This window comes from Netta rufina (genome assembly GCF_964035555.1).
Source record: "Netta rufina genome assembly, chromosome: 11".
In the NCBI taxonomy this organism is placed as follows: Eukaryota; Metazoa; Chordata; class Aves; order Anseriformes; family Anatidae; genus Netta; species Netta rufina.
Window position 1 is genome coordinate 6,105,115 of NC_140134.1, and position 121,896 is coordinate 6,227,010.

The 121,896-nt window shown below is 41.0% G+C and overlaps 1 protein-coding gene across 6 annotated transcripts; it reads left to right on the forward strand.

The window, feature by feature from the left end:
* The first annotated feature begins 41,495 nt into the window (after positions 1-41,495).
* Positions 41,496-120,290, forward strand: TJP1 (tight junction protein 1). Of its 6 annotated transcripts, none has more exons than XM_084293368.1 (28): positions 41,496-41,632; positions 73,429-73,485; positions 79,988-80,112; positions 80,307-80,409; positions 84,572-84,851; positions 85,450-85,553; positions 86,319-86,487; positions 86,834-86,978; positions 93,366-93,502; positions 95,937-96,042; positions 96,895-97,045; positions 97,580-97,688; positions 98,046-98,265; positions 98,705-98,889; positions 99,033-99,128; positions 99,554-99,636; positions 100,694-100,904; positions 101,901-102,001; positions 103,125-103,478; positions 103,892-104,143; positions 104,956-105,852; positions 106,180-106,274; positions 106,682-106,906; positions 111,399-111,574; positions 112,256-112,697; positions 114,135-114,352; positions 115,389-115,532; positions 118,744-120,290. In XM_084293368.1, exons 1-28 carry the CDS (start codon positions 41,600-41,602, stop codon positions 118,836-118,838), a joined length of 5,313 nt encoding a protein of 1,770 aa, XP_084149494.1. In that variant the 5' UTR covers positions 41,496-41,599; the 3' UTR covers positions 118,839-120,290. The 6 variants fall into 6 exon arrangements, with proteins under 6 accessions (XP_084149494.1, XP_084149497.1, XP_084149498.1 ...); XM_084293371.1 differs by having other exon boundaries at positions 115,389-115,472; XM_084293369.1 differs by lacking the exon at positions 41,496-41,632 and adding an exon at positions 45,839-45,914.
* Positions 120,291-121,896: the final 1,606 nt, after the last annotated feature.

Consider the following 121,896-nt stretch of genomic DNA (forward strand, 5'->3'; position numbering starts at 1 on the left):
GGAGTTTTAGCTAGTTCATTCATCAAATAAAGGTAGAGGTAAATTCAGAGTGAGTTGTATGGCTGAACAAACACTATACCCCAACATCAAGAAATACCAAAAAGGTACTTGAACAGTTCCAAAGGAAAGTTCTAAATTGCAGTTCTCTTTTGAGAAAAATAAGGGTCTGGCAAAGGAAGGCTATTCATTTAAATGTTTACTACAGAGAGGTGCTACCGTAATGGTTAAAAAGGTATTGGCTTTTATTACCCTATGTAGTGAGATTATTTAGTAAGAGATTATGTAGTAAAATAAAAATCTACAGTATAGAATATCTCAAAAATAAAATTAGAACTCAAATAGTAAATAGTTAAAATTTTTAAACTCGGTGAGAATGTATTCTTTCATTTCAAAGTGTTTGATTTTAGAAATGGAGCTAAATGGTGGAAATACTACATTAATTGTATGATTTACCTCAATGTAAATGAGATTATTTAACCATGGAAACCTCCATAAATGGAGATTATGTGGAATAATAATTCAATATTTATTGGATATAACATTTGGAAGTTAGGAAATAAGATACTTGTGAAGAAAACAGGAAAAACCTTTTAAACTATTTTGAAATGTATTAGCTTAGAAAATATTGTTGTAGATGCAGAACAGGAAAGCTAATTCTTCTGCTTAGAATTCTTGAATATTTATTTTAAGTGTTCAATTTAAAATGCAAAACTCAGACATTTCAGTTATTATTCTATGGAGTTTTAACTTGTCCTTAGTCATCAGCATAAGCACAAATGACAGACGCAGAACAGGCTGCAGAGCTCTAGCAAAGGATAAAAGGCACGGGAGGGGAACGAGTTAAACCCTGTTTAGATAAGTTGGAAATATTCGGGTTGGCAGGTCCCGATGGAATTCATCCTGGACTACTTACAGAAGTAGCTGAAGCAGTCTCTGAAGCATTAGCAATTATCTCTGAAAACCCGTGGAGGATGAGGGGGAGAGATCCCAGTGGACTGGAGATGCACGTAGTATAATAATACATCTCTTTAAACAGGAGAAGAGCTGAGGCATTAAAGACAAAGGAGCATTGCTGGAATCTGCAGGATTCTAGGTTAACTTGTTTAACAATCAGTTTATAAACTTCGTGAGGACAGTAAGGTGGTAAACACCTCGTCTGTACCTTTGTGATGTACAACCGATAGCCAACTTACTTTCTTCAACAGGTAAACAGCCTGTTCCCAGTGCTGTTATCTGTCTGCCTTTAGCTTTGAGCACGACTCCGTTGGCCAAAATACAACATTTTGAATCTATGCTGGTAGAAGTAGAAATAGAAATCCAGTGTAAAAGTGTTCCAAAGCACATAGCCAGTACACTGCCATACAGCCGGTTGCTGTCAGAAAGGCTGAGCAGTGCAGATGGGGTTCTCGGGGTGTTTATCCTGCCTCCTTCGTGTGGTTATAACGAAAGGTTGTATGAGGGAGCAGAGCATGCTTCCAAAAAGCCTGGATGACACCAAACTGAAACTGCTTCTACATGCCTGAAAGGCAGGTTGGAATTTGGAATGATCTTGAATAATTGAAGAAATGGCCTGAGATCAGCAAGTTGTAATTCAGTGAGGTCAGAAGCAGGGCACAGGATCAGAGATATAAAGGGCTTTGTTTCTAGCAAAAATGACAGACACAGGTCAGTGCAAAATCCATCGGTTTGTCTTAAACCCCTTTCTATTTCATTTAAGCTGTCATGAGCTACACTTTGTGCCGAGGTGCACGCGCACAGGCCGTGGTGGAGAGAGTTTTGAAAACACATCTGACAAACACCTGTAGGGGATGCAGTTGTGTTTATCCCGACTCACCGGGTGGGAAGGGGCTAAACCCCCAGGATTTTAAAGAGATAAAGAGGCATGGGCTTGGCCTGGAGGAAGGGCCCTTGGGGCTGCCAGCTGAGCCCTACCCAGCTAGCTGGTCTCTCCAAGTCCCTTACAGCTTGTCGTTCTGTGGCCCTCTGATTAGTGAAATGTCTTATTCTGTTGTCAGACGTACAGGCTAAACCAGCAAGGCCTATGTAAACTTCTGTCTTTATGGTTCACTGACTGAAAGAACTATTATGGTCTGCTGCTTTCCTGTGGGTGATAACGGCAGGGCTGCTCACTACTTGGTAGGGAAAACTAAAAGACTACTATGGCAGTCCATGCCATAAGCTGGTGGGAACAGCTGAATGTGTTTCAAATCACGGGGGCCAACCTCCATAGGCTAGCAGCAGTCCTGTGTGTTTAGTATCCAGGCGGCTGTGTAGATAAGCCATCAAAGGGCAGGCTTAGCCTTGCAGTTTTTTTGATTATATGGGACTAAAATATGTGCGTTGAACTCCCTCATGTGAGTGACGTGAATATCATGTCTTCTCTGTCTAGCTATAATATAGAAATATTCCTTGTTACCAGCGTGGCAAGCAGGCATTTCAAGCAAGGAGTAGGAAGAAGCCTTTTCCTAAGTGATATCAAACCTTTTTTAATCATCCAGTGCTTACAGTAAACATGTTAGGGTGCTTGTATTCAAACTTCAGGCACAGAATATTTTGAGGAGGGGGCGAACATCTTCAGAGATGGCAGGCTAAGGGGCTGGGTGAAGCTCTTAGTGAGGGGCTTGGTCACAGCATGTGGAAATACTGCGCCTCCCTAGGACAGGGAGCCTTCCCAGCCACGTACTATTTAAAGCAAAAGGACTTTTAGTTTAGAGTAGGCAGAGCAATTAGGATTCCCCTAGAGGGAGGTATGTAATTATTTTGGAAAATGAAAAGCATGGTCAAGAAGTTCCTTTGCATGCTGAACTGTTTTCCCTGGCATTGAGAGGATTTTCCAGTGTTTGTTTTATAGCCTTTGATACCAGGTGTTGCTAGTTCCTGGCTCATCTCCCTCTAGGGGGTAAAAAATCCTGCAGAAATGGAGACGACCTCTCATAAGTCAATGTTAATAGCATTGATAATAGTAGCAAATATGCTTTGTAGCTAGGAGAACACAGCAGCAAAAGTCTTTTAATTCCTACATGTTGATGTGTGGGCATGCACCATCCCTTTCACTGACTTGGGGTTTTGCTCAGAGTTAGTCCCAGCAGTGGAAGTGTTAGCGATCTGTTGAGGTGCTCATTTTGTTACTGCTGAGAAATAAGATCGTGATAAGCAAAAACATTTCCTGGAAAGAGATGGCATATCAAAGTGGAAGTTGAATAGAATTTCTTTCTCAAATGATGTACCTGAAGTGCTGGTGTAGAGGATAGTTGCCTGATAGGTGTTTGCTCCTGGGGTGTTACAGAGGTCTCAGTTCAAACACTGCAGGTGAGCTGGAGCCTTGCAAACTGCAATACCGAGCTCCAGGTGGAAAACCTCCCCTGCTCCCCGGCCAGTGTGAGGCTGCTGGTGCACAGCGCTGGAAGCCCCCTCGTGCCCTGTGCCTGCTCCAGGACCTGGCCACCCCTGCCTCACGGGTGGTGGCAGGCCGTGCTTGTCCACCTTTCTGGATATTTTGTCCCATTGTAGATCCACCAGCCCTGGGGAAGGACCGAGCAGAGAGGACCCTGCTGCGACTCGCAGCGCGGGCACTGGGGCGAGGTCCTTGGGACTTGCTGTCCCAAGCAAGTGCTCCAGCGAAGGCAGTGCTGTGACCTGTGTCCTGGCTGGCCCCAGAAGCTAGGAGAGAAGCCCGTGTTATGCATTGTCTGCGGCTGCAGAGCCCAGCTGCCGGGTCAGCTGAGGAAGCAAGTGTTTCCTGGGCTGAGTGCCTCGGTGCCGGTGCTCGCGTGATGCGGTGACAGCCAGTGAGGGCAGTGGTGCTGGGCGGCCAGCATGGGCACGCATGGCCTCGAGGAAGGAAAGCCGTTATATTCATCATTTCCCACTGCGTTTGCAGAGCCAAAAAGTGGTTTGTAGTAATAAGGCACAAGCTTCCACAGAGCCCCAGAAGATACCTGCGTGTAGTTAACTGAGTCTGCAGAGCAACTTCTCTTGGGTGCACTGAGACGTCTCGGATGGAAGCAATCTGAGTAGCAGGATATCCATGTGGTAATGACTCACCTAAAGAAATCTGCCTAATTCTGCTGGATGCAGAATTTTATTTTCATTTCATGTGAGCAGATGCCTCTGATTACCCTGTCTGGGAGTAATTGCTCACTGGGAAGGGGGGCTCGGGGCACTTACCAGGGTCCCAGCCACTCAGAGAAAGGAGCTAGTGGACAACTTGGGAAAGAAAATGAGTGGCTAGAAGTGAGAAAGAAGGCTGTATTCTGGAGAAGAGATTTGGAAGATGACAGAGCCAAACAGCAGGAATGCTGAAGTGGAGAGAAAATCAAGTAGGCACCTTTCTACTGACCACAAGCCCACAGCTGTCAAAAGCAGGCTGCGTACTCCCCCATTGCTTCCCCATGGTGACAGATGTCCTACTTTTGCAACTCAGAAGTGTGGTCTCGCTAACTTATGAATTATACAAGGGAAAAAAACACAAAAATCTCTTCACCCATCACTGAAAAGAAGCTACCTCTAGGCTGCAACATTGTCACTGTTTAATGGTGCAGGACAACTCTATAGAGCACTTATGACTTCAGGAAAATGTTAAGCATGAGATAGCTGTTCATTTTCCAAAAATGACCTGGCTCCTAACACTCTGCATTGCATGTGTGGGAACACAGACCATGTATGCATTGCTTTACGTGGCCATGCATTTTCAAGGCATTTTATGCTTAATTTGATTGAAAACTACCTTAGTGCCCTCTCCTGCGTAGACCTGAGGGAAAAACTGACTTAGTGTCATTACTGTGAGCAATTATAAGAATGCCTGCACCTTCTCCCTGCTGATCTTTTGTACAGATAGCCAAGCACATCCTTAGCAGTTTGAACAGACCAGTGAACTTCTTTTCCAACAGTTCTGACCGAAAAAAATATATTTGCTATATTTTATGAAAATTTAAAATCTTTGGGGCAAATGGGATGCTTTTGCAAAATGCGTACTTTGTAGTGGGTTTTGTTTTGCTTTGTTTTGTTTTTGAATTATTTATGTCTTCATCTGCAAACAATAGCAGCAGCATTCATACTCAGGAAATAAATTGTTCAGTAAAACATGGCCTGAATTAGTTGTCTGCAGAATAAACTTTCCCCACTCAGAAGGAGGTAAAAATACTGTTACAAAAGAAGTTCAGAGAAAATATTTGAACAGAGAAAAGTACATAGGAGTGGCAGACCAACCCTGGAAAATAGCGCAGTACTAGTTTCTAGCAATACACCAAAAACTTGGCAAACATTCAGATCTTGTGGTTTGAACTTGGGTGGAAATGATATTTTAATGTAACTGCTTTTTCCACTTACATAAAAAGTAGCAAATAATGTTTTAAAAGGAAAAGATGGATCAAACCCAGGTCATTGAACAAAGTGAAAAGCTTTAGACTTCCTTTACTTGCTTTCATTCTAGCTGATGCGTATCGATTCACACGTATGGAAATAATTAATTCATCCTTTTTTCTCTGGCCTGCAGAAGCATTTTTATTTTAAGTATTGCGGTACATAAGTAGCAGAAGGTTTGGATGGGCTCCTCTCCCCTCTGGCCCCTACCCTGTCCCCTCCCCTTCCTCTCTCTCTGTGACACAGTCCCCATTTACATACCCACATCCCACACAGTTCCACAAACATGGCTTTTTGGACCAGAGCAGTCTGGAGGCTGTGCTGACTGTGCCATAGGCCAGCGTTTCCAGAACTGCTGAATTGCTACGTTCGCTTTCCATTTGCTGTGTAAGTGCTATGAAATTACTGCTTTGCCCCTTCCTTCGCGTTCTCTTGAAGTTAAATGCTACACAAGGTTTCCTGCAACCCTAGCAAGGATTTCCTTGCACAAGGCCTGGTGGGAAGTTGAAACAGTTTGCAGACACCATTTACAGGATGAGGTGATGGCACAGCTGTAGGACTAAATGGAGGTGCCAGGCACTAACTGGTTCACGGCTCAGCTGCTTGCTACACGTGCAAGGTGGACGGGGAGAATTATCCTTGCAGCGTGTCTAGTGTAAAGTTTATTTCCAGTAGTCAGATGGTCTCACTAAACGTCTCTCTGTGATGTACATCGTGTAATAGACCAAAAGACCTGCACAATACTTCATTTCAGAGGTTTAAGTTTCACCGATTCATCTGAAGATGAATTGTGTTAGAAGTCTTGGTCTCTGGTTCTGTCCAAGCAAACACGTCTGTATAATGCAGTGAATGTATGTAACTGTAAGCATGGTCACCGCCAGCTGTCTTTTGGAGCTTCTGATAAAGATTTGATCAGGACAGCTAGCCTTCAGATCCCTTTCTGTGTAGGTGCTGTACTTGAATGACCTTAGAGGAAAAAAAAAATCCTGTCTTTAAATGTTCTCAAAGTATGAACTTTTCACTCTAATTCCTTCAATGAACTTATAACAAAAATAACCTGCCATTCTGTAAGGTTACTGGTGCAGAGAATTGTTGCTGGATTTCAGCTGACTTACAGAATTCCCTCTCCTCCCCTCCTGCTCAGAGCACATGGTATCTCTCATAGCAGAGCGGGCTCAGGCTGGTTTGAAATGCAAAGCTGTGTGGGTGCACATGTGCACGTGAAAGCAGGAATGCTTACTTGCCAAGGGATGGAGATGCATGACAGAATGAATGTGTATTTTTAGTATATCATCGCTTCTGCTACAGCAAGTCAATCTGTAGTACCTAAAACGTAAATGTCCTTCTCAGGAAACCAAGCAGTGCAAGTGTCTCCCACATCTGAAGCCTCTGTCCTGCAAACCATGCTGACGCCCTCAGAGCTTCCTCCAGAGCACCCCCCACTTCTTCTCCTCTGCATGCAGTGCCACACAGTAACCAACAAGTTGCCCAGAAGCTGTTGTACATATTCCAGTCATCAAAACATAAAAATTCAGCTTCTGCTATATTAGCATTTGCATATTTGCAGAATGCTTTCTCAGGGCTTTGGCCTGTCTGGCATGGAGAAGGATGAGCTGCTGCACTTCTTTCCTGAGCATTTCTTTCTGCAGACTTCTGCTATAGGATTACAAGCTGGCAGAATAATGCCTGACAGGAATTGATAAAGGATTGCAACATGAATCCCTGCAGGGCACATTGGGGCAAGTTTGTTATAGGAACAGTCTTCCTCTGTTTACATGAACAAAAGCTGGGTTTGACAGTTTCACTGATCAGCAGCTTTGGGAGTGTGTGAACTCTCTGTTACTCAGTGTTGCTTTTTCTACATTTTTCTCTATGGGAGCAGCAATCTCACTTTTGAAACTGTTCCTTTTCCGAGTGTGCTCACCCTGATCCTCACTGCTACACGGTACTTTCCAATGCAATTTTATATCACTTAATTTGATCACCAATCTAATTAAATGTAATTTGCCTTGTACATTGAGTTATGAATGAGAGCAAGTGAAGAAGATGAATGTTGTGGAAAATGTGTGTGGTGATCGTAGCTTGGTTTTCTTATACTTTCTGCTGAGATTTATTTCCAGTTATTAGGTAATGATGCATTTAAAATGAAGCTGTGCTGGGGCTGAAAGCAGGCTCCCCAGGCTGGAGCTGAGACAGGCACAATTCCGATGGTGATGGCTGCTGGGGTTCTGTTTCAGCCCCGCTGTCCTCATCAGCCTTGCTTAGGGGAGCTGATACGTTTCATTCACACAGCTTCTCACCATTCAGTGAGGCTGACAAATCCCTGCATCCAATTTCGTGTTGAAAGAGTGCACATTATTTTCCAGAGATCTCAGTCCAGGATTCTGCAGAGGCTCGGCACTGAGGTTATTTTGCTCATGCTATTCATGGGCATCCCATGCAAACAAGGGAAGAGACACTCATGTTTACAGGGTGCTTTCTGCCCACCCGAACAGCCCCACTTCATAGCAGTGCTCCAGAGAGCTCCTGGCCCCAGAGGCCAGAAGCAGAGCACGTCCTCAGCCCCCTCTGCTCTGCTCCCTCTGGCCAGTGGCAGAATTCACATGAAGGTTTCCAGCTCAGAGCAGGCGGAAGCGTTTTCTCTCTGAAAGTCAAATGGTGAGCATACAAATTAATTTATGATCGTTACTGTGCAGTCTTGACAGCCCGCTGACTCACGACACAGGAATACAGCTGTGGAAGGTCTCACTGTGGTTTGACACTGGTTGAAGTGCACTGGCATCACTGGAGTCACGTTGCATTTACGCCAAGATAAACATAGTTTGATGGAGGCCCACAGAGAAGGCAGACTGAGTGGTGAATTCTGCATCGCCACTGACATCATCAGAAAGATTCTGGTTCTTCATCCAATTTTCAGGATTACTCAGATCATCCTGACTTGTCTAAACTCAGAGGAGAAACTCTTTTTGATACATGATATCTTAAGTGACTGTCAAGATAAGAATGTGGAGAGGAGCAGGGGTTTTGATTTTATACTTTGATTTTAAAAACATCTGAAAGACTCCTTAAACATACAAATACTGCTTCATTGCATATTCTCTGTTAGAGATTTTGTACTTCTGCTGTAGCACTGGGCAGGAAGAAATATAATCACAATTTAATGTGCTTTTTCATCCATTTCCCCTTCTTCTCTTTCCCTTGCTTTTCCTTTCTATTCCTTTTCATTCCTTTCTTCCCAGTTCAGGGTGTGACTCTTCACAAAATTATCATCTCTGACAGATAGAAAACAATTCTGTGACAGTGCAAAATTGGAGGGCTAGCTCAGCTATTCCCGATCTGTGCTCTAAAAATAATAATTTTCCTAACCATACACTGGGAAGATTTGCATCAGGATTAATGGGAAGCACAGCAGCATTTTCTGTAGTAGCTTGGTCAAACTTTAAGTCCAAATTAGAAAGGACTTTAATCTATCACTCAGCTTCTTGTTATTTGCTTTTCCTGTTACACCCGCTTCCGTCCCTTGGAATTATGATTAAACAAAGAAGTAGCAGAATCAGTTATGGCCAGAGCTTCTTATGTGCCCCTTCTCTTGCTTGACTTCCTCTCATTTGTTGCTGGCAGTCTCAGCGAAACAATTGTAACAGAAGTGGCTTCAGTTACATGCCTTTGAAAAATGCCTGCTGCTTCTAAAACGTTTCATTGCGAGTGCAAAATCTGTAAGCCCCGCTTCTGCTGTGCAGGGGCTCTGATTTTGAGCAGCCTGACTGTGCTGGGATGGAGAAAAAGCTGCAGTCGTGGAATTGCCACCTCAAATCACCGGCATCAGAGATTGGGTTCACAACCATTCATTTCCCTGTGTTCACAACCTTCATCTCCCTACAAAGGGTGTCCGACATGTCCAAGTGAGTGCTTACGCTCCATACCTACACAACATTTCTTTTCATGGCCAGTATAAGTCATCTGCAACGTACACATGGCCTTTTGTAATAAAGCTGTACATCCACATCTCTGAGGTGTCTTTGTGGAAGAAAAGTTTTATTCTCTTCCTAGTGCCCATTGCTGTAAAGACATACACAGCACATCTGAATAGGTGGTACTGCCATAAACTGCACTGTGATTTCCAGGTAACTCCCCCAGGGCTCTGAAGTGCTTGTTGGATAGCTCTGCAGCCCGTCTGCTCCAGGCTCCGTTCATTCCCTGGTCTGCACACGTGGAGAGGGAGACAAAGAAGCCAGCAGAGGAGCCATCCGTTCGGCCAGCATTGCCCAGTGTCTGGCTCTCTAGGCACAGCCCAACCCACAGTGCTGCTCGGATGCAGAAGCAATTTCTTACAAAGGACAGGAAATTGCAGAGGTCAGGAGAACTGTGTGTTCAGAAGACAGAGCCACACGTTGTAAAGGGGCAGAGGGTACAAACAGCAGGCGTTGTTATAAAACAGGAGCCCTCGTGCAAAGTTTTCACTGACAAACACAAGTTAATGTCTCTTAAAAGTTCCCTTCACTTAACTGGAGGAAAAATGTTGTTGTTCTTTGTTGACAAAACGTTTAAATACAGTGCAGTAGCATAGCCACTGGTTTCACCCAAGGACTAAATGGCAAGAAGACCCCAAACTAGAATGTGGTTCCTGGTGCTTTTAAGACCAGTACACATCCACTACAGCATCAGGGGAGCGAGCACTTCAGCATGGAAGTGGCCGTGCTGCGTACAGAAACAGATGTGTTTGCAGACACACGTTTAGGGAGCTGTTTTGAAAATGTGATTAAGAGGCTAAGAGGAAATCGTGTGCCTTTATGAATGGTCTGCTTTGACAGTTTCATACCTCTGAAGTCTTTCTTCTTTTCTGCTGAGCTAATTAGGATTTCGTATAAACTAGTGTCATCATTTAACTTATAGGATATTCATTCTCTTTAGAGAATTATGCTCTTGAAGCATGTTCTGATCAGATGGTATTAATGCTATTGTGTTGAGTATTAGCAGTAGAATGTGTGTGGGGTTTGGGGTGTGTGAAAAGGAGTCAGACTTTAAATGCCAACCCAGACCAAGAGCTATTCTTCTGCCACACACAACCGGAGATTCATCAACTTTGTTGTTTTTTTCAGATTGTGGCTGAAAACTACTCTTTTGTATGTAACTATAAATAGAGAAGACATGCAAGCACTGGTGTAACTTTAGTATGTTTACAATGGGTATTTAAGTAGCTGTCATTTACTTCAGGACTGTAAATTCATCATTAGATATGCAATGAAAATGGGCAAATGGTTTTGTACATGTAAGTCAAACAAATTAGACAAATCAGGTTTAAAATCAGGTTTTAAGATACCTACTCAATTATATTTTGGAAAGGCTAAGAAAGGCTTTGGTGGTTTGTTTGGTTATTTCATTTTTCATTTTGATATGGAGATTTTGCGTTTTCTTATTGGAACAACACTTGAGTTAAATCATAAACAGGAGTATCACCTCTAACTAATCCTTTCTAAATGAGAGCACGTAAGAAATTGGCTTTGACCTGTCTGATCTGTGAGCATGTGAAATCTGAATTCCAAGTGTTTGCAGCAGAGCTGTTTTGTTTCTTCATTTTGCTGAGCTCATTATTGTGCACCTAGGAAAGGATGTCCTTTATATGCACGCCTACCTACATTAACTCTGCAGTGAGCTGGCTGGCCAGCCAAGGTCAAGGTTAAGGTGAGGAGCACTTGTGACTGTATAAGATCATTCATTCACACTTCCTGAGCAAACAGGAGGGAGAATCCTTTCCTGCTGCCTGTAGAGGAACTGACTGTGTTAGTAACACACGTGGTTAAATTAATTTTCCATTAAGAATAATGGGATTTATACTGTAAGATTTTTACCATAAGATATTGCAATGAAACCCTTAATAATATGGCAGAGTTGGAATAGAGGGTAATATAAGACTAAATATCTGCAAGAGGCAGATACTGTTCTGTATTTTTTGAAAGTCCTTCATAGTGCTTTTAATTTCACAGGAAAAAAGCCCTCAATAACTGGAAAAAACAATTCGTGGCAGGTCAGGATTCTGGTAAAATTGTACAGTGCTCTCACTTACAAAGGCTACTTTGAGTAGCTTGTAATAGCAGAGCTACTCAGATCATAGCATAGATGAAAGAGGTTATTCCACGGGGAGTATCAAATTTAAACTACTCACCGCTGGTTTGGCTTTTAAAATATGACAAGAGAATCAATGATTGCTGCTGTTAAGGTCTGAGGAAGCCTTCGGCTTATTAACAGTCTAGAAATGAAGAATTTTGAAGTCTCTTCATACCAAGGGACTATTAAGATGAAACAGTAGCTTTAAATTAAGTACCATCATTCCCTCAATTTATCCTGAAGGGGAGAAATAATTAGGCTTGTTTAGCTAAGAGAAATGAAAGAAAGATCAAATTACAGGCAACGTCCCTAAAATGACCCTGTGACAAAGATAAGTTTACTGGGGACTTCGTCTTCTTCAGCATTAGAGCTTCCGAGCCTTTCAGACATATTCCTTCTTGCTGTTTAAACTGAGAAATGCCAGCCTGTGTCCTAAGTGTGGGTATTTTCCACTTAACAAAGTCAATGAATGCTTCAATAATCACACATCCTCTTTTTTTTTTCTTTTTTTTTTTTCTTTTTTTTTGTCTAGAGAGGTTGATACAACATTGTAGCAAATATTATGATCTGTAGGTCTTATATACAGGTTGTAGAAAGGCAGCAACTTCTCATGTTGGTAGGGTGATACTCCTCTGATTCTTCACTTCCAGCTACATCCTGATCTTCCTGTCTGCTCCAGGTAAAATTAACACCCTGCTCTGACAGCCAAATCCATGAAACTGTAAAAATGAGGACCTGGGCATTCTTAGGAATTAATTCCATCTAGTAGATAATATGGTTGTTCTTTTAGTGCAGTAGTGCTTTGCACCTTGCCACAGCAAATGCATTGAAGTGAAGAAGTGAAAGGGTTGTTAGACATTGGAACAGGCTGCCCAGGGAAGTGGTGGAGTCACCATCCCTGGAAGTCTTCAAAAGACGTTTAGATGTAGAGCTTAGGGATATGGTTTAGTGGAGGGCTGTTAGCGTTAGGTTGGAGGTTGGACTCGATGACCTTGAGGTCTCTTCCAACCTAGAAATTCTGTGATTCTGTGAAGTGGGAGCGCAGCGTGCAGGCCCTGCTGGCAGCATGGACAAGCTGGAGGCTCTGGGGCTGCTGCGAGCAGCGCGATTTGGACACCAATGACAAGGAAAGCAGAAGAAATTCTAGGGCAGAGGAAGTAATTAATACAAAAAGAAACAAACAACTTGTAAAATTATTTTAATAAAACAGCACAAAACAAACAGAGGGTTTCTGATTTCTCTCGGCTATTTTTGTAGCCATTGTTAAGTTCGTTAAGCGATTCATTTAATTGATCTTTAAGTATGAAATTCACAAAGCCATTTAAAGAAACTGCTATGATAGCTTTTCCAAATTTCCCTGATGAATATTTCCCACTTTCATTAGATTTCTTCTGCTTCTATTTCTAGTTAGGGCATGCAACTCATTCCATATTTAAAGATCATTCGGTAGCATAGCTCCAAGCCAAGCTGTGGCCCTGTTTGAGATGAAACAACTTTGTTGAAAGCTAACACTGGCTAACACTGGGATCAGGCTTTAAAGGAAAATCACTTAAAAGTGAGGTAGTGTAACCCAGGTGAAGGCATTTGAGAAACATCTTTTATTATTATTATTATTTATTTATTTATTTATTTATTTTTTTGGTCTTGTTGCCTTTTGTGCAGTTTGGCCTCTTTTGATTTTGTTGTTTTTCCTTCCCTATTTAGAAGGTAGGCTGTTTGGGGCAAGCTTGATTCTCACTACATTTTTAGACCTTTCAAAAGTAAAAATGCAAATAGCAACATTGGTCTAAAAGCTATATGAGGGGTGGGTATGTTTGAGTAGCTGCAGTGACGGCCCTCCCCTTCGATGGCAAAATAAGTTGGTGATTGTGAAACGTGTTGTGTGTTAGATGCTATATGCAGTAATTTACACGTGTTCATGGGGACTCAGTGGCCTTACTTTCTCATTTATATGAGCAAAAGCACAAGGGAGGAGGATCTGGATATCGATCTGTAGATGGGAAGATGCTGTTTCTTTTACATGTCGCTCTGGTATGTCCAGCTTCTCCAGGTGCCTCTGCAGAGCTGCTGCCTGTCAGCAGCCCCTGAAAACCAGCGCTCCCCGTTTCTGTCCTTACTGAGGGGATTTCGTGCTTCTCTTTCTGTTTAAGCTCCCCAGCTGGCAAAATAAGACAGAATGTAGGATCCTCCAAAGCTAATAGTCTTTTGGATATGTACAAAATATTCCTCTGTGGGGGTCCTGGTGTGGCTTCCTGCTTGTTGTTCCAACAATACACATTAAGTGCACTATGTATATAATTAATTCCTGGCTAACCCAGTTAAGTTAAGCAGACTCCTGTTGCCTTACATTTCTACATCCTGACATTGTTATGTAGTCAGATCTCACCCATCGCCATTACCACACCTCACTGATGAGTTACTCAGTCACGTACACCGAGCAGGTAATTGTAGCATCACAGGAGAACTTAAGGCATTGTAACTTTATGCAACTTCTTTGTAAATTCTTGGACTCTTTCATATTGGACTGTGTGGCTTCTGGGAACCTTGAACAATACCAAACACTGTATATGGGCCTGAGCAACACTCCTCTGAAGCCAGCTCAGGTAACTCCTGCAGTGTTTCTTCAAGCATCTGGGCAAGTACACGGACATGTGAGTAGCTGTTGTAGCGTACTGGTGGGGAATGAGAGAATGCAGCCCAGCTCCCGGGCAGTAAGGAAGGATGCGTGACTGCTGCAGAGAAAGTTCCACTTAGGTAAACTTTATGCAGTGTGACTGCAAGTCTCACACATTTCTTTTTTGTTAAATTAAGGCATTTGGATTAAACAGGCCAAGAAGGAAAGAACATTTTCAGCCTACAAGGAACTGTTGGCTTAGTGTTTTCCACTCTTCCATTTAACGTGCTTTTCAGTTTCTTTAGAGGGTTTTGTCATTCACTTAAGCAGTATGTTTTCACAAACACTGTCACTTAACATCATGATTAATGTTTTTAAAGTGTGTGGAAAATATAAACTCCTGTATAAGTGTAAAATTATTAGTCAGGGCAATTAAATTATGCATTAATTAATATTTATTGCAGAAATGCTCTCTTGCTAGCAATTGAACATGAAATGGCAACTGATGTGGAATCAGAGAAGGATGAACAGCCCTGGTGCTTATCAGAAGGCAGGTTTGCAGGCAGCGCTGCCGTTAGTTTCCGAAGCTTCTGTAATCACACACAAAGCTGGCACTCACCTGCAGCTCCAGAAGATCTCCAAGGCCAGCCTTTGTAACCTCTTGTGAAAGTTTCTGAGGTTTGCAGTGAAAAGTAACCCTGACCTCCTTCAATACTTATATTAAAAAAATATTTAGCCTAGAGATATCAAGTGGAAACTGCAGATGGTACAAAGTAGTTATGGCTTGACATCAGACAGACTCAGCTTAAAGGTAAACATCGGTATAGGAAGATATTGTAGAAGGCTGTTTTGAACTACAGTCTTGGATCCAAGTCCTTCAAACTTTTGTCATGCATAGCACTCAATAACAAGAGTTACAGATTTGCTTTTAGCATAATTAAACACTGCCTTACAGTTAAAAAAAATAAAAAAAATAAAAAATAAAAAGACACTGCCTTGGAATGAGACCCCCTACTATACACAGAAATCCTTGCAAAGAAAAGGTGTTTTGGGAAAGGAGGAGGTGAAATCAGTTGTTATGGATGTGTGTTTGATAGCAGCAGACCAATGCTGCCCTCTGAAAAGAATTCACCTCTGTCCTTTTCCTGCAGAGAATAAAGTTAAAGCATGTCTTAAGAACTGTTCGAAAACAAATCCACTTCAGAAAGCTTTCTGATTTGTTGCAGAAAGTTAATGTGCAGAAGAGTTAGCTGCTTTTAAACAGTCATTCACTTGCATTCACTGTTGCATTTCTTTTCTTTTTTTTTTCTTTTTTTTTTTTTTTTTCCAGATCAAGTAGCTAAAACACAGTCCTAGAAAGCAGTGAGCTTTATTTTTATATTCATAAGCCTTCTTATGTGTTGATTCATGAGACTGCAAAGTCAGTAAGACATAGTTATTTAACCACTATGGAACATTTTTTCTTCACAATTTAAACAGCAAGTGTGAAAAACACAGAAGCCAAGAGAAAAAGACAGTCCAAATTGCAAACTAGATGCTTCTGTGCGCATCAGTACTGGAGTGTGTCTGAAGTGTCACACGTGGTGCTAGAACGTGTACTGCATCCTGTGCTTGCTGCTTTCCAGACCTGCTAAACCACGGTGTGGTGGCACGAAGCCAGGCAGGGCAGTTTTTCACCAGCTCAGTGTTTCTCAGTCAGTGGGGAATCCCCAGGTCACTCACTCCGAAAGATCTCACCTTCCCTGCCAGGGAATGCCAGAGCGGTGGAGCTGGGAGCAGAACAGATACGGAGTTCTTCCCCCTTTGTATGTCCTCAAGGCTTTCAATGTATACATGCATGTTAACTGATTTAATGTTCCTGTACTTTTTACCCAGAATGAATGTTTCAGTTTGTGGCAATAATTGCATAATGATATAAAAATCCATCATTTAAACGCTAAGTTGTCAGCTGCGTGGCTTTCATACAAATTCCGAAGCTGGTTTGTTATGTGGCGTACAAAGATAGTTCTGTTTTAGACACAGTATGTCCTTTTAGCTGGAAAGGATGGTCTGCCAAGAACTCAGACAAGAAGAGGGATACATGTGGTGCCGAGGAGATGAGTAGGAGTCCTGTAAAATGTATAACTTTGTTAAGTTTGGGATCTTTTGACACAATCAGAAATAACTCTTTGCTTTCTTTGTAAGACAAGTGTATGTATGGAGTTCCTTGTTGGAAGCACGAGTTGTGCTGCAAGGTTAGATTTATGCACACCAAAACATCCAGAGATGTCTGTCCTGGTGTTCCTCAAAGGCAGCCAAAAGAACGGTTTTGTATGGGAGGCAGGGTGTGGTACCTCAGCAGGAGGTCAGGAGTCAGCTCCATTCCTGGGTTATACACAGAAACACCTTGAGCTCCTCAAGGCAGCTGTCCGTGCAGGACCACGGGCTCTGCTGGAGACAAGACACACAAGGCCAATTGCTCCTTGGCACACACTCCATTTTTAACAGTGCCTTACGTGGTCCCCGAGCGTTTGAGTCCACAATTTAATGACACCTTATCTCAATGTGATTTGCATACAGGTTAGAAATTAGCATATCATGCAGCCCAAAAGCCTCGTTTTGTTTTGGAAACAGCATGTCCTCTCAGCTAGAGAGGATGGTCTGCCAAAAACAGGGGAAAGCTGGTGAGGTTCATCAGGGAGAACTGGGAAGTGGTGATAGAATACAGCCTCCTGTCAAACTGTTTTAATTTGTTGTGTCAGCATTGAGTTGTGGCAATGATTTTGCAGTAATTGAGAAGCAGAGATGTTGCTTTCTTCTACATCTGTGTGGCAGGCTGGAATCAAAAGGAAGTAAACATTTTCATGAGGCATTTCTATGATTATTTATATATATATGATTTTAAGAGGATTACGGTAGTGAGTAAATTTCTAGAAACATAATAGAAAAAAGTTGCATTCTTGAAACTTTTTGAAAAAGTAAAATCTGATTAGTGAACGATTTCTTAATTGCCTGAATGTAATTTGCTTCCCTGCTGTAGACACCTTGGATTAAGGCCAGGCGGCAAATGGAATTGGTGTTGATAAGTCTCATTACCATCAGCAGCATCATCTCCAGTTGGAGTTATAGCTGTAGCACTAACACAAACAGCAAAGCTGATCGCAACACAACTTTGGATCCTGTCCTACTCCTACTGAATTCTAGGGCAACTCTTCTTTTGGCTTCAGTAACAGCAGGAGCAGGTCCAGCTGAATCGTTTCATATGAACATTTCTCCTTAACTCTATACTATATAGCCAAATTATTAAAAACCCTGATATGTAATCCAAAGATCTTCATAGTTGAACAATGCTGATTTATGCATTGTCTGCTTGGGCTAATGATTTATTAGTGGGGGGATATTCCCTCCTTCAGCTCTATCACAAAAAAATGTGTGTGTTTCTTGCAAGGTTTTGGCCTCAAGTTTCTGTTTTTGCACCAGTCTTTGAAATTTGTAACCAGAAGGCCACACCTAATGTTGAGTTACCGTGTTATTTATTCAAATAATAGAGCTCCTAAGTTCCCCTTTTCATGGACTATTTATTGTTTTTCTAAAGACTACTTAGAAGGGATATTTTTAGACTATGCCAACTATGTGTCGCCATTAGCAAAGTGTCAGGCAAAAATAACATGTTTGGGTCTTTGTCATGTCAAGAGTATGAATGCAAGATGCTTCACTTATCTTTGAAGCCCTTAACAAGATAAAAACATCTGTAAAAGATACCTCCTAGATTTCTACTGTATATATTGAACATATTTCATATCACCATTCGTTATTTGCAGTAAAATTTGCTTGTTAGGATACCACAGCCCACAGCGGGGAGAATGCTGTGCATTAGTGCCTGCCAGGAAGCTGGTGGCCCTGTGCAGGAGTGTGGGAGGTGAGTGAGCCGTGCCACTCCCCGCCGATATGCACGCCTGTTTGTGGTGGCTGCCTGCTGCACCTTCCTGGCTGCTGCTGCGGACAGAGAGGTATTTATGGGTGTGGGTCACAAGTTTATGGCTCTTGCTCCCTGGCCCAGCAAAGGACCTGCGCACAGGGAGGCAGAGAGTATTTCTGGCTTTAGTTAGTACACAGTGCATACGGGGACCTATTTTGGCTAGATAAAAAATAAACTTAAGGTTGACTTTCCAAAGTACGTGCGCTCCCATTTGACACTGGATTTTACTTCTGAAAAGAAAAAAAAAAAAGTTTCTAAATTTAAAGGTAATAATGTCAAACATTGGATAAGGAACATTGTCTTTTCTGTCATCTGACCCTACTCAGTACAAAATAGATTTCACGTTATCTGTTTACCAGTGAAAATATAATTTCTCATTCTACATTTTTTTTTCATTATTTCTTAGCTCTGGTTTCCATCCTTTGCAGCAGAAACAAGTGAAATCTGTGACAAGGCTCCTAAATAGGAAAATTTTTCTGTCCATTGGTTTTGCTTGCACTATTGTACATGTGTGTAGCTTTCTACTTCAACTTGTCTAACTTTTGGAAAAGAACTGAACAAATATTTTTTTTTTTTTAATTTTTGACCCTAGAAGAGTACATAAAACCAAAATGTTTTCCAAAATTTTACAGCTGAAAGAAGTTTCTCCTTCAGCAGCAGAAATACTGATCTGTGATTTTCTGTCAGTACGTGCCTGAATGCCCTACACCTCTTACTGCAATACCTTTCCCAATGAAGGTACCCTCTAAACCATCCACTGTTCACAGCCTTATTGTCCTCAATACTCCTCAGTCTTTCCATCTACTGCCAGCTGGGTCAGGTTAGCAGGTAGGCAAGATGATGAAAGTTTTTTTTTTTTTTTTTTCCTAGAAAAACTAGAAAATGATGAACAGACACTTTCTTAATATGAACAAGGAGACTGATTAAAATAATCAGCATTTCCAATCCCCTTTGGCAGTAGCTATTGTCTAAATATCATCAACAAAGCATATTGTAAACGAGCTTGTAAGAGGAAGCAGCATAGTCATGTTGTCATCATTTCACTGGAGGCTGCTAGTAGTCAGGAGATAAATTTGTCAGATTTTGGTTTTACTTCATCTGGAAAGATCAATTTGGCATGCTAATCAGTTAACATTGTGGATTTCCAGTGTCCTTCCAGACTGCAATTCACTTCTCTTAGTCATTAAAAAATGTGAATGATTTTTTAATTTAAATTACAAAGACTTGTGTCCAGGTTTACCTTACTAAACAAAGAGGTGGCAGTGGCAGTCAAAAATGTCTTCTAAGATGAAATAAGGAAAGGATAGCTGTATTTTGATGACAGAAAAAAAAAAACAATACTGTTTACCGGTTTTAAATTTCCATCAGTTTTCTTCCTACAACTTGCTGCTGCTAAACACAAGATCTTTTTTAATATTACAAACGCATTTTTAAAATAAATGTAAAGGTACACTATATGTGATGTAAATTATTAATAGGCTTAAGAAATTATAAATACAAAATTCCACTTTGAGCAGTTTATCAGAATTAAGAGATGTGCACGGTACTGCTGATATCTGGTATTTATTCTGTTTGAGCTTAAAAAAAACACCGTGTAAGCTTTTTGCTAGAGGCTATTTCTTAAATCTTACTGTTACCATGGATAATGCAAGCTGACAGGATCTATAGTTGAGGGGCAAGTCATATGGAGTCTGCATTCCCAGCTGCATTTTGGCAGGCAGAGGACAGGTTGGAAATATTTAAGAAGAATGATCAACTTTTCCTGCTTTTAGATACGGGTTTGTGCCAGGCGCGTGTGCAAACAGCCAGCATACCCCAGCCAGGCAGTGATCTCTGATGCAGAGCATCAGAGACGGTGGCTGTAATCGCAAACTGTGTTACAAATGACATCAGGTATTGAAGCCAGAGCCTCCCCAGAAGTGCCTCAGTGTGTGAATGGAGAAACATTCTGCGTGACGGGGAGGCCTCATGGCACTCTTTGATTTCAAGACCATATCACGAATTACTTTGAGGCTCCGTGAACGGGTGTGAAGTCCTTTGGAGTGGAATCATATCCACACATGGCTCAGCTACATTGCCAGTCTGACTAAACTATGTTAGAAAAATTTTTGTTACTCCATGTCTGAACATGGTTCTGCAACTGTTTTTGAACTTTGCTCTGGGTGGGAAGCTGGGCTGTAGCCAGGGATTCCTGGTTTTCCTGTTTTAGTCCTGGAATTATCGCTAGTGAGAGGAATCGAAAACTGTGGCCTCCAGTGAAGCTGGGACCCTGTCAGGGAGAGTGTGTTGGAGAGGCTTCTGCATGGTATTGCCAGCTGTCACAGCGGGAAGGTCTTTGCTGCTTTGCGCTGTCAAAGCAGGGATTTGGGCTGCAGGGACAGCGGGGCTGTCGGCAGGGCACCATTAACGCGTCCCCTCACCAGGCCCGAGTCGGTCAGACACAGGGGGCTGGAGCTTTCTGCTCCTCATAGCCAGGCAGCCTTTCCCAAAACAGCGCAGGCCTCCTCCCTGCTTCTCATCTGCTGAGTTCACTTCAGGACTTCGGAGTGCCCTTTGCTCTGCCCGAGTGATCCTGGAGAGGGCTGGAACACAACCGGCAGGCCACATCCTGCAGCTGGCTGGAGGTGGCCTGGAAGAGAAACTCAGAATAGGGGGGCAGGATGAAAGGTGGAAGAGAAATGGGAAAACCGTGAGGAACATGTTGATTTAAGGGGGAAAGTGAAAGGAGGAAAGCCAGAGCTGACGGCAATGCATCTTGCTGGGGCTAATGGAGCCGATCCCCTGAGAGCACGGAGCTGGGAATTATTTGGGTGCTAAATGGGGTGCAAAGTCCCTGTTCAGAAGGGTGAAAGAAGGAGAGCTCTGCCTTCCAAATGATTAGGAAGCAATGCAGCGGGTACCGTACCCGTGACTGAAAAACATTCCACAGAGCGCAACATCAACATACCCAGAAGGCAGAGGTTTCGGTTAGCATGGACTTGCAACAGAAGTGGACTCCTTAGCTAGGTCACCCAGGTGAAAAAGACCCCAGGGTGTAATACTGGCACGGGATCATAGTTTGCAAGGAGTGTTATTTTATCCTAATCTTCACATCTGAGACAAAGATGCATCAGGGACGGCTGTAAAAACACGCACTGCCCTGTGGACTGGGAATCTCTTGGGGTATGCTGTACTGATGCTACTGGTGCCTTCATTCTCCTGTGCCAGGAAGCCTTGTGCTTTGTAAAGTTTCTCATATCTGATTAATTTTAAGAACTGCATCAGATAGGGCATGATGGCTGTGCTTAAATAAAACATCAGCTAAATCTTTGTGCAATCTAATTGGGGAGAGGTTGGGGAGAGATGGCTGATTATTCTTTAATACCTTAATAAAACCTTTTGGCATAACTGTGGCTTCTAGTTTCACTCAATTAAGTGAACAAGTCCTGAGCATGCACAAAGACCTATATTTAACTTGCAGATAGACCTGAGGAGAAATTAAGGGCAATGAAATGAGACTAGCTACTGCCAACAGGGAATTAAAATTGAAATATGATCAAAAGTACAACCTCTCAGACTTTTTTGTTTCTTTCTTGTATTTAATCAGTCATCTTAAATAGAAGTTGTATCTGCTGCTCTTACTTTTCTTTCCCTCCCGCATCATCTTGCAATATTTTGGTGCAGCCCAGGGTGGGGAGGCTGAGTGCCCTGCGCATGCTGGAGGTGAGGGAGAGGCAGCCAGGGGCTGGGAGGAGCAGGCTAGGGCGGGTGACATCCCTTGGGGTGGAGGTGTTGTGCCTCTGCACACCCCCTGCTGCTGGCAAGGGACGCCCAGCGCCAGGGGATGCCCCCACGATGACAGGGGCTCTGCAGGTGCCGGCCCAGCTCCCACAGGGACGTGTCCGTGCTCACCATTGCCTATGAGCTGCAGAACTTCTGCGGTCAGCTTAGCTCACCATTTCAAGAACGCAGAGCCTCCCAGCTCCCATCTACCCACACCCGTAGCAGCTTCTTGGTGCTCCACTTGTCCATTTCTTCAGTTACTCTTCCTGAGTGCTCACTTCTGTTTTCTTCTGCAGCAAAGCAAGTATGGGCACAGTCCTGGGCACAATGCATGGTGTTTTCAGTGTTGAAATCCTTGAAAAAAAAATCCTTTAATGAAATCGAAACAATGAATTTCTGCTACATTACTCCTGTAGCTCAGTGTTGGCAAGGTTTATCATATCTGATCTGCAGTCTCTCCTGTCTGTGAGTTTATCTATCTGCCTAGAAGTAACAGGTGACAAATAGGAAATTTACAGCTGAGAACACCAAGGCAAGTTTTCTTTATTATTAAAATTTAATAACTTTAAATGGGTATAGACTTTTACATTGCCCTGGCCTAGTGAAGCTGGAGAAGGACAAGGTGATTTGCAATAGACCTTATGTTACCATCTTGGGTTTCATGATTTTGTAGGGTAAGGAGCACATAATAGATACTTTTACTGTTCATCAGTAAATGAGATGTTATTTTGTGACCAGAAAGCTGTTTGTTTAGTCTTTCCAAAGGAGATTTTAAGTACTGTGATGGCAGTACAGTAAAGCAAGCAGCAGAGAAAAAGGCATTCAAGATAGTTTCCTTTACCATCTAACCTAATCAGTCAGCTACAATTCCTGTTGTGTAACTACATTGCAAGTGGCAGGTTTACAGGGACACCTGGGAAGTAAGGGAAGGCCCAGAGAAGCACTGATAAGAAGCATTTATGGGTGCTTGCTTGGCTAGTAACTACACAATGGCCTCTGAGGTGGAAGGAGTTCAGCAGCCACAGAGGAATAAAAGTCATCTGGTAGGAGTTTTGTCATCCACAGATATTTGGATAAATTTTGTGTGCTAAAGGGGTGCATAACACAGCAGCCTATAGATCCCTAAGAAATTTCACAGGAGAAAGGGATTAACAAAGGCAACACTGACATGTGATAACATTTGATTACTGGATGTTGATAAATGTTAATAATTGAAGCTTGCATGAAAAATCACAGTTTGGCTTTTATATAAAAGTTAAAGATGCAAATCCATAGATACGGTAGTTTTGCAAGTCACGTAATGCTTTATTATTCATATAACATATAACAAATCCTATAGGATAAATGAGGTTATACTGTGAAATTTTTTGCCTCACGCAAATGTTTTCCCTCTTGGCGAAACTGTGACAGGCATACAAGGAGGCAAAGGGGAAGAGGCTACTGTGCAAATCCTTTTCCTACAGACAGCAGTGCCTTGCCACAATTTGCCTAAGTGCAGGGAAACCCGGATTGTCTCCAGCTCTGGATTTAGCCACCTAGCCAGAAATCGCTGTCTCTTTGTACTTCCCATCAGCAATAATAAATATAATAGGAAGTGCTCCAGAGTTTCTAGGATCAAGTCCTTTGTTTCTTTTATTTTTGAAGTGGGAAGCATAGGGCATCCTGTCCATATAGTGCTGAAGGGGTCTGGAGAACACCCCCCTGAATGTTCAGAGGGACAGTTTGTGGCTCTGGGTTTGCCCCATGACTGTCACCTCGCAGGAGCTTTTCCAGGGTTTCTTCTGCTCCTCCAGTAACACAGGCTTCTGGCAGAGACCATTGCTGTGGGAACCGGCTCCAGTGCTGGGAGCAAGCGAGTCACGGAGCCCTGTGGTGGTGTTGCTTCATCCCTTCGACGCACTGCTCTGCTCCAGCTTGGTGCCACGTACGTGCAGCGAACAAGCTGGCCTTACATGGCGCTGTAATAATTCCCCGGCTGCCACGGTCAAAATTACAGCGTCTGAAGTATTCCTTCCAGATACTCATCAAAACGCGAGCGTGTTCTTGCCACCAGCAGTGAATCTGAGTCACGGCCTCTGTGCGGCCAAGGAAGAGTCCGTCGGCACTGCGACCAGGGAGAGCTGGGTGCAGGCCGCGCGGCACCAGGCCTGTGGGGTCATGGCTTGTGGGGCAGGGGACAGGCAGCCCCCGGTGCTGCTGCTGGCCGGCCTGAGCCTGGCCTTGCTGCCTCGTGGCCATGCACAAGCCCAGCACCATGCCAGTGGGGAGGGAGGAGGAGGGGAACACCAGGTGAACCAAGGCAGCGCCTGCCTCACGAGGGAGCATGTGGATGGGGGGAGTAAAAAGGAGAGGAAATGAGGTGCAGAGTGTGGAAACCCTGCAGGTTTAATGTGCCCTTGCACTGGAAGCAGCGCAGGGCAGGAGCTTGTTTACCCGTAAATCCACTGAGACCAATCTGCATTTAAGTGCCTCGGCCCCCTGGGATGCTTTGGTAGAAGCAGCAGCAGTCCTTCCGGGGCTTCTTTCTGCTCTCCAGACAAAGCATGCTGCTCGTCGTCCCTCAGTCCCTCCACTATGCTGCCATCCTTAATGTCACCTTCCCCACTTCTCCCTGACCTATTTTTGCTGTTACAAGAGTTCAGTTGATTAATAATGGCACATCTGGGGACAAAATGGGAGTAATGTCTCAGTCTTGGACTCTTGCTCATATATTACTGTATGTCATGGATGTTGAATACTCGAATTAGGTGTTCTTCCCTTTTCCACCACCTTCTCTTTCTCTTCAGGTTTTAAGCTTTGTGGATTAGAAAATGCCATCAGACTATGGGGATTGCCAGAAACTAATAATAATTAAAATTCTTTGCTATAAAAAGCGGTGCACGCAGTTTGAGCTGAAAGCATTAGAACACTTTCCAAGAATTCCAGCATATTAAATTCTGCTGTGACATTTGACTTACAGCATGTTAATTTTTTTTTTCTGCTTCAGTGCAGTGTAATGACAGCCAGTTCCAGTTTTGTAAATAAGTTCCCACACAAATTCTTCATGACAGCATGTGTGGGAGTTTGCATAATCAAGAAGGAATGTTTCCTTCTTCTCCGTGCTTCTGTACGAACCTGTCTCCATCATGACGAAGACGTAAGCCGGTGTCTCTGTAAAGCCAAGTGCCTGCCTCCCCGAGCTGCTGCTTCGGCATTCAGTTACCTGTGCGAGCGTTCAGAAGTGCTGTATTCCTCGCTGGCCTCACCGACAGGCAGATTGAAAACATGAAAAGGAAACCCTTTTGTAACATTGAACGGCATAATCCAGTTGCAGCAGTTAGGGCGGGCTGGCTCTGGGTGCTTTGGTGGCAACGCAGCCTCGGGACCGGCGGAGCTGCTTCCCCAGGGGTGCCCCCGCGGGCACGCTGACGTGAGCACGGCGCAGCCGCCTGCATCGCAGGCTCCTCAGCACCAAACCTGCATGCCAGCTCCACACGCCTTGTGTGCCCGGTGCTCTGCAGGCAACATGCACATCGCTGGGCTGGACTTCTCAGCTTATCCCTCATGTGCAGGACCAGAAGTCTTTCCCTCGTGTAACAGGAAAGAGAGTGGAAAACGAAGACAGAAGGGTCATTCTCAGCAATTAGACACCGCCTTGCTCTAGTAACAAAGTAATTGCCTATTATACAAGTGAATTCAGATCAATGCTAGCAGTATTTTCAGTGCCTTGACCACACCACAGAAAGACACACGTTGTTTTCTGTGGGCATGGTCTCCATAATTCTGCCACATTTTAGATGATCATATCTAATGGCAGTTGTGCCAGTCTCATGTGCTAACTAACACATCAGCATTTGTTCTGCATTCCTACTTTTGGGGGATGCATACAGACTCTGTGTATAAAATTAACAGGGAGATATGCTAATGTTTCTTTTGTATTGTCTGTTCAGCTTTGAATACTGCGTAGCACACTGTAAGGTGCTGTGGCATATCACTTACTTATAAATGACTTATGTGCTTCTGATATTACAGTAGGACTCATGTGGAAAGTGCCATGGCCATCTGCAGAGTGGCAATCTGGAAACAGTGTAATACCGTATACAGCATCCACTCATTCCACATGGCAGTGAAATCAGTCTGAAGAACAGCACTGTTTGGCTCAAGCTGAGCACTCTCCAAAGATGAGGGCTATAAAATGATTCAGGCTGACGATACAAATAGATCGTAATAGTGCCTCCTGTGTAAGTCTGAAAGTGGCTGTGCAGTACCAGGAAAGTGTTTTATACCAGCTCTTCAAGATGCAGAAACATTAGAAGTACCAGTGTTATTCTGAGGGAAATGACAGGGTAGCAATGAGCAGAGCAGGGCTTACAATGGCCTGGGCAGCAGCTGGATTTCTCCTAAGTTGCAGCACCCTCATCTTCACACAGTGGATGTGCAAAAGGCAGTGGGAGCCTGGCCCTCACCGTGCAGCCCCGTCCTGCTCCGCCACGCCAGCCGGTCCCTCCCGCGCGCTTCCAGTGGCTTGAGCCCTGTGCAGCTTCAGTTGAAAGCTGTATTTTTCCCTGCAAGAGGCCAGGAGGGAATGCTTGATGCTCAGAGGCGCGTGGTTTGCAGCTTCCCTTGTGGAAGTCCACTGAGGAGCTGCCCAAGCACGGCTGTAGCATTCTGCTGATGTACACGAGGAGCTGCGTGACCCTGGGCACAGGCAGAGGTCAGGCAATACAAACAGGACTCAGAGCCATTTTCACCATTCCCTGGGCTACACCTTCCATCAGAAATGAAGTGCAGTGTCTGCCCAAGGAAATACAGGTAGAAAAAAGTATAATTTTAGTTATTCAGGGTCACCTGGGGAGTTGGGAACTGAGATAGAAGGACAGCTTTGAAATTCTTTGATGCTACTCCTGTGCTCAGTGAACAAATCTCACCGATCCTTCCACAGAGCTGGTGTTAGACTCTCATTATTACTGCAGTGCACGACTGACCAGCTGCTGCCTCCTACCTTTATTTCCAGCTGATAATTCCTTTAAAAGACAAAGAAAAATGAGTTAAATAGCATCCTGCCAGTTCTCCAGTCTCAGATAATGGCCACGGTTACCATACCACTGCAGGCTGGGGAGAGAGATGTTGCCAGCAGAAGGAGGCTTGGCTCAGGAGGGTGTGAGGGAAGCCATGCAGGTGTGGGACAGTCTTGTAAGTCCGAGACTCATAACTCGAGGTGAGGACCTCACTGTGGGTGAGGTATTAGCAGCTATGGAAAAAGTGATAGAATCCATTCCTCTGAACAAGCATGGGGACTCCTGGTCTAGAATAGGATTTATTTTTGTATTGAGGACTTCCCAAAATATCTTTGTTTTGCTCTGGGATTGTTGCCAATAATATGTTTTTCTGACATTTTGTAAGTATACCTGCATCCTTAGATAACAGTATTTTTATTGCTGCTTAAAGCTATTTACAAAAAGAAGCAGAAAGAAAGAGGTATAACTCTAACAATGTAAGTGCAGAAGTTTCCTAGCAAGACAAAAGGAAAATGACAGAGATGGTGAAAGAAGAACTGGATTTGAAATGCAGCACAAATTACTGCCTTGCAACATTCGTTCCAGCATGTGAGTTTGCTACAGTGGAGAAGAGAAATATGATTGAAATGCTAATCTTCAGATCAGGTGAAGAGGAGTTTACAGGTATCGTGTCAAGGTAGGAAGTGATTCAGTAGGTTAAAGGCAGCCAGAGAGTTAGATATTGCCAAAGCAGCACAAATGAGATCCTATCTGGGGATCAGGAGAAACATCAGAGAGAACAGGAATGAAAAAGTAGATCGAGCACATGAGGAGAGATGTCTAAAATTGAAGTTGCAAAATAAAGGCTGTCAATGAAACATTATCAAGACATGTTTACAATTCTATTTGGAGATATATAAGAAAATTGTGAATGTAGCAAAGAAATGTTTACTGTAAAAAAAAAAACAACAAACCAACAAACACAAACAAACAGCATTTATATAACATATCCATCACAAGACCTTGAAGTGGTTTACAAAGGTTCTCTTATATCTTATTTTCACTTTTTAGGTGATGAAACTGAGTAAATTAAGGGACTTCAGCAGTTACACAGAAAGCCAGTAGCACAGCCACACTGCAGATTGAGAGCCACTAGACGCAGCAGTGTAAATGTGGAGATGCCAGGGTATACTCTTTGCCACAAGGTAGCTGGTTGTCTCACAGCGGACATTTCTGTGTGACTAAACCACAACTACGTTGAGCTGCTGTATTATTGTCCCTGCGTTACCTGAGTTCAAAGCACGACAAAATTGTTTCCAAGCACTGGAAACCAATGTCAAATTTTTTATCAAGACAGCTTGCTGTTCCTCTTTGTATTTTGTCTGCATTTCACAGCATATTATAAGTGGCATGTCAGTAAAAAATAGATTCAGTCTTGCCAGTAACAGAAAGCAAAGAAGGAAGCAGCAGCAGTTGGCTCCCAGCAATTTTCTCTTGGGAACAAGTCTGAACTGAGGCAGCTTTAGGGCTCTTCAGTTAAATTAGAGTTTTCCTTCAGTTCTCTGCATGATGGGGTTGTTCTTTTAAGGACACCACCATCTTACAGACATTAAACAGTTCGGAGTAGATACCAGTCCACATGCCACAAAGAGAAAATACCTCTCGGTACCCTATGAAAGAAAGCAGAAGCATTCCATGAAACACTTGAGAAAACTGTCTCTGGCTGATAAGTTTTTATCGTTAAGGCACAGAAATCTTGGGGGATGTGGCCAAGGGCCATGGGTATCGTACAAGGAACAAAAGCTGCTTGTTGTGGCCGTCCTCATTCCCGGGATCATAAGGCAGAGCTGGAATGTTGCTTTGCTTGTCAATCTGAACTGCCCACTCCCTCACAGCTCTGTACGGGCTGAGTCTTAGACATTGCTTACATTTTGGTTTCAGTCGGTGGAGGCTTTTTCCATGAAGCTCGTCTGTGTCACTGGGTTGTTGTAAATTCTCTGCCACTTTACTACTGTAGTGGATTCAGTTTGGTCTGTGAATTCAGTTTGTGTAGACAAAAGTAGACCTGGATTCCAGTCCCCAAAACAACTGTTTCCCCTCACTTTAGCATCAGCTTTTTGTTGATTCTCCTGTATCTCACAGTCATTATCTCTCTGATAGGTGCAGTGGCTTCTTTGCATGGTTTAGCAGTGCTTCCTGCGGGTGGCTTGCCAGAACTGGGGAGTGGTGCTGGCTCTCCTGGCTGAACTGGGTGAGAGGATGAACAGACACTCAAGGAAATTATTCTTTGGCATCAGGATTTATTGCCTTCCAGTAGTTCTCAATCCTACAATCCTTGTGCTAAAATCTCAAACGTATATTCAGAGGAGACCAACAGCAGGATGTTGTGGACTTATTTTGCAAGGCTCCATTGCGGAGTGGCCACAGCAAAAGGAAGCAAAAGTGGTTGAATCACAGCATAACCATGCAGTGTGGACTCAGCGATCATATGTGGGTTGCTTCGCTCACCCACCAAGAGCTCGAAGTGTGGACAGGCTTCAGGAAGAAACCAAAAAGTGCACAAGCGTTTGTGCAAACAGAGAGTCCTTTTTTCTATAACTATCAAAGCAGTTGTCTCCTTGTCTGCCTGGTCATGAGGATGGCAGTACTTTCACTGTTTTGCTCAAAGCTGTAAGCAACCTTCAGTGATGTGGATAGTCTGAAAATATGCCAGACTTATGTAGTGGCCCTTAAGGAAAATTACTCACTGGAGCCATTTATATGAGCTTATATATGCAAGGAAAAAAGAAAAAAGAAAAAAAAGGAAAAAAAAAAAAAAAAAAGATGCTTATCTCTAGCAGTATAGATCTTAACTCCATAAAACCAAAAATAGTTGAAGTGTCTATGCTTGGGTATTGCGTGATGCTTTGAGGAAACGAGGTATTGATCATAGTTTGCTGCAAAATGTAGAGAATTTGGGAGTAAAGAAGGTGTGTCTTAGTTGTTCAGTTGCTAGCTTCTCCCTTTTGGTTCCTGTCTCCAGCAGTTCTTTTACTCAGTTTTGCATGCAAATTCTTTTGTTTTCACGTTAATTAGCTTTTAAAGACAGGAGAAATGCTCAGATAGGTGTGTGCAAGGCTGACCTGTTTTTAGAACTTGTACAGTAGCTCGTGGAGAAGGGAATCAGGAAAAAACCTCTAAAAGCACACTGTTTGCCAAATGGCAGTAATGCCTCCTGTCAGACAGGGGAAGGGGGAAAAAAGGCAGAACAAAGCTCGCTGTGGTTATATAAGAAGCTGGAAAAAGTGACCTCCACCAGAGGTGGAAAGTACTTCAGAAAACTAGCTGGGGAGTTTGGAAATGTGCAGAACCTGAAATTATATTCGGTTGCAAAAAACAAGCTGATACAGAGGTGAAAAGCCTAGGAAATCCTAATTTTTACCGGGAAGAAGCAGCAGTGTTCGGATCAGGGCGTAATTCAGGTCAGAAGGGACAGGAGAGCTCCAGCCTCCTGCCCAGGGCTGGCTCGCCGATGGGGCCAGACCAGGTTGTTCAGCCAGTCTCATCTTCAGAACCTCCCAGGACAGGGATTACACGGCTGTAATGCTGAAGGAGAATCAGAGGTGATAATATGAAGAAATAAAACATCAGTTGGGGCTTTGCAGACAGGCCCAGGCTGTACCGAGCACGCACACAGCGGGTGCCGGGGAGCAGCAGGGGTAAGGAGCACACCCTCTGCACTCCCGTGGAGGGGATCCGCGGTGACAAGGCTTACAGACACTCTGCCAGGAGAGAAAAAACAAAGGGAAAATGGTGGCACCTGGCCCTACAGCTTGCCGGAGCTTTTAAGAATGAGCCCCAGTATTGAGGTTAATTTTGTCTTTTTCAACTGCAGCTCTACAGCAGTGGTGTGTGTTTGTGTAGCACCAGTTAATTTCTAAAGCACTTTAAAAGCTTCTTAAAGGTATTAATTAGGCAATGTAGCCTCCTTTTGATGTTTTACTGATGTTCACAGAAGTGAAGCGATTAACCCCGGGTCGGAGAGCGTGCCTGTGGCAGCCGGCTGGTAATAGCCGGGCGTTGGGGCTGCTTGGGTCTCGGCAGCCCCCCGAGGAACAGGCCACAATGCTAAAGTCATGCACGAGAATTCTCTGTGCAAAACCTGTATTTCCTTCTAAAAAGGCCCCAGAAAATGCTTGGAAAATGAATTTTGAGAAGCAGTATGCCTCATGCAGTGCATTTGGGGCTTTTTTTTCCCATCAGATATGTAACACAATAAAGAAGAAGAGCCGAGTAAATGTTCTCCATATTCAGAAACCCACAAACTAGGAAAGAGAAGAGAAAAATGAGAAGTTGCAGAGCTGAAGGGATGTGAGGCTGGCTAGTGCAGTCCAGAATTTAACATCTGTATCCTGCCACTGCTAAACATGGGTGTAGTCAGTTGTTTGCTCTCTCATTGCGAAGTGGAGCTTAATAAACATCCCTGACAATAGAAACAGGTATGATTTAATCACAGCTGTTACCACAGACAGGACTGTGCCAGTTATGTTTGCATTGCATTTATATTTACAGAAACAAGTTTGTTCAGAAGAAAATTATCTGTCTGCAAATCTACGCTTACATCAAAGTGTGTCTATTAAATACTTCTTCCATATAGCAGGGAATGGAAATGGAAAGATTTTATCACGAACTACATCCAATACTTGTTTAAAATATTGAAATGAATGTTAAAAATAGAAAAATCAGTCAATTATTGGAGCATCTTATGAGTAAATGTTTCCACAATCAGTACTGACTTCACTAGGGAGGAGGGGGCAGAGGACACCTCGCACACCAGCTATCACATTGCTTTTGAAGGTTACTACAATATTTGCCTGGCCCATTCTGTGCTCTGCTATGCAGTCAGAAACAGATTTCTGTGTTTTCAAGAGCTATTCAAGCATAATTAGAGGCTCAAGATGAGTTGAAATCTCAGCTGGTGACCCAGCAATTTGTTTTTGTGCTGCAAGTCATTCAAGATTTATATGTGCATAACTTTGTGCCGGGGTAAGGGGATATCCTCAGTTCAAGTACTCTGTTGTCCCCCTATTTTTAATCAAGATATAATGCAGTCAGTGGCCAGCTGTGTGTCGTCTTCTGCCCCTTAACATGTCCGAATTTTTGTGGCTGCTGTATGTGCTTTGTCCCTCTGAGGCAAAGACTGCCGTATAGCCGTAATAACGTTATATAATGGCGTGTTTATTTCATTCGCAATACATCCCAGCAACAGGGCTGTTGCTAAAAATATGAGAAATACAGAGTGTCGGGCTCTCCTGGAGCCCAGTGAAGGTTTCTGGGGTAGGAGCAGTGCCCGGGGCCGAGGGCTGTGTGGGTGCAGATGGAGCACAGCAGGTCCGAGCGGGTGCCTGGGGAAGGTGCCTCCAGAGGCAGCGCGCTGATTCACTGCGTCCTTTACCCGGCTCTTACGGGAGGGTTTTGACAGAGTCCTCTGGCAGAGGTGGAGGCTTCCTTCCTCCCCAGCCAGCTTCGGGATGTGGCTGAGCAGCAGCAGCGTCCCCGCTGCCCTGCAGCCGCCCCCTCCGCTGCTCAGCAGGCATGCGGCGAGGGGGCACCGCCTGTGGCTGGCTGCACCCACTGAATCCACACCGAAATTGCTCCCAAACAGCCTCACATGCATGACTTTTAAAGGCATCTCTGTTTCCATATATTCAAAGAGCCTTTTAATGGTGGAGTGCCTATGTTGGCTGAATTAATTTCAGTCTCAAATACAAGAATCATCTCTTTAAAAATGGGGAAGAGGCTGATGCTGTGGAATACTGCTTTTCATTCTGTCTAAATGATAATGTGAATCGTGGTAAAGCAGGCAGTTCCCAGGTGCTCCTTACTTTGAGACAGCTCCTTTCCACCACACCAGCCCGTACTGGTAGACCACTGACCTTCTTTGCTGTTGACATGACTGGTTTGGGATGGAGAGCTGGAGGGGGGTGATGCAAACTCCTCAGCCAACTTAGCTTGAGAGGTCACCGCAATTAGGTTTGCAGTGACGTGGGGGCAGGATTTAAGTATCTTTAAGTTACACAATTCAATCCAGGCTGATCACTTAGAAACAAAACACACATTTTTAAATGGATTATGATACATAATGAAATTTTTGTTTGGAAGTTTAATTCAAATAACAACATTCACGTGCTCAGCACCCAACCTGAGTCACGATATTAAATCACGCTCTGATAAGATCTCAGTACCTGTGTAGTAGCCTTGTCGAGTGCTAACACAGTGACATGCTCTGAAGCTGCATTCATCTTATTGCTCTTCTGCCTCCCTAGCAGGTTATGCAAGATGGGGCTTGTGCTGCTGGAGGGAGGCAACACTGGTCACACCCTTGTCTCTGGGCCTTTCGTGACCATGCATGGGTAAAGCTGACCCTGCATATATATGAACAAAGATTTTGCACAGCTCAGATTTTTCTGTTGTTTTTAATATACTGAGGGCAAGAACTGCTGCATTATCCCATGCCTTTGCAAATATAATGAGCATCATATGTGATTAGTAATCCTCGCTGAACATGTTTACGTAGGTAGAGATCATTTCACTGATTTTCCCAAATGATGTAAACATTCAGTGATTACCCCTCCAGATAATTTCTGTGCCAAGACCAAGGAGTGGGTGAACAGCAGATGATGCAGATGCAGCGCAGGCCAGGGCACAGGGAGGGGAGGCTTCACGTGAGCTGCGGCAACTTCTCTGCTCCCTGGCCTTCTCAGGGAACACGGCTGCCTCCTCCGCTCTGCCGTGAAGATCACTGCCAACCTCAGCTGCTGCCTCCAGACTACAGAGCTTTTAAAGAGAAATGACTAATTATCTTCATAATCAATTTGTCAGCACCATTAAGGCCTGTGAGAGTGCTGGCACAGTTACAGAATTGGAAAGAGAAATATGAATACTGGAAGACAAGTGTCCAGTGTTAAATAAGGGTGCTTTCTTCTAGTAAAATGTTTTGAGATGTTTTCTCTGGTTACGTAGGGGCTAGGTTTGCTCTGGTTTTGCATGCTCTTGGCATATATTGTTAAGAAAACAAAGAGATGCCCAACTGTCCAAATAGAGTACAGCTATCCTGATATGAAACCTTAGAAGTATTTGTCCAGTAGTCCATGTCTGAATGGCCCTAGCACAAGAATCCGATGTTCTGAGCATTGCCAGCATGGCACATCGTTGGGAAATAGTCGTAGGGCTTGCTCCAGCCTCCAGGTGTGTAACTGGGCCTTCAGGAGGAAAAAGAGAAGCGTTTGAAGGGCTGCCCCTTCTACTGAGAAGCTTTTGAAAAGCTTGGGAAAAAAGTCCAGATGAAGTATCTGTGTAAGACCTTTGTCAAAACACGTGTTACGTTTCTCATAAGAAGCCATATAAATCACATCAGTGTGAGCACCTTGCTGCCAGTTACACATTTAGTCATCTTAAAGCAAAGAAATACCAGAGTTACGTGACTCACAAAGACTCTGACACTGAGCAAAACTGTCTTCTCTGCAATTTGAGAAGCCTTTCAGAAGGACTTGCTAGCTAAGGAGTGAGATTTATAGGCAGAAGCTGTATCTTTATAACACCAAACAGGCGAGCTTTCAGGCACTCGTGAAAGGCAAAGGCATCGAGGGACCAAAACCAGCCACGGACTGGACTTCACAGGGAAGCTTTCTTTATTGCTTGTCCTTGCTTTACCTGCTCTGAGAACAAGAAGCATTTTGTTCCCATGGCTCTTGCTTTAGCACCTTTCACAAGGATTAAAATCTCACACGTTTAAAAAAAGATATGGCAGTCACAGGTTTTCAGCTCGCGCACTGGATGGAGCTGACAGATGTGTAAAGAAAAGGTTTAGCTAATGAAATGGATATAATGGGCCCTTGTCGGGGAAGGCAGTGCTACCTAATAACCTCAAAATGTTAGACATGAGAAATGCTCACCCAGATGTGGTAAATAGTGTCTGCCCTTGCCCAGCGCAAGCACAGGGAGCTTGAACAGTTAGCTGTGCAGTGTAAATAGTTTTGCTTTGAATCTTTCTGGGCTCTCTGTATACATTCAGCTAGATTAAAGCGTTGCTCTGATTAGAGCCTCTTGGCATCCCCGTGATGGAGGTTGTGGCATCTGGTCTTACACAACAAAGAAGGTTTCTCTGGTAATGCAACGGAACCAGGAAAAATTCTGGCTGCTGATTTCTTAGATTTAAAGTTGGAGGTATAGATACACCCTTAGCTACATACATTTGTCTACTGAAATGCGAATATTTTCTGAGTGAGCGAGCACACGGCCAGCTCTAGCCAGCTGAGATCAGAGCTGAGCCCCTACCTGGAGACAGGTGCCACCTCGGAGATTCTCTGAAGAGCTCCTGGCCTGGCAAACGTAAATCAATTTACAGATCTGTGTGCAGCGTGAATGCCTGGAGAGCTGGAAAAGCCAGCCAAAAAATGTCCCCATTCCCGCCTCTGGGCTACAAGAATAATTTTTTGCCAGTACCATTTTTGTTACTCCCCTCCACAGTTAGCTTGATGCTGCTATCAAGGAGGTGAACATAGGTGCAAGAGCAGAAAGGGGTGGTCAAGTAACATCAGAAAAATGTGCGGCCTCTGTCACAGCAGTGTGTGTTGCCTGAGGATCTCACGTGCTGTGACATACCAAAGCCCAAAAGTCAACCTGTGACGTTTTTCTTTCCTGACAACAGCAGGTCAGGAAATAATGCAATATCCTCCCATACTAAGCACTTTCTACTCTATTATTCTCTCTTGTATATTGCCACCTTGAAACTATTATATAAAATGAAAACATTTTAACTTCTTTTAAAAACTCGTTGTGAGTTTTATTTGTATAATTTAAAAGATTAATATTAACCACAGTCTAACAGTTACAGATGAACCGTTCCACCAGGGCATACTGCAAAACCACATGTCCCTGTGAGCTGGGTCTTGCTATTGATTACAGGCACAGCTAAAAGCAGAGTGTGCAATATCACAGATAAGCAGATTTCTCCCTAGTTGCTGCATGCTGGAAGTGACTGAAGAGGACTTGTAACTCGTAAGATGAGAAGTGTGTGATGCTCAACAAATTTGTCTTAAATAAGACTGTTTCTGGTGGAGGGTGAGTTATTGAAACACGGAGTTAAAATTCGTAAAACTGTGTTCTGCCATAGTCTAATATTTGACGAGTTAATTTATCGGGTTTAATATATTTTTGAATGATAATGGCTTTGAGTGGGAGCCCCGGCAAAACCATCGCAGACACTTGTGACAGCACTGTGCAATGCAGTCATCCAGAAATACACTGTTAGGAGAGCTGCCCAGGGTACGAGTAGGATTACCTGAGTTTCTTTCACTAACACAAACAGCAGTCTTTTTAAAGTGTTCTTTTAACTGGTTTTACCATCGGGAAGTAGAAACAAAAACAAATAGCAAGGTGGAACGGGTACATAGCTCTGTGGGTGTGACCATCTGAAGCTTAATCACCTTACTTACCTCCTCTAAACCTTACCAAAGTCACTCCTGTAAAGCAGGTGCTACTAGGACAGAGCTACCAACTGAGGTAAAGATTACGCTGGAATTACTGGTGTAATCTGGTGTTCCTGCTTTTAAGAACACCGTTAGTGTCTGGACTCGATGGAGTTGTGCATGTGACTTTTAGAATAGATGGAGCCTTGTGCCAGCTGTAACGAGAAAAGTTAGAGGACAGCAAGAGAGAAGGGAGTTGAAAGCCGAGTGGCAATAACAGGTGATTATAGCTTCTAAAGTTCCGCAATTTAAGTTTCTACATTTCTGCAGGTACACAGTAAAGTATTTACACGAAGACCTAAGAAGCAAACGAGATCGAGTTTTTGTGGTATTTGTAAAATTAGCTGGCAGTATAAAAATTTTCAGTGCTAGGTTTTCATGTTGAACGTAGCAGTTTTCAGCCCATGGTTTCCTGTTCTGCATGCATGCCCTCTCATTAACCAAAATGAGTCACGATGCTTTCCTGCGGTACTCACTGCAACCAAGATATTTGCGTTCAAGAAACTGGAGAAGTGAAGTGAACTCAGCTTTCAAAGCTCTCTGGGTTGGAAAGCCACACCTTGCCAAAACCCACATAGTCAGCTTCATCAGTCCCGATAGGTGGGGATTTCTTGCTGGGTTTCCAAGATCAGCCTTATCACCTCGTGTTGTGTGCAAGGGTTCCTGGAAAATTCTGGGACAGAGAGGAGCTTGCCAGCAAGTTCATTAAATCAATCACATTTATTAAGCTATCCCTGGCCTGACTTTCCAAAATGCTTACAGTTTGTAAGTGACAAAGGTCTGTGTTTTGGTGTGTGTTACTTCTTTGCTTTTACTCATCAAAGACACCTGTGCAGTTAATCTTTGGTGCATGTTGCTCTCTGTCTGAGTCACGTTATCATGCTCTCTGAAAGCAAAGTATGAAAAATAAAAATTCTGAATCAATGGAGCATGGATGGCATTGTCCCTGGTGTGTTTATCTGAAGGAAACCACATCAGTAGCAAATTTATGACTGCTTAAGTTTTGCAGCTGTCTTCGATTATTTTTACTGTCCCCTCTCAACTAAATAAAGCTGGAGAAAGCAGAGCAGTACAGAGTAAGTATATCTGACATTTTGACATCCAGTGGCTACTTATAGTGAAGCATTTCATAAAATCGGCCTTGATCAGCTGCCGTGCATTTAAAATACACAGTCCCATTCACAAAGTGTCTGTCAGAGATGGAACGTAGAATAGTTTTACATAACATTTCTGTAATAAATTAGCTCTGCTGTCATGAACCGAGATTAAAACTTACTGATAGCACTTTTTTATGTTCCCAGATTTTGTCACTACACATAATAATATGGATGACAGAGATTCTCGAAGACCTGGCCAAAACCAAGGAGACAGAAAATCTTTTTATAAGGATATCCTAAAATAACAACCAAAGAGTGTTGCCTGAGTTCTCTTCAGCTCTACAGTAATAAATTCTTTTAATATTTTAACGCTGAAAATAATCTTGCTTTGCCCCTACAACCTACTTTTAATTCCATTTGTACACTTGCCATTTGCATAAAAACTTAAATGATGGTCTCACTGATCAGAAAAACCTTGCAATGTGTTAAACCTCATAGACTTTTAAGGTGATAAATAGGAAATGGCAATGAGTTTAGAACATCAGGAGTTTAAGACTGGCTGACTGGCAAGACAGGTTGGGTTTATTCCCGTTCAGGGCTTATTCAACCTTTGGTGTGTACTTGAGGTGAATACTTTCATCCATTAATGAGAGAGCAATTAAAGATGGTTGGGATTTTGTCCTTGTCTAACAGTTCTACTGTGTGAGAGGCAATGAGGTGTTGGAAGACTCTGCTCACTGTAATACTGGGCAGTTATCTGCAGTGTTTTTAGAAGAGGGATATGCAGCGGTACGCAGCCTTTTAACGAGGAAGAAGATGTAGGAAGCAAGCTTTAACTGCATGGAAGTGGGAGGAAGATCAGAGTCGTTACTAGGCATCATGACTGCATTATTTTTCCCTAGGTACTTGATTTGGCAAGACACTAAAAAACTGTAATTTTAAGCACATGAATTTCCCGGTGGTTTCTTGAAACCATTTTCTTATTTCTTGAGTTGGAAAAAAGGTACTTTCTTCTTTTGTAGTTTTTACCATGAATTCTGCTTTCTCTGCCCCTTTTATCTTTGTTCCTGAAATGCTGAAACCAAGTAGCAATTACAAATAGAGAACATCCAGTGTCAACTGCTTGGCATCACTGATATCACATAGGCATATATATAGCAAATTTTCCCAAGACTACCTCAGATGGCAACAAAAATATCTGATATCTTTGAAAGATCTCTGAATTGTTCTCTTTCTGAGCCACACGCACCACAAAAACCACAGGAAGTTGTCTCGGTGGTGGCTGTGGTTCTGCAGTTTCCTTCTTCCCCATCTTCAAGTGATCAAAACATTTCTTAAAAAATTAAATCAACATAAAGTAGAGAATAGACTTCCTGTTCTTGCAGTGTGACAGACACACATGCCATAAAACAGAAATAAGGATTCACACATCTGATTGTCCTTCTGTGGCCTTTGAACCAATTTGGGGCTTGAAGAACACTGATCACATAGTGATTTTATTTTGAGGTTTCCTACCAGGAAAATATTATCGTACTTCTTTTAGATATCTCTCAGTGGCAGTTATTTGAAAGATATGTAAAGTACTGCTCTTCTGCTGTTGAGTTTTCAGACAGTTTTCTCTCTGAAGACACCGATGTCTGTTTAGGTCCTGTTTTCAGGACCTAAAAGGGCAGTCACAGGAATATGATTTAAAGTTCTGATCCTCCGTCTGTCTTCTCTAACAGATGGGACTCGGTATATATCCGTATCTGACAGAATGTACTCTCTCTATATTGGGCATGTATATTCATAAACACTGATATGTGTGTGTATATATATGTATCCCTATGTATTGACACAAATGTATATATGGATAGGTATTTGCTGTTCTTAGTTTTTTTCAGGGGATTCATGAATATATTAGAACCCCAACATTCTTCAAAATACTTAAATTTCTCATTTCAGAGGTGAATTTTGTAATACTTTATTAAGAACTTTTAAAGGAAGGTAAATAGGAGAATCATTTGAGGTTTATTTTATTTCATATATTCAGGCTATTTGACTGACATTTGTCCAACGTGTGATTTGGCGTTTTCAGTACTGTGATGGTAGCTTTGCCTGTGAGTAATTGTTTAACGAAGAGGTGAAAAAGTTCTCCAGAAGAAGAATTTGAAATGGCAGCAGTGTGTTCCTGAACAAGAAAACACTTTGAAATAGTTTGTATCTCTTTGGCCAGCACCAAGGGTGTACATTTTACTAAAGCTAAGAGAGAAAGACGGTGCTTCTAGCTCCTGGGGCTGATACCAGCAGTGGAGGCAGAATCTCACACATCTATTCAAAGGAAGGAGAAGGCAGGAGGGGAGAGAGGGAGGGTAGGAAATGAAGGAAGAAAGAAAAGGAAAACAGAGACTGAGAGAAAGGAAGGAAGGAAGGAAGAAAAGAAATTCCATGAGTCTCTGTGGGCCAGAGGAGTTGTGTCCTCTCCCAGGCTGGCAAGAGGTCATCTGTGATCATCTTGAATCCGCTGCAAGGTGTTTTGAGCCCCTAGCTAGCAGCCCTTCCTTGTCTAACAGTCTGCGTCCTTGTCAAATCCAGTGTGTGGATCTGTGGCCTTTTGTCAACCAGTGTTCCGTAAGATGATACAAAAACTGCACCTCCCTTTTTGGTGGAGCCTTCATTGCTTTGTATTTTTTCCTTCATCTTTTTCTGTCTCCCCAGTCTTTCTCCCAGAACTCGCAGAAGTATTTTCTTTCCTGTGGCCCCTCTCATTTCAGCATCCACCTCCACCTCCCTGTCTTTGCACTCCCTGTGGTCCTCTTTCATTCCCTGGCCTCACACCTCCTTGGTTTCAGGTCTTTGATCTGTGCTTTCCTCTTGCCCAGACGGCAGCGTTGCCCCCGTCCATGCTCAAGATGGAAGGGAGGGATTAGGAGCCTGCTCATTCTCAGGTCACTCTCCCCTCATGTCCTCGATGAGTTTCTTTTCGTGTCTCAACACCTTGAAATCTCCCCCCTCCTTCCTGTTGTGATCTCAGCCTTTTCCTTCCTGCCTCCTCTGACAATTACGCATGTGATGTGGTAATAAAAAATGTCACATTCCTCCTTCAGTGTGTGTAGACAGATTTAAGAAAAATCTGAGGCTTAGTTACTTCTCGCAATGACCAAATAATAATAATAATAATAAAAAAAGAGCAATGGAGTTTTTGTGTCAGGGTCAGCTGAGGAGCTTTGGCAGAAGGCAGTGCTACAGCAGAGGAGAATTCCCGTGGGGACCGGTGTGTCCGGAGCGATGTGTGGCCGCTGGGCTCTGGGGACAAGGCAGGGTGCTGGGGCACTGCAGGAGCATTCGGGTGCCACAGGGCCGGGATGGTGCTGCCCAAACTGGTGTGCACTGGGGCGCTGAGGCCATGCTGGCGTGTGCTCGGGAGGGGGCTGGCATGGCCCTGGCTCCCAGGGAGAGGGAAGGCCACGGTGGCCTTTGCTGCTCTGTGCCGCGTCCTCCTTGCTGCAGCTGAGGAGGTGGCCTTCCTTCCCCCTCGGTTTCGGGCTGCTGCCTTGGGAATAAGCTTCAGCTATTTCCTGGAATAGGAATTTGTTTATTTTCAAAGGAGAACAAACATAAAACTCATACAGAAGCCTTGGGTAGGGCGTTCCTTTGCGAAGCAGTGATTGGGATCACCACATTGTTGCCTCCTTAGGAACTCGGCTGCGCGCGAAGGCAGCGTGGAGGGAGCCCTGCAGCAGCTGGGGGCACCTACAGAGTAAAACTGCAGATCCGAGGCCCTGACACCGGGCTCCACAGCCACCAGTGTCCCGCAGCGGCGGGGGAGCGTGCGGTGCTGCAGCTCGGGGGGGTTTCTCCTCACGCCCTGCCCGGCACCGCGCCTGCTGCTGCTCCTGCTCCTGCTGCCGGGCCGGGCTGAGGGGCCGGGACCGCGGGGACACCCCGGGCACCCTCAGCCGAGCCCCCGCAGCCGGGCGCTTTGCTCAAACTTGAGGCTCCTTCCTCCTCCTCCTCCTCCTCCTCCTGCTGCTGCTCCTCCTGCTGCTGCCCCTTTCCCCGCCCCTTCCCTCGCCGCCCGCCTCTCCCCTCCTCTTCCTCCTCCTCCTCCTCCCTGTTCCCGGCCGTGGGATGTTTATCCGGGCAGCCGTGTGAGGCGGCGGCGAGTTTCTCTCCCCCGCTCTGGGCACTGGCGGGCGCAGCACTCGGCTCCGGGGGGGGAGAGAGAAGGACACAAAATGTCCGCCAGGGCCGCGGCCGCTTCCACCAAGGTGAGGGGCTGCGCCGGGGGGCTCCAGCCCGAGAGGGGCCCGGGCCGGGCCGGGGGCGGCGGGGAGCGGCGGCGGAGCGCTCGGGGCCGTGCGGGCGAGGCCGTGCCCCTGCCCTTTTGTCTGGGGCCGCCACGAGGGGGGGAGCGGGGAGGACCGGGCCGGGCTCTGCCGGTGAGGGGAGGCGAAGGGCGGCTCTCCGCGGCCAGCCGAAGGCGCAGGTGCAGGCTGCGGGTGTGCGCCCTGCCTGCCCTGCCCTGCCCTGCCTGCACCGCCCCCGGGACGCCCAACAGGTCGGGCGCCCTGGCCGTGGGACGGGAGGGCTGCTCGGGGCCCGGCTGGGGTTGATCGTGGAGCTGGTTCCCGGCGAGCACACCGGCTGCAGAGCGCTGCCTGGGCTCTCCCTGCGTGCTGGCGGGCAGGTATCGGCGCTTAGAGAAGCGATTCGCTTCATATAATGCTTCAAACTGGTGATATCGCGTAGCTACGGAGAAAACATACTACTTTTTGCCCCGTTTAAATGCGTTTTTATTAATAACGAACACAAAAATGAAGATGTGCCGCTCCCTGCTAGAATGATCCTTTAGCGTTGGAATCCTACCGCGCGAGGCATTGTGAGGAGTCGCGGCGGCCTGAGGCTTGCAGGTGGTTGTCCTGTGTGCGATGGGGGAGCGGGGGTCCCACCTGTGGGACAAAACATCCTCCGGAAACCTAGCTGCCTGCTGAGCTCCTGGAGAAAGGCACGCGTGCCTGCGCTGTCTTACAAAAGAAAAAAACTAAAGACCAAAGTATTATCTATTTTCATTTTAGTCTTACACTGGTGTAAAATTGGAAGTTGCGTCTTCCCAGAGCAGCTGCCCGAAACTTCTTCCAGGTCTTCGTCATGTTAAATTGGCCCTGTGAGCATGTGTGCATGTATACAATAACAGCCCAAGTAATTATGCTGAAAGATATGTTAATTTAAGAATGCTGCAAAACACAGCCTCCCTCTGGTTTAACTCTACACTGGTGTATTTTCAGACTCGATAAAAATCATGTCTTTGAAGTAGCATTTCTTTCAGAAAAACATCAGGTTTATAAGTTCTCTGTTTTTGACTTAAGCTCATACAATCGGTAATAACTTTCTGTTGAAATTATTTCCCTTCTTTTTCATCTTAATTTGTCAAACAACACTTTCCAAGACTCTCATACATACAGTTCACATTAATTTCCTTGCCATAATGCCAGTGGATGGGCAGTGTACTTTCTTCTTCAGCTGTTAATTCCTGGCTGCTCTTTGTATGGTTTTAATAAGGGCAGGTAAGGGGGCAGGGGTGGATTATAAATATTTCAGAAATACCAGAATATTGCAGGACTTCGGTGTTCAAGTTTCAGGTCTCGTTTCCTTCACACACCTCTTCAGACGTGGTGTCCAGTTTCTCATTTTGGTGGGTGTAGCGCATTAAAACCAAGTGTGTGGGTGTTTATCTCGTAATAGGAGTTTTACTTAACATACTTGTTAGCTTCTGAGGCGTTGGGTCTGTGTCTGTCTTGGCACACTTGACCAGAAGAGAACTCAAACAATTTTTTTCTTAGCTTAGTAATTCCTCATTTGTACGTGCGGGTATCTTGGCTGGTATTACTGTGTTATGCCCTATTATTAACAGTGTTTCTGCTGCCTTCTGCTCCCTCTGTTCTGGTTACTTGACTTTTTCCCAGCTATGCCCTAAAAGAATGTGTTTTTATTAAGGTTTTAAATATTTGCTGGAGCTGTTGGTAGTATACAATAGAAAATGGTGAGCAAAAGGAAATCGTGCTCGCAGTCTAATCTAGCGGTGGCTGTGACTGCAAAATGTAGGGGGCCTAATCTGCTCTGATGCCTTTTTGAACAATACTAATGGATGCCGTGGGGACGGCTGTGTCAGGGCATTAGTAATGAGATGGAAAGCTTTCCACCTTTAAGCTGAGGGTTCGAGCACTGTCTGCGCTGTTGTTTAAAAAGGAGGAAAAATGTTTCTTAGTAGTAAATATGGGGAAAGGGCTTCTTGAGTCGCTGACCTCTTTTAATGCTGAACCTTGGTTTGACTTCCTTTTAGTTTTTAAATATTCTTTCACGGAGAATGTTTCCCATTCTTTCACTTCACTCTATTAATTCTTGGATTTTGTTTGCCCTAGATGTATCTCCAGCTAGCTATTACCTACTGCTTTGGTGAGAAGTTGGTCGCATTAACAGCCCAAGGCTCGCAGACTGCGAGGACTCTGGTTCCTCTGCTGTAGGGAATTGCCTGTGGTTCCTGGAAATGCTGTTCAGTGGTCTACCCCAAATCCTGACTGGAGATTGCAGTGATTCTTTCCTTTGTGGAGAATATATGGGCTGGCTTGTAAAGTGTGACTTAATGAAGTGCTGCTACCTGTGAAGTAGCTAGGTTTTGGAACAGTATTTTGTTTTTTCCCATTTGAGTTTGTATGAACACTTGAATGTTAGATCAGTACTCGGGAGTTGAGTGAGATTCAGTGTAACAATAAAGAAAGAAATTTAGAAAATCCAAACCCATGTGGAGAACTAACACCAAGTAGTAGAAATAAGCTGAGTTGTTTAATCACGGGGACTTATCTTCTACTTTAAGAAAACTCCTGCAAATTAACTGCATTTAGTTGTGATACTGTTTCTTTAAGTTGTATTTGGACCTGAGAAAATATTTCCTGAAAATAGTATGTAAAAAAAAAAAAAAAAAAAAAAAGATTATTCAGGTAATACATTACATTAACTGATGCAGTATATAAAGACTATAGGCAACTTCAGGTATCAGGTGGAGCTGAGGTGCTTTTTTCAGTGTGATGTTTGTCCTGATGAGCTGCAAACTCCATGCTCTGTACGTCGTTATGAAGTATGTTTTGGAGCTGGCTTCTAGTCTAACATGCAGGACGCTGATTAATGTAAACAGAGATTGAAATCTGACTGTGCCTGGGAGCTGGTTTTACTTTTTATAGGGTGGAAAATCAGTAAACCCTTATCAGCGACCAGCTAACTAATCTTTGTTTCAAGGAAAACATCTGGCCAGTGGGTTGTACTTCATAGGTACTTGAGGGCACACACTGTACTGCTACTCACATGCTATGGGAATGGGTTTGGGGCCTACCTCTGGGGGAAAAAATAAAAGGCTCAAAACAAGGCACTTTGCTTTGAATTGGTGCTAGGAGTTGTGAGTGGCCTTTAAGGCTGAGTATGTCCACGTGGATACTAAAACATAACCATCATGATTGAAACTTTTTGATATGAGGACTCGTTGAAATGCGTGATAAGAAGTCCTTAGCTCAGGTATTCAACTGAAAACAGAATTATAATTAATGGTGAGCTATTCTAGCTTTGATCGGTGCTAAATACTTTGTTCTTATTACTTGAAAGATAATATGTAAGTAGCAACTATTTCAGTTAAAAGCACTCATCCAGAAGAGTTTCTTCCAAAGTGGGTGATGTTGAGGCCAAGGGCCCAAATGTTTTGTGCGTTTTGCTACAGGCCATGCCAACAACCTTGCTGGATGGAATAGGATCCTCTCTTTGGTTTTGTTCCCCCATCCCGTAGATCTAAGAGGCAAAGTGATGTCTGGCAGAGGGAGGAAAGCTGGTTACATGAGGGCTGCAAAGCCATACGTGTCTCCATGTGAAATTAGTCTCAGCTTTTGGTTTGTTAACAATTTCTAAATGTTTGAGTTAATGGGTAGGATTTGAATTCATAGCTTGTTTATAAGTTTATAGGATGCTTGAAGTTATGTAATCTGTACAGCAAACTACCCTCTGGTTAAGAAAGACATCAGTCATTTATATCCCTTGAATTTTTCCTGGTCGTAGTATAAATGCAGCAAAAATTCATATAGAACTGTGTTCAATGTTTTCTCAGGCAAATAATGTTACTAATGACTTCTTCAGTGAACGTACCAATTAACAAACAGCCACAGGGAAGCCTCAAAATGAATCCCATGCTTCTGTGCTGTGTATGTATGATGAGTCCAAAAAGTCTTGAAATGAAAACATTATCTTCTTCTGTTTTAGGGGCAGATTTTTCAGATACGCGCTTCACATTCAGAACTAGGAGGGGTGTTTTTGTTACGAGGAGCTGTGTTGTACTCAAGGAAGGGCCTGAGCAAGCAGAGGAGAACACTCATTTGAATGCTGGAAGGTCTGGTGTGGGTCCTGCAGATCCTGCAGAGCAGCAAGCGCTGCCAGGGTCACAAGGGTGCTGACTTGTCCTGGGACACTGAAGTCTGCCTCTCTTGTCCATGGATTTTCCTACTGTGGTGGATCTAGGTAAATCCGAAGCCACAGGCCCTGTGGTCTGCTGGAGCTCTGTGGCTGGATGGGCTGATGCAGGGGTGGGAACTGCCCCCGTGTGCCCAGGACTGGGTGCTTTCCTCACATCTGCTCTCCCTGGTTCAGCAGCATCCTCTGTAAGTCTTCAGAGCTGTTTCTAGCCCTTGCACGTGGAGACTTATTTAGGTTATGTGTATTTAGGAATATTAAACACTTCGTGGGTGCTAAAAATTTAAATCTTGACTTTGCATTAAAAAAAAAAAGAGTATTGATATTCTCAAGGGTATTTAGTAATCTCTAACAGGATTCTTATTTCCTAATCCGTTGTAAACAGATGTTCTAGCCTTTTGTGGTGGAGGAGGATAGCCTAAATTCAACAACGTGATAGCAGTAGGGAGCACTGATAGATGGAGAAGTTCCTGTAATTGAGCAAGCCGTTGAGTTACCATTCTGGCCTGGATAACTCGCTGTGGGGTGTTGTTATGGCTAGTTTCACGCAGCCGAGGGAGCAATACCAGAACTGGGTGCTGTCCCTCCCACCCGCACATGCACCAAGCACCGGCCTGCTAAAAATAGCCAGCAGGCAGAAGTAGGCAGCTTCTTTGATTTGCAGTCCTGAGCCTTTTTCCAGTAAGCACTGCAGGGAAGAACAATCTCCTGTCTTCCTCCCCTCCGCCTTTTACATTAAGGGCTTCCTTAGAAAATATTTTCTTCCACCCCTCCTAAACCAGTCAGTAATTAGTTCTCAGCGCACGATCCCGTGGGATTGCACAGCCTGTTTCTTGCCGGGTTTGAATGGGGTCCAGTAACCGTGCCTTCCCCTCTGCCCCACTGGGTCAGCAGTCGCTTAACAAATAGCTCTATTTCTTTACTCGCACTGAGTAGAAATTGTTCTGTGCCGCTGCGGAGAGGATATGATTGTCCAAATTGCATTTAAAAACACGTCAGGATTTAGATTAATTTTCCATGTGAATATTTCATAATGGGATCATCATACTTGCCCTGGGAGATAGTGGCGCACAGTGGGAACTAGTACGAAATTACTCTATTTTAAATTAATATTTGATTTGTTCTTTCAGCAGGCTTTCTTTATGGACTATCTATAGAACAGGACATGCAGTAGATGAGCTCCCTGTGGCAAAATTCAAGTAAATTGCTAGTGTTTATCGGATACGTATTTGTGCAGAAACTGAAGTTAACTGCAAGTAGCAACCTTAAGAAACTATTAGTACGACAGCATCAATGCAGATGAGATTGCATACACTCTTCAGGTGTACAGAAGAGACTTCAGTTTAATGTATGAGTTGGTTATGCACCGGTATGATAGTTGGTGTACAAGCTCACATATGTCATATTAAGCAGTGTTTCTTCTTGTACTTCAGTGTTGTAAGCTTTCCCCGTCACACATGTGAATCTGATGTGTTTTCTTCTGAATGGCTGCGCAGTCTGAGAGAATGTATTGTAGTCTTCAGAACACGTGGGCTGGGCTTTAGCTTGGATTTGCCCTCACCATCATGTGCGTCCAGCTTTCTTTTGAGTAGTCTTCAAGCTGGGGCATTGCTAGCACTTCCTTGCTCCCTTTGTAGGTGTTGGTTTTGGTTGGTCAGTTGGAATGGCTACAGAAGCTCTTCTCCAACTCTCCTGTTTGTTAATAGCAGAAAAAAAGGGGTCAGGGAAGCACTGCAGCACTTTGGAGGGTATGGTTGAGCTTTTGGACGTAACTCTTTAGGGATAGCTTGTCTGGCTGAAGGACCATGCTGTGCCAGTTCCTGCCAGCCCTGTTCCTTACCCTCCTGTGCACTGGAACACTGTTGCTGCAGCATTCATGACTTGGGTGTACTTGTTATGGAGCTGGATACAATGAAAATTGTGAAGAAGAATTGACTTGTAGGTGAAGAAACAATGTTGAATTTCACGTATAGTTATTAAAGGGAAGTAATAACATTAAATTATAACTAGAGGCAGTAACATAATGAAACAGATTGTGAAATCTGAACAGTGATGTCAGGTTTTCATTACGTACGCTATGAACAGTGGCAGCACAACTATGCAACAGGGTTGACCTGCCATTCATACGGTACAGTAAAATGATTTAAAAGACGATTTTAGGTCTTAAAGGATGGAAGACTTAGACGGGTTTTTATTCTTATTGAAAACATAATTATTGGCTTCAATCACACGAAGTTGTCTCCAACAGAATGTAGCAACTTAAATTACTGTGACTGCAGAACTCCAGGGGAACTCCGGGCCTCTAGAAGTAGCTTTAAAGGTGTTACTTGGCCACCTGTGATCAAACAATTGTCCAGTTGTAGCTAATATGGGATCAGGATAGTACCTGGAGCTAAGTATGCCAGGTATTGTTCATCCCAACAAATTCCAACGCTTGTTATAAATCTGTAATTCCTGTTCATTTTAGATGGCTGGCTTACCCGAAATTAGGTCTGGGAGAAGGCTAGAGCACGTTAACCCTGTCAGTGTAGGGTGTTTGCTTAAAAACTGGACCTTGCTTGATCCTGCCTTGTTCCTATATGTTATTTGGAACAACTTTCTTTTGCATATGAATATCCCTGCATAAAGTGGTTTTCCAGAATAGCGTTAGGTGGAAAAGCCTGTAAATCTGGACTCCTTGAAATAATATTTCTAGTGGATATTAAGGCCTTAAAGCGAAGCTTGAAGGCATGGCTTTTGGACAAAAGAACTTTGTTTCCTTCAAAATTGAAATTAAGTTGTGGAAAGTGATTGGCCATCACGCACAGGATAAACCCCTCTGTTAATAACACAGCTATGCGGGAATAGAAATTCCTGGACGGTAATCTCATAGGAGAGAACTAAATTGACTTCTTTTTTTTATGTATGCCCCCTATGGATAATGTGGACTGCATTAATGCTCCCAAAATGGAGAGTATTTAGCTAAAGAAAATGAGAGAGATCTGCGGTTTATAAACAGCCCCGTAATGGCTTGAACCAAGAGCTTGTTTCATCTGAGGTGGGCACCGTGCTGTAGATGCACTCTGTAGAGCATCGGCGTATTTTTCCCGTGGTCGTGCATGGAGTTGATTGTAATCACATTGTTGGTAGTTAGAGGGTAAATGTCCCCCGCAGCTGCCAAGGAAACAGCTGAGTTTTAAATCAGTAAACATTGTTTGAATACCCCGTCAGTATGCAACTCTGAAAGATTTAGTCTGTCATACTCATATTACAGCTATCGGCCCTCAAATTTTACATTTCTCACATGCAGTGTTACTGGTGAGACTGGAAAAATAAGGATCATTTATCTGGAAGGTTGTAAGTAGTCTACAAAATGTCACACTGGGGGCAGTTCGGAGGCTTTCTGACCATACGCCACGAGCTTTATCGGAGTTTTTTGTTTACACTGTGGTCAGCAGCAGGTCTGCAGATCTTCTCTAAAGACAGCGTCAGCCAGCACGGTGTTACCTTCTGAGCTCCTTGGCAAGGGAGCCGTACGTATCATTTCAGAGCCCCTCTCCTCAGGTCCATCCGATAAAATCTCCTGGCAGAATATTGCCTTTGCCACTTGCTCTTTCTTAGACATCTGAAACAGAAAGTGCTTGCAGCAGCGTGTGCTGCTTCGTGGCAGAGCCAAGAACGGCTGTGGCAGGTGAATTGGTCTTCACAAGCGAGGAGGATTCAGAAAGCAATAGCCAGCACGTCCCTAGCTGCTGTAGTACTGTCGTGTCCTCTAAGAATTAGGAGGGGGAAGGTGGAACAGGCAGATCTCTGCAGTGCCTCATGTTGCTAGAATTCCAGTATCTTCCAAATGAGAAGTTGGCATCTCGTTTCTCTAGTGAACTTTAACCAGAGAGAAGTGAGTAATGTGCCAGAGATGTCTGGTTATATCTTAATTGCACTTGCTTACTTTTTTTTTTTGGGGGGGGGTGGGGTGGGTTGTGCAAGTTTCTATTGGTAAGCCAAGTGAAAGAACTATGATAAGAGCAGAAGGAACTGTAGGAAGACTACAGTCAGGGACAGACATAAGTTAGGGAAGAAAGAGTCAAAGGCACGCAGACAGGAAGCTTTTCATCCTTAGTCACTCCTCTTTCTTGCCTCTACCCTCCCCAGCAAAGAAATGAAAACCTTAGCACAAATGCTAAGGTGTCTGGACTTCCCAAGTAATTACAGTGAAACCTTATGTTGGATGACTAAGCCTTACTCACAGAATTGTCTCATCAAGACTGACTGAATAGCTGCATTTAAAGCTTGCTATTAAGAAAAAAAAAAAAAAAAAAGATGATAGTATCACACACAGGCTCTGAAAGAACCATAGTAAGAACTTCAATGTGTTGCTGAAATCGTGGCAGTATTATATCACGGATCTGTCATGCTAGCTCATATGCTTATTACTGCTTTCTGTAAGAGAGCTGAAGGCAACTGATGAGGAGAAAAAAATAAAATACTACAGACTCCTTTAAATGTTAAAAGCAAATGAAGGACAGTTTGAAGGACACTGGGATTCTACACAGAATTCTAGGTAAGGCTTTCCAGAGCAAGTAGGAAGTATTTCAGAGCCTCCTCTAGACACTTTTAAGTATGTGAAGTTTGGATGAGAAATAATCCCTGCCTGTAGTGCTTTGTGTGAACTTGACTGTAGCACATGACAGTAAATAAAATACTCCTGAAATGCGTCTAGCGCTCATCTTGTCCTGAACTGCATTTGCAATTAGCAGAAGTCATCAGGCACTGATAGGGATGTTCCTCTTCAGTCAGAATGTTCACCTGAATGTATTCCCGAGTACCTGGGAAAGGGCAGCACTGTGAGTGTAGTGATAATTTGGTAAGCCACTTGCTCGTAAATGTGTATCTATTTTTCTGTAAGCTTTGTGTAGATAGCCAACAAAGCAAGCATAACCTCCGAGTCCTTCATCGTGGTGGTTTAACTGTTAGTTTAGATAGGACCTGAATTGCACACGGGGCAAACCAAAGAGCTCACTTTTGTGAGAACACCGCTGTTTGCAGGGGCAGGAGGCGCTATCCTAATGCCCACAGCTGTGCCAAGTCTGACAGCGTGAGTGACTTCAAAAGTTAGTCAGTTTCTGTGGAACAGAAACCTCTTCTGGTCAGAGGCATGCTCTGGCTTAAGTGAAGTCCTGCTGTGTTTTTCTGCCCCCTGGCTGGAAGAGGCAGGAAGGGGGCGGTGGTTCAGAAGCTGGTTCAGAAGCGCTTGCTTTCTCAGGGTGCCTTGCTCCTCCAGAGGAGATGGGATGCCACCCCAGCAGGTTGGAGGTGCAACCAGACCCTCTGTGAACAACGGCAGTATTTGTAATGAAATGTTGCAAATGTGATTTTTCTTTGCCTGTGTTTGTCAGCTTCCTCAAATATCTTTTTCCTGCTCTCCTTTTACTAGGGAGGAACAGAGGGGGGACATTGTATGCTGAGAAGAGCTGCAAATAGGATTGAAAATTAATGTAAGGCCTGATAATTCCCTTTTCCTTCTCTTCTTGCCAGGTTAATTCCTCGCACACATGTGCACGCGTGTCCCAGTTTCTCTCCTGGTATGCTGTTCCCAGGACCCTGTTCCATTCTGCGTCCTGGGTGTTTTTTATTTAAATTCACCATCTGAAATACAAGGTGATGTAATAAGTGCCTTGTTCCAAACGAAGCCTTGTAATTCTCGTCTGATGGCTGTCTGTCAGAAGGGATTGCGAGGTGAAAATTGACATAGACGCAAGCGTGCGCTTGGATCTTTAAAGAAATCTCTTTGCCTTTGAGGGTATGTAAGTCTGAATGATTCATCTGAAATACGCCAATGCGAACTTGAAGGTTTTCTTAGTCGCTGCATTGTCTGCAGTGTGTAAATGCCTCTTTATCTCGGGAAGATGTGTAAACAATAGTAAGAAGGCAGGCGCTGGCAGCTGCTGAGGTCATTGTCCCCCGCAATGACCACTGGCCTGCCTCTTCTGCTTATTTTCCCCCACTGCTATGGGGACACCAAAATAGCTGGATCGTAGCTCATGTTAGGGCTATCTTGGTGACTGTATGCTTCGTGCTGTTGCCAGCACCGTGGGGTTGCTTTAAATGCAGGCAGAAAGGAGATGGCTCATAAACGTGAATGGCAGGCTTCTGCAGCGTGCGTTTTGTTAGGCTGAACGAAATGCTTCAACCAGCTCCTCTGCAGATCAAACATACCTCAAATAGCTGGTAACAATAAAAATACTTGAAATGAGAGGAAGCAGTCAGAAATGCTGTTTTTTTTTGTGTTTTTTTTTTCCCTCCCCCTTTTTACGACTGAATTAACTAGGAACTTTTACGGCAGTCTTTACATCTGTCACTGTTATTCCCTCCCTAACTCACTGTGCATGAAGAGCACGGGGTCTCGTAGTGCAGAGTAGCAGAAATAGATGTGCAGGGGTGAAGTAAGCAGGCATGGGACGGGAGAACTAAACCAGGTGGCGAGCTGCGCTGGCAGATAGCTGCTGTGTGAGCCGGGGGTCGGGTGGGTGTGCTTTGTGCCGCGCTGCATGGCATGGCAGGAGAGAGATGCCTGGAGCAAACGTTGCACTGAAATAGTTCCAGTCTTACTGAGCCCTGATTAGGCTGTCATCTAATTTAGTTTTGATCTTGTGAGGTACATAGGCTGAGGGAGTCTTCTTTTTTTTTTTTTTTTTTTTTTTGGTTCTGTCCCGGGAAGATCTGTGAGTAAAGCTGGTGACCGGCTTGCTTTACTGCAAGTCAATTGTTCAGGGTCTTCATAGCTGGCTGTAAGCATTTATCTTCTTTCTTACAGAAAAATACTGCTTTTCAAATGGAAGTAGGAATTCAGAATGAAATCGGGTTTTGCTTTTAACTTCTGGGACAGGACCTTTTAATTTATTCATGAAATTTTCAATACAGAAACAAGCTAAATCTAATTTTCTGTTTAAAAAAAAAAAAGTTTGCAACACTTGTGTAAAAATAAATAAATAAATAAATCTCAGACAACATAGCTGTACTTGAAAACAGTGTGGGCTGTTAGAAAGTCTGTGAGTAGCTTCAGTTTCTTTGTGGTGGAAGAGGAGATGTGTCCATGTGTTCAAGTTCCATTATTTCTGACTTGTGCGTTACTCTGTGTTTCCTGGCTATCCTGAAAATCCAAGCATTAGTGTGCAGCTGACCAAAACATAATACCGAAAATCTGTCTTTGCTGTCCTAGCCCTTGAAGCAATGTAATTATGTTGCTTCCAAGCGATAAGCCAAGGCAATTTAGAGAGGGCTGGAATGCCTGCACACCCTGACCTTTCAGGGCACTCGCAGCGCTCCTATTATGCAGAGGCTGCCGTGGCGCTGCTCTGATGTGCTGGCCTGTCACATGCTGACTAACTTGCAGAAAGCTTTGATGCAGCTGTTTTAAAAATGCTTTTGCTGACTGATAGGCACTTAGGCTGCTGCCTGTGAACAAAGCTGGCTCTCATTCCATGCTTTTAGCCCCCCTTCCCTATAACAACACTTCTCTCCCGCTGACTCCACACACCGTTCTTATCTCGGCCAATTGTTGACTTGTCTCCGTTTAAATTGTTTTCTTGTTAATTTTCACTTCAAAAACAGTCGTGTGTGAGGCAGGGTTGGTGTGTATGGTTTATTTAGTGCTGCTGCAAACAAGCAGCCTTAAAGTTGATGTGGTGGCTTGAAAGTACGCGTGGATTAGGGGAGGGGGGAGAGTGTGTGTGTGACTGGGCAAAAGGGGGAGGGAAAGGCTTAAAAAAACAATGGTCCTTTATTTGTGATAGCCAATGCAGAGGAAAATAGTTCTCAGAAATGTAGCATGTGTCATGTTGAGGTCTGAGATCTGGTGTCTTGTTTGGAAGGGCATGAGGAAGGGAAGAAGCTGAGAAGCGGAGGCTGTCTGCTGTGCACGATGCTTAAGGACCATCATACGTGGTAACTGTAATGCCAGCAGCTTCTGCAGCGTTAGAAGCAGGACTTGAACAGGAATAGGAAATTTTTCAGTTTAATCTCTTTGTTTAGTTTCATCAATAATTGCTATATTGGATAGTGCCTGAGTTGCACTTCCAGGAAGCGGAAAAATGATGGCAGCATGCTGAACTGCTCAGTTCCAGCAGCCTGGCTAGAACGTGACACGGACAGACTGCGTTCTGAGGACACTGTGATCGAACTGAAAGTGAGGGTGCCGGATGTTTGCATGAGTTGCAAGTCTCATCCAAGCCAGCCTGTACAGTCAGAAGCATCATAGCTTGTTACCAGCGACAGCCCAAGGTGACCAATGCACAGTTTAACCTTTGACTCCACAGAAAGTATTGATACTGAGCCTTTTCTGCTGAGAAATGGCAAGCCTAGTCAGACCTCACTGATTCTGTAGATGTGTACCGTGTGAAGTTTCAAGTCATTTTAAGGTTTGAACTTCTGTGCAGCATGGCATCGTTCTCAGCCTGGAGAGGTGGTGGTGGCTGCAGGCGTTCCCCTGTGTATTCCCTCATGTTCACTGCCCTCCCAGTAACTTGGATGTATGGACAAACAGTGCTTAGCAGCCCTTGAAGCAGTAGTGTAGGTTCAGGAATAAGCAGCTGGTGTGTTTAAATCTGCTTCTGCTATTTAGCTCAGTAGCATACGGTGACAGCACACTTACCTTTGGTGCTGTAATGCGTTGTACCTGCTACAGCACATCTCAAGAGAACAGAGCAGGGAATAGACTTAGAGCAGGAAATGAACGCTGTAATTCTGTAGTATTTTCTAGTTTTCTGGGGAAAAGACTGTTTGTAATCGTTAGTAGAACAAGAAAGCTTGTTCCTTGTATGTACTCAAATGGCTTCGTTGTTACTCTCATCTCCTATAAAGGAAATACGGGAAACACTGACTTTGTTCAATGTTTGTTAACATGGTTCATCTTAAATGGCATAGTGAGGCAAAAAAAGACGCATTAGTACATCTGTTAATAACATTACCATATCTTTAGAGGATTAAATTTCGAAAGGAATGACTCCGAAGGTAAAGTGATAAAAATTTAGGGAAAAGATGCAGCTAAATCAATGGACTAGTAGAAGCAGTACAGTTGAAAGTGTTGTCACTGCATGTAATTTTTTTCTGGAAATTAACACAACTTCCATGACTATGCAGGTACGAATATTGAATCAGTTGTGCTTTGAAAATGCTTTTTCTGTTCAATTCTGATTTTATTCTAATGGAGGAAAGACTGCATTACAACTATTTTTTGGAAGTATTGCTGCCTTTCTCATGCCTTCATTCTGAATAATCCCATCACTGCTCTTTATCCTTACCTCTTCAGACTTCAGGATTTATTTTTTTTTATTTTATTTTTTTATTTTTTTTAAGATTTTTTCTAGTTTAAATAGCTTCTCTGGAGTTGAGTGTTTAGAAATGGTTTGGAGTAAGCATGTGACTACATTGTCTCGAAAACTGAATATGCAGGAAGGGTTTTGGTTATATCAGCTGTCAGCAGCACCAGAGATTCCTGCAGCAGGGTCAGGTCTCTCCCGATGGTGGTTCTTGCTGTATGCAAGGGCTCTCCATAGGAATACCCGTGCTGTCTGTCTGAAGGCATGAAACGTTTCTACACTGAAATGAAATACACATTCATTTGGGAGAGGAGTCTTAGGGAAATCTACGTTTCTGCTTCTGTTGCAGTCAGGTTGGCAGCGTGTAATTCTGTAGTTCTTAGGACAAATGGAAAGAGATTGTATTACTGCTGAGCTGCAGCCTGGGAAGGGAGGGGAGATTCGATTACAGATGGGCTTAGGAAGATCCTAAGTAGCCTTTGTGGTGTTGTTAAATTTGTTAATAGTTAGATAACTGCTGGCCAAAGCATTTAAAATGCGGGCTGTCTTTACTCACTGTTTAATTACAAAAGGATACTAGAAGAGAGAAGCAGCTGCTGGACTGGAAGAATAGGGAACAGCAATATTTATTGCTTTGGACAGATCCCCATTTGCTCTGGACTGCTTTTCTTGTGTTTTTCTTTCCTTTTCGCAAAGCCAGTGTGTTGTGGGCAGGATGTGATTCTGGGAATTCACTTTTCTGTTTGTTTTGCTTATTTAATTTTCGGGTGCTTCAATGCATAGTGGTACCTATTTCCATCAGTGGCAGTGAGGTCTTGTAAATAATTGTCTGTCCTGGTAGCTCTAATTGGTGGGCCTCTGCCCTGAACAGTTCACATGCTAAATGTCTGCAAAATAGTGTAATTAGATTAAATGTAATTGTTTTCTTAGCTTGCATTTTAACCTAGGTGTTTATCTTATTTCAATATCACATCAGAGCGTGCTTTCACCTTTTTTGCACTGTAAATACTTCATCTTAAAATACTTTGAATAACTTAGTGGTTTTTATCTTGAAGAGTGTCCTTTTTTTTTTTTTTTTTTGATAGGAGAGATTTTTGCTTCCTGCTGAAACAAGCGGTTGGCAGAGATGATGGAGTAGCTTGCTGCAGCTAAAAGGGAGATGTGACAAGTTGGTCTTCCTCACCCCCATCCTTGGCTGACCTCTAAAAACTCTACTTCATGTCACTGCTTTGAGTTTAAAAAGGTTTTCTATGCTCTTCATTGCTGTTTATTTCCCTTGTCAGTTTACTAAGATGAACCAGCTGACTGAGGGGTCAGGCAGCAGAATGAGTGCTAAAAAGGGTATGAAATAGCATATGTACAAGTGTTGCCTCTTCCAGAGTGCTGACTGCTGAGACAATAGAGCTGTTATGCCAAATCATATCTGAGTGAAAGCCTTACTGAGGCTTCAGCCTACACGCCACAGCTTTTTGACTCCTAATTTCCCTTCCCAGTTGAGGCTCTTGGCCAGCCTTCCTGATGAAAGGAGTGGGCTCACCCTGGCCTCGCACGCCAGTGATGTAGTTTGAGACCATCCACTTCTCTGGGGATTGTTTTGTAGGAAATTCTCATCAGCTGAAGGATATGTGGCATCAGCTCTGAAATGGAAACTTAAAGTCTTTCCTTGTATCTGAATTTTAACCTCATCTATTTCAGAATGACAGCATGTTACCTGTGTTGGTGTAGGTGCATTACCCAGTGGGAGGAGGCGACAGGCATTTTGCCTTGGCTTCAACACCGAGAATCTCTTCACAAGAGGGAGACAGTTGCTCACAGCTTGTTTGTGGACTATTCTCAGTAGTAAGGTTTGTTCAGAAGGCAGGTAATAAATAATATTTACCTTGTGTTGTGTTGTCCCACTTGGTTTTTACCACCTGCAGTCCTGCCTGATGCAATGTGTTGGCTGGAGGGCTGGCACTCCATCGGTGTTGTACTTCGGTAATATTGTTCTGGGTCGTGATTGCGCCAAGGAATGCAGGGTGGGGCCTCAGTTCAACTTCTGTTTTCTAAATGGCTTAACTAGATAAGGAATGTGGGGTAATGGGTATTTTTTAAGGTCACTTCTGTTTGAGTACTTTAAGAAAAAAGTTTTTATAGTAGTATCTGTGGGGTGGTTCTACAGTGGTTGATATGTTTCCAGTACCTAGTAGGTACACACATTTTTTTCTTCCCCATATTGCAGTTGGCCTTGTGCGCTGAACCTGATGCTTGTCTGGTGATGTGGTGATCCCGTTCATCTCAGTAACACATCAGAAGGCCATTCATTCATTTTTGGGGTTTTGGGGAGCTGAATTGTTTCCTGGAAAGTTCTGAGAAACGCAGGACATCTTGTGATGCTGCTGAACTGTTAGGGCAGCTAACTCCCATTCTGTACAATCCCCAGAGTGGTTACTCATGTCTGAAGACCAATTTTGTCAGTCAATTCCTCTTCTTAGTGGTTTGGTTTTGTTTTTCTAACCTGAGTGCAGTTCTGAAGCCTTGAGTAAGGGCTATAGAGGTGTTGATCTGCTGACTAATAAGGAGTTGCTAGACTGAAACAGGGGTATTTCTCAAAGCAGCTGTTTCTTTCCTGAGCTGTTTCTTTACTGATTTCCAGTCCCATCTTCAGATTTCTGTGAGGACTCCCATCACAGTTTGCAGAGGACAAAGAAGTTACAGAGTAGAGCTTCATAAAATTTCCTTTCTGGTTTCTGTGTTCTAATTTACCTTGTGTTATGGGAGACACACAAACAGGGCATTTACCTTGTTTAACGAAGTTATTGCGAACTCCTACTGAAATCTGTCTGCAAGTGTGCAGCTGATTTTGTACAGCAAGGATAGCTTTATCAGTGTTTAAAAACTCTGGAATAAAAGCCTCAGTGTTATAAATAGGATGTGCATTTTCCCTAGCCAATTGTGTAAAAACCAAATAATAAATCAAGCTTGGATGGGGGACGGAAAAGAACTACTCCAGTGAAAAGGAACTAGACAACTGTATAATTACTCGAATGTTTGGATTTTCAGGTTTTCTTTAGGTTGTCTTTGGAAGTTGAAGGTAACAGCTTCTCCTGTACCCAAATTGGACTATGGTTCGCTTTCCAAATTAGGAAATCACCAAGATAGAGCAGTTCCCCCCCCCCCCCCCCCCTCAAGTTTAACCTTTCTTAAGTTCCTTTATCTTAGTAAAAGCCAGCTGTAATAGTGCTGCCTGGGCACATGAGCAGTCTCTGCTGTAGAAATGCTCTTCATGGATAAGAAGCCTTGGGACTTTCTGCGAAGTCATCAACTCCTCAAATTGTTTCAAAAGCCCTTAGCATTTCTTCTGCAAACCATGGCCCTCTGATAGCGTTTTCCATTGGACTGACTCATCAGACAGACTTGTCTGCTGCGCTGAAGCTGAACTTCTGAGGTTTCGTGCTCATTTAGTAAAGATGTTCCTTTATTTTTTAAATATAGCTGATTGTGCAGGTTTGTAGGTGAATCAGTTGTTTCCTTCTGAGTCTGTTTCTTGCGGTCATGTAACTTGATAGCTTTTGGGGCAACAGTTGAGTGAACAGTGGCTATAGCCTAGGATAAACAGGTAATTGGCCAAAATTACGCAGACATCTCAGTTGTTAAGCAAGAGCTTATCCAGTTTCTTCTCCAGCTGGTTGGATAAACAGCTAGAATGTCACTCGTGCTTTTTCACTTCAAAAAATGTGCTGAGTAAACTAAATGGACATCTGCCCATTGAGCACAGATGGGAAATACTTGCCAAGAGGTGGGTTTGATGGGTAGCGTGTCTGAGTAGTTCTGTGTAGACGTCTGTTTTCAAAGAATTGAGATGTATTGTATTACTGAGTTGTATTTGGGTTGAGAGCTTCACAGGGTGAGAATGAAATGATCTCTTCAAACCTGTACGGATAAAGCTTCTGTGAACTGCACCAGCAGGTGTCATAGATAGTCTCTCAGTACCATTTTAAGACAATAATAGTGTAAGTACTATCAGTAGTTTAAAAGTAATGACAAGTCTCCTAAAATGTGTTCATGTGCTATATGACCTGCCAACAGAAAGCTCTCAGTGTTACGTACAGTGCCGATAGGTCTGTATTTTCCTTGTCAGAAATTCTTGGTGGGTGTCAGACTGCTGCCAATATATTTGCTGGGATTTATTTGCATTTCTTTAATCTTCAGTAATTTTGGTGGCTTTCTGGGTGTTTGTAGGGCGTGCAAACTTTTTTTCCACTTCTCACTTTGAAAATGTGTCTACAAAGGCAACCAAAGCTTATTTAATTATGAGCAGTACTTTTGGTTATGTTGAATGCTTTTTCTTTTTTTTTTTTTTTTTTTTTTTTTTGGACCGGTAGTGACTTATGCTAAATAGTTTATTTCAGCACAGGTTAAAAGAACATGTTACCATAAACCTATTTTGGAGAAGGGAACAAACCCACGACCCCCTAAATGTGTTATGAAACACATGCAAAGCAAGGCTGCTGAAAAGCAAAAATGCCCTGTGAGCCAGCCAGCTGTACTGTTCCACCAGCCTCAGCTTGGTTGGTTCGGGCTGACATCCGAGTGCAAACTGTAGGTACTACAATTGTGTGTGTGTGTGTTCTGGTGGTCGTGGCTTTCTTACATGAAAAACTACAATTCTGTCTTGGAGAAGGTGGGTACCCGGTTCTGGTAGTAGAAGGAAAAAGCAAGTCTTGGCCATGTGGTTGTATTGTATCCTAAAAGTAAAGGATGTGTAAATAAATCTCAAGTCCTGTTTCTGAAAATGGCTTTGAAGGCATCACAACGATCACGTTTAATGATACTGCTGCAATGATGTGTGCTATGTAGGCATGTGGAATTACCTGTTGCTTGAGATAATGACACTGAGCTGCTCTGTGCCTGATGCTCTGCCACAGCCTTCCCTCCGCTTTGCAGGAAGAAGTTAAACCCTGCAGGAACTTGCCACTCGCAAGAAGCGCTGCGGTCCCATTGGTCTCGGTGTTTAAGCACGTTAAGTGTATGCGTCAACCTGCAGTGTTGATATGATACTGCTTTTGTTGGCTTTGGCCTTCTGAGAGTAAATATTGCTCAGGAACACTGACAGCTGAGCTGACGGGGCACTCAGGCTGGAGGTTGGAGAAGGAAGTGGTTCCAGAGCTCTCGGGAAGTGAAGGATGAAATAGGTGGTGATCAACATGATGTGCTGGTTAAGGGCTGACATACACAGAGCAAGGAAAACTAAACAACTTGCTGTGCTGTCGTACACAGTTTCCTAAAATATTTCAAGTAGTTTACATGTGAAGAAAAATGGAAACAGTATGGTCTGTATTTGCTCCTGGAAACTCAATGTTTGCTTTCTTTCTGACATCTGTTTCTCCCAAAATCATCTCTATGTAGCTAAATGATGACCCTGATTTACTTGCGGTGTAGTTGCAGTATGTAAAGCAGAGGTGGAATGGGAACAGAGCTGCAAAGTGTACTTCTTCTGTCTCATCTCTTAACAACTTACAGTTCTTCTAATAAAGAAGTCACATAGCAATCCTAAAATTATATTGCTGGTTTATTGAGACTCAGAAAAGACCACATGTCACAAAAATGACCTTCTGGATCCTTGACTTGTAGATACCAAAAGCCACGTGTGATTACTTTACTGTGAACCGATTGGAGTTAACATGCAATGACGTGTGAACAAATGTATTCAGAGGAGAAAAATGCAGCGATGTGGGATTGCTGTTTTCTGTCTTCTGTACTTGATTGCAAACTTTGTCACTCTTCAATGACTTTGTACTTTTTTGACAATTAAAGCCCTAACTTCCTTGAAAACATGAGGTTTAAAAAGGTAAAAGATGAGGGTAACTTCAACTTCAAGCTAAACTTCAATTAAACTTGCACTACTTATTTCCCCTGGTCTATAACCTTTGTCACTTGCTTAGAACTGCATTCAGAATGTACCAGTGGAGCAGAGCTGCTTTCTGTGCCACGAGGAGGAAGGGGTGCTGGCACACCAAGGGGTGAGCTGAAGGCTGTGTCAACTCCCTTCTGCTCTGGTTTGCAAACCCCCATGTCATGCTGTTACAGTTTTGACCCTTGTAGTTCTGAAGTACAGCCACAACTGCTCAAAAAGGGAGAGTTCTGCCCCGTGTGATACTTACCAAGTCCGAAGCCCATAATTTTTAAATTTGGTTCCCAGTAGTTAAAGAGGCAATTCTGGTAGAAGCGGAATGAATGTTTTAAAACAGCCCCCGTCATTTCCGCCTGCAGAGTTCTCTCGCCTGTTTGGGAATGTGCATTCCAGGCTGCTGATGGATGGGCACCATGCTGCTTGGAGCAGGAACGTCATCCTGCACCCTCGATATGCTCTTGGTCTTAATGTGCAGTGTGTAAGTTGTGGAAAAAGCAGCTACACTGCTGCATGTTCAGAGCTGCTGGGGAGGAGGGGGCAGCTTCTTCCACCTTGGGATTTAGATCCGCACTGACAGGGGCTTTGTGACCGCTTCGAAGGTTACCTTTTGGTTTCTGGGGGTTTTAAGCATCTGAGGCTTAAAGCAAGTGAGACTTTTTTTTTTTTTTTAAGGTAGTTAAGTGATGGATTGTGATCTTCAGTTACTTCTGCTTTTTGTTGTTACTTTAAGTGCTAAATTTTGGAAACAGAAGACCACAGAGAAAAGGCCTTGGAGTCATCTGAAAAACAGTCATTTTTAGTAGTTGCTTACTCTGCAAGTTTAGAAAGTTTTGTGAGTTTGACATAAAATGCTGTCTGGCAAATGAGCTACAGTGGTCAGAAGGCCTGAAAGGCCACCAAATGGCACGGGAGGAGATGTTTCTGAAGCGAGCCCTTCTGCTGTCTGGGCGGGCAGTCAGCGTGCTGCAAGGCTTCTCCCTTCCCCTGCTTTGATGTGCAAATAAGAAGGAAAAGGTCCTGGCTGTAAGTCCGTGGGGTGGGATTGGAAAAAGCATGGTGGTTATGTACATCCAAATATTTTCAGAGTTTAATTGGAAGCCTGTGTAAAGCCTCTGGCCCACAAATTACTCTGTCATTTTGTTCTAGAAGCTGTAGCCAATGTCTCTTCTACCCTGGCTTCGGGAAGGGAAGAGAAGGGGATGGGTTGGTGTCTTCTGAGGCAGCGAGTGCAGAACAGCTGTAGTGGTTCTTCAGCCTGGCATTCGTGGCACTTCGCAGGGATCTGGAGTGGGAGTAGGGCTGCAGTCCCCAATAAGGAGAAAATCCAAACCTCCCAGACCCAGGAAGCTGCTGCTGACAAAGGGTTTGCTTTTTTTTAGCTGAAGTTTAATATATGGCAATTCGCATCCAACTTGTTTTTTTTTGGTGAGATCTGCAAATTGGAAAAGGTTGTGAACCAGTGGTGTAGAGAAAGGCAAGGCTGGGACGGCTGCCAGTAGAAAATCAAAGAGGAGGATTATAATCAGGGCAGCTGTTTGCACTGGGCGGTATCTCAGGCCTGCTTTTATTGCCTCTTGTCCCCTCCTTGCTCCTCAGAGGAATGGGATTCATTGCTGCTGTTTGTTGCCACCACAACTTATCTCCTTAGAAAGGTGTTCCTGGCTCGGTTTGGGTGACAGGGTGACACTGCTGCCTCTGCACGTCAGCACGAGGGAGGGGAGAGGAAACTGCAAATGTCTTCCTGATTCTTCCTTGCTTGCTGATTCTTGTAGAGCTGCTGGTGTTTATCTTCAGCTTGTTGGTAGCACTGGGTCCTGAAGAGAAGGAAGCAGATCATTAAAAAAAAAAAAAAAATAACAACAAAAGAAGAAGGTGGAAAATTTGTATTTTTTCCATAAAAACATGCTCGTAAAACTCTCATTTCAGAAACCAAACCAAGGTTGTTACCAAAGAAACACTTGTATTTTTCAAACCTGAAGATAGTCAGGGTGAAGTTGAAAAACAAACAAAAAATAAACACTCCAAATAAACACACTATAACTGGTTGTAAAGAAATGGTGTGTTTTCTGCTACCTTCGGAGCGAGTTTCGTGCTCCCCGTGAAGCAGGCAGTGTTACGATGCTGCCTGTGGGTGTGTGTCCGGCTGTGCTCACAGCCAGTGAAGAGCCCACCCGTTAGGACTTCATCTTGCTTGTCTTAGCTCCTCTGCCTGCCTGCTCCTGCTGCTCCTCAGGAAAGCCATCGCCAGCCCCGATCCATCCCTGGTGCAGTTCAGAGCCCACCCTGAGGATGCCATAAACTGAGGTGGTGCTGCTCCTGATCCCTCTGGCAGGCAGCAGCCTGCAGGTGCTGGTTTTGCAATTGGGCGGGTTTGGAAAAGAAAGTTTTCTTTAAGTACTCTGCTTGCAGTGCCTTGTGTCTGCAGCAGCGTTGGGCACCAGCTCGGTTGTTTCACAGTTAGTGGGATAATAACCTGTCCTTGCCCTTCCCAGACCCCATTCACCCCTTTCCTGGAGTCATTTGAAACTGAACTTTGACAATTACTTCTGTTTTTCTCTCTCAGGAGCAGCTAACTTGAATCAATTTGATATGCGTGCGCTGAACAAAAGGGTGCGAGGACTGGGGACAGATAAGCACTTAAGCTGTAGCCGTAAGCTGCTTGGGTGGCTGGAGCTCAGCTGTTGGGCCGCAGGCTACCCGAGGCGAAGCAATGGCTCGCTGCTGACCGGAGAAGGACTCGCTTCTCCAGTGCTGTATTGTTCAGTTCCAGTACTGGTACCATTGACTAAGGTTTCCTTGTTTTTGTTTTTTTTTTGGCTTTATACATCTATAACTTAAAACCCTAGGTGGTTTTGAGTTTAGATCACTGCTATATTGTTTGGTTTGTAATCAGATGGAAGGACAATTGTGGCATGTTATTTTTTCAATTATTTAGTTAATAGTTAACGTGTTTCCTGAAAAACCACCTTTGCAAAGCTAGCAGGTTGGTGATGTCTGTGGGGAGCGAGACGGAGTGACAGGTGCTGTGACTAGGTTGTCAAACACTACCTCGTGTCTGCTTAAGCACGATACCTCTTATTCTTTTCAAGTAACTTATTTTGGAAAGCCAGGTAAATGGGTACTCATTTCGTAATGAAGCAATGCAAAACTGGGCTTTTTTTAGTAGGATGGGAATAGTTTTCTTTCATGAGGAAAAATATGTTCTGCACTTGGCGTGCTTGCCTGCTCAGCAAGTTGAGGGATGTTTGGCTTGCCCGTAGCCAGGTCAGCCTTCCAGGCCTGTTACCACCACTGGTGACCAACGCTGGTGACCTGTTGGGTACCTCATCTGCCCGTCCCAGTCCCGTGCCTCCCTCTGGCAAATGGGGCATTGAAATGCTGCTCCAATTCTCATTCCTCTTCTCTCGCTGACTTGTCATGTATTGATTTTTGTCTTCCTCTCAGTTTACAAGCACCTGACTTTAGGGGAGGGAGATACGGCTGTTGTGCTCCCTGTTTAGCATTTTTAAACCAAACTGTTTCATGCTATTGTCTCCTACTCCAAACAATTCATATTTTCTAACCAAATTAGGGTTGTGATATTGAATGGTATTCACCTTCTTCTCTATTCTTGACTCCTGTATTTCTGTATCCTTGGCTCTTAACTTAACCTCCTTTGAACGAGTAAAGTTAATGTAAGCTTAGAGTTGTAATGTGTGCTGCAGATGCCTTAGCAGCCCTGTGACTGCTAAAATTGTCTCTTCTGAACTGACTGTTACCCAAACTTGGGGGGTGGAGGGGGTGGTGACAAAGCCATCTGTGTGCTCTTGGTCGTCGAGGGAAGGGAAGGATGCTTGGTGCAAAACTTCTTGGTGATAGTGGTAGGTGAGAATCAGAGGAAGAAATTTTGAACCTATTTAAAAACAAATCCTACCACACCGAGTGACACATTTCTTCATACTGAGAATGAGGGGAAAAAAGCTAGAACATGCTGGAGTTCTGCAGCTCCTGAAGTACTTGTCAGCTGCTTCTACCATGCAAAAGGCAGCGTGTGTTTGTTGGATCCTTGCATTTCAAATCTCAGCTTCAGAGGAATTGGGCAAGTGAACCATAGCTTTTCTTGCTATGTAGTAGTTTTGGCCTTTAAAAAAAATTAAAAAATCTACATGTAATTTAATGTGTTTTGTTGTCAAATTGGAACATGGCAGGGCATCTGTAACTTGAACCATCATGCACATCTCTGAGATGTGCATTTGGTTTGAGTGATGCAGTGAGAGCAGCCCCCCTGTGCCTCAGTGCATCCTGCTGCTTCTCCAGAGGCTGTCATTTGGCAGACCTGCTGAGCCTACCACCTTGAGCTGATGTTTGCCAGGTGCTTGGTAACCACACGCAGCTTTTCTGGATTAAAAGCAAGGTAAGGGATGTTCTCACTTCAAGTGAGGTGCTCGAACACTTCGTCTGCTGCTCTGATCTCTAACTACATGATGGTAATTTTCAGTGTCCGTATCTTACATTTGTGAGTGCTTGGGCTTTTAATTTTTAATTAAAAAGTAATGTTGAGTTACATAAATCTGACTTAGGTTTCTTATATAAAACTAACACAGTATGATTGAGTTTTCTGTGATAATGATACTGTGTTCTCCTCCTCCCCCAGCAGAGAAAACAACCTGGAAGAAGTCCAGCTAATGTTCTTAACTGAGTGAGAAAACAGTAACATCGAGCTCAGTGTGAGATCAGGGACGGAGGCTGTGTCTGCAGTTGGGTGGTGGGATTTGGTTTCAGGAATGCAGTAGAAACGTGACTTAGATGGAATCACAGAAACATGAGGTTGGAAGGGACTCGAGAGGTCAGCTAGCACCACCATCCGCTCAGAGCAGTTCTCGGTAGGTGTGCCTGGGAGAAGGATCACAGAGCAGTGAGGTAGGAAGGGACCTCTGGAGATGATCCAGTCCAGCTCCCGGTTCAAGGCACTGCCATCTACAGCAGGCCGCCCAGGGCCTTGTCCAGAAGTCTTGAACCTCCTAGGACAGAGACGCCACAACTTCTCCGGGAACACTGTTCCAGCATTTGATCACCCATGTACACACATACAGAAACATCACGGGGGGAGTGGAGGGGAGGGATGTTTTTGAGAGTGGAAACTAGTAATAGTATGTGCTGCTTTTAAGCACTGGTGCTGAAAAGTCCTTTTCAAGCTGCAACATGAGATTTAAAGAATTAAAACATCAGATGGAGTTTCTCAAGGATCTTGTTTTTGAAGTGATTTGAAAAAAGTCATGTCTGAGCTGAGGTTTATCTTTAAAGAGAAGATAAATGCTTTCAATGGTATATTAAAACTATACCCTCTTTTTTGAGTCTTTATGTCCTAATAATAGTGTTCTAGATCAGCATAATGGAGAAATTATTTTGAGAAGGAAAAAAAGGTAAGCTGTGTAGGAGTTGTTTGTGCTTACCTGTGGTATCATTAATTTTTCTGGAAAAGAAAGCCAAGTGGTAAGCTGTATTTCTTCATAACTTTTCTGTTCTGTTGTGATTTTGGTTCCATTTTGCTAGTGTACTGGCCTGGAGTCATGATCCATGAAATGCTGCTTGCCAGCACTTTGGAGTTCGTGATCCTACACGATTTCATTGCCAGCTGGAAAGCAAAATGGAAAGAAGCAAAACAGACGAGGGTTCCAAACTCTAAAGTAATTTTCCCACGCTTTAGAGATGGTGAAACTAGTAAGCTTTGCTTAGTTGCTGGCTGATACCCTTACCAGGTTGTTGGCGTGGTGTTCTGGTATTCTTCAGCATCTGAAGTAACTTGACCTAAGATCGCTGAGATGCATCTTCACCTGGGTCTTTGTGTTCTGGTTTGTTTTGCCTCATTACAGAATTCCTGAATGTCAGCCTTCTTGCTCTACAGGAATAACAGCATTCAGCAGGCCTGTATCAGAAGCACTTCTACAAATACCGAGACAGAACTGGATCTCTAATCTAGTCTTGATTTATTTTTTTAATTTTTTTTTTTTTCAACGACATATTTCCCTCTAGTTTCTGTGTATTTTACTTGCTTAGGGATTTCTTAGAAGTCTGAAGAGTTTTGGAAGGAGGGTCTGCTGATTTATGTGTTGCACCCATGAGCAGTAACAACAAGAACTGAGCAGAGAGCTGTATTTGGGTGAGGTTTGGGCCTGAGCAACCATGACGAAAAATGAAGTCATGCTAAAAAAAGAACTTGAATGTTGCATAGGATGAGTTAAATATTGAGCTGTGGTTTTGGTTCAGAGAGGAATTTGCTTATAGCCAGAGCAAGAATTACTTAGAAAAAAATGATCAGGAAAACTAGCAGAAGTGATGGGTTGTAGAAAATGAAATACCTACACATTTATTAAAAAATAAACAAAAACAAAAACACACTTATTAAGAAATACTAGAGCAGGAAGCCATGGAAATTGTATTTATTAAGGTAATATTCTGTGGGGTGGGAAGTTGTTGTGGAAGTACAGGATGAATTGAGCAGAATGGTGAAACAGCCTAGCTATTACTTAAAAAACAAAAAATGCATCCTAGTTTTTCCTTGTCAAGGTTGTTCTTCGTTACATAAAAGATGCGTTTTTCCTGTTGTCTAGATAGTAGGCAGATACTGTTGTAGTAAAGACATTATTAACAGGAGCTTCTTCCAATATCACTATCAACAATCCTTAAGTTCAGTTGAAGTGGATATTCTGAATTCTGGAAATGCCAACGTGAAGATCAATTTTTAGGCTGGTAGGTTGTGCTGTATAGACTGCACCTTTTCACGAGGTATCCCGCTGAGTAAATATAGCAGTGCTTGGGAGGAGCAACTCTTGCTTACAGCTTGGGATCCATACAAGATAAGAAAAATGCTATTAAAGTAAAGGATATCCACGCTATGAAATGCGCTTTACCTTTTGGGTGTAGTATTTGTTTGAGAGAATAAGGCTGGCATTTCTGTTCCCAAAATAAATGATTGATTGTCACTTCTGTGCATGTATGCTCAAGCAGAAAGTGAGAGTGAGGACTGGGTTCTCAGCCTCAGCAATCAGTGAGAATTTTTTGCTCATGCACATCGTGCAAGGAAATGCCCTAGTGGGTGATTTTTCTTCCACTGAGCGTTGTCGTGTAGAAGATAATCCAGTAGCAACAAGGGTGGTGTTTGGCCCTGAGCTGCGCTGTCTGATCTCCCTTGTAAACTAGTCTGTCTCAAAAATACATTTGGGGAAAGAGTTTTTGCTCCCTCCAAAGAGTGCTTGAGTGAAGAAGCAGGAGTAGAGCCAGCTTGCCAAGTGTGGTGCGGAGATAGAGAGCAAACAGCAAGTGTCAGCAGTGTGGGGCTCGCTGTGCTTTCCCTGCCTCTGAGTCCCCACCTCTGCCTCTACCTGCTCCAGTTGCTGGTTTCCAGGATCTGAAGTAGCTTGGGTATCTCGAAGGTAGTCTGTGGAGTAGCTGTGGTGAGCTGTGTATCGTCTGTACAAAGACTGTACGAGACAGCTCGGACTGCCACTATTGAAATCAGATGCTAGGATTCTATTTTATTTGCAATAACTGCAGGGAAAGAGTGGTGGTGGCAGGGGAAACAAATATTTTTAATCAGCAAAGGCATTTATGGTGTCTGTGTATGACAATTGGAGAGAATCTGTTGAAATTTGAGGTGGTTGTAGTTTAACTGGGAGAGGACAAAGGTGAGTGTTTGTGGAAGCCCTGCCGGTCGGCGCTGCAGGCAGCGCGCTGCTCTGAGCTGGTGCTCAGCTGCTGTGCTGGGGGGAAATGACCTCTCCGTTCCCTGCATAACACTGGCTGAGGAAGATTCAGTGTTTTTTTTCCTATGAACTTCCTGAGGAAGCTGTTTGTTTTGTTTTGGATATTGACTTTGGGCATAGATAGTTTTATTTTTTTAAGCAGAAGATGAATACAGTCCGTGGGACACCCAAACAAACCTGCAGAAGTTGTTAAAACAGATCCCAGTGCTGGTTGTGAAACCAGAATTAAAAGGACTGTAAGAAGTGTGATCAAGATGCAGTGATTCTGCTTCTAACCTGTACAATTCTGAAGTTCAGCAGCGTCCTATTGCAGAAGTAGACTTCCCTAAGAATAACTCGGAGAACTAATTTTAGAAGCCAATGGAAATACAATGAGGTAGATAAGATGGAAGAATTTCTTCTGTTTTGACTGCATTTATATCAAAACATATGAACTGTGCAGCTACAGCTAAGAGGAAACTTTTTCTTTTCGAAACAGGCATCAGAATTTTTAATGAAATCTTAACTTCTTTTGACACAACTCGAGCTCTTTCGTAGAGCTCGACTGACTAAATGATCTTTTTTTCCTATTGTCTGATACAGCCCTTCACCAGTTTGTTCGTTCTTTCTTTGTCAAGCATCTCAAATAATAACAGGCTTAAACATTTTTCTTGTGACTTTATTTTTGTCTGGGACAATGAGGAATGCTTTTAGAAGTCATCATTTTATTGGAAGTAAGGGATATCCAAAAAGTACATGATGCCGCGAGCTTGGAGTGACAATAGTCCTCGTGTCAAAAGTTGATTGGAAGTGAGGAAGTAATTGCTTAAAAATTAACTGTGTAAAGAATAACAAATGAAGGTTTGCAAAAGCAGTTCAGTTAAAACAGGAGGTATTTCTCCAGTAAGCTCCCTTCAGCTTGCAAAGCAACGCTCAGAAACGATTCTGGCTTGGATTGCAGGAATACCTAGGAGTTGGGTTTCAGCCTAGCAGTCCTCTAGGTGCCGAAGGCTGGAGAAGGAAGTGTGAGACTGGAAGGAACTTCATTTTGGGCACCTCACACTATTTTAGGCATGAGATACTAGGTTCTGTAGCTGTGATTTAGATCTTTCCAAACAGAAACTTGAACTGTCTTCTCAAGCCTGCGGGCAGCCCGAGTGCTGCCGCTGATTGCAGCTTTCCCAACTGCAGGAGATGTGAAGCGAGCCCTGCTGGTGGGAAACACGGGAGTGCTGCACACACTGCCACTCAGCAGGGCTCTCCGCAGTGATGCTGGGAGGAATATCTTGATGCATAAGAACAGAATTAATCCTTTGGGGGAACTCAGTCCTCAGTGTGTGTTCGTGTACCCAGAAATACGCATGAAAAAAGAAGTTGTGGGAGATGAGGCATATTAAAAAAAAACAAAAAAAAAACACCAGCCTTTGAGAAGCAGCAAGGAAATGTGAGTGGGGGAATACTTTAAGTGCCTTTTGAAGCAGATCGTAAAGGGAGCTTTCTGAAAAGATATTTACGTTGATATACTCGTACCTCAGGGAAATATCAGAAACTTGAACAAGATTTTGTACTTACAGGATTCTGAGGAAATTGTAATCATAATTGCAAATGTTTTATTTGCATATTGATGAGCCACAAGTTCGTGTATAATTTTATTTCTTAAAAACAATCAAAACCAGATCCAGTTGCCATCTACAGAACTGGGAATGCTACTAATTGGCTGTATAAAGGTGTTCAAAATGAGCTTAAGGAAACAGTTTAGTAAAGCGTGAGTATAACCCAGTGTTACCACAAGTCATGATACCATCCTTCTTTGTATTACTCATATTCTTAATACATGTAGAGAACCATAGGCAACATACAATATCAGGAGTGCTCGAATTTAGCATGCTGCCAGTTGTCCTCTTGCATTTCAGAGATACTTCATGATTTCTGTTAGGTTGCCCAACCCTATAGTGTAGCATCTTATTCTCATGTCCTTAGTTTCTGGGGTGTTAGGCAGTAAGTAGGCTGTTTCCAGCCGAGTCTCCTCAGTTACCCCAAATCAGTGGTGGTAACACTGTCATGGGTACCAGGTTTGGCACCAGCAGGCAGCAGGGCTGGCAACACCCCTTAATTACAAGCTGTGTTTGCTATTTCTACAGATTTGGGAATGACTTAAGTCCTTGCAAGATTCCTGAAATTCCTCTGCTCCTTGAAGAGCAGAGCGCTACGTGGCTCTTGTTTAAGAGCAGCTTTACAACGGGGAGCTGGGCTGATGGGGAGCAGCGAGAGCCAGTCCTTCTGCCTCGCTTGGTAGGGCACGCACCTTGCTGGGGCTTCGTCACGCGCCTCTGTCCTCTGCGAGCAGAGGCAATTCCTTACAGATGGGAAACGGACTCACAGAAGCAGTTCGTGTTAAAGCCAACATCTCACCTCGGGCTGCCTTTGAACTGCTTTAACTGTTCTTGATTGGACTGTTTGGGCATGCAGAAAGAATGAGAATAAGACACCACTTGGTTTGCTATCTGACTAATGCATATTTGATGTTTCTGAGCCGTGTGAATTTGAAATGAATGTAACTGCAAAATCTGGGGGAGGCAGTAGCAGGAGATGAGAAGAGGTCGTGTGAGTGAGAAAATGGAGAACAAAGAAGGGAAGTGGAAAGACTGAACTTAGAGAAGAGAACAGCCTGCTGACTGAGCTGCTGCTTCTCCTATTTGGCAAGCGACCGCTTGTAGGAAGGCTGCTGGGCTCGGGTGTGTGGTGGGCAGTGGGCTTGGGGGCTGCATCGTCTTGCTGTGAGGTACGAAGTCTTCTCTCTGTTCTCAGAAGCACGTTGTGTACGCCACTTCCCTTTTTTCTTACTCGTCGTTTTGCAGTTTCTCTCATCGCGTACCCTTTGATGCTGGGATCCCAGCTCTCCCCCCAGCCCCAGCAGCGCTCAGTGGGTGAAGCTGGGACTTGCCAGGCTGGGCCGTGCCCAGAGCCAGCTGTGGGTGCCGCTGGGACTCCTGGGCCAGGTAGCTGAAGCTGAGGAAGTGCCTGCCGGGGCTGGGACAGATGTGAGAGATGGGCTTGCTGGTTAATTCCTCTAAGCATTGGAAGAACCTGGTGCAGGTAGAGCTGAGGCTGCCTATTTCCATTAAATTTCGTATTGCAACTTTTGCAGTCCTTTACTGGACTCCTTTTTCACCTCCTTCTGAATAGGAGTTACTTAGCTTGCAGAGGTAATTCTTCATTTGTTGAGGAGATGTTCAGCCTCAGAAACTCTTGCCAAAGCTAAGACAGAATGAGAGCATCAGAAATGGGGGAAGAAAAGCAGTATTCATTAACAGTTTAGCAAGCAGAACATTCTGTTTTGTTTCAAGGATAGCACCGCGTGTGTAAATTGTTACTGTTTTAAAATCGATCAGATCTGTTTTTAAAATGCTTAGCTGGAAAGTAAGAGTCTGCTTTGGGGCTAGAGCTGAGGGAATTTCTAATGCAAAGGGGCAATGCAATACTGGATGGGGGGAGCGAGGGGAACTGGTGGAATGAAGTGTCTGCCAGTTCAGTTGCGCCAACGCTTACAGGACAAGCAAACCCTGAAAGAGAAATTAGCTGTCAGGTAACACATCCTAACCTGCGAAATCAGAGCACAACATGTGGAGAGAGAAACTGCAGCTTTTTGGGGTCATGAGAATAATGCTGTTCGTAAACCTAGCTGCAAGTTCAGATGTTACAAAATTGGACCAAGTTTGAAAACAGGCTTGTTTCTAACTCTTTTCAGAGATGCTTTTCTTTAGTGGACTGCTTGCTTGCAAGAGGGAGGTAAAACACTGCATTCCTCCTGGTAAGGCAGAAAATGTAGCAGCAGGCTAGCAGGAGGCTTCATACTGTTTGCTGTGTGTTTCCTGCTGCCTTTTTACCTGTTTCTAAGCCTTTGGCTCTTCCTTTTTTTTTTTTTTTTTCTCTCTCCCGATCTCCCCCTTTCGAAATGTCTGTTTCTTGTGCTGTGTTAAATCATGCCAGTGTCTGTTCTTTTAAGCAGACATGTAGGTATGTAAATATTGTCATACTGTTACTGTTTAACCTTGTTCCCTTTCTGGGACCCTTTTTATTTCTGCAATTCCACTGTGTTCACCAAAGGAACTAGCGTACGCTGAACTGCAGTCTAAGTGACCTGTATGCATAATACAGTAGCACAGGTACTATGTCTAGGCACTCATGAGTTGGTGGCAACCTGCACGTAATTAGGATGAGCAAAAGGCAGAATGCTCAGAAAATGAAAACATCAACACGTTGGATCGTAGTGGGAAAACCGAAAGTGGGTGTTGGAGCAGCTTAATTTACAGTGCCCTTAATGAACAACCTAGAGCGCCAACATCATGAGCTTGTCCTTCCATTTAAACTTCTGAAATATTGAAGTTAAGAAATATGTACTTATTAGAAATCTATTACCTATTTTAAATCCTCGTTCCCCAGTCCCCTGGAACAAGCACCACAAGTTCAGCTGTGACTTCTAAAGGCAGGAAATACCTAGTGAACGAGCCAGCCAGCCCTACTTTTCTGTTATTATGCAGTATGAATATTAATGTTAATTTTGAGTGTAAGTTTTTATTTGTGGTACTATACAGTTATTACAGCTATTGACAGTGAAATCTGATCTGTGGTTGTTCTTTTTCTCTCCTTAGAGCACAACAATGGAAGAAACAGCTATATGGGAACAACACACAGTGACTCTTCACAGGGTAAGCTAATACAATTAGTCGTGTGTGCCTAACTCAGGATGCTGGTAAGCTTTGAAAACAATAAGAAAAAGCCAGATGTCAGGAAGTAAAAGAAAAGGAAACCGTCGTATTCCTCTGTTTAAATTTAGAAGTGTTGTAAAAGCTCTATTTGATAGTAGCTCTCTTCATCTGTTTGTTGGGCTTCTAAGACAAGCCTGCCTACAAATAACTAAACAAGAAACCAAGCTTGAGATTACTTCTGTGCATAACTGAAAGTGGTTAGAAACCAAGTGTCCGTGCATTAGAAGGTGTACTGTAACTGTAGTTAAGTTTTTAAAACTAATTGCGAAGGCTTAAAATAGTGCAGTTGAATATAACTAAATGTCTTCAAAAGTGCCTAAATTGCTTGTAACTTCTTAAAATCAGTGGCTGAAAATAGTGTCTGGGTGCACTTTGGCACCTTACACAAGATAACGTGTACTAGGAATCAGTGAATACAGGCAACTTTTACGTTCAAACTAACTCTTCTTATCTGAGTTGCTCTTAGGTACATCAGGAAGTGGTTTAATTTATCATGAAGCTGTACAAGAGAAGCGATAAATATGTAAAAATGAAAATACGTAGTAATACTTTTCTAGGCTACTCTTCAAGTTTACAGTAATTAGTAGGCCAACAAGTTCTTGAACAATAGGTATTCTTTTTATAAGTAATTGCCCTTTTTTTATTTTCTTTTGGAAACTGTGCAGTCATCCCTGGAAACTTTTTATATATTTTTTTTTAAACTTACAGATTTAATCAGTGCTGTTTTTATTTAAAAGGAGAAAAAAAATGGTAGCAATACAAGGCTTGATGGTAGTCTTAACGATAGCTCAGTTTCTCCAGAAAGGGTTATTATTCTGGTTAAACTAAGCATTAATTGAAGTGAAACCTGAAATTGAGTTCAGTCAGCATGCAAAAGAAAAATAAAACACTGAGATAACTTAACTTGAATGAATTTTGAAACAATAGGTTGGACGTAGAAATCACATCCTTGGTTTCACTTACAGTAAACAAAGTCAGAAAGTCAGAAGTTCTGGTACAGAAATTAAAGCGTGGTTTGATTATAATTCTCATTGATATATTATGTGGCAGTCTCTTGCCAACCGTGCTGGTTTAACTGTTTTGTTAACTGAGTACTTCTCATGTAGATGTTGAAGGCTGGTGGCAGCTATTGTTAATAACTTTGGTAGCAGGAATGTAACCAATTAAACAAACAAAAAACAAACAACAAAAAAAAACCACATTTTCTACTTGCCAAATACCAAAACTTTTGTGCTACTGTTAAACAAATAGCAGCTTAATTTCTTTTCAACACTGTGAAGAAGCTTTTCAGGAGAGTGCACATTTGTGAGGTTTTAGATTTTGCTTTTTATTTGTCATTCTTGTAGTGTTGGGTTATTAAGTAACCTAATTAAGTAATTAAGGCAGGTTATTAAGTAACCTGATTAAGTAAATCAGGTTACTTCTGTGTACCTGTATGGAGAGAAATACATCCAGATTTTAGCTATCCTCAAAGATAGCTGGAAGTTAAAAAGTTGGAACGGACTCAAAGCACCACTGCCGGGCTGGGGGGTATTTCGCAGTGTGAGTTCATCTCTTCCCATGTGAGCTACAGACCTGCTAGAGACCACCCGTTGTCTGCTATGTAAAACAATTTGAAGAGCTGAACCCGCTTTAGTGCGGGATACTGACAAGTCTTTTTTGGCTTAGCTGAGGGCAGTGAGCTGGCTGTGACTAATGGAAGGACTGACACTTAACCTGTACTGAACATGTACAGGGTGGGTGCAAGTTGGGCTTCACAGCATTAGCTTCCAGTGGTTTGGGGCTTTTTTTGGTGTACCCACAGAGCTCCTTACTTTTTTGAATGTTTGGTCAGTGTTTACCTTAGAACTGGAGGTAGACAAGTTGTTTGAGAAATCTCGTTGAGAATAAAGCCTTGGGAAGCTCCCTTAGAAGAGCCAGCACCACCTAGTTGGTACCAGCGTAATGGCAAGCACATCTTGGGGGTCCTTTATCTGTGCCACAAGGAAGCTACTGCACTACGATGCGCTGTGCCATTTCGGTTTGCTTTTTTTAGTGGTATCTGGTCAGAATTAGTTAACAAACATCAGTGGTGTCCTTACTCATTGTAGTTACCAGCTTTAAAAATAGAAGGCAAGTACAAGTATTTTAAGTAATACATGTGTGAGTCCAAGATGCATAAAACATTCTTGACTTCCTTTGTTCCTGTTTTCTGTGAGCAGTTTCTGTGCTGTTGGTAATTCCAGCACTGACAGTTTTATTTTGCTGAAAGCCTGTGGTGTTTTCCAAGGTAACTCCATTGCTCCCGTGCATGGTGCAATTGGATTCCTTCAGTTCTTTGTCTTCTGGAAGGCTAGACAAAACTGTAAAAGCAAAAAGTGGTTTTGATAGTAATCATCCCATTTTAGGAAAATAGTTACCACTTTGTGAATACCTTTTTAAATACATCTAAAGAAAATAAAAAGTGCATTAGCAAGTACTGCGTGAGGTGTTCCTACCATGTGTTCTCCATTGATTAGCTGTTCTGATACCTCAGACACTGATATATTACCTTCTAAAAATGCTTCTGCTTTTTTTCTTTCACAGGGCTCAGTTGCTGTATGTAATGTCTCCTTATAAAGCAATTAATAGCAGTTAGGAAGCCTCATGCACCTTGAAAGGATGCATGTTTTGGTTTTTGATGGTGCTTTTTTTGATCTGGTAGTGGTCCTTTAAAAAGATGATATAACACTGTGGAGTGTTTGGAGGATAAAGAGAAGGATTGTTTTATGTAGGGAGTTCCTCTTGAAGAATGCAGCTTCACTCACTTCTTCCTGTAGGGTTTCTTTCTTTGACCTTTACGTTCCAGAGATGATATTGCAAATTAGGGACAGAGTATACTGAGTCCCAGTAGTTGCAGTATGTATGTGTCAGTTCAGGCACTTCGTGTTTCTTCTTTTTTTTTTTTTTTTTTTTCAGATGTGAGACTTTTTTTTTTTTTGATCCAAGTGCTTCGGGTATCTTACAGAACCCGTAACGGAGCATATAAGGGATCTTACTGCTGTGATTTAACATACTGCTGCAATTCACCAACTACTGTTGATAAAAGTTGTTATATCCAATTCTGGGGGGATGGGGAAGAGGCTTGAACTTCTAGCCACCTTTTTTTGTTCCCTTTCTCTACTATACTTCTAACTTCTGGGCCTTTTATGTAGCTCTTAAAATACTGAGCCAGCTTCAAATCCAGTTAAAGCTTACCAGATAGCTCCAGTTTATCTTTTACCGAGAGTTTTTCTATTTTTATAAGGTGAACTCTAAGTGATTTGAAGGAGGAACCATGCACTTTGTGTCGTAAGTGGGATTTTTTTCATCCTTGGAACTTATGTTCTCAGTGTTTAAATACTAGATGTGTTTTTTAAACCTTGTAAAATAGGAATCATGTGTACATTGCTTCCTGCTGTTCCCATGCTGTTAAACTGATCAGGAGTAAAACTAAGATACCTGTCTGTATCTTAGATACTGTAGTGATCATCTTATTATTTCCATCTACTAAATCAAGAGATTTCTAAGAGCTAGGCTCAGTCTTACAGCTCTGAGGGCAGGTAAGTTTATCGTGTACCTCTGGGTTGATGGTAGGCAGCAGGATACTACGAGAAGTAGTAGGCAGAAGTTCACTGTAAGCTTCCTTATTTGAGCTTTTAGATTTTCAAAAAGATTCAGGGTTTGATTTGAACTTTCAAACTTGGGTTATTTCTTAAGACTTAAATTTCAATTGTTCAAAAGTCTTTTTACAGAGTGGTCTTCCTGAGTACTGCCTGCATATGAGACTGCATCCTTTCAGGGCTTCTTGAAGAGAAGAACTTGATGTTATTTAAATAGGAAACCAGTTGTCTTGTGTGTTTATGATTTAGGAAAAGATGACGTTTAAGTGAAGTTGGACCTAAATGTCATCTTTCTCTCTCTTTTTCTTGCCCCTTCCCACCCAAGTATAGTGCTAATTGAATTTTGGTTTCTACAGTAACAGGAGGGTGAAAGATTAAATGGTGGTGTGAGAAAGGGGAGAAGTTTTTGCTTTGCAAATGTTACTGTTTCGAAAAGTTGTGGTTTTTTTGCATGTTTTCATAGGCTGTTCTATATGTTGTTCTCGTGGAATGATTTGAAAACAAAAAACCTTCAGTCTGGTCATAAGGGGTCATTCTAATCCTTTAGACTGTCCTCCTGCATGGCACAGGTTTGCACTTCATAATTCTTGAATCTCAGCCATGATTTCTGGTTGATCTGGCTGGAATGTATTTGAAAAGATGTTCAGTCTTCCTTGAAAGAATTAAAATGAATGTGGAAGAAAGCTGTAAAGTATGTGCCCCCCCCCCCCGCACACTTTTGAGACCAACCTTATTTTATTCGTACCTGGCCACAGTGTTTGCTAACTGTTGAATTCCCTTTCTAAACAGTGCATCTCCAAATCCTTGTTTTAATATTGTATGGTTCTATTCACTGCTTGTAGGCTCAATCTGGACCATGTTTTTCTGACCTCTCTTCTGGGGGGAAATGGGGAACCTTTTTTTTCTTTTTGAGCAGTAATTATTGCATGTAAATCTGGACATTATACATAGACGGGTTACAGCCAGATGCAGACTGCTGTATTGCTTCCACTGTCATGGTAGGGTTATAAAACTCACTGTCAAAACTGGGTCATGTTTGTTGAAAATTCTGGAGAAGTCAAAAGGGGTAAGTCTTCCATTATGGGGTGCATGCTGGTGTGGAATGGACAGGAGAAATTGGCTGAAACCCATTCAGTGACTTGATACTCTGCACAGCACGGAATTTCAAAATCAATTCTTGAGCAGGTTATGGCATTTAAATGGAAATACCATTCTGATAATGTTTGTTTCCTGGGCAATGATGGGAGAGTGAGACAGTTTGCAGATCAATTACATTGAGAGAGTTTTTCTTACTCTCGCTGCTTTCAGGCAGCAATGCAAGCATCACTGTTATATCACAGAATCACAGAATTTCTAGGTTGGAAGAGACCTCAAGGTCATCGAGTTCAACCTCCAACCTAACGCTAACAGCCCTCCACTAAACCATATCCCTAAGCTCTACATCTAAACGTCTTTTGAAGACTTCCAGGGATGGTGACTCCACCACTTCCCTGGGCAGCCTGTTCCAATGTCTAACAACCCTTTCAGTGAAGAAATTCTTCCTAACATCCAACCTAAAACTCCCCTGGCTCAACTTAAGCCCATTCCCCCTCGTCCTGTCACCAGGCACGTGGGAGAACAGGCCAACCCCCACCTCGCTACAGCCTCCCTTGAGGTACCTATAGAGAGCGATAAGGTCACCCCTGAGCCTCCTCTTCTCCAGGCTGAACAAGCCCAGCTCCCTCAGCCGCTCCTCGTAGCACTTGTTCTCCAGGCCCCTCACCAGCTTCGTCGCCCTTCTCTGCACCCGCTCAAGCACCTCCATGTCCTTCTTGTAGCGAGGGGCCCAAAACTGAACACAGTACTCGAGGTGCGGCCTCACCAGAGCTGAGTACAGGGGGACGATCACCTCCCTCGCCCTGCTGGTCACACTGTTCCTGATACAAGCCAGGATGCCGTTGGCCTTCTTGGCCACCTGAGCACACTGCTGGCTCATATTCAGCCGACTATCCACCATCACTCCCAGGTCCTTCTCTGCCTGGCAGCTCTCCAACCATTCCTCTCCCAGCCTGTAGCTCTGCTTGGGGTTATTGCGCCCCAGGTGCAGGACCCGGCACTTGGCTTTGTTGAACTTCATGCAGTTGACCTCAGCCCATCGGTGCAGCCTATCCAGATCAAAGCATTTCATATCTTGAAATGCTTAACAGGAATATGATTTCATAGGCACTGACCTCACTGTAGTGGCAGGTCACCTTAGAGGGAAATTACTGAAGCAAATTACTTAATGTGCTGAGAAGATTCTGATATATTTAGTGGTACAAGTGATGTTGGTATTTTTCTTAATACAACCGCAGGCTCAGTTCCTATTGTGTGCTGTGATCCTGTCAGTTTCTGAGCTGAGTGAGGTCAAACTGAGGAAGTGCCATAATGTGAAACCTCAAAGAAAGTGTTGCAGGAAGTGGCGAAGCAGCTTTGAATCTGTGTCTCAACACAGTGGTATGGTGTGTTGGGCTTGCTGAAGATTAAGGCGTTAGTGATGACCACCTGGGGCACAAGCCATAAAAATGTGGTTGGGATCAATTAATATTCGGTAGTCCAAAACTTTTCTCTGCCTTCTAGAAGTGAATTTTTACTTCAAAAACAAACAAAACAACAACAACAACAAATCAAACAAAAAAAACTTGTTTCTTTATGGATTGCGTGGCATTGCATGGTTTGTTATTCCTTCCTTCTTCCAAAAAGTCCTATCCATTGCATAGGAGATCTCTGTGTTTGACACAGTAACATGAATTGTAACTGTATAAATAACAGAAAACACATTTATTTCTCTTGTTAAATTATAGGCCCCTGGATTTGGGTTTGGTATTGCAATATCTGGAGGAAGAGATAATCCTCATTTTCAGAGTGGTGAGACATCGATAGTTATTTCTGATGTGCTGAAAGGAGGCCCAGCAGAAGGACTGCTACAGTAAGTGCCAAACTACACCCGCATTCTAACTTGGGGCATGCATCTTTGTCAGAGGTAGCTTAACCTCTCGATTGTTGTGCTCTTAAGATATCTATAAGTGTTTGTATAGTAGGTTTATAATGTATGTAATTTTTTTCAGGTATGCTCTGTCCCCAGTATTTTTCACTGCATGTTGTAATTTTTTTTCTTTTCAGAGAAAATGACCGTGTTGCAATGGTTAATGGCGTTTCAATGGATAATGTTGAGCATGCATTTGCTGTTCAGCAACTGAGGAAAAGTGGGAAGAATGCCAAAATTGTAAGTGAATGTCTTGAAGACCTAAGTGTCCTTAAGTTCAGAAGCTATAGACCAAGAGTGAAATAGTACAGTCTGCTATGAATTACATGCATGATGCAAGGTACTTAAGTAATACCTACCAAAATAGCTGAGCGGAGTGGTGTTTCAGGTTTAAGTGATGATTTGGCCCATGGGTCACCCAAAATAATATTATAATATGAATGATCATATTTGGGTAGCATGGCAATAGACTTCTTTTCTTTACGGTAAAGTTATTCTCAGGCTGCCAAATATTCAATTTTCAGCTTTGCTTAATCTTTCTCTGCTTTCTTGAGTGCCCTTTTATCAGGTTTTTCCCTGGCTACTGTATGCTGAAGGTCTTTACCTCCTATTCAGACAAACATAGTTCTTATACTTAGCAAACAGTGTGCCAAAGTAAAGTATAATTACCTTAATTCCTGTAATTTTGTAGGCTTATTCAAAGTGCCAGGCTGGCTTTTGAACGTTGCTAAACAGAACAGATCATCACTAGATGGTAGCAGTCTGTCTTTCCATGGAAGTTCTGAGAGTAGTTTTTATGTTACAGAAATAGTAGAATACAAAAATCACAATGCTTAACTTCTGAATTAAGCAAAACAGGGTTTTAGGGCTTGTAGAAAAGCTTTTGTGATGATGGATTTCAAGTGCTCTTGTATGCTTCAATAGTGTTGCAAAAATTGTGCCGTGTTTTGCATTTGTAGGTTTAGCAATTATTTAAACCTTAGACAAAAGACTGTGTGGTGAGCTGTGCAGGGCTTCTGCTACCTAAATGTTTTCTGTGATGTTCAGCTGGTGTATACTTTGGTGGTAGAAATAGTTTTTCTTTTTTTTTTTTTTCATTTATGCAGAGAAAATCAATTTATAATAGAACTTCTTGTATATTTGCTAGGTGTTACAGAATTAAACTTTCTAGACAGAGTCAGGTTTTATTTTGGAAATGGCCATCTACATTAGTGCAAACTGACTTGGAACTTTCATCAGGAATGTTTTCCTCTCCCTGTGGCTGATGTAAACGTGGCTTTGGAAGGTTGGCAGGCTTCAAAGTTACGGAGAGTTGATGTCAATAGCACACTGAGAATACAATAGTTATTTTAAAAACAAGTTTTTAGCAGTACCAGTGACTGGTTTGTGGGTTTTAGCAAAGAGAGAGGGTATTCAAACACGCAACTCCGTGAAAACAGAATATTGTGCTGTGCTGCAAAGGCTGTAGTTCTTAGAGTTTTTTCCTCTTTGTGCAGAAGGAAAATGACTAATATGCTTCAGCAGAAGGCTAAAACTACCCTGTTTTAAAAAAGTGCAATGGGTTCTGGTAATCTGTATTGATGAGGTTTCTCTATTTTTTGTATAGAAGTTCATAACAAGAAGGCAGGAGTTCAGAGCCTTCACAAGTACGTCTATTTTCTTTTGAGCCTTTGAATTAGTTTGGCCTCTGACATTTGGTAACAACATTAGAATTACACAACATGGAATCTGTTACATGTGAACAAGGCAAATTCTGTAAATCAGTCTTGAGATTTTATTCTGGACTTGTTATGCAGTTCCAAAATTACTCTCCAAGAAAAGAAATCTGGTGCTACGATTTTTTTTCCATTTTTTGTCTCCTAAAAGACAGTATATGGGCTGGGGATTCTATTGTTTATTTAGACCAGAATATGTCTGCATAATCCTGGATACAGAACAATGAAATATCTTACTTGGAACTCATTGGTAATCATCTTCCATTGTGGGATTCTGTTACTTTTTTGTTAGACAGCAACAGGTTCTCAAGAGATCTTGTTAGAGAGAGTGTACCTAGGCTTATCCCTTTGTAGTGATAATCTCGCCTGACGTGTTTGTTTTTCCCCTTCAATGATAATTAAGTAGACTTAATTAGTAATCACGGAATGGTCAAGGTTGGAAGAGACCTCAAGATCATCGAGTCCAATGTATGTCTGTAGATTTCATCTGTATACATAGAATCATAAAATATTCCAAGTTGCAAGGAACCCACAAGGATCATCGAGTCGAATGCTGGACTCCACACAGGACCACCAAAAAATCCCACCATGTGTATGAGAGTGCTGTCCAAATGCTTCTTGAACTCCAGCAGGCTCAGTGCTGTGACCACGGCCTTGGGGAGCCTGTTCAGTGCCTGAACGTCCCCACAGTGAAGAACCTTTTCCTGACTCCCAACCTGAAACTCCCTTTACCCAACTCTGTTCTGTTGATTGATTGATTCTCTACACATCAACTGTCTTGTGGCTATAACTAGGCATTTTGTAACCAGCAGACCTCACATTCACAGGATAGTTGAAATCTATACTTTATAGATGCAGAAGGAGAAGTCTGGAAAATGTCTTTTTTTTTTTTTTTTTTTAACTGTTACATGTATTTGTTAAAGGCTAGCTACACATCCCACGCTTTGTGGGATGTCATGACTATCACTTTGAATCTTTTAGTCTTGTATAACTTTCCCCTTGTGTAAAGGATTCCCGTTGTCATGAGCTTACAGTGATCAGACTTGGGATGAGTGAGAATTTGGGTTTTCCACCAGTCCCAAGGGGTTGGCAGTCCAGGAACTGAATATTTCTTCCCAGATGTATCCTAATATAGCTTGCAAGAGTAAGTTTATTTTAATAAACAAGAATGCGTTTACAAAGTTCCTGATGACATACTAGGAGTGTTTTCTCTACCTCATATTAGTTTAAACACAGCTAGCTACTTTAGGATAAATGGATACCTGTGTGTCTAAGTGGAGGGTTTATGTGGAAATGGGTGGAAGCTAAAAGCGATAAAGGCTTTCAGGCTCCTGAGGAACAAACTTGCATCATGTATTTAATTGCTGTTGTGAAAGAGAAACTAACTTAGTTTTGGCATTAATTTTCATGTTGGCCTATGAATCTCTTCCACAGCTGCTGATTATCACTTGAGGAAAGTCATGGCCCATCTTTATTGCTGAAAGGTTTTCTCTTTTTAAAAGAAAAGATCAACAATAAAACCCATTTAAAAAAAAAATAAAAAAATTAAAAACAAGAGAAACAAAATGACAACAGCAACAAAAAAGCACACCTTGATGTTAAGACTCAATTTATACACAGTCAATATTAAAATTACTTCATTGTTTCTGAATTACACAGTTGATCTTGGCTAGCTTGCATTTTGTAAGCAACTTGCATTCTACAGTTGCAGAATAAAGAAGAATGATTCTTTTATGTTTTGATCCTGGAGAAATTACTGCACTACTTTAGGAAAAAAGCTGCAAAGTACAAAATTCATCTGAATTTCTTTTATCTTATAAAACTGTATTTTTATGTGGAGTGCAGTGTGGTGATTTTGCAATGTAAGGGTAGGATTATAAAGTTTATATTTAGTCACTTCCGTTTAAATGAATGCATCAAGTCAAACACCATTGGGATTAATGTTTGTATAATATAACAAATGGAAAAATAGGATTTTCCTGAAATGTATTTCTCTCCCCCCACCCTCATTTTTTTCCCTTTTTTTGGGGGGTGTGTGTGTAAAAATAAAAAGTTTGAGTTGGCATTTTTATTGTACTGATTAAAAGACTGAACAGAGGAGTGTCTTTGGGTTAAGGACAAAGCTGATGGGGGGGAAAAAAGGGCATGAGTACAAAAACTTTAAACCCAAGGTTTTAGGGTTTAAAAAGTCATTTAGGAAAATGACTTAATGCAGAGCTGCATGCTTCTGCTTACTCACTGTACTACTGATACCCACACCTGCAGTTGCCTGAGGTACAGGACACAGGGAGCTCGGAGTGCAGGCTGTAGCCTAACCACAGCTGCGAGTCCCTTAGTCTTGTGTCCTGTCCTGTCCCATGCCACCCACTCCCCAACCTCTGCAATGAGCTCTGCAGATAGTTTATTGTTCTCTGTAGGACTTGATTCCTTTAAGTACCTTGCACCATTCACTGAGTGTTTTTGCTCTTGCAGAATTTTGGCTTGTATGTGTACATGTATATGGCTACATATATACAGGTACATATGTGTATGTACATGTGACTTGTGTATGTACTTGTGACATACATATGACTTGCGATGTGATATAAAACCCATTAGTATGTACTTAAATGTGGTAATGTAGAATTAGGAGGCGCAAGAGACATGCTTCAATGCAGCCAGGGGCTGATACCGATGTTTGGTTGTAGACTATCCGAAGGATGAAGAAAATTCAGATTCCAGTAGCTCGACAGGAACCTGAACCAGTGTCTGAAAATGATGACGATAGCTATGATGAAGAGATACGTGATCCAAGAAGCAGCCGTGGTGGTCCCAGTTCCAACAGAAGGCACGAGAAGAGCTGGGTAAGAGACCGAAGCGCAAGCAGAGAGAGAAGCTTATCACCGAGATCTGACAGAAGGTCAGTTACTTCCAGTCAGCCTGCAAAACCTACCAAAGTAACACTGGTGAAATCAAGGAAGAATGAAGGTAACTTCTCCAGAATTCTCTTGTTAAGACCTTTGCTGTTTTGTTTTTTGTTTTTTTTTAAAGGCCAAATGCATCAGTCAGTGCGGTGGTAAGGGCTTCATGGACTTGATGAACAGTGCTGTTACAGTTTGCTTGCCAGTTTTACAAGTAGCTAGCTGAAAACTTGAAAACAGCTGTTGTGTTTCTAGTGATATTTTTCATATTCCAAAATATGTGCTTAGTAAAGGGTAAAGTATTACATAGTGTAAACAAATGGTAATTGTGCATCTGACTTCTGTTAGTGACTTTGTACATTCTATGTATTTTAGCTGAGTCTTCCGTGTCCTCCTAGTTTGAAAGAGGAAAAACTGTATGTAGCATATAAATTGAACTATTAAGCAACATCTATTATTATAGGCAGAGTCAAAAGAAGAATTGATATAATGGTAAATATATAGAGAAATTCTACTATAGTCCTTCATGTGCCAGGTTCACTCTTCTGTTGCTGTTCATAGTTCAAATCTTCTGTAAAGCAGTATTGCAAATCTTCAGGTACATCTTCCTTTTCTTTACTGTAACTTAATCAGTATTCTTTTCTTTTTTCTTTAATTATATGAAGAGTATGGTCTACGGTTGGCAAGCCACATATTTGTGAAAGAAATATCACAGGATAGCCTTGCAGCAAGAGATGGCAATATTCAAGAAGGAGATGTTGTACTGAAGGTATGATAAATTGAACACACCACCACAAAGAGATATTTAATTAATGTAATTGTTCATAGAATCAACCGTCACTTCATAGCATAATTATTGTTAGTAGATGATGTGTAACGATGAACTTACTTTGAGGATCAATAAATCTAAGTATAAATCGTTTTGTATAAGAGAAATTATGAAGTGATTTTTTGTCTTAAGTATTTTTCCACAAGTCTTACTTGAACAATTAGTGCTTATGTAACCAAAGAAACCTTTTGTAAATGTATAATTAAAAATAAATAATTGTTTGGGATGGTTCAAGGCTTTGTACCTAGGTGCTTGGTTATACAGTATAATGTTGTGGACTGATGCTGTTGAGCAATGCTAAAACTTGCTTTCAGATGAATGTGATTTTTGTAATAATACATACAGCCAGTGTTTTGTATCTCAAAATTTGTTAATAAGGTTTTGCCACAAATGCTGGTACAGAAAAATGTGCCATTCTTACTCTACTGTGATGCTAGTTGTAAAAAGCATAACTTTTTTTTTTTTTAAAAAAGAGCTTCATATTAGTGGTAGATGTTTTATCTTTGAAATTTGAAAATAATTTTCTGTGTTATGTTCTTACAGTTTGGATGAGATGTAGTTTTCCATTGTATAGCATTCAATGTAAACTATGGCATTTTGGAGAAATCTCTAAGTATTTCTAAATATCATCACACAGAAAAACACCATCCTTACTGGAGACTCAGTGTTTTTCAGTAAGTTTCTGTGCTTTTCTTACTGTTCCAGATAAATGGCACAGTGACAGAAAATATGTCCTTAGCAGATGCAAAAACACTAATAGAAAGGTCCAAAGGCAAGTTGAAGATGGTTGTTCAGCGAGATGAACGAGCCACGCTGTTGAACGTCCCTGATCTTTCTGACAGTATTCATTCTGCTAATGCTTCAGAAAGAGACGGTGAGTATAAACATTATTTCCAAAGGCAGAGAATCCCTTGTGTTTTGACAATGTGAAATACTTAAGTGGGATGAGAGGAGGGTGGGGAAGATGACAGAGTAGGATTGTCATGTGAGTAAATTCTTTTGAATGTGTTTGAAATCTGTACCTTAAATGTGGAGAAAAAGATAGAGTTCCTTTTCTTGCAGTTGTTTTTGCAGGAGTATTATTTAGTTGTTTTTGAAATAATAAACATAGATTTTAGCATCTTCATAAAAATCTTTGCAAAAGCTTATTTCCATTTAAGCAGGTCATGCCACCATTTTAATTACAATCATTTCATGAAAAAACAACTTTTATTTAACAGACATTTCAGAAATTCAGTCGCTGGCATCAGATCATTCCAACCGATCACATGACAGGCCCCGCCGCAGTCGTTCACGATCTCCTGACCAGAGGTCAGAGCCTTCAGACCATTCCAGACATTCTCCACAGCAGCCCAGCAACGGCAGGTGATGGCAGCATTGTATTATTTTTAAATCAACTATTTAAAGTGAGATTTAAGTTTGTAGGAGTGCTTGGATTTATACAGTGACAAATGTGATGCAGAATTATGGTAGTAGTGACATGGATTTCTTTTTCTCAAGAGATGCAGCTGATCATGATCCAAATGCCCTGAGAATTCAGGGGAAATAGATCCTTGTGTTTACCCTCTTTTAAAAAAAAAAAAAAAAAAAAGTGATTTTGTTCTTACAACATGGTTATATGTGTGGCCATGCAAGTCTAATATTAATAGATGTTACTGAGGCATATGCAGTTAGATCTTGATTCATGTAGAAATTAACTATAACAATCTTACTTGAGTCGACTAGTAGCACAGTCCTGTTGATTGTCCAACCTGGGTAAAATTGTGGAAATCTGAGTTGTTTAGGTATAAGCTTTTTATTTTACTTACTATATTTATTTAAAAATTACTTTCTTTCAAAATGAATTTAACTCCTGCAAAATAAGGTGTGTTGCTCAGCAGATGTAGTTTTAGTAATGTACTTTTTAAAATTTGAGTTGATACTGAGATATTGATGTGATAACTAGGAAGTAGGTAAGTCTAATTTTAAATGACTCATTTCTGAATTCATGTTTTGTATGGTTTAGAATATTCTGCCATGTGGAAATGTAGTCTTTGAAAAAAAAAATATGTCCTTTTTTTGCGTTTGGGCAATTTGATTTTGGAAGTGGACACTAGATAGCAACAGAATTCAAAAAGTATCTTGATTTTAAATCGAACAAATCTTTCAATATTAAGAGAACTTCATCTTGAGCACATATAGATGACAGAGCAAAAACCACTAGAACTGATCCGTTGCAAATCTCAAATTCACAGCCTGTATTTGAAGACTTCAAAATGCTACCAAAATTTCTGAAAACCAAATTGCAGCCAGCTGTTCCATAAAACAACAACACCTAATTACTGTTTATTTGTAATCTTTTGTGTGCCCAAGGGGGAAAACAGCACATATACCTTGCCTTCTGCATGGATATAACCTTAAAGTAGGAGACACCTTGAAAAGCTTGATAGTGAAGGTGATGACGCCCTGTCAGATGTGAAGCCTGTGTTCCTTAACATGCGTTTAAAATGCAGTGCGAAAATGGATGCAGAAAAATCCATCAAAACTGAAACTGACTTATCCTGCTCTTAGTGCTTTCCTGTCCTATTACAGTGGCTTAGGTAGATGGTCACTTCCTCCCTACAGACTGTGCTGTCAGAAGAATTAAATCCTTCCTGAAAAGGAACTTTGAAGTTATCTGAACTCGGAATGCATCTGTTATCTGCTTTATGAACAGGAGCTACCCTGGCATGGACTGCCTTCCTGTTGGACATGGCCCTTTCGAGATCAGAAAATCTGTTGGGCCATGAGCCACGTAAAGAACCCATGAAATGCAGCTTCTTTTTGTAGGAATTTGTGCAAGTTCAGATTTGCTGCAGAAGTAGATTGTTTGCAACATTGCTTCATTGCTTAAAATATAATGGAAAACTTTGGGGAAGAGAGCTTGAGAATAAGCTGAGGAAGAAAAGTTATCAAACCGAACTTAAGGAGGACATGAAAAATTATTGAAGATAGTAACTTATTTAGATATCTATGCTCTGTTACACTTAAGTGTATGTTGATGAGGATAAATTCATAGGAATCTTCTCAGTCTTTTCATACAAGCTGAACTGCAGACTGACATTTTCAGTGACCAGTAGAGTACACATCTAAACAGTACATTTGCCAATATATTTGTTTCAGGTTTTGTGTTTCGGTGTCTGGTAGGGTCTTGAATGTTGTCAGTTTTTCAGTATTTCATACTGGTAGGTACACTGGTGTGCCTGCAGTTTTCCTGTGTATAGAAGTTCCGTTACAATGGCTACTTGAACATCCTGTCCAAGCATTAGGCAGCATTTGTAGTTTCCTTTAGTCTAGGGGAAGCTCAGTGATGTCTCTTTTGAACAATCTTTCTAAAACTCAGATTCTAGGACATGTTCCAATTGCACTTTTGTAATCTTCCGTAAGCAGAAAACATAAATTATCCATTGTCAAGTCCTAAAAAGAAACCAGAGATCCATAAGGACCCAGTAGATTCTTATGTAAAGGAAATGGATAGTGTGTGAACTCATTCAAAACTCAGCTCTTTACTGATGTTCTTTTAGTCAGTCTGTATGCAGACTTACATTAAATCATCCGTCAAAATAAGGATGGACTCTTAATGGGTATAATAACTTTTTCTAGTCTGAACAGGGATGTGAAGATTTCTCTGCCCATGGATGAAAAGCTAGCTTTAGATTTGTATCTGAGGTAGCTTTGGATTGAGGTAGCTCATTTGTTAGTTGTTCCTCTGTGTTGAAGGGACTTAATCTGCAAATGTTTGTAGCTATAGAGACTTAGAGAATTTTAGCCACCTGATACCAAGTTGGGTACTATGTAAAATCTATAGTATAAATATCTCCTGGCTTTCAGAAAGAACTCCGAGCTTATGTCTTAACAGTGAACTACAGTTTTGGAAGATAAGTGCAACTTGAAAGATATTATTAAGAAAACTGTTTAGTTAGAGGAAAATGTATCTTAAGGATAGAATTTCACAGGATAGAATTTCACAGAACTTAAGGTAACTTTTAACAGTACAGTGTATTAAGAGCTGTACTTAAAAAGCTGGAGTCGGGGGTGTCTGTGCATCCTAAGCTGGAGGATGTACCTTGAGGGAAGTATCATACATATTCTGTCTTACCTAAGTGGTCTTACTGTTGGAAGTAAGATGGTTGAACTTTTGGTGTGACATGTGCTGAACAGTGGCATTTACAGCCAGGTGCTGCCAAGCCTGCCCAATAGCATCTCCCTGCTGCCCTCCACCAGCTGAAAGAAGTCCCACTAAGGGACCCGTCATTGGTGTGCTGCCTTCCTCACCTGGGTACTGGAATAGCAAAAATGCTTCCTGATCTGATTGATGCTTCAGCCTCAGCAAGAAAGACGTGGCAGCTTAAAGAAATCCCTGTAAATATTGTCATTATTTCGAGAAGGATGAGGCTGACTTTCATAATACAGCTGTCAACTTTTATGTTGTGCAAGAGGTTTGTTACATTTTCAGTTTAAAAAAAAAAAAGTGGAAAAACTGGACTTTAGGACAAAAATCAACCCTATTTTGAATATACTTAGCAATGTGCCTGTCCTGTTTCTTACTGTCTTCTCATGAATACACTGTTTGAGACATGCTAAAACCAGACACTTGGACAAAACCTGCAGTCATTTTTCCAAGATTTTTCTGTGCAAGCAAACATTCTTACTGTGTGTTGCAAACAGTCTTCTTTTGTTTTGAAGCAGTAACCAAAATTGATTACACTAATTTGTAGCTGTGACTGCATTTTGTGACTGAAGGTTATTTAAAAATATTCCTGTTAGACATGCTTTTATTAAAAAAAAAAATAATTAAAAGAGGATGGGGGTGTAACGTAGAGGGGGCCATGGCACAGCACAGATGTTCAGCAGTACTGTTAGAACACACAAACATTTAACAACACCTTTCACTCATGGGAAGCGCAGCTGTCGGTTTTGGACAAGTTTCCATCACGTAGAAACAGTGACAGCATCCCCCGTATCATTCCCCCGTATCATCTTGCAAACCGATGCAGTACTTACTGGACAACTTAAGGAAAGCAAAGAGAAATTCAACTCCTGTGCTGTTTGGACTTTTCCATTTTGATTTATCACAGCTGTCTTTCTACCACCTTTTTCCCACTTAAACTTTGATCTTACACTGAGCAGAGCTGACCTTTTGCAAGCACTTTAATTGGTAGACTGTATTTGCCAGTAGCAGATGAGATGTAGCACAGTCTGAGAGCATCGTGCTTCTAGTACGTGAATGAGCTCAGGTATTGACCTGACTATCTGGTGCTGTACTCTGTCTGTATTGGAGTTACTGTTCTTGAGAGCTTTTCTTCCATATTTATGGTATTTTATATGCAATTATAAAAGCTGAATAAAATCAAAGTGTTATTGGACTACGTGGACATGAAATATAAAATGAACTATGCCTTCCTATAGTAACTCTGGTATTTTTTTTGTCTTATTTTTATATTACTGTTTTGGAATCCTTCTATTAAATGTTAGGAGATGCTGAAAAACAGTTAGAGAGCGCCCATAGGGAAACTTAAATGTAATATCTCATTCACAAACATTGATTACTCAGAAATCTTTGGGAGGGATGAGGGGAATTAGTTGTAGCTTATTACTATTGGACTTCTTGTTTATACATTTAAGACACTTAGGCATTTAAACAAATAAATGTTAGTGTCTGTTTTCAATAAGCCAGGAACTCTTCTCAGAGGCATGAGGAATTCAGTCTTACCTTAGTCTCACACTGAAAGTAAAACACTACTTTTAGCTTACACATTTAATTTTATGTGCAAATGAATGCATGCTGGAAATCTGAAAAAGAGTACCAAAATCTTTTACAGGTGAAGTTAGGGAACAGAAAATAAAAAAACAAACAAACAACAAACTTATTTTTGTTTCGTTTTGCCTAGGTCTAATATTCTAACCAAAAGGGGTTACCATCAGTTTTCTTTATTGTAGAAGTGCCAAAAGGGTTTATCTGAAAAATAATAATAAAAACAATAATGAAGAGGTTATTGAATATTAGGCCACTCTCCTTGTGTTTACAAACTCTTTATAAGGAGCTGGTTCTTTACAGTGTAAAGATGTCTTTTGTCTTCCCAGATTAATGTGGGATTGCATTTTTTTTCTTTTTAGCTGCCTTTTAAAACAAAAGGGAAGAAGTAGTGGAAGGTCTTAATATATCTTAATATATCTATCTTCTTGGTGAATAGCCGAGATTGGTTTCTGTGATGTTTCAGACTCCATGTTTGTACATGAAAGCACATTGTGCTTGTATTTAGATCTTTACTTCTGCTCTTTTCTTTCAAGCAAGGTTTCAATGGCTAGGTTTGCTTTTTTTCCTCAAGTCATATTTAACTGTTAAAGTACTGGTTCTGCTTAAATAGTCCGGAGTCCTTGTAATGGACTTTTTTGGATACATTTGTACTTCGTGGAGGCTGATACTCATCACTGCCCAGTAGCACCATCTAGCTGTTAGTATTGATAGACTTTACTCTCCAACACCTTCCCCATCTCTCCTTGATGAGAGAGAAATTTGTATCTACTGACCTGAGGTATCGGTGTCTTCATAAAATATACCTCTTCTTTCCACTTCCTGACAATCAAGTATAATATTAGCTAACCAGTTGTGGTTTGCTTGTCTTATTCCTCTCAGATGTTTCTTATAGCCTTGCTTATTAGTGAACTTTCACAAACTTGATAGATATTTTGAGGGTCTCATGACTTCATGTGTGTGTAGAGAATACATGTTTGGGCTGTTCCCTTTGGCTTGCTGATTTAACTTTTGATTTTCCAGCTGCTTTTCGATGTTCTGTTCTAACCGAATCAAATTATTTCTCTTTCAACAGGTAGTGTAACTGCTAACATTTCAACATACAGCATATATTCTGTTCAGTTCTCTTATGGTACAGCTGGTAGCAAAGTAACCTCTATATAATAAAAATACTTGATCTGATGAGTTAAATGAATAAGAAATGAGTTCTTTGAGCTTTAGATATTCCCTTCGTGTAAAGAATAAGAGACTTTTCTCATTTGTCAAATATTCCTTCTGGTTATGTGTTATGCTTAAAGCATATGTGGAAATGCGTAAGAGACCAGTTGTCTTCTTTCTAAAACAAGGATGGCTGAGAAGCATTTCTCTTCGGCTTTCAGGTGCAATAGATATGTAGTAGCTGTGGGTTGAGGGCCTCATCTTCTCTGAAGGATGAGAAGTCAGAGGTGTGTTTGTGTTCTACCTTTCATCTGTGCAAAGCTGTACCAAGAGCCTCACAGGCAGGCACTTGTGTTCTAGGACAGCTGCCACACCAAAGGACCAGAGAGTAGTGTGATCATAGCAAAGCCTCAAGTCTGAAAATCTGTGACCTCTACAGGGAGGGGTGAAGGATCATAACTGCTCTTCTCTCCTTCTTTCTTTTGTTTCTCGTTTTATTGTGGGATTTACAGGACACATGTACGACATACTTGCTTGAAGCAGGGTGCAATGAAGACAGCACTCCATTTTACAATGTCCCTCCTCTTTTGAAGTAGCTCTATCTAGAGAGTAATTAAAGTAAAGTTAGGGACAAAATGCTCAAGTTTTCAACTGGTAAAAATATTGACAGTGTAATAACCTAGGAGAGCAATATGTAATCAATGATTCTTCATCTGCCAAATATGAACTTCTGAGTGAGAAAGATTTGTTCTTTAGTCTTAGAAGCTTTAGGTTGTAGAAATAATTCTACATGCAGAGTGTAATCTCTTTTTCTAATATAGTCTTCGAAGCCGAGAAGATGAAAGAACAACTAAACCAGGAGCCATCTCTACGCCTGTGAAGAATGCAGATGATATTTCTAAAACTATGGAAGAGGTGGCAGGCGAAAGAACTGAAAAGCAAACACCACCACTTCCAGGTAAAAATGTGAAACATAATTATGCATATTGCTGAGAATAAATGATCAGTGGAGACTGCATCCCACTGCATAGTTGTGGAATGATTTCTGAAATCTTAGAAGTTCTATCTATCTTTATTGCTGAATACGGATGGTCTTCGTAATCATAAGCATATTATATTTCAGGGTTTCTGTCCTGAAAATCTAAGCTGATGCATCAGTCCATTATACAGTGGTCAAACTTCACTGGTTAGAGCTTTGACTGTGCGTGTTAGATATAAAGAGTTTTTTGTCCTCTTCTTTAGAGCAAGGCTATAATAGATCTCTTCTGAGAGTCAAGCTGTAGGCTGGATCTTACAAGTTACTGGTAGCAGAGTAAATTTAAATGAAGATTTAGTTAAGCCATTTTAGAATGACCATTCTCAAATGAAACTTGCACTCTGAAATACGTTTTCACTGTGGCACTTAATAACGACAGTCATGGGCCAAGAGTTATTTTTAAAAGTGCAGTACAACTAACAGAAACAGAACAAAATCCCATTCCTTTTTTGAAAGTGGAGGAGTAAACTCAATGACAGTGGGTAAAAGCCAGTTAGTGTTAAAAAGAAAAACCATACCATGATATGGTGATTGGACATTGTTCTGAGCACAAAGACTTGGAAGTTTTTTTTGTTTTTTTGTTTTTTTTTCCTATGGTTTACAGAATGGGGCCATTCATTGAAACTGTAAGTGGAGAAAGATGAGCTGTGTAGACAGTTTAGAAGGAGCTGCTCTGGAAAGGCTGTATAGAATGAGAAAAAGCACATTCAAGCTTGAAAGCATTTGAAGACTTAAGGGATGAGCAATGAGACTGCTGCATGTAGTATTCGGAATTGAAGTAGTTATGATGTTGATAGGCTCTGAAAGGCCTTGAAAATGAGAACAGTAGGTTTCCTAATGCAGCAGCCATTATGAAAAAAATTGCCATAGGAAGTTAACCTCCTGTAAGAATGTTATGCAAAGATGCAAGTAAAGTAAGTCTTAATTTGCCAAGATAGGAAAAGGTTATGATTGGATTCAAAAGATAAATTCTGTATTTCGATAATGTATTGAAAATTAATAATTGGCATGATACAAAACCAGACAGGATAGGAGCCTCTGAAGATGTTTTTCAATCCAATGTAATATACAAATAATTGGTTGGAGGCACTGGCACACAATTAGTAAGTACTCTAGTGGTTTGTTGTTGTGTAGTAGGCATAAAGAAGTGCTCTGTTCCTGAGTGAGTGGGAATAAGCACGTGGAGAAAAATCATGTATGAGAGGAGATGTCTTAAAAAAAAAAAAAAAAAAAAAAAAAAGTCATAAGCCAGTACATCAAGATAATATTTAAATTTGCAGATGAAATTAACTTGTTATAATACATGGTGTGAAATAAAATGGTGTAATAAAGCACATAATCCTTTAATAGTCTCCAAGAAAGCTCTAGGGAAATTAGGAGGCTCTTTCAAAGACTGTAATGAAAATGTTAGAAAAGTAGTTGGCAGATTCTGTGACTGTTTTTTGGACTAAAGGCAAGAAGTCTGTCATGGTTGGTTGAGTCAAGAAGGGTAGAAGGAGAACCTTTTTTTATAGAGGCATCATCAAAGTCTTGGGTTAGGAACAGGTAATTAAAGACTTAAAGGTAAAGTGCTATGCTATGGTATGCTATATGGTAAAGGCCAAAATCACATTAGAAAGAGCATATTACCAAATTGTCTGAAGTTTCCTATTTCAAACTGGTCTATTGGTAGTTAAAGTAAGCAGAAAGGAACATTGACTTAGTCTGAAGCCAGTGTAAATTGAAATGAGCTTCTTTAAAGTGTGTTGAGATAATGCTTTAAATGTAAATTCTTGTAACAAGAGCAACCGTATACCCATAATAGACACTAAGGGTGTTCACCACTGGGGGAAAGACTGCAGTGGCAGTTTGCTCCCAGTGACTGGAGCAGAGTCATAGTAAGTACTTACCTTTAAGAAGAGCCAATAAAAAGTGCAGTCTGCCAGCCTGAAGGTGTGGAGCAGTAGTTCTAGTGTTTATGGTGTTTTGGCTTAAAAAATCCAAGTAACTTTATAAGGGAGGAAAGTTTTATGTTAGGCATATGCAGGTAGGAAAGAGCAGGGTTGAAAGTGGTCTTGAGAGCGCATAAATTCTCTTAGTTCTTGCAGTTTTATGATACTTCGAATATTCCAAGTGTAAAGAAAATTTGTGGATTTTTACTGAAGCAGTAATTAGGCCAGTAATTGCCCCATTTTGCATGGCAGGGAAAGAGTGTCCTTGTTCTTTTAAGTTTCCAATATTTAATTTTTTTATTATGAAGTGGATTGGTGGTTAGACTTAAAACTACTGAAGATGTGATCAAGCTCTTAATTAAGTTAGGCTTTATTTTCTCATCTTTAAATGACTAAATGGATGTTTGTCTTCTATATTTTAATAGAACCAAAGCCAGTGTATGCACAAGGAGGTCAGCCAGATGTGGATTTACCAGTCAGTCCATCTGATGGTCCTTTACCTAATTCAACCCATGAAGATGGAATGCTCCGGTAATGTAACTATAAATTCTTTTTGAATCTGATTACCTGGTCTTGTGCAAATCAAGCTTTCTCCCAAGGTAACGAGTAACATAAGTTAGGAATAATTCATAACATAAATGGTCTAATGGGAAGTCATCACATTGTCCTGAAGCTTTTGTTCAAAAAGGAGTAGGATGAAAAATTTAGGTTTATTCCTGAGCCTTGTTAGCACTCACATTGTGTAATAAAACAATTTTAAGTTCGTTAATTTCGTGCAGGAATGAGCAGTTAGAGTTGTCAACTGTGCAAAGTGTTTGCATCGTTTCTCCCTGGGCACCCCCCATCCCTCCCGCCTTATCCCCGTGTCTGGAGAGAGGAGAGATACTCTAGTAAATTCTTTTCTTTTTAAATAACTGGAGAGCAATTAATAAAGAAAACTACAGAAATGTGCTAAGTCTTGATGTACCAGTGACTCTACTCCAGCTGGATCTACTTTACGATCATTTGTGTACATGAGAGTAGATTCTAGTTTAGGTAGTCTCAAATGTTCGTCTTGCTCTCTAAAGAGCAAAAACAGATCTTTGTGCCAGTATGCTTCTTTCAAAGGAGGAACATTTTGGAAGAGTGTCGAAATACCTCACCTGAAACACTATCAGCATAAGACCAAACCTCACTAAACAATTAAATACTGTGAGTTTTGTTACTTTCAAGTGCTGCTAGCGAGTCTGTTGTATAATGCTGCTATTGATAACCAGTTAACGGTATGCATAGCTTAATATCCTCTAATTGAAGTAACAGGCAAACTATTTGCATGTCTTCGTTCTCAGTTTACCAGAATATCTTATAGTATACCTCTAACAGGAATGTATTCTAAATCTCTAGGCCAAGCATGAAACTGGTAAAATTCAGAAAAGGAGATAGTGTGGGCTTGCGACTAGCTGGTGGCAATGATGTTGGCATATTTGTAGCTGGTGTTCTGGAAGACAGCCCTGCAGCAAAAGAAGGACTAGAGGAAGGAGACCAGATTCTCAGGGTATGTCAAAAATAATAACATTTATAAATATTCTGTTAACACTGAAGTAGGTTTTTGTTCTGTAACGTCAAATAGATTGCCTCTGCAGTTCGTACAGTATTTTTGTTCATACTTATTAGATGAGCTAGCAATAAAATCTACTGTTATTGTACTGTTGCTAGGAAGGTTTATGTTTTATATCTAGTTTTAGACTAAATTCAGTTCAAAGAAAATTCGTTTAACTACTCTTTCACTAGATTCTCACACAGGGTTCTGTATATTATAGTTGATGTTACTGATGTTTCCAGATGCTCCATAACATTGATCTAAAGTAGTCAAAATGAGTAGCTACCTAATATTCCAGTTATACGTTTTCCAATAAGCAAGGAGTATTATTTAGAGGTACAAGAGGCTTCTTGAGATGCATGCACTTGTTGTGTGTACATTAAACTGAATAAACAACCATTGCAATACATTTATGCAAATTTCTAGTTCTATATTTACATGCCTACTATAATGTTTGTGAAATCAAACTGATTACTTCATTGATGCTAGGTAAACAACGTAGACTTCACAAATATCATCAGAGAGGAAGCTGTCCTTTTTTTGCTTGATCTCCCTAAAGGCGAAGAAGTAACCATTTTGGCACAGAAGAAAAAAGATGGTAGGTACTTGTATATCAGAAAAATGTAGTAGGCTGCTTGGAACTAAATGAAAAATGCAGCTAATATTGAGTAGTTAGAGGCTAGGGAGAGACAAAAAAATAAAATTATTTCACAAAAGCATTGGTGTTAAATGTTTGGAGGAACTGGATAGTCTGTTATAGTTATACTGTTAAAAATGAGTTCTTAAAAACTTCTTCCATAGTAAGATTCCTTCCTTCCAAGGAACTGAATTATGCTTATACTAGCAAATTTCTGACAGCAAAAGCTGACTTGAAACCATTAGTTTGCTATTAGTAGTTATGCTGTAGGAAACCACTGGAATTTGTTTAACACTATTTTTATTTTTATTTTCTAAGTTTATCGTCGCATTGTGGAATCTGATGTAGGGGATTCTTTCTATATCAGAACTCATTTTGAATATGAAAAAGAATCTCCTTATGGACTAAGTTTCAACAAAGGTGAAGTGTTCCGGGTGGTGGACACTCTGTACAATGGCAAACTGGGTTCATGGCTGGCAATTCGAATTGGCAAGAATCATAAGGAAGTTGAAAGAGGTATCATACCTAATAAAAACAGGTACGACCTTAATGTATTGGTGTTGCTGTTTGAAAACTAAAATTTTAAATTTTGCATCTGTGTAATTTGCATTGCCTGCAGGACACTAGTCTATACAACTTGTTCAGTTTTAGGAGAAAGTCACTGTTAAAACAATTAGAAGTTAACTATCTGTTCTGTGTGCTTGATTTTCACTTTGGCATGCCCCCCCAAAAACAAACAAACAAACAAAAAACTCCTAGCTTGAAACTTCCTTTTCAATACTGGAGACAAAGGTTGATAAAGCTTTTAAAAATGTGACATCAGCCTGAGTAATTCTAGCTTAAACTTTCTAATACCAGAAACGAAGAAAACTTCATTTAGCAGGTGGTAGCGTTTTTGTAAGCATAAGCTTGCTAGATGAGTGTTATTTCAGAAGGTCTCTTTTTTGGTAACTCATTGGGATTTGTTGTCATCTTAGAGCTGAGCAGCTAGCTAGTGTACAGTACACGCTTCCAAAGACAGCAGGAGGAGATCGAGCGGATTTCTGGAGGTTCCGAGGTTTGCGTAGCTCAAAAAGAAATCTCCGAAAAAGCAGAGAAGATCTTTCTGCTCAACCTGTTCAGACAAAGTTTCCTGCCTATGAGAGAGTTGTTCTTCGGGAAGGTATGGCTTTAGTCTTAGATACTTCTGTTGCAGGCTAACAGGATTGTGGAGTTTGCTTTGTATTAATCCATGTAATTCAGAGTATCTTGCATTTGTTGTAAGCAATCAACTTAACTTGTTTTCTCCTTTACCTTGTATTCTAGCTGGGTTTCTCAGACCAGTGACCATTTTTGGTCCAATAGCTGATGTTGCACGGGAGAAACTAGCTAGAGAAGAACCAGATATTTTTCAAATTGCAAGTAAGTGTGAGATCGAGTTTTTATGCAGCTATGAAATTGCCAATGTTCTTCTGCTACTTTGTTCCTACGCTATTACTTCAGCTACTACTGTGTTTAATGAAATGTTAACAATATTAAGTAACAGATAAAACGTAAGCTTTTTCACTGGTTAATTGATGATAATTCTCTGTAGGCAGAAGTAATATTAGTTCCATTGATAGCCTTCCAAAGTTTAAATTGAATTCAGTATTTTATATCTAAGTACTTTTGCAAAGGTATAGTGATTTTTGTGGCCAAATTAGTGGATAGCCTTCTCCTATGTTTTGAAGAGGAGCATCTTCAGCCTGAATTGATAATGAGTGATGAAATAGTTTGCTTTATCTTGTGTGTGAATGTAGAGTGTGCTGTAAACTTACAACCCATTTTTACTGTGTCCTCTCTACCAGAAAGTGAACCAAGAGACGCTGGTACAGACCAACGTAGTTCTGGCATTATTCGTCTTCACACTATAAAACAGATAATTGATAGAGTAAGTCTTCTATTGTCACTGTACTTCTAACACAGGAGGAAAAACTGGTATCAATAAGTAAACTGATGCTTAAAATGATTAGGTATAACTAGTAAGTGTTTTTTCCTTAAAAATAACTCTCATCTTTCTATTGGTCAGTTTAAAAAAAAAAAAAAAAAAAAAAAAACCCTTCCCCATAATAACTGCAGTCTGGAAGTACTTTCAGGCTTTATTCTAGGGATTGTTGTTCCCTCTTTACTATGTCTGTTTTAAGATCTGTTTGTGCTTGCGGCCACAGTGTGACATTGCATCTAGAAACTGGTACTTTATTTATGGAGCAGTTTGTTGCTGTTGTCCCCCTACCTCCAGTTTATGAACTAATAATTTTGACTTCTGTGCAAGAACTATGGAAAAGGATCTTTCACTCCTTTTATCCTCCTTAATTATTCTTCTTAAAATCCTGAGAACTTCTGATATGAGTTTATAATATGAGGCTGTGCTCCTCACCTATTCATTTCTGACTTAAAAACAAACTGCAAACTGTTCTGATGCCCAAGTAGAAAAAGCTAAAAGGTGTTTTAGCAGCAAACTGGGGGGTACTATGTGCTGTGTATCTGAGATGATTCTTGCAGTGGATGAAAACTGTCCTAATTCTTGCATTCAGAGAGGATTTTTTTGGAAGGAAAAGTGGAGCTGTGTAATGAGTCCAAAACATGTTTGACTATTCCCTTTTATCCTGTTACTAGAAGATTACTGTTTAGCTGTTTTTTAGTTTAGTGCCTTTTTGTAGTATCAGAGGGCCATTTTTTTTATAATTTTTAATAGAGAGGTAAATATTGAAAAGCTTATTGTTATGCAGTTAGTTCTACATTTAAAACATGTATGCCCTTGTAGCATAGTGTTTGAGTTGATCTGGTGTCTGTTACTCTAAACAGAAAAGGACTTAAATCGATACTTTGAAATGATGAATTCTGCAAAGCTAATGAAAAGCAAGTTGTTAGAATACGTTTAAAATAAAAAATGAGTTTTCTTAGTATATAAGTGCTTCACTTTGTCTCTGCCTTTTTTATCATAACAGGACAAACATGCTTTATTAGATGTCACTCCTAATGCAGTGGACCGTCTGAATTACGCGCAGTGGTATCCTATTGTAGTGTTCTTGAACCCTGATTCTAAGCAGGGTGTGAAGACCATGAGAATGAGGCTGTGCCCAGAATCACGAAAAAGTGCCAGAAAGCTTTATGAAAGAGCTCACAAACTACGCAAAAATAACCACCACCTCTTTACAAGTAAGTAATTTGAGAAAAATACTGATAAATGCATCATAACTGAGGGAGGGAGAGGATAAGAGTCATTTTTTTCCAGACTTGAATAGTACTTTTCCTGTTTGAGAAGCTGCTATAACTTAATTGCTACCTACTCTTGTTGGTTCTGAATATTTCTTCTTGGAGTTAAGCCACTCCACCTTTGAAAACTACAATAGAAAATGATTGATTAACTTACCAAAGCACTGCCACCACAATTACTAGTGGGCACTAGTTGTGCTAGATGCATTTCATTTCTGGTATTTCTTTATTGTCTTCCCTCTGTGCTTCCTTCTTTTTCCTCCATGTGTTTTTCCTCTTGTTCCTTTTCTTTTAGAGGAGGACACAGAAGCATATCTTAGCCTGTTTTACATTGGTGCATTCCGGGCTTTCTTTTCCTTCCTTGGCAATCTCTCTTGCTCTTAGTGTGACCAAATACCTACTGGTTGTTTGCCGTATTTTTTGACCCCAGTTCGTGCAGACTTGCTTATGGCCCTGAGGTTGGAAGGGGTGATGCTGACAGAATAAATGCCCTCCTGCAAATATAGTCCAGCATTTGTTGAATTGTTCAGGTTCCCCACATTCAATTTCTGGTAGTTCATTAGTGTGTGAATTGTTTGTGCACCCAGTTGCACAAATGAAAAGAGATCTGAAACATCAAAATCGTGTTTCAAAAATATTTGGTTGCTTTGCAAGGTCGGTTATAAACAAACATCTTAATAAATAGGAGAATAATGTAATTTTCTTCTCCGACTAAACTGAAGCCTCACTTTATTCTAAATTACTGTTAACTCAGTCTTTGAGTCTTTGCAGTGTGAAAAAATGTCCCAAGCTACTTTAGCCCTTAGGATTGCTTTGAATACCAACATTTACACTGCTACTTAAATCTCACAGTTGATAGTGATTTTTAATACTGGTAGTACAGTTTCTTTTCAAAACTCTACAAAAATCAAATGTCAAACTAACTTGCTCTACTTCTAGCTACTATTAACTTGAATTCAATGAATGAAGGATGGTATGGAGCTCTGAAGGAAGCAATTCAGCAACAACAGAACCAACTGGTATGGGTTTCAGAAGGCAAGGTAGGAAATAATAGTACTGTCATTTTGGGGGAGGAATGACAAAGCTATCAGTTTCGTAGTCTTTTTGTTCTGTTGCTGGTATTGGAGATATGGGCATCTATCTGTGGAATTAAATTTTTCCTTTTTTCCTCATGATTTTAATAATTATTTGAAGATCTAAAATAGTTCCATGGCTGTGTAATCAGTTAAAAACTGGTTTGTCGTCTTATTAGTGAAGTTTTGTTAATGAGGGCTATAATCCTTGTGCATGTAGTGGAGTAGTAAAACATTTGGCTGTTGATGCTTTACTGAAGGATATGTTATTGCTTTGAAACTTTTGTGGGGATAGGATGTTTTTTCATGTAAATTTCAGGGTGTTCTGCTACATCAGTACTACGTGCTGGGATTGTCCATTGATGAATTGGTGGTTTTTAATATAAAGCAAGCACCATCTTTGTGTTCTTTCTCTTAATCTTGAGAACACACATATAAAATCAGAAAGTTAGAATTCTGTTTCCCATTCAAAGTCCAGTTGCCTTTTCAAGCTACTGTGCATGTTAGATCCATTCTCTTGAGGAACTAATATCAAAAGGAATGCCAGTTTCAAGTAAGAAAATAATGAATCTGTTACTGTTACAATGTTCTTAATATTTGAACTATTTTTCTGCAAACAGAACTAATTTTGCCTTCTTGTATCTACCTCCAAGTTAGTGATTCCAGCACAATGACAACTCTTCATAGTTTTTTTTGTCTTTGTCAAACACTGATTTCCATGGATACTAGGTGCTATCCCCTCCCTTGAATTGATAGGCTTCTGACCCTTTAGTAAACTGATTTGAAGAACTAGACTGCAGAAAAGGCTTTTACATGTAAGGTTAACATCTCCAGTGATTGAACCCTGTTTTTTTCCTCCCCTGTGATATTCAGAATTGTTGAAATCTAACCTGCTGCTGGATTTTGAGTATTACAAACATTTTATAATACCTGACTTTATGTTGTGGATCAGAACAAGATAGGTGTATTCCATTTGTTTATTTCTTAATTTTTCACCAAAAAAATCTCTTAGCCTTTTATCTTGCAATTTAAAGCTTAATGTGAAACGCATTTCAATAAACATGTGCTCTGTAATTTTGTTGTGATGCAGGCAGATGGTGCTACAAGTGATGACCTTGATTTACACGATGACCGCCTTTCTTACCTCTCAGCTCCTGGTAGTGAATATTCCATGTACAGTACAGACAGTAGACATACATCTGACTATGAAGACACAGATACAGAAGGTGGTGCTTATACAGACCAAGAACTGGATGAAACTCTGAATGATGAGGTTGGGACTCCTCCTGAATCTGCTATTACACGTTCTTCTGAACCTGTTAGAGAGGATTCTTCTGGAATGCATCATGAAAGTCAAAATTACCCTAGTTATGCATCTCAAGCTCAGCCTCAGCCAAATCTCAGAATAGATTCTTCAGGATTTAAAACAACTGCTTCTCAACCGGTAAGAAAGTGATTTTATATGCTGACCACTGTACATTTACTTCAAGTAGTTTTCTTGTTCAAGCAAACTTGCTATCTTTATAGTCTCCTTACCAGTGTTAACTACATACAAGAATTTGTCAACAACAGTGTGTTGCAATGAATTGGACAATCATCTTGCACTACGTGTGTTAGTGATTCCCTTTGACAGGAAGGGGAATCAAGTACCATTCTACTTTGTTTTAATGTTTTGCTTTTTTAATGTTCAGCATAATGAATGTCTGGAAGTGGTAGTGCATGATACTTTCAGTACACTTCATTCTACATGTAGCTGAGTTGATCAAAGCATCAAGTTAAATTACTTTCATATAAATCAAAAAAAGTCATACAGTGATTCGATAGCAGTATATTTAAAATATTTTAAACACTTCACAGAAAGCAGAAGCCTCACCTGCAGTCCCTTACCTTTCCCCGTCGCCTGAATCAAACCCTGCAACCTCATCAACTTCTGCAGTAAATGCTAATGTAAACCTAACTAATGTCAGACTGGAGGAGCCTACTGCTGCTCCTTACAACTCTTACCAACCACAAGCGGGCCCCTTAAGAACATCAAGTACTGAGGGAGCTCATGTAGTGCTAAGAGATCAAGAGCCATCATCTTTATCGCCGCATATAGATCCAGCAAAGGTACCTGTGCCACATTGTTGCGCTGATTTCCTGCTATACATCAAGCTAGCACATGATTTTTTTTCTGTTTTGCCATTATTTAGAGAGTTCCTTCTTTTTTTTTTTTTTTTTTTTTTTTTTTTTTACTCTAGGAGATTATGCAGGTTACAAAACAGTGCATCTAAATTTCTAAGCATCATCTAATGTTTTGTGTGCATGGCTTCAAACTATACACTTTCCACTTCTCAAAAGATGACCTTTTAAATTAGGGATGCATTCTGTATTTTGATTTTATTTCACATGCAACTGTTTCAGCTTGTCAATGCTCTGCTTTTTGTTAATGAGGACTTGATGAAAAATTTCCCTAAAATAATAGTACTTTTTGAAATACTCGATCATGAAGACAAACCTGTTATATTAGGTGACTTTAAATACCTCTACAGCAATGCTTGAATTAACTTTAACACATAAATCAGTTTACTTCTTGAATTTCCCTGTCCTGACCTCCCCTATGCAAAAAAGAAAAAGAGGGGGGGAATGACAAAAGAGCAAAATGCAACAACAAAACACAGATATGTGAGAGTTCTCTTTTGGCTTCCCATTTTAGTCTACACATATGCTTTTCCTCAAGGATAGGACTGGAAAGGATCTCTTGAATCAAAGCTTCCTGTGATTGCTGACAACTGCATCAAATTGTTCAACTTCTAAGCAAAATTAAAGCCAATATTTAAAATGAGTTTTAAAATAATTGGTTTAAAATTTCACGCTTTCAATAAAGTTTGGCTCCGCTTACTCTTATTTTAAAATGAAAAATTTGTTTCTCTACTTAACAGGTATACCGAAAGGATCCATATATTAACGAAGAAGCATCCAGACAAAGCTATGTCTTAAAACAGCCAGCAATTAGTCACCCAGTACAGAGACAGGAAAGAGACCCAAATCTGATGTATGAATCCCAGACTCAGTATGCAGAAAAACAGCCAAGTAGGGAGTACGAACAGTCATATAGGTATGATTCTACAAACTATGTAGATCAGTTTTCTCGTGGTTATGACCCTCGACTACATTATGATGATCGCGTGCCTCCCTATGAGGAGCACTGGGCATATTATGATGAAAAACAGCCCTACAATCAACCAAGAACAGCTTACGAAAACCAGCCTCCTAGGGATCTTGATTCTAGACAAAACACAGAAGAGAGCACAGAACGCGGTTATTACCCAGCACAACCCCGTTTTGAGGAACCCCCTCAGATGACGTATGATGGCAGACCTCGCTACGAGCATGCACCCAAAAACTTCAGCTTACCGCAGGTGCGATACGAAGATCAACATACTGTTGGATATGACACGCATGGTAGATATAAACAAGAAGCCCAGCCATACCAGTCAGCCATATCTCGATCTCCTGAACCGAAGCAGTACTTTGATCCACATGTGAGGGGCTATGAACAAGGTCCTCCTCAAGCTTATAATGCCAAGGCAGGACAATTTGAGCCTTCTCATAGCACTTCAGGTGTTCCTCTTCCTCCTCCCCCTTCATCGCAAACCAAACCAGAAGTTTTGCCTTCTAACAGTAAACCACTGCCTACACCGCCATCTCTAGTGGAGGAGGAGGAAGATCCAGCCATGAAACCACAGTCTGTGCGAAGTAGGGTTAAGATATTTGAAAGAAGAAGATCACCATCTCTAGAAAAAATGAAGGACCCCAGTGATACATCAGCTGTCAAGGTAAGTTATATATGTTTTGGCATGTGTTTATTTTCTAATTCCTGCTTTTTACTAATGAGACTGTATTGCAAGTAATAAAATACTGTCTTGGAAAGAAAACTTCATTGCTTGTGGAACAGCAACGTAACTGAAGTTTGTTTTAAAAGCAGAAGCTGAAAATTAAAGAGGATCTTGCCATGCTGAAGATTTCCCCATTAGTTTTTGTTAGTCTTTAATTCTGATTTAACGTGTGGGAAATTTTAAGAGCATTGTTAGTTTTCTTACTCAGAGGTTCTTCATCTTTCAGATCATAGAATCTAAGAAAATATGCTGTGCTTCTCTTTACAGCCTCCAGAACTAGCACCGAAGCCTACACTCACAACCATGAGTGGTCCAAAACCAACTTCTCAAAGCCATTATGAACATGACAAAACAACTTACAGGTAGATGCACAACTGATAATTAAAGAGTTTTCAATACAAGTTTGGAGTCTTCAGACAACACAACTTAATGGTTCAAACTGTAAACTGCAGAGTGGAGAGCTGGAGTGTGTCAGTCTAGTTTCTGTGTCAATAGTAACTCAGGGCATAAAGTCAGTTGACATGGACATGATTCCTGAGAAGAGGGAGAAGTAAAGCGTAAGGGAAAAGGTAGGATAAAAGATAAGGACTTTCTTTATGCTACATCACAGCTATCATATTTCAAGACAGTACAGGTTAAAAAGGTATTGCATGCAATTTTAAGATTTATGTCCTGATTTATTACTGGTTGGGTTACAAAACAGAATTTTGGTTCACATACTTGTGCTTGTTCAGCTGTGTGAGGCAAACTGTGTATTCTTCCTCATTAGGGCCCCAGAACCACAGAGACCTCAAGTGAAGCCACCTGAAGATATTGTGCGTTCAAATCATTATGATCCTGAAGAAGATGAAGAGTATTACCGAAAGCAGCTCTCGTACTTCGATCGGAGGAGTTTTGAAAATAAGCCGTCTGCACAGGTTCCTGCCAGCCATCATTCTGAGACCACCAAACCAATACATTCACAAAATCAGCTGAATTTCTCCAATTATTCTAAGTAAGTTTGTGGGGTTTATTTCCTTTTTAATTTGAAAGGGGAAAAGGGAGGCATATAGGACTAAAACTGAAATTCTGCTGCTAATAGAATTCGAGGGGTTTGTGGTACCTAATAGAAACTTTGTATTTGCAAAGTCAGTTTCTCTCTTTAGATGTAGCTTTAGTATGAAAACATAACTTTTCTTGGTAAATGAAGTGAATCATTTAGTTTTTGAGATCTTCAAAGAGTTACTTCTCTTTTAACAGCCTGCAAAGTATTTCTTTAGTGTAACTAATAGTGAGTGCTCAAATGTCTTTCAAAGCAGAGGTTAGTTTGTTCCAGTTTTGCATGCATTTTTTTCTGCAGACAGGCTTCTACACACCAGCAGTGTTTGACATTAGGAAACTGAGCCTTTTGGGAACATTGTTGGAGCCAGAATTTAATCTGTTGATGGAAACATCTGCTTCCTGTATTGTTCTGTTTCCTTGACTTGGAACATTTTGATACAAAAGTTGTGTGAAAGCTCATAGTTCAGATTTAGCTCAGGTAGAGGACTGGTTGCCTTGCATAAGCTGAATACTTTGTACAGTTTCTCAAACTTTCATAATTCAGTTCAGTTCAAACCATAATACTATGTTTGTAGCTGTTCATGTGGAAAGCTATCATGGCTTGCTGCATGAAGGCTGGAAGTCAGTTGTGTTTTTTTTTGTTTTTTTTTTAAGGCTTTGGTTGCACTTCTACTTGAAATTTTATACTATTCAGATCAAGCAGAAAGTCTGGCAAGCTAAATGTAGATGAGATCTTTGGAGTAAAATAATAAGCTAGCTTGCTCAACTTTTATACTGTGACTGTATGTTCAAGCTGTCTTGTGTGTACTCAATACACTGTGTTTCAATGCTTGTCTTAAAGGATTTGAGCTAGGAATCCTGTTCCCGTTTCTGTAAGATGGTCTGTTATCTACAGTATCTTTCATATTCTCAGTTCACAGAGAAAAATCTTTCAAAGAGCTTGATAGGTTTTAAAGGAGTTGGCAGTTCTTTCTAATCAGGAAGTCTCCACATGGAAACTTTCTTATTTAACCTTTTTTTTATGCTCAGTAATGAATGTATGTAGTAATCTGTAACCAGTTTTGATTCTTAGTTGAGGATGTTATTTATTCTTTTTCATTTGTCCTGAGTCTCCTGACAGGAAGATTAGAGCCTATTTGACTCGCTATTTAGACATCATAGGAAGGGGCCTGAAAAAAAGAATCTTGGCTGGCCTCAGTGTATTGCTGTAGTGTTCAAACTTGTTCCCACTTACCAAATGTTACCCCATAGAAGGTCCATTTGGATCGGTAAGCACCAGAGCGTGTTAGCTTATAGCAAGTAATTGTGAAGTTGGTAGAATTCCTCAATCTGAATCTGCAAGTTGTCCTTACTCTCTGCATTGTTGTCAAACGCAATGGAGAATGTGAGCAATAAATGCAGCGACGGAGTTGTTTGCTGCAGAACAGCTAAGAGCTGGGAGGGATTGTTCCATACTTCTGCCTACCACTTCTGACTATCGTGACATCTTTATTCTTTGCTCACTTTTGGGGTTGTTGTGAGTTATACTTGAACTTTAGGACTTGTACTTACAGAAAGGTGACATCTAAATGGCACAGAGAAATAAAATAGTACTGTTTTTAAGTTCGATACAGTTGCATATGTTGGGACAAAAATATGTAAATTTCTTCCTTAATGGAAGAATGTAATCCTTAATGGAAATGGACAGGCATGGGAAAGAAAATTTATCAAGGGTAGTCTACTGCAAACAGACAAAAGATGAAAATATTAATGGAAGTAAGTGGAAATAAACTTAAAAGACCACAGCTTGACAGAACTGTTTCCAGAAGCATGCTGTAGTGTGCGTGTTGAGAAACAAAATAACTGACTTGAGAAAGAGTTCATATTTAGGACTATCCTCTTTACCCAACTTCCATTTTATACCCTGTTATTTCCTTGTGTTTTTTTTTTTTCTTTCTTCCTAGTGATTTTCTATAGAGATTGCTATTCTGTGAGTGAACTTGATTAAAAATAAACTTGGGACTAAATTCAAATGGTTCAGCAGAAACTGCTGATTACGCCATTGCTTATTCCTATATAGGCCATATAACATATAATCCATATGATGCATTGTGGGTACTGAGGACAGATACTATTTTTTTCAGTTAAAAATATTGTTAAACATTAAGTTATGAAAGTTGGTTACTGTTCAGTAAAGAAGTAATGATTCTAATTAGAAGTGATAATTTTGTTGATAAATAAATAGAGTAGGAAATGGCTTCAGAAATAGCACAACTTCAATTACAAGAACTTCATTTATACACTCAAAAGCTACAAGAGTTTTATTGTAGACGTGTTTTGTTACATACAGATTCTTAACAATGCTGTTGAAGTTGTGGCTAGCCCCTAGTCAAGGAGCGTGCAACAGAAGAACATGCTTTGTATTGTATCAAGCTCTTGTGGTTGAGTTTGTGTTATCACTGCTGTCTCTTATGCTCTCGCCATCAAAATGTACAGCCATATGCTGCCTGCTGCCTTCTTTTTTTTTCATTTCCTTGGGAAGCTGGCAAGCAGCTCCAAAAGGTGTAGAGAGTGACTTTTGGCTTTTGCGGGTTTTATTCATGTCTTTCTTTCTGCAGGTTAATATTCCTCTCTGAGAAGCAGTCATTGCAGGTGGGCAGTTTTTAGGGAAGGCAGCTACTACCCACCTGGAATGAAGATAGCAGTGAACAGATCTAATTTATGTTACTGGATAAATTGCTTTATATAAAAATCTATGTGAAAAGGAGTTTCTAAAGCAGATTTAAATTGTGCTGCTATTTTTCCAACACTGATTTTTAAAGACTTGCTCATACCAATGCTGTTCAGTTTACTGAGCATCACATTCACGTGGTCTTGAAGCAGACTTTGAAAAGTTGCTCAGCCCTCTTCTTAGTTTCATAACATTCTCCTCTGAAGTATTAAGACTGTGACTATTGAGAATTGTTGCCTGTTAAGTTTTTATGGGTGTACAGAAAGTGAAGGGATGATGGAAAGCTGTCCTAATGTAAAATGGATTTTACATAAAAGCAAGTTAAATGCTAAAAATGGAGCAAAGGACAGCTTATCGTTCTCTTCTCTGTCTCTCCAAGTGTGCTTAAACACTTAAGACGTTTCTTCAGGAATTGTTAAACATGATCAGAAGCATTTTAGGGTGTGGTCTTTGCTATTTGAGCCAATAGAGCTATTTAAATACTTGCTATGAGTGTACCCTCAGAACATGATCTGTAATATACAGAAAGTGGCTGGTTTGGTATGTTGAGACACGAGAGGTGGCCCATAAACAAGAGATTGTTAGCATTTTAGATTTGTTTTGCTCACTTCTTCAATACATCAAATAACGGTTTGTTTGTATGGATCTGAACAAATAGCTTAGTGTGATCTCATTCTTATTTTCAGCATCTGTCATTGTGAGGCACTCAGTGCCTAATGCACTGACAATCTCACATTAAATATAGTAGGCGATGATTGTACATATGCATATGGTAAAAGTATTATCAGAAACATCACTGTTAAAAATATTTTCATTGTTGAAAGAACCTTGTCGTATGAGAACTGCTAGGACTTAACATTAAAAAGTGTGAAGAAATAATGTGCTTAAGATAGAATGACCGTTTTTCTTTCATTCTTCTATTGCTGTTTGCTTTGCCATCACCTAGATTTCTTGGCTCTTACACTAGCTATGACTACTTGAAAAGGAACATCAAGTGGTAAGACTGTTGTTGATGTGAGGATGTTTTCAGGTGTCCTCTCACTGTTACATTTCATCACAGGCATTATGTGCACTTAAAATTTCAACACATGAATTCTGAAAGTTAGTGCAATGTACTGAAGTCCAAAATTAAAAGTCTTTGTGAAAACTTTCATTTCATGAAAGAAACTCTTTTGGAACCATATTTCTAGTATGAGCAAGAAATATTTTGAAAATAAGATTTTTAAAGTTATCTACATTATGCACATAAAGCTAGTGAAGCTTAAGCTGACTGCATTTCTAATTAAGATGGCATTGTTCAAATACTAGGTGTATTTAGAAAAGTTATACTAGAACCCATCCTTCTTCTGGCTAATTATGCTTTTCAAAAACAATTCACCAACCCCCCAAAAAAGTTGATTTATATTGTTTTGAAAATAGAAAACACTTCTAAAAATTGAAAATAACCCTAAACAAATCTGAAAAGTGAACATCTGTAGGTAATCATGCAAATACACCTGAAATGTCATCTGCCTTTTGTTTGCCATGGTTTGTGTTACTAATCTTAAAATTCAATGTTGTCTTGAAATCTCTTGTGCTTATCAATGGATGTTTCTATACTTGAGACAAGATAAGAAGTGTTTTAATGTTTATAGGAAGAGATGGAAATGAGGTGATCATAGAAGAAAACTGTAGCAGAAGCTCAGAGCCCTGAGGAAACTGAACCATCAAATGTTTCTTTCCTTTATTTCAACAGGGGGAAGACAACTGATGCAGAATCAATGGATAGATCTGTTGGTGAAAAGCGCTATGAGCCAGTCCCTCAAGTCACAACTCCTCCTCCTGCTCCTTCAGTACAGTACACACAACCTCAGTCAATTAACAGTCCTGTCCTGTCTCTCCCAGCCCATCACAAGCCTGCCCTTTCTGAAGGTGAGCAATTAGAAGGCTAACTTGCCTAACGTATAAGTATCATTTCTCAGGTGCTTGTGTGGATGCTTCAGTATGTCCACACTGGTAGCTATGTTTCCATTTAACTTATATTTGGAATAATTATTTCTGGAAATAACTTACTACTATATTGAAGTTGAATTTTATTGAATGATTTGAGGATCTTGTCTGAAACACTAACTTCTAGGTGTCATTAGTAACTATAACTCTCTCTTCCATACTAAGTGGTCTCAGCAAAAATGAAATAAAGTTTTCAGTACTTAAAGATGTCTTTCTCAGTGCTTTTGGATGAGAATTCTTTAGTCATGAATGTTCCCTTTTGGCATCCTTAAGAGGAATGCCCAGTCCAGTTGAATTTTGCAGTTCCGTGTGAGTGCACAATAGTTTTTTAATAATGGTTTTCTCTTTTTTCATAGTATAAATCAGTCTAACTGTTTTATTAAATACTATCCCATTTTATCTACCATGTATCTCTTTAGTGCCATGTAAGATGATTTGCTGGAATGTATGAAATGGGATAGAAGATCTAAGAACTGAACCTACACATACGTATTTTAGATAATAAATCAGGAATAGAATAAATGGTCTCCCTAGGTCTAGTGTATGTGACAAGAAATTCTTGATCATTTTTGACAAGTTCTGGTGTTTTTATTTTTATTGCAGTTAACTCTGTCTCTGACCCTCCTCCACCTCAGAATAAGCCAGCCATTTTCAGATCCTCTAGAGAGGACACTGTGCAGTCCACTTTCTATCCTCAGAAAAGCTTCCCTGATAAAGGCCCTGTTAATGGAACTGAACAGATTCAGAAAACAGTCACTCCTTCTTACAACCGCTTTACAACAAAACCTTACACTAGTGCTGCAAGGCCCTTTGAGCGTAAGTTTGAAAGTCCTAAATTCAACCATAATCTCTTGCCAAATGAAGCTCAACATAAACCAGAGTTGCCATCCAAGTCTCCAAATTCTCCTCAACCAGTTTTGAAAGCACACAGCTCATCGCAGCCTCCTGAATTTGACAGTGGAATGGATACCTTCACTGTACAGGTCGACAAGCCTAAATATCAACCAAATAATGTTAATGCTGTGCCTAAAGCCATTCCTGTAAGGTAAGCTTCTTGGTTTTTGTTTCCACTAGTATGTCTACACAACTTAATATGTGAAACCATACAGCTTATTTTTTCTTGTGCTTTCCAATGCTTCCAACTTCTGTTGATGTGAGTCCGTAAACCAAGATAGGTGGAAGATTGAAACTATGATTCTAAAATCGTGTAATCGAAGAACATTTGCAAAGATATTTAACGTATGTCCAATGTTTGTGTCATTTTGCATCCTATCACTAAAAAATTATATGATTTCTTTCCCAATTCCCATATTATAATTATAAATCCTCTGGTAGATAATAATGACTTGTCTTTCTAATTTGTTTCTAGAAGACAGTTAATTCCTAAGGATAGCTGTTGCACCAACTTGTATTTTCTCAGTGTGCTTAGAGAAAAAGTTCTTGGTACACTTGTATACAAGATATTTCAAAAGTAATTATAAAAAGAAACCATCAGTTCAGCAGTTTCATCATGGTTCTCTATACGTTAAGACCAAATATTAACTGCTTTAAAAGCACCTAGCATTTTCCTAACACATTTGAGCTTTAAGAATTATGTCAACAGTAAATTATAGTACTCTAACTGCAAACTCTTGCTGAGTTCTTAGATGAATAATCTTTTCCAAAGTTTTATTATCCTGATTTCTAAATAATAATGAATAAATCACACTTCATCTTATTTGCTGTTTAAGTAACTCAGAAATGTAGTAGAAGAACAAATCATATTTGCTCATACACACTTGAGGAATGTTTTTAATGCTGTGCAGTTGCAGACTGCAGAAATACTGGCTTCCTTGATTAGAATACTTTTGCAGGCTGAAATCTGTTCAGACTAGCTATTGGATAAGATAATATTCTGTATCTCTAGTTATATCCTGACAACCTGGAAAAATCTGTGTACTTTTAAGGGCTTTGTTTTCCAAGTATGTCTTGCAGCTGTTAAGTTTCTACTTCCTTAAAGCTGAAAGAAGGCTCAATGGGGCTTGAATAAGCGTTATTACTTGTTATGTTAGTAAAGTCATAATAGAATTTGGGGAGGAAAAAGATCTTTGGATGTATAATACCTTTGTTTTTACTAAGCTGAATTCTGTAGCAGGGGACAAGCTGTTTCAGTATAATCCCAGAGGTGAGCGTTTGCAAACATAAGATTCAAGTGGTCCAAAGTTTTGCTCTAACTACTTTCTGGACATTTCCAGTGTTCTATACTTCATTTTTTGTTTTCTTTTTGTGAAAATGTCCTCTTCTCTTGGCAGAAATTGAACTACTTGGATCTTAGGCATTGTACACAATTGAGTATGGGACACAGTTACTCTTCTGAAATCAATACTAGAATACTACTACTAGAATATGCACTAATAAAATTAGTTGGAGGGAAGTGTGCCACTGACTTGCAGGAAGAAATACTGATAAAACTGCTAGGCTTCATCTCTGTTTTATAATTCAGCCCTTCAGCACTAGAGGATGAGGAGGAAGAAGATGGACACACTGTTGTAGCCACAGCAAGAGGTGTATTTAACAGCAATGGTGGTGTATTGAGCTCCATAGAGACTGGAGTTAGTATTATTATACCACAAGGAGCCATTCCAGAGGGAATAGAGCAAGAAATATATTTCAAAGTCTGCAGAGACAACAGTATACTTCCACCTTTGGACAAAGAGAAAGGTAAGAACAGTCACTGCAAGTTGTTCTGTTACTTAATATTAATTATTTTGTGACAACAGCAAAATAGAATATGAAAATATGTTCATATACTCGAAGGCATTTAATGTATTTCTACATGTAGGTACAGAATATACACCTCAGAAACGGGAATTAGAAGGCAAAAAAATATTCTGCTTGATATTGGAAGTTGGAAGCAAGATAGAGGCCCTAAATTGTAACTGGAGAATATTTAATTTATTTCAACACCCGAAAATATTCAGCAGTTCAAAATATTTTTTAAAATTTGTATAAAGAAAAACAGCTTCATGTTTAAAAAAAAAAAAAAAATCTTGATTTTTCATATAAATCACAGTATATTCCTGACTGCCTTAATAATGGAAGTTGAGTAGTATGTCGTATTTGAGTGATTGATTTTCCTGTAGTCTTTTGTTCACGCCAATACTTAAATATGTATGAAATTCTGCCCTGCCAGATTAATTTATTAATTTGAGTAAAGTAGTAAAGGGTTTAACTTCATAAATGTACAAATGAAGTATTATTTGCAATAAATATGCAGTTACTTTATAATTCAAACATAAGATTATTTGGCTGAGGAATATGTTACGTTTTGTTTGGAATTTTAAACTAAAAATAGGCCTACACGTTTTGATGTTCTGCCTTTTGACTCTTAGGATAAGGGGTCATAAGCTTTTCAGCTGCAGGAGGCTTCTTCCAGCTCAGTGTGCCATAAATCCATACGAGTAGGAAGAACATCATGAGCCATTACAGAACAAGCAGCTAGAACAAGGCTGCTTACAGATTTGAGGATTTGTTTCTTCTGATGTAGATCTTGAGGTTGTCATATGTATCATGGAAAAGTCACTTCAGTGCCCTGAAAGGGACAACAAGGAACAACTTCGGGAAGTGTTGTTCTTTACTGACAGGTCAAAATGATGGTATTTCTCTGTAAAATTGAGTAGCTCTACAATGTAATTACGTAGTAGTCTGAACTTATTTTGAGAAGAATGGTAAGCAGTTTTTTTTCTCTTAACTGTAGGTGAAACACTTCTTAGCCCCTTGGTAATGTGCGGGCCTCATGGACTAAAATTCCTGAAGCCAGTGGAGCTGCGCCTGCCACATTGTGCGTCTATGACCCCTGATGGTTGGTCTTTTGCTCTAAAATCCTCCGACTCCTCGTCGGGTATGCTGTCCTCCCTCTGTCCTTTTGGGGCTTTTGGGTGCTATCGTATAATTTAAGTTAATTTGGCTAAAGGTGATGCTGTATAATATAAAGGACTTGATCATTGTATTTGTGTCAAACTCTCCCATTTCACTTTCATTACAGATGTCTTTCTTACATTTACTCATGGTGCAAATTCATTGCTAAAACCATGTTTGACAGCAGAAAAACAGAGTAATATCTTTAGTCTCCTAAATATAATCGTATTTTTCTATTCTGTCTTCTTTCTTGAGGACTGCTACAGCTGAATACACTTGAAATGATATCGCACTAAAATTGAGAGGAAATGATTATGTACCTCTGATTGGCCTTTGTAACATAACTGGTGTTTGTCTGTTGCTTAATTAACCATATAGGTCTCTGGCAAATCTTAATCTGCATGCTCATAAATCATGACTTAATGCTTGTTAACTGTTTCCATGTGTGCAAGTTGATGCTAACAATTGGGTCATTTAAGAAAACTGTAGTGTTTCAGTAAAAGCATTTACAATTCATTCTAATGTAGCTGGATTTTACACAAGACTTTTCTTGCTTGCTTCTGCCTATTTTTCCTCTACCGCCTTTTATCCAGAAGTTTCTGGTGGATAGTAAAAGTTGCAACTAGGTTGCAATTTTATTTACCTGTTCATTTTACCTCACTGTGGCTTTCTGGGAACAGAGAGAAAATGCATTGGCTGAAATTGTCATTTAGAAGCCTGTGCTCGAATTCCGGGCAAATTTCAAGCAATTTCATGAAATGGCTATGAGGTTACAAAGACTTGAAAACAAAACTAAACCAAAAAAGTTTGCACATTTGCGTGGGGGAAAAAAGTCTTAAGGTTTTATTCAGCTACCTTCAAAACTTATGGTGGAGGACATGAACCATTACTATGTACATATGATCTAAGTAACGACTGAACAATGTACTTCTGTATACAGCATTTAAGCCACCATGTATGCATATCTTCTGTCACTAATGTATCTATCACTGTCAACACCAAAGCACTGATGCTTTGAAAGATTAAAGCATCAATCTCCTTGACGGGGATTCAGTAACCTAGAGGTATTAATGGCAATAATTTTTAGTTTTTATAAGATAATATATGCATGTGTTGCATGCATCGATTTAACAATGTGTACACGGCTGCGTTAATACACAGATGCATAAATGTTAGGGTCCCTAAAGATATGACACTGATGTACAAAACTGACAAGATTTTTTGTAACTAATAGCACCTGTTCATGAACTTACTTGAAGTGAAGGGAGAGGACTCAAATGATCTAAACAATAACTGAAGTTACTGAGACATTTTTCTCCCTTTCTAAAGTGGGGTGGGGTGTGTGAGTGTGTGCACATCTGAGTGTGAGAGCAAGAGCGTGTATATTTAAATGCGAACACTTTCTGTATTGTAAATATAACACCACATTCTGTTAATCGGAAATGGGATGTATATCATAACATTGCTCTTTTGAGACAAACTTTAAAATTAGGCAATTCTGTCTTATGATATGTAAGTAGACCATACTGTGTCTTAAATAAATAATTGTTTTCTCTCTTTTTAAGTAGTTGCTTATGGGACTCTGATTTTTCAGGTGGCTTTATAGTAACAGTTTATAGAACTCTGGGGGTTTTTCCTCTCTTCAGTCGTCTGTTCTGCCTCATCTTTTCTGAATGTATCCATGTTCTGTCCTAAAAATGACATTCATTTGCACTTACTAACATCCTTTCTGCTACACTGAAGCCTCATATACTGATGTTTTATAGTTAAACCCCTTCAAATGCTTGAATGATTCTGGAATTAAAATAGAAAGCCTTTATGGTCACACCGACTATAACGTATTAGAACAAAATACTGAAGGGTAACTTTTTCAAAGCAGTTCTATGTAATTATGGGAAAAACATTGTCAGCAGCTAGAGGTTGCAGTGACTACAGTCTCATCCTCACTATATATTTCAGAGGAAAGGCTGGAAAAGAGGATTCCTACAGTCCTGTTCTACCTTTCTACTAATGTAATGCATCTTGTGAGTTTTGAGACTGAGTGGAACTTCCTGCATCTATAAAATGAAAAATCCTCCAGCATTAATAAGCTTCTTAACTGAAATAAGCAGTTTTGGCTGGCTGCAGTAAACCTGTTTGTATTCTGACTACACAGGCCACTTGTACTTCTTGTCTGTACATCAGATGTTGCCATCACTCAGTGCATTGTGTACTTCATGTTGTTTTCATGAGTTCAAGAAAGTTATGTGGAATTTACATCAGTCTCATTTAATGCAGAGGTCTGCGGTGTATACAGTATATGTGGCTGGGTTCTCCAACTTGTTGCACATTTTTCTAGAGAGGTCTTTGAATGCCATTTATCTAGAAGGCTTAACAGAGAACTTGAGTGCATTTTTCTTTATTCTACCATAGTGGCACGATGATACTTTTTCTGTAGGAGTTGCATTTAGTAGTAGCTTTAGGTGGTTAAAGGGAAAAAAAAAATCTCCAGTTGAAGGAGACAGTTGAGTATGCAGTTAGGAATGTAACCTTTGTTTGGTGAGGTTGCAGCTGATGACTCGCACTTGCAAAAGAATATTACACAGCACCTTTGACCATGAGTGGAGAAGTTCTGTTGTAAAAGTATATATCAGCAATTTAGAATGCTTTTTAGAACGTCAGTATTTCAGGCTTTTAAACTGCTATACTGGCTGTAGCTGCAAAATAATTTCTATTCTGTCTTCAATAATTTTCCTACTAGAAAATAAAACTACCAGTGTCTCAGTGCTTAGTTACAACGTAACTTCTACTTCAACTCATTTGTAATCAAAATTATTCCAAGGAACTTCAAATGCATCCTGATCATGGTAGCTTTTAAAATTGTCCAATTTTTCTTGGCCATTCAGGAGAGAATCAGTGCGTGTTTGGTTAACTGTTAATGCTTCTGAAAGGGAGAGCTCTATGGTGGTGCTGCAGAGTAAAATGTCTTGTTCTAAGCAGATGCTGTGACTGACACTCAGGAAATGTTAAATACATCTGATCTATCCTGTATTGTATGCAAATGAGTTTAAAATAAAATAGTCATGTACCAGCTGTAAGTTGAAGGGGAAAAAGACATGTTGATTCAGAACTCCTATCCAAAAGCTTGGTTGTTTCAAGATGTGCACTGTTTGACAGCAGATACTAAACACCAGCATTGTGTTTTCCTCCCACAGGTGACCCCAAAACCTGGCAGAACAAGTCTCTTCCTGGGGATCCAAACTATCTTGTTGGAGCAAACTGTGTCTCAGTCCTAATTGACCACTTCTAAATATTAAGTTAGCTGACTGAGTAAATAATGTGAAACTGAGATGGACCTTACATATAAACTGAACCACTCTATCAAGTATTAACTGTTCTATAAGTGATAATGGATCTTAGTATTTAAGCATCTTGCTTTAACTAACAATGGTTTAGCAAGTACACTCTTTGAACCATGGTCACAATACATGCCACAAGCAGGGAGTGTACAGTGGGAACAAGGTAGGGTTCTTGCAGGTTCTGTATGCTTTGGTTTGTTGGTTGTTATTTTGTTTATTCTTTTTGCTTTTGTTCTAAAGGACACTACTAGTATTTCATAGTTTAAAAACTTAAAGTACCAATGGGACTATATGCAGAGGAACTGAATTTGGTTCGTTCTCCACTTGCAAAACCACAGAATTTGGCCTGCAGTTTTAGTACTGTGTGTTTTGTAATCCACAAGACTACATTTTGGTCTCTAGTTTTTAAATGACTTTCCATGTACGTGTCCAGCGAAATGGCAGTCAACTTTGGTAGCACAGTTTAGATGTTTCTCTCTGAGAGGCCAATACAAACACATCTATCTACCTATTGTATGCGGAAACGTTGTCATAAGAACGGGGGAGGGGGAAAAGCATGTGGGTGACTATGGTTCAGTTGCCTCTGTGGATCTGTAAATTAACCACATTATTACAAACCTATTAACCAGCAGGGATGCCTTACCCTCATGTTTTTAATAGTCTTAGCTCTCATAGTTCTCTGTATTTAGTTTGTATGGCTTTTGTGCTTACCTAGATAATATATCATGAGAGACTGGGGAAAGAGAGGAACAAAAAAAAATTGTGAATTTGGTTTAGAGAATGAGTACTGTTTGTTCATCAGTCAGAAGAGAGCCAGAAGAAAATGATGGTATGTTTTCTGCTATGCATTTGAAAAATTTATAGATGTTATAGACGGCTTGTATATAATGCGTGCATACCACTTTTGTTCTTGGTTTGTAAATTAACTTTTATAAGCTTTACCTTTTTATATATATAAATATATATAAAAACAAACAAAGTTTCTTAAGGATATCTTTGTATTCTCATACCTTTTGAGCCTTGAACTTTGACATCTGCAGCAATAAAGCAGCATTTCTACAATATACAAACAAGGACATTTTTTAAAAATGCACAAAGTTGTTACCTTTTTAAGTGCTGCATTTAAAGAATATAAGTCGGAATTCTCTACTTTGATTAAATTCTTGAAAAGTATCCCTACTGTAATTTGTCGTAAGGATGCTGTACTATGTGCCCTGAAATGTATTTTTTTACTAATAGACAATTTATTACGGCACATTGGCACTACTACTGTTTAGATAATATACCACTGCATTCTGTTAATGAGTTATTAGCTATTCAGGTGTGGCTGATTTTTTTCTCTGCAGTTATTAAAATTACACATTTCTAAATATACAGAATAAAACTGTTTTTAAAATAATAAAGGAGATTCTAGTACCTTATTGTTTCTGAAATGCATTTATGTGAACACAACAAAATGAGTTTTCATTTCCAGCCTAAGTGGCTAGCTGGATTCTGCCATATGTTCATATGTGAAGTTGTTGTACTCTACAGAAGGGCTCCTGAAATGATGAACTCCAGAGCGGATCTGGATTGTGTTTGCCAGTGTGGATCCATTGGAAATACTCGACATGAGGAGGAGTGGTGGATGGGTCCCTGGAGTCACTGTGTTGGTGCTCGTTTAGTTACTACACCCATTCTTCCAAATGGTTTGGTAGTGTTCTAGTATGTCCATTTACACGGTCTAGCTGTAAAATATTAGAGATACTCCTATAGAATCCCATGATGAGTCCTATTTGAAGCACTCAGTGACAACATAGTAAGCTAATCCTGTTCTATAAGACAAAGTAAATTCTCAATGTGATTTCAAATAATGCTGAGAAACAGTGCATAACTGTTTGTTCTCTACTTCTCCTGACCAGGTAGTGAGTTTTGTGTCTCAGGCATGACTTATCCAAGAAGAGGCATTCACTGCTGCTACTACTACTGATAGCTTCTATCTCAACTTTTCAGAACAGAGAAAAAACTTGAATTGCACAGAACCTATCCATGTTAGGATAGCATATTTCATTTGTCTTAATATGTAGGGGTATCATTTATTGAAACCACAGAAAGAAAGTTTCCAAAATGGCATGCAAAGGATCTTGGAGGAAATTCTGATGCTAAACTTTCAGTGTTCTTTTCCAGTTCAGAGCTTAATAAAAAAAAAAGTGTGTGAAACACTACAAAAGGAGTCAGCCAGAGGATGTTAGGAACACTGAAGTTATGCTGTATGGACTGTTAACAATGGTGAAACTTGGTTCTTCAACATCATGAGTCTAGCATGCTCTGAGGTATAACCATCCTGAGTAGCTTTTACTGTAATTATTGAGATAATCTTTCTGTTCTCTTGAAAGTGTAGGTCCATGTCTGTCTACTGAAATGAAGGAAAAAAATGGTGACAGGCTTTGCTCTGCTGTCCTTTTGTAAATAGAGTAAGTTTGCTGTTCTAAAACATGGCAATTCTCTACTGCTAAGCATCTTCTCAATTGAATTGTTATTGTCTTTCCTACTTAGTGATAGATGAGTAGGAACATTTATGTAAGTGGCTAATGTAAACCACATACACGTTTTCCTTGACTTTAAAAGCTAATACTTTGAGGTTAAAGCATGGCCATTATAAATCCATTTCCTAAAGCACTTTGTTTTAATATACTGATTTTTTTTGAAATCTTGCAAGAGAGATGACATTCTTTACCTATTTTACATAGGCTAGGCTGTGCAGGAGTAAGTTCATGTGGGACATTTACAATTTATTGTTCTTTATATACTATTTAACATGAACTTAACTGTCTCCTGACTCTTCCTACGTGTCTCAGCTATGTACCAAGAAGCTTCAGCCCTGAGGATTGTATAGAAGCTTTCAATACTGTCAATCTGAAATCGTGTCATCAGTGAAGAAGTGAGCACAACACAGGTGCTCTATGGATACGGTGCCACTGTTTTTATCTCTGGCTTAGGTTCTTGATTTAAAAAATAAAAAGTGTGTGT

What these genes read in the sequence shown, in the direction of transcription:
- TJP1 (XM_084293368.1), top strand. Translation starts at nt 41,600, where the DNA reads ATGTCCGCCAGGGCCGCGGCCGCTTCCACCAAG. An exon ending in CGCATATAGATCCAGCAAAG is followed by an intron (nt 104,144 to 104,955) that starts GTACCTGTGCCA and finishes TCTACTTAACAG; the next exon opens with GTATACCGAAAGGATCCATA. An exon ending in CATGACAAAACAACTTACAG is followed by an intron (nt 106,275 to 106,681) that starts GTAGATGCACAA and finishes CTTCCTCATTAG; the next exon opens with GGCCCCAGAACCACAGAGAC.